This window comes from Hetaerina americana, unplaced genomic scaffold (assembly GCF_022747635.1).
Source record: "Hetaerina americana unplaced genomic scaffold, ioHetAmer1.1.p SCAF_7, whole genome shotgun sequence".
Lineage (NCBI taxonomy): Eukaryota > Metazoa > Arthropoda > Insecta > Odonata > Calopterygidae > Hetaerina > Hetaerina americana.
The window spans coordinates 50,227,401-50,371,579 of NW_027287316.1; the positions used below are offsets into that span (position 1 = coordinate 50,227,401).

At 36.0% G+C, this 144,179-nt stretch overlaps 3 protein-coding genes across 6 annotated transcripts; 1 reads left to right on the plus strand and 2 right to left on the minus strand.

Moving 5' to 3' along the window:
• Window positions 1–45,009: 45,009 nt before the first annotated feature.
• Window positions 45,010–101,499, minus strand: Sec71 (ADP ribosylation factor guanine nucleotide exchange factor Sec71). Of its 4 annotated transcripts, none has more exons than XM_071595835.1 (32): window positions 101,254–101,499; window positions 100,919–101,100; window positions 100,670–100,816; window positions 100,364–100,543; window positions 99,871–100,192; window positions 94,683–94,852; window positions 93,878–94,020; window positions 91,942–92,176; window positions 91,463–91,632; window positions 89,335–89,513; window positions 88,819–89,083; window positions 87,667–87,826; window positions 87,415–87,572; window positions 84,255–84,502; window positions 82,830–82,981; window positions 81,192–81,320; window positions 79,496–79,625; window positions 77,728–77,970; window positions 75,448–75,575; window positions 74,225–74,520; window positions 73,892–74,064; window positions 72,944–73,104; window positions 69,006–69,221; window positions 67,617–67,667; window positions 63,333–63,365; window positions 60,560–60,695; window positions 58,061–58,161; window positions 55,148–55,474; window positions 52,845–52,985; window positions 50,138–50,345; window positions 48,197–48,453; window positions 45,010–46,927 (listed from the first exon to the last, which is right to left on the minus strand). In XM_071595835.1, exons 1-32 carry the CDS (start codon window positions 101,375–101,377, stop codon window positions 46,703–46,705), a joined length of 5,790 nt encoding a protein of 1,929 aa, XP_071451936.1. In that variant the 5' UTR covers window positions 101,378–101,499; the 3' UTR covers window positions 45,010–46,702. The 4 variants fall into 4 exon arrangements, with proteins under 4 accessions (XP_071451936.1, XP_071451937.1, XP_071451938.1 ...); XM_071595836.1 differs by having other exon boundaries at window positions 50,138–50,315; window positions 101,254–101,498; XM_071595837.1 differs by lacking the exon at window positions 63,333–63,365.
• Window positions 101,500–101,706: 207 nt separating this feature from the next.
• On the plus strand, window positions 101,707–112,163 carry LOC139696942 (DNA ligase 1-like). Its single transcript, XM_071595839.1, has 7 exons — window positions 101,707–101,981; window positions 102,162–102,399; window positions 102,487–102,585; window positions 105,111–105,372; window positions 107,345–107,513; window positions 108,402–108,540; window positions 109,608–112,163. The coding sequence occupies exons 1-7, from the start codon at window positions 101,808–101,810 to the stop codon at window positions 109,664–109,666; spliced, it is 1,140 nt and encodes a 379-aa protein (XP_071451940.1). The 5' UTR covers window positions 101,707–101,807; the 3' UTR covers window positions 109,667–112,163.
• Window positions 112,164–123,876: 11,713 nt separating this feature from the next.
• LOC139696835 (uncharacterized) lies at window positions 123,877–130,951 on the minus strand. Its single transcript, XM_071595716.1, has 5 exons — window positions 130,808–130,951; window positions 127,504–127,561; window positions 124,916–125,075; window positions 124,086–124,372; window positions 123,877–123,896 (listed from the first exon to the last, which is right to left on the minus strand). The coding sequence occupies exons 1-5, from the start codon at window positions 130,949–130,951 to the stop codon at window positions 123,877–123,879; spliced, it is 669 nt and encodes a 222-aa protein (XP_071451817.1).
• Window positions 130,952–144,179: the final 13,228 nt, after the last annotated feature.

Below are 144,179 nucleotides of genomic sequence, written 5' to 3' on the forward strand. Positions count from 1 at the left end.
ATAAAATTTGTTTCCAGAAGAAAACCTATTTTAGCTTGTTAATAAAATGTACAAGTATTATCATTCTCTAAATTTTATCCCCCAGTGTTTTAATATGTAAATTGAATAAAATTATAACTTAACATTAAATACAAAATTTTTATCCAATAGAAAATTATTATTAATATGCTAATACCCTCCCATAGAATACAACTTGGACGTGGTGGAAGGTCTTGTGCGTTCCGATGACCCGCAGAGCTGTGCTGGCGGAAGCAATGATAATTGTGCCTGGTAGGGTCACCCATGCCAGATAGGTCGAAAGTTAGGAGCCAGACAAAAGGTAGTCCACACAGCTTCTAAATTGAGTAGCTTCAGGCGTGATGTGGTGAAAGTCGAATAAAATGAATAACTGATGGTAGAGCGTTGCCACTTATCTAGTGGATAAGTATTCATCACACAGCTTCTGTTCCCCCCGACTTCCCACGACGTCCTGGCAACTACGGAACTCGGCCCAATCGGCCGTGTATCGTGCCCAGCAGCGAGAGAGGCAAAGATTCCGCGGACGTCATCTCACGAAACCCTTGCAAAAGAAAACCGACAGAAACAGGACAGAAGATGTAGAAGAAAAAGACCAACTTAGTTAGAAAAGGAACTTGGCACGTTAGGACAGGAAAATTATACGAGGGTCATCCGGAAAGTAGTACCCGTTCGTGCCGCATGAAGTGCTGACGACGCGAGTAGCCGCTGGACGAGGTCAGATAGCTTCAGTGGCTTGTCTGCCTTCTCTGAGCCAAGTTGCGTGACGCTAGCATTGCCTGTGTTGTTTCTGTGATTGTTTACAATGTTTAAAAAAATTGAGAACGCCGCCAGTTGTGAAGTGAGGGCAGTGATTAAATTCCTCAATGCAAGAAACGTTCGCCCATGTGATATTCATCGCCAATTAAAGGAGGTGTATGGAGACAATGTAATGGACGAGTCGTCTGTTCGGCGGTGGTGTCGCAACTTCAACATGGGGAGGGGGAACACACACGACGATGAGCGTTCGGAGAGACCGTCTGTCATTACAGACCAACTGGTGAGCTCAGTTGACGAATTCGTGAGGAACGATCGGCGCGTCACAATTGATGACATCTGTGAGCATTTTCCCAATGTTTCTCGAACAATTGTTCATGAAATTGTTAAACACCATCTGCATTATGCAAAAATTTGTGCAAGATGGGTCCCTCGCGTATCTCAATGAGCTGGCGGCGAAGGACTATGCAGCAGGAATACAGAAACTTGTCACACGTTATGACAAATGCCTTAATTTGCTTGGAGATTATGTTGAGAAGTAGTTTAAAGTATCCTCTTTCAAATAAATTTTTTTATGTTTGTTAATATTTACTTTTGTGTCTTTATTTCACGAACGGGTACTACTTTCCGGATGACCCTCGTAGAATACTAAGCGACATATTTAAGAGGAAATATAGATATTTTAGGTCTATGCGAGGTGAGATGGAAGGGTAGCGAGTAGGACGACATAATCGCGTGCGTTCCTGGAGGGAAACATTTGATAGTGATGGGGGATTGGAATGCGACGATAGGCGAAGGGAGAGATGGTGTTGAGGTGGGTACGAGGAATGGCCGCGGGGAGAAAGCAATTGAGTTCTGTAGGAGACAGGGGTTAGTCATCACTAACACTAGGTTTAGACACCGCAAAAGGCGTCGTTATACATGGAAAAAATTAGGTGACTCCTTAGGGAGAGGTATTAGCTAGATTATATTATGGTTAGGCACAGATTCAGAAACAGTGTGATCGATTCGCACAGCTTCCCGGGAGCAGACGCGGACTATGACCACAATTTAGTTGTCATAAAGTGCAGCGTCCGTTTCAAAAAATTAGGCAGGGGCGGCGGGTTAGGAAATGGAATATAGAAGAATTAAATGGATTAACAAGGGAGGAATATCAGCAGGCTATAGCGAAAGTCATGGATGATGGTATAGAGTTGAATTCTATCGAAGAAAAATGGGAATGTATCAAGAAAGGAAATCGAAAGCCGCAAAAGAAAATATTGGAACCGTTAATGGGAAAAGGACTGGAACACGGATGAGATGATTGCAAAGATAAATGAGAGAAGAAATAGAAGGGTGTTAACAAAGAGTTGGAAGGAGGTAGAAGGAATACAAGGAGTTAAATAATAAATTGAGAAGGGCAACAAATAAATCCAAAGAAGCATTTCGGAAGACGCAGTGTGAGGATATGGAATGTTTGCAGAGGAAGGGTGAAATTGGTGAGCTATACAGCAAGGTTAAATCACTATCTGGAAGTAGGAAGGGAAGAACTGTACTAACAGTAAAAATAAGTCGGGTAAGATTATAGTTGACACAGAAAAGATCCAAGAGAGATGGAAAGAATATGTAGCACTGTACGGTAAAGAACTTAGGCCAAAAAGATTAGGCATAGAAAAGTAGCCTAACGTTGAGGAAGATAGCTTAGGTCCAGGCACACTTGACGATGAGATAGAAGAGGCATTAAGAGAGAAGAACTCAAACACGGGGGTGGGAGTAGACACCATTCCTGCAACACTACTAAAAGGTTTAGGAAAATTTGGTAGGAAAAGACTACATGCATACTGTATATGGACTGATACTGAGCATCAATGAGAAAGGAATCTGGTGAATCTTGTTCCAAAAAAGATAACGGCTACATCATGTGAGGGCTACAGAATAATAAGTTTGACTTCCCATGCAGCTCAAGTGGTTCTCAGGATCATTAACAAGAAAGGGAGAGCAAGGAAAATTATTGCTTAGGGGATAATCAGTTTGGGTTTAGGAAGGGGAGAGGGACGCAAGATGCTAGTGCAGTAATGAGATCACTGATCGAGAAGACTAAGGAATACAATCACGGCGTATTTGCCTGTTTCGTAGATTTCGAAAAGGCATCTGATAGAGTGAATTGGGAAAAACTAATGAGTACATTGCAGAAAATAGGAATAGATTGGAGGGAAAGGAGGCTAATCCGCAAGCTGTTCAACGCACATCGGAGGAAATGATTAAAGAGGCATGGAAAGAACTGGATGTTGTAATGAAAGTCGGAGGGGAATCAGTAAAACCACGGTTTCCCGATGACCAAGCTCTAGTTTGTTAGTCAGCCAAGGGGTTACAAGCATTGCTGAATGAATTGTAAATTCAGTGCGATAGATATGGGATGAGAATCAATATTAATAAAACAACGATTACACAATTTTCCAGAGAGAAAAAGGCTAAACTTAATGTTAACATAGGAGGGCAAAAAATAGAGCAGGTAGAACAGTAAGGTACGTACCTCGGAAGTGTTTTGGACCAACGCGGTCAAAGTAGTAGGGACGTAAGGAGAAGAATTGCGCTAGGCAAAGAGGCTTTCACAAGGAGGAAGGAGTTGATGACAGGAACGTTGAGAAAGAATGTTACGAAGAGATACGTCAAAACTTTGATATGGAGCATACGGCATGGAAACATGGTCCCTGAAGCAGGATGATAGAAGTAGATTTGAGGATTTAGAAATGTGGGTGTGGAGGAGAATGGAGAAGGTTTCATGGAACGAAAGGAAAATAAATGAGGAAGTACTTGGTATGGTGGGCGGAGAGAGGGGCTTGTTGAAGGAAATCCTATGGAGGCAGGAATGATGGATGAAAGGCGTAATAATCGGCAGTGGGATGTTGAAGACTGTAATAGAGGGGAGAATGTTAGGCAAACGAGGAAAGGGCAGGAACAGGATAGAGATGTTGGACGGGATGAAGGGAGGAAGGAAGTACACAGAGATGAAGAAGGACTAGATATAGAGAAGATTGCTCGATTGTGTTTTGCCAGGGTCAAAAAATATTTATTTGGTAGTTGTGCCTAGCGAAAACCTACCTCAGGTGGATAACTTAATAATAAATATGCTAATAAACGGAAAGTTAATGACTCAAAAGTAATTGAATATGGATGGCTATAGATATTTATTGCTCACGAGTAAAATTCGCAGTTACGGGTACTCATATTCACATCCAATTTCATATAGATAAATTAGCTAACTAAAAAATTAAGTGGGCCAAATTCACCGGCGCGACATTTCTGGCAAGCCTACGGTGTCATACAATTGAATTACCCCTACGCAGCCTTTCCCAAAACTATTATCAGGGGAATAAAAAATTTATTATCTTTCGCAAATTACCTGAAAATACGTTAAACTTACGTGTTGGGAAAAAGGAAATAAGGGATGGTTGTCATTACCGACCAAGTACGGATAGCTTTACCTTTGCAAAAAGAATAGTTTTTCCCGATAGTCTTATTACAAAGTCTATGTCGAGAACATTCGAACAATTCCATGCACTGCAAGTATAAGATATAGTACAGGTACTTTATAAGCACAAGAGAATTATCATAACTATCTTGAAACCTTTAATCGCCTATCCATAAATATGAATACGATGGAAACAATAGATATGCCAATACAATAAAAATAATTGCCATGAAATCGTCCAGGGAAACCTAAGAACGGCAATTCCAAATAATAGGATAAATGCTTATGATCTTGTCTACAATATAGACCATTAGCCTGTGATTGTCGATATTGAGCCACCAGGGACTAATGCATGATAGGTAGGCTTTTCAAGATCTCATTTCATTTTTACACATCTCTGTGGGCTCTTGAACAACACCTCTCTCTAAGGGTACACAATATATTGTGATGAGCGTCTTTATTCGTCAATGTAAAATACAAGATTCACCACAACGCACTTTCCGTTCGAAACAAGCTTGTTTACCAAAGTGGCATAGTAAATAAAGTAATAAACAACTAATAGAATATGCCATAACATTAAAATATACCACAATATAAAATATGTAGAACATCTTATATCTATCAGCCTCAACCCTTGATTTTCTAGCATAACATTTAGTCGATCGTACTTTCAACCACGGTTATGTCATGTCAAGCATCTGAAACTAAAAATTACGCTACCTGTAATGCCTGTTGTGACTTGTTAATTAATTTAAAACTTTTTATGAGAAAATGATAAAATTCACAAAAAGTAAGGTTCACATCAAAAGAATTCTCGAGAAAATTAATATCTAAATATCAATAAACCTCAATATCTAAAAAATCTATTAATAAATAAATACTATTTAACTTCTTTGTCAAAATGCTCCAAAACTGGGAAAAATTAAATTTAATTGAATTCTATTTTATTATTATTCATATTTTTTGGTACCCTCTTTATGTCGTTACTGAATTAAGACCAGGTTTTATAATGTATTGTTAACCTAAAGGTCAACTTTTATCTTCAGTTAAGGTCAAAACTGGGTTCTATGACCGCTAGTTAAGCTCAAAATCATTACGTTCACATTAACTAACGATCGGAGTTAACGAGATATCATAAAACCGCGTTTAAGTGTCATTAATTAAACGATAGCAAAAAAAGGAGTGATACATGACTATGACACAAAATTGCTTTCATCTTGCTTGCGATGCATATCCTCTGAGAAATGGTCTCTTCATTCACTTTTTCGATGCATCGATTTTGACTGATTGGAAAAACAGCTCAATTTTAACAAATTACACTCCGCTGGGTCGAGGTAGCATGAGTTGCACTAATGACAGGAAGTGCTCTAAGGTATCTCTTTGCGAGTACCTAGGCTCTGGGCCTTAATTCCGACTATTTCGATTATTTCACATATCCACTTTTGTAATACTAAAATGTATATTTTGATCCATTGGAGCCGCTGCACTGGTACATGTAAATCTATTGAATACTCCATAGCGGCTGTTCTCCCTGCGACACGTGTCAAGTACGAGTATTAGAGCTAATCCAAGGCGAACGATACATATCAAAGGTTACTTGTGGATCTAATGACTCAGGTCCAGATATTTTTGTTCCAATAGGTCTACTCAGCCTACACACATTATTTACCGGGTGGTGAACTTTCTGAACTTTCTTTTTCTGGTTATCTTTAATAACGAATCGCTCCTTCTAAGGGTGGTTCGCAGCTATTATAATCAGATCATTTCGGCGTAAATTCACATAAAACCCTCTGTATATTCATGGATTCCAACAACCTAGCTGTCTTCTACCACACTTGAAGCCCGAATTAAATTCAATTTACGCTGGGAACGGGGGGCCATTCCTCCATTCACTTGTGTCCAAAGTTACTTCGCCTTTAAAAGTTCCTGTAGAGAACCTCTTCCTTGATTTTACATTTAAATAAATAAATTCTTATAAATTTTATGCATACAATACTGCGCGGTGAAAATTATGTACAAGCAGTAGTCTTTAACGACATTTATTTTGATAGGATGATGCTCATTCCTTCGACTTAAATTAGGTAGCGGTATGATCTTTTGCAGATTCGCTAAGAAACTGTAACGTTTTTGAGTCACCCGCGGATATATGATGCAATGAGATAACACTGGGTAACACTGTGCGTCATGCATCAAAATACTTTCCTGAATACACGTATGCTAAGCATAGCAAATATCTGGCGAGGCTCCAGTGCATTGTGCGCGTTCGACGCTGGACGGAAAAATATCGAAGATTATTTTTCCGAATCCTGAAATATGTGCTGCCTGCGGAGTAATTTTTATCTCTAATTAGAAATGCATATACTGATAATAAATATAATTTTTAAGCCGTTTCCAAAGTTGAAGGTTCGAGATTAGTCTTCTTTTTAATTTTAATGTAAAAAAGTGAAAAATAAATTATCCCCGCTTCTATAGCTTGACACGAGGTCTAAGTTTAAACACGAGCCATTATTCGTAGCTATAAGTCAATTAGTACTAAGGCAGTAAATAAAAATCATGATTAAATACCGCACTTTTCGCCAAAATGAGAAAAAATCTAAAGATTCCCATTAATCACACAAAATTTTATTCCTCTCGGAACGGCTGTGTGGTATCTCGTTTGGGATGAACGTATACCTGAGCATGGAAATGAAACGATGGTACCATAATTTATTGAATGAGGTAGGATAACCCATATTTAACCTATGGATAACTTTGGCAAAAAAAATAAAAGTGATTTTGTCTTATTTTTAATATTTACCCATTCCGACAATCAATTTTTAATGTACAGTCATTTTTTAAACTCGTTGAAAAATAAAGAGCGCAAAACTATCCACGTAAAAAACTTATCCATATTTTTAATGCATATTTTATGTTTATATTGCTTTACAACAAATTTTCACTACTACTTTGAATCAATACAAAAGAATAGGTAAATGGATTTAAATTGCTGACAAGAATTGCCAGGGTAATAATGAAGACCAAAGTCAGCTTCGTAATCCATGACTGAAGTAGAAAGAGTAAATGTGCATTCGTATGCTGCAGATCAAAGAGTTTTCAAATTGACGGCTAGAGATAAAGGTACACCAGCAGCGGAGGAACAGCAAGAAATATATTACATGGAATACACATATCACCTACACTTGTCTATTACTATGGTAACTATCGTTCAGAATTATTTAAATAGAATTGATGCACTTTTTATGGAAGAAAAGTCAATAGATAACACCTTCCTTTAGATGAATGAATGGCAGAACAATACAGAAATTATAATATCATTAAAAGCTCCAAAGGTTTCCCAAAAATTATTAATCCTTGGAAGTGTAGCGATCTACGTATTCGCACAGCGACTATGATTCCATTCCCTTTTCAGATTAAGTGTAAACAATTAGTTCATGTTCATTGTACAATGACACATTTTCATAGCAGAGCACCTATTCAAAGATGAAGCGAACGCTTGATGATAACAGTAACCTGTATATGCCAATGCCAATCGAATCCCAAAACCAACTCCTAACGGACGCTTATCAACAAGTCTTAAAACATGCACATGTAATGTATATCTGCTACCTTACGAGCACCTTCCCCAGATTTCAGGCAACAAATATATTAAAATAATTTGAAAGATTTCAAAATCCACTGCTCTCTGGGAAACGAAAAATTACAATTTCAGAATGTCTTCGAAATTTCTTCCATAATTAGATATTATGTGAATGACAGTTTATATTTTAAATTAAATTTGACTTGTTTCAAGTGAATTCCTCAAGTCTCAGCTTTTTAAGTTTTTAAAATTTGAAGCACTATGGGGCCTTTGAACTAAATGAAATGAATAAAACTTGCTTTCATGAACACTTATGGAGATACTCCGTGATAATGCTTAGCGCAGCTGATTGCTTGGTCCTGTTCAGCGTTATCGCCTATCATTTTTCGTTATTACCCATCATTACCTATCATTACTAGCGATTACTTTTTGAACTTAAGTAAGTATTCGATCGACTAATGATACAACATAAATGTGTTTTTGAAGGAATAGTCAAAGCTAATATAATAATAATGCGATAATGCTTATTTTTTTCATGGTGCAGTTATATTCATAGTTATTCAAGTCCACAAAATGAACTAGTTTCGACTTTTCAATTCACACTCGAGTAATTAGGACTCTGGTATTTCCCAGCGCGGCCAACGTACTGGCGATTTGCTACACAATTTCTTGCGCTGCGAGTAAGGGCACTTGTGCTTAATTATTAATATAAATTTAGTAGCGGGCCGGGGTAGACTCAAGGTGGCGTGACTGCCTGTGGAGCTGTGACATAAGAGGTAGAGTGACTGAAGTTAGGAAGGTCGCTGTTCGATGCCCGTCACCGGCGCAAATTTTTCAGCTTAGAAAAAATTTGTTGGTGGTTTTTCGGAACGAGACAACCACACATTAAAGGAAAAACAATGCTATTTCGGAACGAGGAAACGAGAAAAATAGACTCTACCCTTACCCCATGGTAAAAGGTAGTAGTTTCAACATTGGGCACTGTCGGCGCAGATCGAGTGGACCTTCACTCTCGCCCGGCAGCGGCTACAGCTGCCGGGCGAGAGTGAAGTTCACGGTATCGGCTGCGGTACTGCAATGTGGAAGGCAACGGGAAACCACCACATTAATCTCCCTTGAATATGCAGTCTAGCATTCAAATACAATAGACTGTAGTAACTGCAGTAAACCAATCCTAGGATTGAAATACTAATACTGATCTATTTCAGTTATTCAAATGTACGCAATTCAAAAGATAAATGTTATAGCTCTAAATACGTCATGTGTTTGTCTAAGAAATGTGACAAACACTGGTTTAGATGGAGCCATTCGAAGTCAAAATATTCAGTTCCCTAACCACAATAGCCACAGACCTCTACATAATAATTTTTCCATTCTGAACAAAAAATCATGTTGAACTACAGGAAAGAATTGGAGGTGGTTATGTCTATATCTAAAAAAAATGGCCTGTATCACCCATTTTGGTGGTTCCGTCGGCCGAGTAATCTGGAACTTCACTCGACCGCGGAGAATCGGAACCAGTGTGGCACGCCCAGTGATGACGTCCGAACGTAGGGATCAAAGGAAAAACCAAACCACAGTCATCAACCTGAAGGTCGATTTGAACGGTGTAGGTTGAGATCACGTTGTACGAGGCCCAACGGCGTGTGAAATTCGCACATTCAGTGCAGGGAGAGAGAAACCAGTTCCTCTCCCCGTACCGCCTGAGGTTTCCCAGAAAATTCTGGTATCCCATAGTCACACGGTTTGGATTTTAAGCTTAGGGTGAGCGGAGGCATGCATCTCTTAAGCATCCGGATTCAAATCAGAGGCCCTTTTGTCAGTAGTCTAAGTCCAAATCAGTAGTCCAAAAGGATACCAAAGGCCGCCGTCATTCAATTGTATTTTAATTCTCCATTACAAAATCATTTCGTACGACAAGGTCAAGGAAAATATTTAAGTTTTTTCCAGATCAATTTTTTCTCTCCAGGCTGATATCCTCGAAAGAGCTTCCATTTTTGCTCGTCTATATTATTTAATGGACTTAGGTCAACGGGAAACTGGTCGAGGCAAAATTGCGCAAGCCACTATTTTAAAACGTTGTGACAAAATATATGGGGCTGGATCCTGGAATTTGGTCAACGGTTTTAACAATCAACACCTTTTTTATGAAAACTACGTTCAAACAACTCAAATATCACATCAAATTGAGTTTGAGAAATGCTCTGATTGAAAATTATTGTTTCTTAGACTCTGCACATTCAGCACTAAGAAATTAAAAGTTTTTTTTATGGTTTGTATTGAATGTTGTAGTTTAGATCCAAAATAGTTCTTAGCACCTAAAAAAATACGCAGTTTGAGTTAAATCGGAGGGCGACTTAACCTCTAGATTACAATCTAAGGTCACTATTCCGCGCGACAGCATGGTCATGCTAAATTTTGTCATTGCCAAAATGCTAAGTATAAAATTTTCAAACATAGTATGTCATAAATTGACCTCGATGGCGAAAAAACAACATGCTAGATTAATAATTTCCGGAACACCACTGACAAAATTAATGTTATCTTCGAACGACAATATCTTCTCCCTTACATCATCAACTATACTTCACAGCATAGGTCGGTTCACAGTAAATGTAAAAACTAACATATGAAATAAAAAGTCAACTGCAGAAATTTGGAATTAAGGATGACAGTGGGAATAGGACTTCATATTCCGCCTTAAGAATTCCACGTAATGAAAAAGAAACTTTAGTTCATCTTTTAAGGCATAAGTCGCGAAGTTACCAATCACGGATTCTCCTAAAACGTGTGATCATGACTGAAACTCCAGCCCAACGAGTAATTATGTAAAACGTACAATACTAATACGAGGGTCATCCGGAAAGTAGTACCCGTTCGTGAAATAAAGACACAAAAGTAAATATTAACAAACATAAAAAAATTTATTTGAAAGAGGATACTTTAAACTACTTCTCAACATAATCTCCAAGCAAATTAAGGCATTTGTCATAACGTGTGACAAGTTTCTGTATTCCTGCTGCATAGTCCTTCGCCGCCAGCTCATTGAGATACGCGAGGGACCCATCTTGCACAAATTTTTGCATAATGCAGATGGTGTTTAACAATTTCATGAACAATTGTTCGAGAAACATTGGGAAAATGCTCACAGATGTCATCAATTGTGACGCGCCGATCGTTCCTCACGAATTCGTCAACTGAGCTCACCAGTTGGTCTGTAATGACAGACGGTCTCTCCGAACGCTCATCGTCGTGTGTGTTCCCCCTCCCCATGTTCAAGTTGCGACATCACCGCCGAACAGACGACTCGTCCATTACATTGTCTCCATACACCTCCTTTAATTGGCGATGAATATCACATGGGCGAACGTTTCTTGCATTGAGGAATTTAATCACTGCCCTCACTTCACAACTGGCGGCGTTCTCAATTTTTTTAAACATTGTAAACAATCACAGAAACAACACAGGCAATGCTAGCGTCACGCAACTTGGCTCAGAGAAGGCAGACAAGCCACTGAAGCTATCTGACCTCGTCCAGCGGCTACTCGCGTCGTCAGCACTTCATGCGGCACGAACGGGTACTACTTTCCGGATGGCCCTCGTATAAACACACGAGTTAATCAAATCGAAGCCGAAGTTAATTGAATCCGTGAAGGAAGTGTATTCGTGAAGGATGTCTTAAAGGCAATTTAATCAATTAAAATAAAAAATTAGCAATCATAGAAATCTCCATCAACTCGTCGATATCCATATATAAGCACACATTTTCATCTTATTATCGCCATTAAGGCTTCAGTTATTTTTACAACTAACATGCATGGCCCGGGTCACTCCTAATGGTGAACTTAGAAAAGATAGGCCTATGTTCTTCCTGAAGGGCTGAATTTATTACATTCGCGCCAATCCGAACGAAGCACCGAGTTCTATGTACGCTACGGCTAAGTTGACTTCTTACGTCAAGTGACTATACCCAATTTGAAACAGCCTAAAGAGCTTTAGGCGTGGCTAGTAGCACCACCGGTATTTGAACCGTCCCAGCCGGTAGCTGCCGAAGGATATCAACCAGCCTCAGGAATATCAAAATCCAACTACCTTAGGCTTAAGTTTTGTCACCATTTCGTCCCAAAGGTTTCCAACGCGATACATAGCGTGACATGGAAAACCTGATGGAAGCTATGTTTTGGACTCCCCACTTTGGTTTCGGGCAATTCAGTCCCCAGGTAAAACCCAAGTGCCGCGGATTCGGAATTCCACCCCTCACCCTCAACTCCATCTGCCGACATCATAAAGGGCGTTGGGGCTTCCAAAAGCTTCCCATGATAACGACCAAGTATGAATATTCATTTTGGCAGGTAGTGAATAGAGAGCATTTTTGGCAGAGCTCACTCGGACCAAGTTCCCCTGGGCGCCTAAAAGGTAGGCTGGTCAAATCAAGCAAAACAAACAAAATCGTGAACACCCACGTGAAGAAGAGAATATTAATAAAAAAACGAACACTGAAGAAATATCTTGAGAGGAAAGTTTAATTTTATGAAGGAAGGAGTTAAAGACAACCAATCTCCCCAAGGCGAGAATGCGATTTCGAGGAACAAGGTATCCAGTTATGGCATTTTGTGTAAAATACATAACTTATAACCACAAAGTATCCATGGGACCTGTCTCCAGAGCCACGAGTTAATTAGCTTGCCTATAAATAGGCTTATAATAATAAATAAATCTATTCCATCACTTTTAAAAATATCAAAAAATGCTGGATTGGATTTATTACATTACGTTTACGATAATTTGTAAAGGGTTTACTTTTGCCCATGGAAAAACTAAACTGTTATGTATTTTGGTTATTATCTCGCCAACGGTAAAAATATAAAAAAAATTTACATCAAATGTGACCAGTTGATCGAATGCCCTCGATTCAACTCGAGTAATGAAAACGCGTCTTTTTTTCATGAAGATCTGAGGTCTGACTGAAACAAGTAATTACATTATGAAAGAGATATCCTCATTTATACACGCACAAATACAATAGCAGCATTAAAGAACCCCTTCTTCAAGTAGCATCCATAACACATCACTCCTTCCTTCAGGCTACTTTCATAATTTAATACGATTTCTATGGAAGATTATCTTTTCAAGCAAATTTACGAGTTTTATTTCAATTGGAATTTCAATCTTTTACTTCATCCGCGAAAGCTTTTCTAATTGACATCAATCGGAGTATTATAATGTGAATCTGAGAGACAGATAGCGATTATGAATAGCAAACGAAAGCTGTAATGGATGAAAAGCATGAACCGTATGCAATATCTGCTGTCAGCACTGATTTTCACATCGTTAATTTCAATCAAGATGTACCAAAAGTGACCCAGGATTCAATTCCATGATATTAACGATCGATCAGTATCGAGTGAAATTAACTCCATTGTCACATTTGTACGAGCTTCCCTTTCCTGCTCATTGGGGAAAGAGGTGATTAGGGGCAATGCTATATTTGGCGACATAATCGAATTTTTCACTCGAAACGTCATGAAATCCATCAATCATTATATTTTATCGGCGAGTAAATTTTTAGAACAGCTAGATCTCATGATTTGCTCTGTCTCGTCGTGATTCTGTCAATACTTCTTACAAAGAAAATGCTGGAAAAGGGTAATGAGAAATAATATCGACCATACAACGCATATTTGGCTAATGAAATTTCAGTTAATCATTTTTCAATGGATTACTGCCCCCTGATTTAGCCAAAAAATTAGTGGTCCGTGCAGACGTATTATTGATTCATAAGACCTCCAAATAACATGGAAAAATCATTTAGCGAAGGATTATAACCATAGGCATAAAATTTTCTTACTACTCTGCAAGGTTATAAAAATGATATGATGCAATTTCTAACACAATACCACCTTAATATTAAAGATGATGGCCTGGTATATTCCCACGAATGCCAGACATACTCCGCAGAACAATCTGCATAGCAACTTTAGACGATCATTATCAGTCCAGGAAGAAGTATGCTAATATGATAGAGGAAAATCTTTTCCGCCACATTTTACTCTGACATGAATCCAATAATTTGCTTAAAAGGTTTTGCTTCGTAACATTTCAGATTCCATAATTATTTTCCAAGCTAAAATTACCTCCTGGTTAAAACTGCATAAATGAGGATATACTCTCGGCTGCCCATTTCAGGTAATAATGATAATAATAAGGCTTTATTCGTGAGAGGTTGAGACTGTGGTTGTCCCTTCTTCCATCTAACCCATCGTCAACTATATTTATTGAAAATATAATTAAATTTAAGTGATAAATAATATAAGCATAAAAAAGAGGAGAAACAAAAGAGAAAACAGAAGAGAAAAAGAAAAGAAGAAACAAAGATGAAGAAGAAAGAGAAGACTAGAAAAAAAGAAAGAAGAAGAACAAGGAATTAGCGTAATTAGGAAACGAGACAGGTAATCAATGAACAAATTAATATTATAGGTTCTACTACCATCTTAATGATTTTCTTAAACGGGTATATCTGTTTCCTGAATTTGGGGAAATTGAGATTCTAGGTTTGAAATTATTGGGGAAACCTTTTAAAAAATAGGACACGAATCAACGTTTCTAAGGAATTTCACTGCATTTTATACACTAAAAGCATGTCCTAAAAGAAGTCGCATGTAACAATGTGGACAACACACGCCTATCTTCGTATAATTTAAATAATACGTCAATATTTCATTTACTTTACAATAAAATGACCTCCTAACTATTTTGACGACGAAAGAGACTTTTGTGAGAGGAAATAAACAATCGATCGAAAACTCAGTGTTGCCAGTTGAATAGGTAACGGCTAGGAAACATCAGAATGTGTGGTGCTCATATCCAACAACCGATTTTAATGAAGGGTCTGAGCAGGTGGCAAAGGAAAGGGAAGATCCAGGAGAAGCGGACCATATTACCTACTTTCTGAAGGCCTAAATCAAGAGGCCCCTGAGGAAAGGGGAAAAGATTCGCAAGGGCAAAGTCTTCGAAAAAATCCGAAAATATCTTTGAAACTGGAGAAAAGAGGGTACGGATTGAAGGGAGCAATTTATAAGATGGAGGGCGGGTGGAGGATGCCATTGGGGAATAACCCGTGGATGGATGGAAGGCGAGGGAGAACAAAATAAAGGAGTCGAATACGCACTTTCTAGATTCCCATTCGCGACTTCTTTCCCCAGTTTCTCTGAGAACAAACTGCCTTTTTCCAGATTTTTCTCCTTCGTGTTTCGAATCTCATTTGGCACTTTTTGTGAATCGTCCCTTCAAAGCTGCGCGTATCGCTGGTATCACCACAGTCGGTTTGGTTTTTTGCCAGGGCTTATACAAACAACGCCCTACGTTAAACACGAACTGGGGCCAGTCTCTCAACACTAGAATCCGCTAATAAAAGGGTCCTTGCTAACAGCACATTCAGAATCTGCTGACCGAACCGGGCGGCCACCAATTACATGGCTTCTGATTTAAGGTTTTCAAGGATAAAAATTTATTTGTCAAGATTTTGTGTCAAGATCAACTCGATTCCCGGATGTAACCCAACGGGTAGCGGTAAATTTTCATTCTAGACTATTTCAAAATTTTCTCCTTTAGAATTTATATTCATGCGTAGACAACTAAACAATGAAAACAGATATACAAAGATGACGGCCCATCTAAATAAATATCTTTCTTACGATAGAGAGATTTACTAGCATTAGGTTCGCATTTTGGCGTTATGCTAGGCTATCATTTGTAGAAATTTTCAAGCATATCGATGAATTTAAATTTTTCTACGACATCTTTCTGTGTATTTTATTCCTAATGTTCAGGAATTACCAACTCGGAAACAAGAGATAATACACCAGAATGTCAGCAGGCACCTATCGTCACAGAAAAATAATTCTATTACGGAGTATTGCCGAGGAATTCTTACTCTTAATAAGTGCGTGGCTAACGATCAATACTCAGCTGCAGTGAAGTGCCTGCTAGCTGCAGAAGTCGGTTGTTTCGAAATAAAAAAAACTCGGTTAACCAGATTAAATGAACACGAATGCTCCTTCCAATTATTTTGTATGGGTCACTAACTTGATGGTTGAGGCAAGAGGATAACCACAGATTGGAAACTTTCGAGAAGTGGGTGCGGAGAAGAATGGAGAAAATAAAATGCACGGAAAGAGAAAAAATCGATGAAGCTCTGGGCATGGTGGGGGAAGAGAGATGGCTGTTGGGAGAGATAGGAAGAATGCTGGACAAATGGATGCAGGTGGTACTGAGAGAAAATGGCATGCTGAAGCCAGCAATAGATGGAGGAATTCTGGGAGAGCGAAGAGGAAGGAAAAGAATAGGCATTTTGGATGGTGTTAATAGAGGTAGAATGCATGCAAAGTTAAATAATGGGTTATCTAAATAAGCAGTACGGATGCTTAAGGATATTTGATACCATTTTAGTCAGGAATGGAGCGGAATATAGTGCCAGAATCCATCAAAAATCTACCCAAAGCTGGGATACTACCACTAATAATAATAATGGAGCATAATGGCCACATAATAGAGATAAGATAATTATTTTCCTCAAGATAAAACTTCATTACGGACCAGGTATCGATGTACTACATCTTCAGCGGCATGGCAACGATGTAGTGCATCAAAATCTGGTCGGTTACAAATTTTTATAAATTGGAAAAGTGCTAATATCTTGTCATTGTATTCCACTTCACCATATCACGCCTGAAACTGCGCTGTTCGTCAAGACTAAGGAGTATTTATCTATCGAGGCATTCTCAATCAAAGTAGGTACCGAACGATTACCATTCCGTTTTAGTGTTGCTGTAGGTAAGTAGTTATTTCGTATGGAAACTCTCGGTTAGCCCGGCTTACTGCACGAATATTCTTCAAATTACACAGATTTGATAGACTATTCTTTACTTTCTTGCAGATTACAAAACAAAATAAAAGCAGATGGTTTAAAAAAATCCGCAATAAGTAATTCGAAAATGCTATTTCTCCTCCTACTTTCCACTGTTCATTTTCCGATAAAATAGCATTAATTATGCAAAACTCCAGGATTTACCGTTCGATTGCAAAATTATCCAGGATATTTTCAAGGGTTTTCTCATTCCCCGTTTTCAAGGAATCAAGAATGGTAGACCAATATGAGACAGTTAATGGTGATAAATTGTTACTTGCCTGAATTGCAGAATATACGTATTTGAAAGTTTTTAGATCAAAACCAACAAGAATATCAGCCTCGGCAGGAATTCCAAATCGTATATAATATCCCCGACTTAAGTAAAAATTTGAGCCTTGCCCTGAATCAAAGAAGAAACAGTAATTCTCAATTTTTTCCTGATTTTCCCCTTGGAATGGCCACCAATGATATAAGAAAAAGGACCAAATATGGGAAGGGAACGAAGGTGGGGTGGGAGGTCGTCTTATTCTTTCTCATGGTTTCTAAGAAAACCAAGGGACTCCAACGGGCTCCTAGCAATTCTCATTATTAATAAACGCGAGGGAATGAGATGATTGCAGCAAGATAACACATCGGCATTAGTACTAGGAAAATCGTATTTCACGAGACAAAATTAGAAAAAGGAAGCAACAGAAATAGCCAAGCATCCCGACAACTTCAATGACTCGCCTAACGTTGGAACATGCTCTTTCAAATCTTAAAATTAATGCATCTATTATATATATATATATACTAATATATATATATATACTAATATATATACTAATATACATACATACCTAGACGTATACGATACACTAACTACATGTATTATTGATAGTATATATATAACCATAAATACAGTAATCAACCCGAAGGTCGGTTTAGTAGGTGATGGCAGAGTTCACCCAGTACTAAGCCCTATACGGCGTGTGAAATTCACGCATCAGGGTAGGGGGGGCAGTTCCTTTCCCTGTGCCGGTTATGGTTTCCCAGTAAGACTTGCTGGAAAAAACACATAGCTTGGGTGGAGCTGCAGGTACCCAGAGTGCCTTGCCCGGGGATCGAACCCGGGACCTTCCGGTCAGTAGTCCAACGCTCTACCCCCTGGACTACCGCGACCCACAGTATATAATATAATATAATGATTGATAGATATATGCATATATATATCTCTACAAATTCACCGTCCAAGTGTTATGTGTATATATTATTTACATATACATATATAATAATATATAATTATATACCTGTACATATATACACACATAAGATAAGTATTCATGTATATGTACACACACATGATTATTTTAATAATGTGATCAAAACGGCAGGCAATCGATTTTTAGTCTCACGTCATTCACGGCCCACAATTAGAGGGAAATATGTTTTTGGGATAGGTCTAAATTCTGCCTGCCTGACAGTTTTTAACGCTTTACGAATTTTCTTCGCATTTTCTTCAACTTATTCAAAATTGAGAGGCCCAATCCCATAAGTTACCGTCACATTTTGATACATTGAATGAACCCGAGGACTTTGACATCGGAAGTTTTCGAATTATTTCAAAGAAGAGAGCCAATTATAAGCTAAGTGTCGACCGCATCATAAGTTTCTGGGAATTTGAAAAATAATTCCATCGGATCATAACCAATGGCAATCTCGAAGCAAAATTCTGCGAATCCATCGACTCTGGAATGCTTAAATGGGTCCTGGGGACTTCATTCCCGCTGGAGTGGCTTTAATTCTCAGAAAAGAATCTGAGAGGAACAAAAGAACATGGAACTCGAGGATTCAGAATTGAAATCAGCAATATATCACAAAAACTATTTGAAATATTTTTTGCTCGCAGAGGGAGTTGGCTTCCATATTTCGGACTATGTGAATATATTTTCAAACAATTACTCCTGAGTTTTGAGAAAAGATTGCAATTTCATCTAGCAAAATTGCAATGCGACTATGGCATCCTCAAGTACATACGCGTCAAGGTGACAGTTTACATAAATTTTGTTTTGAGAATACACGTACATTAGTACCATCAAGTTACGTCTAGCAAAGTGAATATAATTTTGTGAATATAAGTACGTTGTAAGGTTAGTTCGTGAAATTTATAAAATTGCGTCTGGTTAAAGAAAATTAGGCAGGTGGTGATTCGGAAAGGGCAGTGTTAGGAAGAGGAGTGAAACAGATATGGTCACCATCACCTGTACTTTTCAATATACGATGTCTGTTCAAAAAGTATCGCGACGTTTGTTTTTTCAAAAATTATTTATTCATTAATATCTATTTCGTCCCCTTCAAAGTAATCCCCATTAGATATTATACACTTGTGCCAACGTTTTTCCCAATCCTCGAAGCACTTCAAAAAATCATTTTTTGTGATCTTGTTTAGCTCCTCCTTCGATGCAGTCTTTATCTCGTCAATCGTAGCGTAGCGTCGTCATTTCATTGCCTCTTCAGTTTCGGGAACAAGAAAAAGTCACTGAGGGCCAGATCTGGGGAATACGGTGGCTGCAGCATCATTGGTGTGTTGGTTTTGGCGCACAAGTAACAATGCGTGAGCAGGGACGTTTTCATGGTGCAAAAGCCAATTTTTGCCCTTCCCACAATCTGGGTGTTTGTGTTGCTTCGCGCAAATTGCGCATAACTTGCAGGTAATATTCCTTATTTACCGTCCTACCCTGTGGCAAGAACTCATGATGCACCACGCCCCTGCAATCGAAGAAGACTGTCTGCAAAACTTTCACATTCGACTGAACTTTGCGAGCTTATTTTAGTCTTGGCTCGTGCTGCAGCTCCCATTGGGATGATTGAGCTTTAGTTTCTACGTCATAACAATAAACCCATGATTCGTCACCAGGTATGACCCTCTGGAGCCTATTTCGGTCGTCGCAGACAGAGTCCAACACCTCATTAGCAATGTTAATGCGTTGCTGTTTTTGGTTGAAATTGAGCAGTTTTGGTACGAATTCCGCGGCGACCCGTTTCATGCCCAAATCATTGGTAAAAATCGAATGGCACGGGCCAATGGATATGTTTAGGTCCTCAGCAACTTCTCTAACGGTGATTCGACGATTGACCAATACTATTTTCTTCACTCCATCAATGTTGTCGTCTGTTTGTTGACGTGCTCGGACGTCCAGCACGCTCTTCGTCGTTCACATCTTCTCGGCCCTCTGAGAACATTTTGTGCCACCGATAAGCGTTGCTTCGGTCCAAGGTAGCTTCTCCATATGCCACTGTCGACATTTTGAATGCGTCCGCGTACTTAATTTCGTTTTCCACACAAAATTTGACACAATTCTTTGATCCATTTTTTGGAACAGGAAAATATCGAAGATGTCGCAAGTATGCGACATGGTTCTCCCTTCCTGGCTCCTCCGACTACCCACCCCAAGCAATCAACGACGCACTGTTGCAGGTGTACAACAATAGTATTCCTCCCTGGTTTTCCCCAAAACTCCCAAGCAACCAACGACAATGTTTCCAAGCGATCAACAACAATAGTATTCCTCCCCAGGGTTTTTCCCCAAAACTCCCACGTGACCAACAACAATGCTCCTAAGTTGGGTATAAAAGCCCTGATCGCGGGGCGAAAAGCAGTCAGTGGTTATCTGGCGGTGACCGGTAGGGCACGAAGCTTCGGCAGTGTTGCGCTTGTCGCGACAGCGTGTCCTATTCTTGACTCATCTTGGACGAGGGCTCCGCCCAGGTTACGTTCGTCGTGACCGCGTCCAACCTGCCTACACCCTTTCCCAGGTAAGGGTCAGTTGGTTATCTGGTGGTGACCGGTAGGGCACGATGCTTCGGCTATGTTGCGCTTGTCGCGACAGCGTGTCCTATTTTCTGACTCAACTTCGGACGAGGGCTCTGCCCAGGTTATGCGTGTCGTGACTGCGTCCGCCCTGCCATACCCCCTTCCTGACGGACGCGCGTTGGTGTATTGAGGGTCTAGCCATCCATAAATTGCGTATATCTTTGTAAATGGTGCATTTTAACTGTATTTTGTATAATAAACGATTGTTTGGGTAACACTCGGTGTAGTAATTCTGACTTTCCCCGATACCCTTTGTGTCGCACCATTTAGGAACGCCCCTTGCGACAAAGACAAGCCAAAGCATGTCCAAGTAAAACAGCTGTCAACAATTAACTGAAAAATCAAAATGACCGAACCTTTCGGCATAAGTGAGGGGCATAAGTACCAACATAACGCTGCAAAAAATCGGAAATCAAATATACGGGACCCACGGAAATTCAAAATTCGCGATACTTTTTGAACAGACCTCGTATTTGCGTAGGTAATGGCAAGGAAACATGGGAATAACTGGTGATAGGAATGAGTCGTTGTGGAATTCATAATATCAGGCTTGGGGATGATAAATCTTTAGTTAGCGAGTTAGCTACAGCCATTACTGATCACGTAGGAAATCAGTTTTATAGACATAAGATAAAGACCAATTAAACAAAGCAAAACTTACGAGGTTTTCAAATAAGAATAAGGCTGAGTTAACCGTATGAAATTTCAGTGTAATAAGAGCAGGTAGAAAAGTTGATCAATATTGGAAGTGTCGTGGACAAAGATGGTCAAAGTAGTATGGACATCAGAAGGGAAATGCTTCAGGCAAGGAAGCTTGTTGGCCGGCCGAAGAGTTGATAACAGGGACGTTGAGTAAGGATGCTTAGAAATACCCCTACTGCTGAAAACTTATATGGAGCGTGGTTTTGTACGGAAACTCGATTACTGAAGCAAGATGATAGGCGTGTATAAGATACTTTTGAAATATGGTTGAGGAGAAGGATTGAACAAGTAAAATGGACGGAAAGGAAAACCAACGAAGAGGTACTACACTGGAAAACAAAAATTTTCAGACAAAAAAACTTTGCGAAAACATCTAAAATGCCTTTAACTCATCAAATTTGCCGCCCTTTTTATACTGCTGCCATACACTCCGTCGCTAAGTAAACAGTTTTCAAAACTAACTTACCGTTGCCTGTTAAAATTTACGGAGACTTGACATAATTCAAGCGTCGGAATATTTCGGTAGTTTGTTATGCATCACTTGCATACTACGAGGGTCATCCGGAAAGTAGTACCCGTTCGTGCCGCATGAAGTGCTGACGACGCGAGTAGCCGCTGGACGAGGTCAGATAGCTTCAGTGGCTTGTCTGCCTTCTCTGAGCCAAGTTGCGTGACGCTAGCATTGCCTGTGTTGTTTCTGTGATTGTTTACAATGTTTAAAAAAATTGAGAACGCCGCCAGTTGTGAAGTGAGGGCAGTGATTAAATTCCTCAATGCAAGAAACGTTCGCCCATGTGATATTCATCGCCAATTAAAGGAGGTGTATGGAGACAATGTAATGGACGAGTCGTCTGTTCGGCGGTGGTGTCGCAACTTCAACATGGGGAGGGGGAACACACACGACGATGAGCGTTCGGGGAGACCGTCTGTCATTACAGACCAACTGGTGAGCTCAGTTGACGAATTCGTGAGGAACGATCGGCGCGTCACAGTTGATGACATCTGTGAGCATTTTCCCAATGTTTCTCGAACAATTGTTCATGAAATTGTTAAACACCATCTGCATTATGCAAAAATTTGTGCAAGATGGGTCCCTCGCGTATCTCAATTAGCTGGCGGCGAAGGACTATGCAGCAGGAATACAGAAACTTGTCACACGTTATGACAAATGCCTTAATTTGCTTGGAGATTATGTTGAGAAGTAGTTTAAAGTATCCTCTTTCAAATAAAATTTTTTATGTTTGTTAATATTTACTTTTGTGTCTTTATTTCACGAACGGGTACTACTTTCCGGATGACCCTCGTATATCACTCAAATCTTCGAATTCCCCCGGGTACGTTCACGTTCATTGTTTGCAAACTGTAACAATGTTGCCCCAAAAAAATTCATTGCAAATAGAAATGGTGACAACGGAATCGCTAAATATTTATCATAATGAAAGCGAGATGAAGTCGTCGAAAGGGACATTTTAGCAGACGAATACGGTAACCTAGACTTTTGACGTTGATCTGATGCAGGATTTTTAAGTGGCGGGGTTGGTTTTTATGGCATCGAATATGTTCATTCCAATTGATGATATTTTGGTTGCTGTTTGTGAATACAGTTACAGATAGTAGGCGGCACATCTGTGAGGGAATGTTGGGTTAGTGTGTTGGTGATGTTTGCATGGCTTGCATAAAATATGATTCTATATGATTGTTCTGACTGAATGTGATACGATGTTAATGTGCCTCTTTGGATAGTTGTGGCTAAGAAGCATGTTCTCAATATATTCCATGCTTGTGTCAAAATAAGTTGGGTCACAAGGTCGCTCTGTGAGCTCATACCGCTGTCTCCGAGAGCAGTGTTTATTTTCTGTTTTAGTGGATAGTGAGAACTGTAATTTAAATATCTCTCGGGTTTTTTTCTCCACTAATATATATATATATATATATATATATATATATATATATATATATATATAATCAGAATTTACTAAATAGCATTATAGTACCATCAAGATTTCTCACATGAATGTTCCATTGTTTCTATTATTTTATAATTGCAATTTACTTTACCCTTCATTTCAAGTGAGATCCCACCTGAATTTCAAAAAATAATATTCAACCAGCAGTTTTTATCTTATAATTTTCAGGAAAATTTGCTGAATTTCAGAAAGTTATTCTTACTTAAAATTTAAAGCTCTCTAGATTTTCATAAAAAATGGTACATATTAAATTAAGGAATCCTCTAAAATTCCTCAAATTTTGAAGAAAATAATTTGCAAAATATGCTCGGGCGGGAAGGAGAGAGGATTGTTGGGAGATATCCAAAGGAATTGGGAATGTTGGATGCAGAGCATTTTGATTGGGGATGAAATGCTGAAAACTTTGATACATAGGAGAACGTTAGGCTAACAAGGAAGAGGGAAGAAAAGAATAGGCAAGTTGGATGGAATGAAATGAGGTAGAATGTACATGGTATATAAAAAGGGCTTATTGTAGTGTGAGGTAAGGTTGTACATTGGGCGAGGCTAAGAAATGTACTTTCGTTTAAGATCTTCATAGCATGCGCTACAAGCAATGCATGCCGGAACCACTCATTAGCTAGGCCTAAGACCAAGAATAGGTACAGAGGACAACGAATCAGATCTCTGACAGGATCTAACAACCACCGGACCCCCTATTTTCAAAAGGAAGGCAAGAAAAAGGGGCAATACCATCCTAGTTTGGTTTATGTCACTGTGCACTTTGAAATTTGTCAATAATGTTGAGGTAAATATTAAGATAGGTTCTTAAGACTTCCAGAATTTCATACGGACCAGAGCAACAGGCTACTTCGATTTATTTTTACCTTTAACGAACTCCGTAATTTTCGGTAGGAACTGTGGTCACTTTCCCATCAAATTAAAGTGAAAGTTGATCATAAGACGCTTTAAGATACTTAAGCGTAATGCCATACCACGCAAATAGCTTCTCAAATTACAGATGCACATGATTCAATGACTCTTTCTGACCTCATTCGACATTGGACGACAAAGAAAATGGTTATTGAATTACAATGAATATACAAATTATTCTGCAAGCCTTGCCCCACTTTTACTTGCCATGGGGCTACTCTCATATTTTCAAGAGATCTCACTGCCAATATTTAAACATTAATTATTTTCGGTTAAGACGTCGTATAAAAACGTGAGGACTGCACTGCTTTTATAACTACGCAAGTGGCTTGAAATGTTCTCGGAATCACCACCAGATGTCGGCGCTAGTGCAACGAATTTCCCGCGTAGTAATAGGCAATCCTTTATGAGTAAACTCGTAACGGGCCCGTGCTCTGGGAAGAGATCTGTGGCGCGGACGTCTTTCTGTTGTTGTTGCCGTGTAGTGATTTGTGAATATGGAAAAAATTGAGATTCGAGCAGTGATAAAATAATTCTTAAAGAAAGGCATGAAACCAAAGGAAATTCATGCCTACTTTCAGAATACTCTGAGGGACCCAGCTCCACCATATTTAACTGTTGCCAAGGAGACAAACGAGCTTAAGTTGGGGTGGGGATAGCTCGAATGAAGATCAGTGTAGTGGTCGGCCAAAATGAGCCACAATCCAAGGAATGCAAAAGTGATTGCAAAATTGCTCGGTCAGAAGAAATGAATCGAAACTTCATATAAGTAAAACAAAGAAAATATTTAAATATGCACACCAATATAAACCATTAATTGCATGTAAGGCACAGAGTGAGTTTCATTAAGCCTACATCTTCCTCTGTGTCAACTTTAATATGCAATCTCTAGGACAGATTGTTATCTCGGCTAGGGGGTGATACGCATCAATTGCGCAATTTCGAATCCTTGGTAATTCGAGTATGTGAGGACACTTCTAAGTTTCACCTGGAATCCACCGAGGTATGCGTTTAGCACTGCTTTTGAGCAACCAATTTATCTTCAAAGTGGTGTTTAGAATTAAAAATGTGCACTTATAAAAACTAAACAATATAAGATGAAATATTTTTTACATAAAACCTACTGTTAAATAGTAATTCCCCCACGTCCAGTAAAGTTCGCTTTTAATTTTAAATAGCTGATCATAAAACTAATAACAGGGTGAATAAAACAAAGATAGGGTTTCCTAAAGGCCAAATAAGGCGATTTGGGACGATGCCTTACTTAAGGAGATGCATTGAGTTGATCAATTGTAAAAGGGAAAACACAAAAAGGGTTGTACAGAAATGATAAATAAGATAATTGGAGTGGTGGCCGAGTAGGTAATAGAGTTCGGTCACTACAGAGTTTTGGTTCAAATCCTTGATAATGCCCTTGGACTAACACCGTATATTGACTAATACCCGAATGGTCAGATATTTTTGTAACTAAGACATCGTGGGAAAATAAATGGTGACGCTACGAAAGGAGCTGGCAATAAATTTGTGATTTTGTTCGCCATTGAGTGTATTCATGGTGAGCTCTACCCTCACTCATCAAAACCAAACCTATGAGTTGAAGAGCGTGGATGGAATTTGAAATGTGTTGTGTTTTCCACTCTCCTCAAGGAAATTCAGGTTAGAAGGGCATGAGGTGAGCTAAAACTCTCAACCATCAAACTTTCAGGGTGAATAATATACGAAATTAATACGTTTTAAAATAATACGTTTTGCAAATGAAATAAATTGATAAAATGGTTATATATTTATACATTATATTATTTCTAAAAGTAAAAAATATGAAAATATTAGTGAAGGTTTTTGTTTACTGAACGCTTCCAAAACTTCAATCCTCGAGGGAGGATAGGAGGGAAGAAGGAAAAGATAAGCAGGATTGAGAGGCAGGCCAACGAAGAAATATTAAAATGGTGGGAAAAGAGAGGAGTTTTTAGGGGAATATGGGAAGAGGAGTAAGCGACTTGACCCCTAACCGAGGGATAGGGGGATGTTGGAGGCTGTTTTTTGAAAGAGGAATTTTACGGAAGCGCAGTGGATGGAGGAAAGGTATAAGCAAAAGGGGGTGGAAACTATGAGGAGAAGACCAAAACTCAGAATAAAGGCCATTAAGTAGTCAGAAATGCTTTAAAAGTCCAATATTGATGTGTTTTATTTTTAAAGAATCGTCGAAAAAACACTTTCACAGGGTGGACTAAGTTTCATAAAAAGAAGTCAAACAAAATTAATACTCACGATATATCTTCTGCACGAAAGAATTTCTATGCTCTCTGTCCTCCCCTAACCTCCTCCAGTGACCCATTGCGTCTCCATTTCACGTATTAGATGAAAGATTTTTTGGACGTCGTTAAAGAATCCAATAATTTTCAAACCAACAATAGAAATAATCGACGCCAGGAATATTAGCTAAATGACAGAGGGAAATGACGACGTCGGACTAAGCAACCGGGGAGGAAGTTTTGAGAATCTGAAATTCATGCAGGCGAGAGAGAGTACCTGTCCACGCGAGTATAGAGGCGATGAAAAAGCTACCTCCGCCTCAGCATGGCAGAGCATCGGAATGACGACGGCCTTAAAAAGATCATCGCCGCGGCAAGGTCACGGTGATTGTGAGCTACCGCTGCCGTGGAATTTCGAGCGGCAAATATCCTTCACTTTTGACTCGTTCCTTGCGCCAAAACGAGACCACATTGAATAGTGGATTACATCTGCTGGTAAGACTAATAGATTTTTATTACGCGTGCTCTCACGAACAGGGTAATCTCACAGCGCAAATCGCTTAACCGAAGACTTTTATGTAAAAGATTTAGCTCAGCAAAAATATATATTTATTCCCCAGTTGCGACTACCAGCGATTAGTAATAAAAAAATAGAGCTCCAAAGTAAATTATTTGTCCAAGGAAGCGCTGCAAAATTTCATAAATGCTCTGGACGGGGGCACCCAAACGGGATATGCCGAAGGGTAGGTGCCAGACGAAAGGCAGTCTACGCAGCGTCTTTTCCTCAGTGAGTCGGTCATTTAGTGACAGTGTCTCGTTAAAACACCATTTAGTAAGGCAATGGAAAACCGAATAAATAAATCATCCCACGGAAAAATGATGGACAGAGATCCTGGCAACTAAGGGATTCAACCCACCGTGTCGTGCTGGGTAGCGGTGGAGGCCAAGTTTCCGAGGTCGTCATTTCACGAAATTTTTCCAAAGTGCATTCGACAGCATCAGTATACGAGTACAGGAGGATCAAATCAATTCGAATACGGACATGAAATGTAAGGACTATTTTGAGGAGAGGAAAATTATAATATATAAAGCGAAAGTTAAGAGAGAGAGGAAATGTGTAAAAAATGTATATATATATATATATATATATATATATATATATATATATATATATATATATATATATATATATATATATATATATATAGATATATATAGGAAGAAGCGCAGTAACTATAGAGAAAGCATGTAGCAGAATACTATAAGTGTTTATAAAAGCTGAACCTACGAACTTGGTCATTTTTCTACTTTACGGGATTTGATAGTGATGGAGGATGGAAACACGACGGGAAGCGAGGGGAGAGATAGTAGTGACGGTGGGGATTGCGGTTTATGGAGAAAAAGTGACCGCGGGAGATAGCAATATAGTTCTGTAGGATAAAGGGCTTAATCATGACGAATACTTGGTTTAAACATAACAATAGGCATAGTTATACATGGAAAATGCATGGAGATTCAGAAAGATATCAGGATTTGTCATGGTCAGGCACAGCTTTAGGAAGAGCGTAATTCATTCGCACCAAGTCCCAGGAACGGACTCGAACCATACTTTAGTAATAATAAAGTGTGGCATCCGATTCTAAAAGGTAAAACAGGGAAGACGATTTAGCAAATTGAAGCCGTAAGCATCAACAAGAACGACGGGAAAGGAGTATCAGCAGGCTTTTAAGAAAATTATGAGTGAGGACAGGTAGCTGCGTACTACTCCGTACAATATGAAAAATAAAAATATGGGCATCAAAAGCCGAGAACAAAGCTATAGGAGCAGTAAATAAGAAAATGACAAGTAAACCATGGATAACGGATGAATTGATTACAAAGGTAGATGAGAGAAGGAAATGGAAGAATGTAAATACAGAGTTAGGTTAAAGAAAGTACAAAGAGTTCAATGATAAACTGATGCGGGAAACAAATAGAGCTGGAGAAGCGTGTTGGAAGGCGCAATGCGAAAATATGAAAAGTTTACGAAAGGAAGGATGAAATTAGTGCACTATACAAGAAGATGGAAGCAACATCATGAAATAAGAAGGGAAAATCCGAGTAAACAATCAAAGATGATTCCGAATATATAGAGAGCAAATAAATTACACCAGCAAGATTAAACATAGCGTGAGAATATGACATAGATGAGGATGGCTTAGGTCCAGGCTTACTCTACGGAGACAGCAAGGAAATTGAGGGAATTGAAATCAATAAGGCCGTGGGGGTACACAATATTCCCGCGCAACAACTTTAAGGTTTAAGTAAATGTTTACAAAACAACAAGTTTTATTTCGCAAGCAGCTAAAGTGGTACCCAGGAGTATAAGATGATGGAGAGCAGGGAAAATGATTACTTAGGAGATGATTTGGGTTCGAAAAGAGGAGCCATAGTTGTAATGCCATTGCAGTAATTATGTCACGTACAGAGAGGAATATAGAATAAAATAAGGATTTCTCTGTTTCGTACATTTGGAGAAGGCGTGCGATAGAAGGCGTTCTTCTACTTTGCTCACTGCGAAGTATTAAAATGTGCACTTCAATAGAAAATACTGCAAGTTGTGAAGTGCGATCTTTGAGTACGTTTTTACTGGCAAAAAAACCACAACCCAATTTAAATTTATAAGCAACTTTGTGCAGTGTATGGAGACGGAATAATGAGTGAAAGCGTAGTGAGGCATTGGCGCATTCAGTTTACAAATGGACACACCAACGTTCACGACAAGGACCGCAGTGGTCGACCTATTCTTGTGACAGATGTACTGACGGTGAAAATCAACGAAAGAACCCGCGAAAATCGCCGATTTACGATTACGGATCTCTCGCTTGCAACGCATCACTTTGACAGTGACGCAGAATTGAATTCTGGTGTAAACTCATGGTTGAAATGTAAGACGGCGGATTTCTTCAGAGATGGAAATGTAAAGCTGATGCAGATAAAGAGCAGAGATGGAAATGCAAATGTACATCATTTTTTATAAATGCTTCAATTTGAATAGCAACTGCGAAATAAAATAGTTTTAAAATACGCCTTTCAAATGCATATAATAAAAATTTGTCTTGTCTCTAGGTTCACATTTTATTTCAAAACGTAACCCAATATTATTATTCTATTCTATATTGTAGGCAATGGCAAGCAAAAATTTACACCCTAGCATAGCGAGGAATACTAAAAGTTTTATCTTCTGATGAGGTCTGCGCATAAAATGTTCTTAACAATAACTTTTTATCGTAAACAATATCAATGTGAAAATGATAATATCATTTTATGAAAAAAGGGTTTATTTGACCTATGCTAAATTATCTTTTCATATTAGTGAAATACGAACAATATTTCCATCAATTGAATGATATAACATCAATGGATCAAAGATAAGAAATATCGGAAACATATCTTGGATCAAATAGTAAAATGAGCCCTCAATTATAAACAATTAATCCATCTGCCACAGTCAAAATATAATTTCTGAACGATATATTTACAAAATTCAGCCGTATGTTTCTTGGTTTTTTTAATTTAAAATATTGCCCTAAATTCATAGATGCAATGATTGACAAGGCAATGTCTAACTTCCTGATAAAATAACGGCACCCTTATAATGTTGCCTGAGATCTTCGGCAACATTTTGAATTTAAATAATGGGGACCATTGCAAATCTTCAAAATTGACGCTATACTGAAGCGTTGGAATTAGAGGACATCTCTGCTGGCTCCTCACGATGGATTTGGGTCCTTCAGGCCCGCCTTCACAAGCTGTATGGCATGTAATGAGATTAGCTCTGCCCTCACCAATTAATATAACACTCTGGTCATTACTGAGACGTTAAAAATAAGAGCCTCCCTGTAAACGTAGAAAGTGACAATATAGATAAGAAAGCTGAGACAGAAGTAGGGCAGCAGTGATCCTGTGTGTGAATGCACTGAGCGACTGTGTGGTGCACGGTACTATTTGATATCCTCAAAATTAAAATCTAATTTACGCTGTTTGGTATTAATTTACTGTGAAAATGCTTATTGTCGATTTTAGCTCAGATCTGCACTCGTGAAGAAGTAAACAGCTTATTGTGCAATCGACGAAAAATATTAATGCTGTAAAAAATACGCGCGAATGCATGCATTAATAATTTACATCCCCGCCTAGTGACCCCGACTATTTTTTGACAACCATCTGATAGCGTCCGATGATATTTATGACAGATTTAGGTAATACGAAGCTAAAAGGAAAGAAATGGATAAAATACACTTCGCAATCTGCCAAAAAGTCATTCGCGATGATGCCAAGTACTAAAATTTACCAGTGGCATCTCTTAATTAACTGCCACTGCTTTCACTCTCTATCAAAAAAATACAATTAAGACAACAGTAAGGAAGAGTACGAGGGACGTATTTCGTGTCGGACTAAGTAGCATTTAATATATGTTACGCACAGTACTTTGCTGAGAACCATCCATTGCTCAAATCTCACAAAAACCTGTAGATAAGAAATATGGCAAACCACTGCCTTTGGAGACTCGATGATTAAGTAGTGAGGCGAGGAGAGAAAAATAGGGCTGGGCGTTAAGCGCAAAAGAAACGCATTCGGTGCGGAGGAAGTGGAGGGAGGCTAATTGGATGGAGTGGACCATTTGAAGAAGAAACAATGGGAGGTGGAGCCAGCGGAGAATAACAAGAGAATTATTTGATTGATTAAGACGAGCGTCAAGAAGAAAGCATTGGAGAGACGAAGGGTTCGAACGAGGAAGGCTAAGAGAAACATCCTCTCCACGAAAACGTCGGCCTCCAGGGATGTATGACATCCGACCGTAATACGCGTGCGTGCATCGCAGGGAAGTAACAGAGGAAGAGAGATAGCAGCAATCTGAGAAACGGGAATCTGTTTGCACCAATTCTGGAGTTTGAAGGACGTCAATCAACTGATGGGTAATTTTAGAAAGGTAAATAAAGAGAAATTTTCATTCCCAATAACAATGAAAATGGTCTCAAAATGAAAGGTTTATTTAAAATATTAAAGAAGTATCTGGAATCGAACCACGATTGGACCCTTAACTGATATAGTGAAGGCACCACTGTAGTACTACCAAATATCTATAAATCTGAGACAACCTTTGTGGATTCAATGAAATTTTATTTTATGCAATTTAGTATGAATTGCGTATCTTTAAGAACTACCGGACTAGTAAAAGCACTAGATAAAATAAATCTCATCTGATAAATTATATTCACCCTTTCCATCCTAAATTATTACACGAAAGAGTTGTTTTTGCGGACATCTCATAATCCCGTGAGACCTTAGAAATCTCGAGAAGCTTCTGTTGACGCTGGGTTTCCCTCGGATAAAACACCGCAGTCTACACGATCATTTGACCGTGGCGGGACTCGAAGGGTAGGCCATTACGTCATCTATCGGGTGCGCCAGTCCTTGAAAAAGGACGATAGGCATGACTGAAAAATTGTGTGTATCTCATGAGCTGTTGGGTGATGGTGAATGCTCGTGTTTTGGCCTGTGAGTTACGTACGCAAAATTCGTACCAATGCCCTAACTTTTCCCGACTAAGGATCTTTTTATTACTCCAAACTAAGACCAAAATGAAGTGAACGTAGAAACAAAAAAGCCAGTATGGAGAAGAGGAAAACCGCCTCGTCTCCTTACATAAACATGTCCTATTTCATAGATGATTACGGCTCCTGGTAATAAGGAAGCTCAAAGAAGCGTGAAAATTAGACATTTAGAGGAAGAACGCTGAAAAAATTAGTCTTCAACCTGAAATTTGGTTTAAACGAGATTGTATAAAAACGGGGGCATCTCGTACGTGTATGAATACAATTTTAAGAGTAAAATTTGATCGGCATTATTCGAGGACTTCATCAGGGTTTACCAAAAAAGAAATATTTCTTGCTCTAGCCGATTAAATCAAAAAAGATTGGAGAAACTGTAAAATCAAGTTTTGTAAACTTACTGCTCGGACGAAGAATAGACCACTGGTCCTCGACTGTTGCTAAAACCGGATGCACACCGCGTAAATTGACGTGGAGGGAACAATTTCGCAATGGACAGTATTGCCACTAAAATATAATTAGATAGAGCGTGAACAATTAGCACCAGAACTGGGAAACACGTTAACTCGTTTTGAGCACCTTTCTCCTCGTTCGCAAGCTCCCATAAATTATTCGACAAATCCATTCCAGTGCCTCGAACAAACAATCAGGGGATCGAAATTACATCATGGAGCTTAGACGTAATGGACGAAGAATAAAGTAAATGGAGAGGCAACCACTTCTGCAGGCTATGAGACGCAGTTGACAAGCTTGGCTGGAGACCAAGCCTTGGAGCCAAACCACGCCCCTTTACGCATCAAGTTTTCATAATTCGGCACAAAACGAAGAAATATCATGAAAAATTCGTACATGCATTAAAAGTGTTCACTTGGAAGGAATGTATGCTATTTCCTACTTCCAAATGACTTCAACTGTGATAAAATCAAGCTCAATTCAGGTAGGCAGAAACCCGTTATGAAAACAAAATGAACATTTCAGAATAGACGAGGATAGCACTCTTGCAGAAAAACACACCCACCTATGGAATATACTTGACTACAAATTGCATAATAATTACTCAGGGGATCAGGTTGGAACTGTCGTATCTACTGTACTGGTTTCCAACTCCGAGGACCCAGATTTGAAAACCAGCGATGAAAATTTTTCAATGGTTTCACGATTTATACTTAGGTGCCAGTACAGGAGCCCTTCCTTCGGATAGGACTTGTCAAATTGTGGGCTTCTCGATGCCTTTCATTAAGGTTTCTCTTCAATCCGACTACATTCCTTAAATATCCTCTACCCAATCACCAACATACCCTTAATGGCACAAATTGCTTGGATTCCGACTTTTAAAGCTACCAGTTAATTTACAAGTCCCCTGAAAGCAATGATAAATGTGATATGAATTCTAAATGACACATTCTCTGATAAGTAGAAGTAATAAGCGTTTTAATGCCTTTACCTCCAATAACAGGTCCTGCACGAGTAAACTCGGATTAATAAATTCGCTGGTACCTCTGAGAAACTCTTTATCCATCGGTCACCTCCCATGATAACTCCTATCACTAATAACTATTTAATTGTAGAATACATACATACCTCATACCAGATTCTACCAGATATTAATGCATTCTGATCATCATCTCTCACTCGGTACTTCCCTCATATTTTATCAACACTCCAATATGAACAACAAATCAGTCGAATAGGTGAAACACTGCTCCTATTTTGGCTAACTGTGCATTTCAGATGGCTAAACATAAAACTGAACGCAATTAAATTCCGAAACATATATAACAAAGCGAGAGTTGATATTCATTTCTCAACCACAATCAATTTATCCTGCCTTCTTTTTCTTATGCACGTGAAGATGAACTTACAACATAAGAAAAATCGACAGTGTCGAATTCACCATTTATTTTGTACCTAAGGCATTTATAACTTTTCTCTCTCTCGTATATTGATAGCGACTGGAGCTACGAAAATAGACACCTGGCGACGAGTATGATTTTATCACTGAAAAGGAATTGGCTCAAAACTTCGATTGTACAACCCTTTTGCGAACTTTGGAATTAGCAATAATTAACCATGAAATGACTTGTTTTATGACCTCCTGAGTGTCATTACCCAACACTACGAATTACGACGTTGACACACGTCAGAAGTATGGGATCAAGTTTTACGAAATCAACAGATAGGAACTAATAAACTTCGAAATACGTTCCAGTACTTTAAGCCCCGTTGTTTGTACAGTTTACGATAAAGCCAAGGCCGATTGACGAGCACCGGTAGAAGTATCCGCGGTCGACGTCACTTTCAAACGAAATCTCCAAGCAGTTGCGTCAATCAGTAGCACTAAAAAATGTTTTCATACTGTTCCGCTGCTAAAGACACTGCCCCAAACAAAGTCCGCATTATATCTTATGAGAAGGGTGAAGTTGATCAACTATCCTTAACCGTGCATGCAAAAAAGTATGAAAAATCATTAAGGGGCACATTTTTTAAAGTCTAAATGAGAAGAAACTTCATTAGAAGAGTGGGATAATAAGGTTGTTATGCAAGCACATATGCCCCCCAAACATGTTTTTCCGGAGTTACAGACACGCGCCACGTGATGGACTCGGGAAATGATTGTCTGTCCGGCATGCTGAAATTGCCACCGTAGACACGGATCCATGGCGTGAGAGAGTCAAAATAAAATGGTAATCCTAATGAAAAAAAACAATCCCTCAGCATTATCTTAATTATTATCCCCATAATTAAAGTAACAATTTCCAAAGTTCGTACACGCTTCCCTCAATAAGGACAGAATACAAACAGCCATAGTTTCGAAATGACTTTTTTGCTCTCTCGAGTTATCCCTCGAGAGAAAAAAGATACAGGAGACGGAGGGAAAAAATAATAAATATTTTATTTTTTATATATATACACACACACACCTATACATATATATATATATGTGTGTGTGCCGAGAGAGAGAGGGAGAGGATAAGGATTGAGGGGACGGGGGGAGAATCGCTCTGGGCGATGCAAAGTGGAGGGAGGGAGAGACAATATAACTGAGAGCCATGAGGGACTGAAGGGATGAGAGAAAGATGATTGGTAGGTTTGGAGACTAACATACGCGAGCAGGTGAGTCGGTTTGCTCTCTCGGGGAGGATGGGTTGGGAGGGGACGGAAGGTTCGAGGGTGGGGGAGACGGGAGGGTGGAGGCCGCGAGGGCGTGGGGGTGGGAGGGGAGGAACGTGGGAGAGGAGGGAAGGGAGGTAGGTAGGTAGGAGGGGGAAATTAGGAGGGGCAGGTGTGGCAGCGGAACTGAAGGTGAATTTGAATAGGCGCCAGTCTTGTTGGAAAAGCGGAGCGCGACTTCGTGGCGTCTCTGAGGGAAAGCAGCCGATCTCCAGGCCGAGTAAAGGAAGGCGGAGGAAAGGCGATACGTATTTATTTTTTGAAAAAAAAGAAACTCGTCTTCCTCATCGGACAGTGATTGGATTTTTTTCAAAAGTTATCAGTAGTGTTGGAACGAGCGATTTTTGCGATCTACTCTAGGTAAACAGTGGACAACCATCACTTGTGATAGTGCAGATGCGTTGACAACGGAAATAATATGTCTGGAATGTAAAACTTTTGTGACTCCCTCTTGGAAAGGACCTCTGCTTCCAGCACTCACCGTGTAGCTATTCTCCCGCTTAGGAATGTTGGAGAGGAGGAATTCCCTCAGCCGTTTGACCCAGGAAGGCACGAGCGAAGAGTTAATCAAATGGCTCTGGCAGGACAAGACTCGACAACATTTATCTGTAAAAAATACATATATCTTAGATTTCTCTGCTTATTCCCTACCGAATCCATGGAATAAGAAAATATATCTATGAATGTATCCACAAAAGAGACAAACGAACACTGGGCAAGGCGAAATCTCATCTTAAATTGGAAGAGGGGGGGACCACAAATCGACAAGTCACAAGAGGGTTTCATCCGGAAAATGTGACGCATATGTATGGATATTTTTTGAATTCCATGAATCACGTAATACGTTGTTTCCATCGAGAAATTGCCCCAGTAAGTTGTCACAAACCTACAACCGATGATCAATGCAATCCATACATCACCAAGTTAGAATGGAATCGAAAACTCTTCTGTAGACTAGAACGCCAAGAACTATTTGAAAAAAAAGTGAACATATTTTTAAAAAAGCTGCGCCTATACACTGCTGCACCTACAGGTATACGCCTCGTACGTGCAGTACCACGCGGGTATTGAGTGTAGCCTTGAGTTCGCGGAGACTTGATAATGGTCCAGCTACGGGCACGTTAGAAGAACAACAAAGGCAGACAAGACACGTGAAAAAGTACAACCGCAAAAGGTATTACGATAAGTTTACGAGTTTTTCATTGTAAATATCGTAGATGTCGCCTGGTAACAAAAAGTGTCCAACTAAAATCCAATAGCCAATCAACCCATCTGGGTTAATGCACGGCCAATCGACAATTAACACGCATCATACGTGCCCTTCACGCTGTTTCCTTAAGGGTAGGGCATAGTCAAGAAAATGTTACCATTACATTACGAGATGAAACTCACTTCCACTAATATCATCCTTCACGCCCATTCCTTACTTAATTACTTAGCCTCTCTCGTATTTATACACTGTTTCATACATGCTCTTCTGCCCCTATAACTTCTAATATTCATTGCGAGTTTCTTCATCCTCATTCACTCATGACTTTCTCATTCTACCTCATTCCCTCTACTCTTCTCTCACGCGTCTGTTTGAACCGACATACGAAATGTTTCGCAGTAAAATAGATTTTACTGAGGAAGTATAGGGAAGGGTTTGAAGATGGTATGAATTAGTTCTATGATTGTTTTCCAAATTGTTAGGGGAACAATAAAAGAAGAAACCGACGAAGATCTTTGAGCAAGGCAAATTTTCCAGGTACATCTAGGTATTATACGGACCAGCAGACGGTTAGAGAGGAATGCAGGAAATGTGCCAATGAATGATCTCATTCATACAGTGCACGGCCTAATGTGATTAGAACCGTGGACGTGAATTACGAGATGGAAAGTTCATTTCTTAAAACATACCTTTCAAAAAGTCAGATTTCCGCATTTCAATGTTGTGTTCCCAACTGTGACCGTTTTGTGAGCCTTTTATTATGTTCTCAATACCCGAAGTAAATTCCTCGATTGAAATGTCAGCGATAAACGATAATGCAAAAGGTAGAACGAATCAACGATAAATTAAATATAGCATTTAACCATTGCATGTGCCTTCTTCATTTTAGTTTTTTTTCCACAAACCTGGTAGATTATTCCAGGATTTTGCCCAAATCTTGAAACAAAAGTTATTGCCACGAATAAAAAATGCTCGCGGCATATTCCATGCGAATTCTATGAGATAGAGTACACTTCACTTTGCCATCAATACTGTAAGAGATTACAATTCAGTGAATGTAGCTAGTATCGCTGAAGCATCTACTGGGGCTTTCCCAACGCGCGGATCAAATCTATGTTCTTACACGGTCAAGGGTTTCTAATTTCTACGAAAGTTCTCTTCTGATCTTTTACGAATATATTATAATTTAGCTAATGGCATTATACACGAATGAATTTTACCTCTATCAGTATCGTTTATACGAAGAATAATGTTTTAAAATTGAATGCAATGTATTTCCAATGACTTGTTACGTTAAGGCTGCAGATAATTAGCATTTTTGTAGGCGATAAAAAACCCTTTATTTTTGTCAAATCTTTTTCTTGCATTAGGAAACAATTTCAAAAAATGTATATCTTCAAGTAGTTTACTACAGTCGCTCTGATCGTGACCTTATCCTTTAATAAACCACTCATTAGGGTGTGAGTGGGGTGGGAATATTTCTCATTACGCTTGACTCAATACGATTTTACGACTCGTATTTCTAATTTAAAAATTTAACATTAATTCTCTAAAATTACAGGTTATCATGCTCAACTGCACGTTTTTTTCCAGGATTTTTTCAAGGTTTTTCCGATTCCCGGTTTTCAAGAATTCAAGGATTGCTGGTCACCCTGAAAACGCTGGCTATCTATCTTGGCTATCAGCTTTTATTTATTTTTCCCGAATTCCTAATACTACGGATAAATAAGACTGTGTTTCAAAAGATCAGATTTAATCCAAGCCGTATTTAATGTTTGATAAAAAGTTTCAACTTTCCAAAGAAACTGCGGGAGATGCCGCAACATAACACACTGAAGCCCAGTCAAGGCGAATGATTTTACACTCTGAAATTGTTGCATTGAAGTTTCAACTTCATATTTTCAAAGTACGGTATTCTTATACGGACATACGATCGGGGTATGCCGTAAATCTATCGGCTTTTATGTACTCTACAATTTTAAGAATTAATAAGTTAAATAAACTTGTCCGCAACCGTTTGGGCTAATGTTCATTTAATAGGGTTTTATTAATAGCGGTCTTTCAGCCCCAGGGAACTGCGTTTTTCATCCAAAAGTGGGCACATTTGCGTAAAAGATACCTCACCCTCCCATGATTTCAGGAACAAAGTGCATAAATATCATCTACTCCTCATAGATGGTGAGTGGAGTGCGTACTCTTTCAAAAGACGAAAAACTCAAAAATTAACTTTCAGAAACCACCGACTGTATTCTTCGAATGTTTGAAAATAAAAATGTAAATACAGCCAAATATTTGTACATACATATTATTTTGATAGTGAAAGTATTTAACTGTTAGTTTTTGATTTTATACCTCACACGCCACAACAAATTTTGATACACGTGCGTACATCAATGTTCACGCTTCTTCCTTAAGGCTGATAATTCGAAAAAATGAGGTCTTCAAATTAGAGTAATAATAATACACTTTCTGAAACGAACTTATGGACACGTTACATAAGTAAGCATTGAGTAAGTTTCCAACCTCCGGAGCTAATTCTTGTCATCCCCTCGCCAAAATATTCTTTGGTCCTACTTTATGAGTTAATTCTTTTAATTTCCTTTCCAGAATACTCATTTTCCCTGATGATTCGCTCGCTTTAATGGAAATAAATTATATGATGTCATTGTTTGTAAGAATATTTTGTCTCCTATCTGTTTTTCTAGTGCGTATACGTATGTATTTTTCGTTGTAAGAGTGATCATTGACCAAACTTGACCGTTGTCTCCAAGAAAATCGCCTAATTGCAACGTTATTCTTAAATAAAAATAAATTTTGAGGAGCAAGAGTTCTTATTATAAAAATGGTATCAAACTTACTGAACATCGCTGGGAAAAGTGTATACAGCTGAAAGGAGAATATGTTGAAAATAATTATTCCTGCATGAAATACAGATTTGAGTATGTATTTCATTTCTTTATTTCGGTTAACTGTAGCGTAAAAACCTAAATCACAATAGAAGGGAAAATACACGAAATAAACTGATAACCTCAATTAAGGTTAATGGGATTTGAGCAGTAAAGGTTTTTAAAAAGACTATCATCGGTAGAAAGATAAATATTCGTCTTATTTTTGAGAGAGATTGAGACTTTAGTCTCTCTTCTACCACCTAATCCCTGACCCCAGGAGAAGAAAAAACGATGGGAACTTTGAATACTGTAGTAATTTGGAGGCTAAGGGTCATAAGAGAGATGCATTAGTAGATGGAAGGGTGATATGTCTAGGAAGATGAATGAAAGCAGGAAATGAAAGAATATTCACACGGGACTTGGGAGCAAGAGGGATCGTTTCCAATCCCTCCTCCCACCGAGTCAGCTAGAAAAACAGCATGCACCAAACCATCATACATACATATCTGGCGTCACGTAATCTCCCAGTCCTCTCCGATCCACCTTGTTTTTTCTTGACACTTCACATCGAGAAGAGAACAACAAAACTTCACGTGGTCGCTCGCCCCCAAAAATGTTTTCATGTGTTCAATTCCGGCGACTGTAATATTTTTCGGCTCTCGAGTTACAGAGTGGCATAAGGCTAGGAAAGAGTGGTAGCTGAAAGGAGCAAGCGGAGGAACAGCGACGAAAACAAAAAATCTCCCGAAACGCAAATTACTGAAGAAATGCTCTTGTTCAAGGTTTTTCACCTCATACAGTCCGTTTCTCGTACATGGTGTTCACTATGCATGAACAGTGGGGAAGCGAAACTAGAAGTACAAATTCTACACGTTTTGTCCGGGCGTTTTTTGCATGGTAGCTCAGTGGTTTAGAGCCATGACTGCTCTCAGTCTCACCTCAGTTTAGTTCTTAACTCAACTCAGCTCAGTTTAGAGCCATACTGACCTCAGAGACAGGTTTTAATCTTCTGTTGCCCTGTGAAAATCCCATCTCCAAGCGGAGTGATTTTCTGGTCACTAGATCTTTGTAGGGGCGCATGTAGATTTCAGAGCGAAAGAGGTTTCGTCACGGTCCTGTTGGGGTTGAAGAAAATAAGTTTTCTCTGCATACCATGAAATGTATCTTGGGATCATGATTAATTGTATTTGTCGAAGCGGCTCATGCGTTAAGTCCAGTAAAAAATGCAGGAGTCAAGACGCCCTTAACAATTAATACTTATATAATCACGTAATTCTAATTAGAGTGCGTGTTTTTTCTCTTTCTCGGAGATTCAGATCTAAATTTGTTTTTCATCATGGTCTTGGGAGAAATCGCGACCCGCGTGACTTCTGTATACCCCCTATCCACCACTAAAACTTCGTGGGAAAAGAAACATGTTGATATTCATTCGTAGCTCCGTGATTTCGTCAATTCTCATTTTCGACAAACAGTAAAAACAAGGACAACAGAAACTAACATAAATGGCACCAGAAGTACAGCTAGACGATCCACCAAGCACAGAGGGTCTCAGGCAACTAGCGACGCTAGTGGGCGGGGCTATAATCCAAGTCATGGCCGCCAGATTGCACCAGTTCGCGCATTTATTGCACAGACCACGTATGTTATCTCAACTACTACATTCCGTCCTAACGATCGAATAATTCAAAGAAGAGCGAGAGATTGCGCGATGGTTACTTAAACGGAATCGACTGCTGATGTGAACCAAAACGCAGAAGTTAAGATCTAGTGCTCTCCCGGCGTATTTGCTTGATGAAGTTTTCTCGGTTCTTCCACCGGGTCAGGGGTTCCATGTTGGCTCCCTCAGGAGAAGGGGGAAGCACTATTTCATTCCACTCCAGCTATCATCAGATCCATTATTTCCCTAAGTAACCAGAATCGCTTATACAGGTTATATACCTGTACCTCAATCACATACTAAACCATGGGGTTCATTTTCCATCCATTTCAGCATTATGATCGGGAGTACGAGTAGGTTAAAGTAGGCAGTACACATGAAACAGATTTTAAATAAATTTCCCGCTCGGAGGTTAATTTATACTGGTGTCCATAATACCAGATAAAAACTATGCATGATAATATTATTATCTAAAATATTGGCGATTTCTCAAAACTCCTTTTAAGGGAAAAAATACCCCTCGGTAAATAATGTTTTCTAAGCCTAAGGTGGAGGAAAACCCGAACCTGATTTGGCAGGCGAGAATGTTACCCCGCCGCCACCGAGGCCGGTTAAAGTAAGATAGAATAAATCAATTATAGTGCGTACAGCAGAAAAAATAAGGCTGAATATTTCAAAATCAGGTGGAAGAAAACCAATCTTGGTGGGATCGAACCCATGACCTCTGGGACTGCAAACGAGAGTTAACCGGGAATATTGTAAGAGGCTGCTGCCTCTTATTATCGTAGAGAGACAAAAAACGGCTGATTTATTGAGGCTCATTCGTTACACTCGTTTCTCCATTGGCGCAGGCAGACGTCTAGTTGAATACATGTACTCGTAGTGATGAGCTATGTGCGCATAACTCTCCTTTAGCTCGAGTGATTGGAGCAGAAGCTAGTAAACTTCGCCCAGCTGCGACACATCATTACTCCTTCCCGCAAAGCTGTGACAAATAGCCCACCTGACCAGTGAATGCGGCTTTAGCCGACCCATAAAAATGTATTCCACATTAATTCCTGGTCTTGCTGAAGCATGTACATACAGTCGATTGGCCGTAGTACCTAGTAGTTTTCCATTTCCAGTCGCTTCAATTCTCACTCATTCCAGCCCAGCTATTGAAATAATCGCCAAATCATTGAACACCGCGGTATTCTAACAGCTTTAGCCACGCTCGTATCATCTTCAATTGGTATGTTATGGATAATTCATTCTTTACTCTATGAGAAAACCCGTATTCTTCTCTATCTCAATACTTTCTAACTTCCAAAAACTTCGCCGTCTAGCTCAATACCTAATTAACAATTGAATCCAATTGTTTTCCAAATGTTCACACACTTATCATTAGTGGAATTTGTACCATGATTGCAGCACTGCTGATTCTACAGTCCGTATAATTAACCATATTAATTAATTAAAAGAATGTCGGTTGACAAGAATAGTGAAAATAACTTACTATCCTCCGTTCAAAAGTGGTAACTATTGGTGAAGAATGTTTAGCTTACAGTGATTAGTTACATGTAGGTGACAAATAAACTCACTTCTATCGACACCCCGCTAGCTTTTCGCAAAGCGGAAAACGAAGCTCCTCTTCCAGCTATCTATAATTCTAAGCCAACAGCATATCGCTGCAAGACTCGATCTGGAGTGAGTTACGGCCTATGCTTTAAAAAATATTTTTAATATACCATCCCACATCACTAATCTTAGCAAATATAATCATAACGGCTTCGATAACCAGCTCAATGTGCCTACGGATGTGCGGTAAAACAAAGCAAGTTAGCCGATTTTGGAGGGGTCATGATCCCGTGAGTCTGCATCAGTCACTCGATCTAACTGAAAATAAGTGCTATTATTACCTTCAAGCAAGTTACTTCCGTCACGCCAGAGATTAATTTAGGCTATGAATACTATGCACTGATACACACCAAACCAAACTCACACTTTTGGAACAATCATCGCATGAGCTCTATTCTGTTTTAACCAAACCTTACCCTGATTCGGATTAGCTACCATGTATACAATAATTAAAATTAACTTAATGTCTTCCAAATGCAATTCTAAGTTTGGGAACCAATTCTCAAGAAAAACTCAGACTGAGAACAAATGAATAACCACATACCTTACTGTAGGAACTGATGGAGGTCGAAGACAATTCAATTGACCCTAGAAGAAAAAATATAACATTATAAATGACCACCTTGTTGGATTTCATCTGGATAAGTGGATAACCAGCAGCTCCAACGATGATGCGTGATGATTTTTACGAATAAAAGATATGCCACTTTATCAAGTGCTGTATATAATTTAACAGCAATAATAAAAAATTAATGATAATTAATAATAATTACCAAATAGCTCTTCGTCATAGAGGACTTAATGTAGATCTGTATACTTAGGATGCAACGTACACTTTAATTCACTGTCCGAACCACTAATTGTGAAATTATATCCGGCCATCCAACAGAACGGATTAATCCCTAAGCCATCGACAATCAGTCGATTAACAACGCTTAAATTTTTAAAATTTACAACAAAGTGGATAAAAGATTCCATCAATATTTGCTAGTTTACTTTTTCCGTGAGCCTGCCACAAAATATAATAAACGAATAAGTAAGCTTGCAAACACGCTTCTGGAGAGCTATAGCATAGATAACTTTAAAATGTACGACAGAGATATCTCACGGAATATCCTTGCTGGTAATATAAGTACTTTGATTTTCAATGACAAACTTGTACTCTTGTGAAACTCGATTAATTGCAATCCCTAAAATATCACAGGCAGAGGAAGATAAAACTTAAGTATAAAAGAATTTCAAAATAAAAATTCAATAAACGAACCGCAAATTAACGCTGTATTCATTACAACACTGGAAAAATATTTTAACAACTTTGCCTAGTTACGGTATTTCCATCTAACCGCCGAAATACTAACACAGCGATATCTAATTTGAACGAAGTAAAATCGTTCATCACTTGTCATTTAGGACAGCAGAAAGATCACGCTATGAAAACTGCAAATATTTATTTACCATTATACATCTGGGTTTTATGTTTTCTGATTCAAAATTTCATCAAGAGGGAAAATTCGAATTCACAATCAAAGCACATAATTTTGTAATAATTCCTATTACTGTAATCCTAAACACGCCCGTGCCTAAAACATAAGTACATGAGGTAGGGGAAAAACGAAGGGCTTAAGACGGTGATTTATTGCGGCAGGATAGACTTCACAGTCCCTTCTTCCACTGTATAACTATTTAAGGATTCTGAACCTAAAAATGTTAGTTTTGAAATGTGAGGGTAGAATTAACCAGGTAATCACTTATTGAAAAATTTCACATAATTGTAGTTTAAAGTTACATGTGGAAATGAAGTGAAACAAAGTTTGGGAAATTATTTTCGCTTCAAAAAACCCAGCATCAATTTCAGAAATATAATATCATGTCAACTTGGGATCCCACAATTATTAATATTATAGGTTATTCTACCGGTTAGGTTTTTGGATGGACATAACTACCAAATAAATATATTATGACTCCCAACAAAACACGAAATCCAGCAACCTACTCTACATCTGGTCCCTCTTCATCTCAGAGTACTTACTTCCTCCTGTCCAACATCCATATCCTGCCCTTTCCTTCCCCTCTATTATAGTCTTCAACATCCCATCACCCTTCATCCATTTTTCCTGTCTCCATAGGATTTCTCCCAGCAAACCCGTCCTCCTCACCATACCAAGTACTTCCTCATTTGTTTTCCTCTCGGTCCATTTCACCTTATCCATTCTTCTCCACACCCACATTCCAAAAGTCTCTTATCTAGTTTTTATCCTCCTGCTTCAATGGCCACATTTCCGCGCAGTACATAGCTGCACTGCATAACGAAGTTTTAGGAGTTTTTTCTTAATATCTTTACTCAACGTCCCTATCATCAACTCCCTCCTTGTGAAAAATCATAAAGAATAATATTTTCATTCATTGGGTTAATTTATTTAAAGACTTTTATTAGTAACACGGTTAAGGCTGTAGCTATTGCACAAATTATAAGAATAAATTATAATTATCATCTTTAATTATAATATTTTACAAGCCTTTCCACAAACAAAAAGGCACAACACATCTTCATTTTGCAATGATTAAAAATAACCATCAACTCTTCAATAGTTAAAATTAAACTGTAAATACTCCTATGTAATGTATATATCAAATTTACATTTTATAAAACACATTCAGCCATAACTTTGTAAGGTTTATAGCAGTGGTAAAGTTTGAAAGAATGATAGAACAACATATCATTTCCCCAATGGCATTAAATTGAAACATTTGTGCAATGTCATTGGAGATATTCTATCATTCCTATAAACTTCATAGGACATATTTTTAGGTATTTATGAACTATATTGGATCCATTATGATTGTTTAATCAACTTCAAAATGTGTACAACACATGTTTCTAATTTCATTTGAGAATAGAAGATAATGGTGAAGCCATTATTAGCAAAACCACAAATGGCTCTTGTCGAGTAACAGCTTTTCTTATACAAATGTTGATTCATAAATAAACATTTTAAGTCTTTCAGGAGATTTTAATCACAGAAATGTAGATAATGACTATATTTTTCACACTTGCATTCCATGTATTTACAATTGTTCCCTAACCTTTACTCCCAAGATGAAAAGGTGCCCAAAATTATCAAGTCTTCTATCACTTCATTAATTTTCTCACTACATTTTGGTGATAGGACTTAATGCTGGAGGGAAGAAGGTGAGTAATAAATATTTTTGATTCCAGCACATGAACCAATGCTTACAAGATTTCACTGCATCTTTTCTCAGTCTTTAAAGACACGCAACATAACATGTAACAATATCATTAAATTTTGGAAATTGTTTTAAAAAAAAGTATCCTTTGAACAATACTGTTTAGTTCTGGTTCCTCATGACCTGTCACATTCTTGAAGGTCACATGATGGAATAATGATAACATTATCCATCCTCAAGTACAAGGAGTGCCATATATAAAATAATTGGTGCTGACCTCAGCATCAAAATTTGGCCTAGATCCCCAGTCACTGTGTTCTCACACCTCAACAAAAGGAAACTACTTTCTACTTCATAGCGACCCTACATTTCTCCCCATATCCCATAAACACATACAGGGATGCCTCAGAAAACAATGAACTAATAAATAACAATGGAGAATGCTGCAGGATCTGCTACAGCAATGAAAAATTCACAAATATACAGAAAGGAAGTGACTATATATATTCAAACATGTTAAAAGGCTCAAAAACATAATAATAGGCATACTTCCTCAAGAGGAATGGGTTTAGGATATTTTTCTTTCACCAGAGCTTTTCCCAACTACATTTTTTCTTCAATGCGTTTAGTGTTACATGCGAGCACACTCAATAAAACAAACCAGGCTTTTTTCCCCATCTCACAACGTATTAAAAGTAAATCTCCTTTTCCTCCCCTCCCCCCATGTTTATAGCTCTGGAGTCACAAAGAGGAACGGAATAACACTGGGAAGAACTTATTCCCGTCTCCTTTCAAAACTAATGAATACTCCCACTACTCTTCAGGCACTGGAATGCAATGGGGGCAGCCAAAGGAGTGAGGGCTCATATACCCGTGGCAGTCTGCCAATGGACTGCTTTGCGACGGCTCGAGAATGGGGCTACAAGGCCCTGATACTGTTGCCGTTGCAATGGGAGGAACAAGACTCTGGGATCGGGGGGCCGGCATCATATCTCTGTTTTAACTCCTGCCTGGATGATCCCAGTTGGAGGGTTCTGTGTGTTTGAGAGAGGATTTCCCGTTCCATTTGTTGAACTGTGACTGGCAGTGATTCCAAACACGGGTCCTATCCGTAAAAAGAACCTTCTGAGCACAGATCGCAGTTCTGGTTTCAGATCAAAGCACATGATTTCACACAGAAGTGGATAGTAACTGGAAGCATGGGCTGCAAACTGCCAAGGACAAGATAAAAACTGGTCATTATTGTATACAGACTAGGTACAGCAAAATAGCAAAAGTGAATGACATGTAAAATCTGCTCCCAGAATTCTCTTTGTTTAGACCTTGAGAGCTAGGACCACACCAGTAAATTTCCTGAATATATCAAGCTCTATTATGATTTCACATCTAATACCAGCCCTCACATTGCCCTTCATGGCATAATTCTCCACTTTGCTCTCCACTTCAGCACAGACTAAATATAACTTAACAACTCAAAAGGAGGGAAGAGGCACTACACCTACTGAGTATTACAAGTGCACAGATGAAACATAGGGCACCCTTCCATCTGCAAGAAATTTTGGGTAGGAAAATTTATGAGAAAATTTGGGAGAATCAGCACTTCACAGGTTCCTTAGCACGGGATGAATTTCCCAAAATGTCATGAGGACTTTTGCATGACATTTTGACAACCAGTGTAGTATGACAAAGATAATTACATCAAAAATGTCATTCCACAATGTTTTTCATCATGGGTGGTGCCATTCTTTAAAGACAGAATTAGAAGACATATCTAGATTCAACAATGGTGAAAATTAAGTCAAAATATAGCTCAAGGTGCACTCTTTCACTATAAAAAACCAAACAAAAATGAAGAAAAATCCTAAAAACACTATCTGGAGGTGATACCATGGCAATAGTAATCATTACACTGTTCCAAGGTTGAATCTCATGGACCAAAGTAATACAGGGTGCCAAAACCAAACAGTTTTTTTGAAAGCGTTTTGCATTTGAAAAAAGGAAGTTATGTTGCTGCACCCCTTATCAGTTTTATACAGATTTCTTAGGATGGCAAAAGGAAAATCACAAACAAGGGAAAATAATTTCAACATACACAAGTGGTCAAAGAGCTTAACTACAAGTTTTCTCAAAGTGAAAAAATACACTAATACCTTAATTATTAATTCATAATTAAAATAAGATAAAATAAAACTGTTTGAATATAAAATAAAAGCACTGTTATTACCATGTTCTATTACTATGCACTGTAACCATGACAGAAAATTCCTTTCTTAAATAGACATTTAAAAAAATGTTTTTCTAATCAAGACATGCTGAATGCCTTTAATTTTATGGAAAGAACTCCCCAAATTTTTAGGTTTTTCTTAGTTTTTCACCCACTGATAATATTTAGCCAATTGAATTTTTAACTAGAATTACATTAAATTCTATACAGAAAACAAACAAAACATGAACTGTAGAATAACATAAATATGCCATACCCTTTCATCTGACATCTTGAATATTCTTGTTAACACGAGAAGAAGAAGTGATGTCCAGGCATCACGGTGTGCTTCAGATTGAAGTCGGAGAAAGTATTCAAGGGCTTCTCGACACACATGTATCAGCCTACGCTGAATCAGAGGCCATGCCTCCCTCCGGCGTTCATCCATGTACATTTTAAACAATATTCGTAGGACACATGCTAAACTTTGAGTTTCTTGTAACTGGAGATTTGGTTTTAATGAACCCTTGAAACCTGGAGAAAAAGATACAGTAGATGAACCAAAAATTAATCAACACCCTTAAAATACACAAAAATTCATTGAAAGTTTATTACAGATACTAGAGGTATATTCCAATGAATTTATCAAATTAACAGATAATCACTCTATGCCAAATGTTGTGACGCTGAGCAAAGTTTGATAATGATGGATTTCCACATTACAATCATTTCAAAATTTCAATGTGATCATGATAAGATGGAGTAGGTAACATAATTAAGCAATAGATATGTGTTACTGTAAGTAGAGAAGAACAGTTTTGAGGCTCTTATTGGGGTGTGGTTAACAGAAGCAGCACTAGGTATGACTTGGCAATATTTTCTCACATCACGCATTAAGGAACATAACAATTTTTAATACCACAGTAAACACATTAATTTTACATTTCTGCATTCCTATGATCTAGATAGCAGAAGATCACTTCCTCATTGCTCCCCTATCATAAATTGTCAACAGTTAACAAATTAGTACTTGAGAATTTTTCCTACACAAGTTGAATAATTGTTACTCCATAAAGAGTATAAATCTAAAATAAGAATTTCCCTTGAGCTTAGCTTTAGGAAATAGCATGATATCTATTGTTGGTAATTGGATATTTCGTTATCAACCAACCATATTTGGGAGGATCTGGCCACAATTAATTGCTCTAATTATACATTTATAAGACTAAGGCTTCAAGTCTGACTTCTTACAAACTTTTGAAATTGTACAACACTCATTTTCAACTACTGTGTTACACATGATGTTAGTTAAGATGTTTTCCATTTGCATCAAATGTTTTACATCTATTAATCTCTTCCATCCTCGTCCCTTCCCCGCACCATGGTAGCATACACATGCTGTCCAAAAGACCTGCTGCCTGACCCTTATATTCAATGCTACCTTCCCTAATGTCACCATCAGCCCTGGGTGAGTCAGTATACAGTGGCTATCCTTCGATCTCAACACTCCTCCTCCCTTCCCTCACAAATAATACATAACTGCTTAAGGCAACCTTTGCAATTTCACCTTGAAAATGATCCAGTAAATCAAAATCAATCATAAAAATAAAAAGAGAGAAAAATTACTAAGTATTTAATTACAAACAACAAACAGAAAAGTTTGAAATATATTTGATTTGCGAAGTACTCTATAAGCTCAGAGATAGAAATGTGCCATGAAAGACAATATCAACCATTAGAGCAATCAAATATCTACCCAAATAGAACTTCAAAGCCTTATAAATGAAGTGGAATAATAGAAACTAACATAAAAGTATTTCCCAGCAATTTAATAATTTTTATCTTCATAAATAAACCATAAACATAGTAATCAACCCGAAGGCAGGTTTGGTAGGTGATGGTAGAGTTTACCCAGTACTAAGCCCTATGCGGCGTGTGAAATTCACACATCAGGGTTGGGGGGCCAGTTCCTTTCCCTGTGCCGGTTATGGTTTCCCAGGAAGACCTGGTACCCGAAAAATCACTTTAGGTGGAGCTGCAGGTGCCCAGAGTGCCTTGCCCGAGAATCGAAACCGGGACCCTCCGGTCAGCAGTCCAATGCTCTACCTCCTTGACTACCACAACCCACACCTTCATGAATATGATCTTTCAAAAAAACAATGCACTATGATTCCTTAATTATTATCCAATGAATCTAAATGATGGGAAACAAACTTACCAGCTTTCCAAAGAAGGTTTCTCTGCTCATGATTTGAATTGAATTCTTTGGCAAAACGATGTGAACGTAGAAGGCAATCAGTGAGCAATAAGAGGTGAGTAGAACTTAGATTTGGGTACATTCCCTGCTCCTCCTTCTGCTGCCCTGATATTCCAGCCTCAACGTGCAGCATGTCAGCCTGCATCAAGCCATTGGAAGGGGATAATGGCTGTTTAACAACAACACTCAATTTCAAATTAGAGAGAATCACTGTTTCAACCAAAGAAATTATAAGTTATTCTACATTAAAGAAAAATAAATAAAATTAGAGTAAAAAAATGGTGAAGTTAACAAGCTTATTTTAATGGATAATTGCTCTCTCATGTAAACAACCAAAAGCTAACTAGTCAATAAAGGGGTGCCAGAAATGTCAGAAGCTTTAGTTTTAATTGTGATAAAAACAAATTTGCACTTTTCCACAGATTTATTTGTAATGCACAATGCGTTTCAGTTCATAGAACCATCTTCGGGTACAAGACAATATTCAATTCAACACAATTTCAATCTTGTCATTTTCCTGGAGATGGTTCAATGAACTGAAACATATTGCATGTTACAAATAAAGCTGTGGAAAAGTAGAAATTTGTTTTTCTCAAAATGACAAACTTCCACTACATCTCGCCTGAATCTGTTTTTTAAGTTTTACTTTCTATTATGGTGAAAACTTGCATGCAGGGGAAAAAAAGCAGCTACATACATGAACATAATAAATGCAACCTCAACACTTATGAAATTTACATAGAGACAAATATCATACATTCCAAATAAATAAGTTGTTCCCAAGTTTAAATTGAAGGAAATGAAAGAAAAAAAGGATAATCAATCATTATATTATTCTGTATTCTACCATTTAAAGTAGGTTTTGAATGGCCAAAGAAAACAACAATAAATTTCCTGGCCTCACCTAATAGAACACAACCTGACTTCAGACACTATAATAAACCCTTTGCCAATCCGGCATACTTCCTTTCTCTCTTAATTCCACCAAACATGATTATTACTTCTCACCTTATTGTAATTAGCCGTAATTTAAATCTTGCTTTGTAAATGTTCCATATTCTCATGCTGAATCTTCTCCTGCAGCTCTTTATTTCTATTTGTTTCCCACTTCAATTTATTATCCAACTCTTTATACTTCCTAACACCTAAATTTCTGTGTTTACATTCTTCTAATTCCTTCTCATGCCCATCTTTCTAACAATCTTCACCATAATTCATGGTTTTCTCACTCTTTTCCAGTATCCTGTTCCTGTAGTTTTGTTTTTGGCTTTTGATATCCCTTTGGTGATATATTCTCATTTTTCCTCTGTCGTACCCAGCTCCTTCCCCTCCTCATGATTTTCTCTATAGCCTGCTGATAATGCTTTCTTATCATTCCCATTCATTCCATTTACTCAATTGTCTTCCCTGTTTTATCCTCTTGAATCTAACATTACACTTCATTAGCACTGAATCATTATCTCCATCCCGTTCTACTTCCAGAATAATGTGCAAATTAATCAGGGTGTTCCCAAATCCGTGTTAACCACAATATGGTCGAACTGATATCTTTTTGAATTCCCTAGCATTTTCTAGGTATACCTACCTATTTTCACCTAATTATTAGTCCTTAACATTCCAAGTCCTCATTTGAACTGGTTCAGTATCCTTTTCAGTATTACTGCTGTAAATTTTGCCTTGCAAGGATTTTATGAGATGACAACCACAGAATCCTTGCCTCCAGCAGAACACATGGCCCACCAAGTCTTATAGCTGCTATGCTCATACTCAAATCTCTGACTATCATTGTTTCGTGGGACAATTAATTGAGGTGGTTTCCCATTACCTTCCTCAACAGTGTTTTAATGAGACACCATCACTGAAATGGCTTTGGCCTCAATAAGGAACAGACTGTGAACATTAGATTTTGCCTGACTCCTACCCTTTGACCTATCTACCTATCTGGCATGTGTGACTTAACAAGAGGCAATGATCATTCCTTCCAACAGCAAGGTCTAAAGATCATCAGAATACACAAGCCCTTCCAATACATCAAGGTTGTACTCCAGGGAGAGAGACATAACTAATAAAAGGTAAAAATAATAATACATGCATGTTTTACATACCCCTTCCCTTGTCTTAACAAAGGTAATCACTTACAAAGAGAAACCATTAACAAAGAAGAAAAAATAAAGACAATGGCAATTTTATTCACTATTAATAATTCACAATGGAAAATTAAGATGGTACACCTCATTAATGGCAAACATAAATTTGACATGCTTGGTTAAATATTGAACAAATTTTTCAATTCTGCAGTAATAGGCAACATAAGAATTTTTGCATCAAACCCAAGATACAACAGGGTTTTTTGAAATGCTTAACCAATGTCTAAATCTTGTATTGTCTAACTCTAACTATAAGGTGCGGAGTTATTGTTCCAAATATACCTCCAAGAGAAGATTGTATATTTCAATTTAGTTCCCATCAATAATACATGCAATAATTAACCAGTAGCTTTGACTAATGAATAAGTTATCTTTACTAGTGATTTGCAATAGCATGACTATTGTGTAAATAAAGAAATTAGAAAAATCCGAAACTACAGTGAATTAATTTTTTATTCAGATATCTAAGCTAACACATTTTACTATCTACAAATGATCAAGCAAATTTTCAAAGGTATTACCTGAGCCAGAGCCAAATTCTCAGCATCTTCCTTTCGAGAAGTTGCAGGGAAAAATACAATGTTGTCGATTGTTTGGATGAGCTCAAGCTGAACGACACATTTGATTAGCAATCCAGAAAACACTTTATGGTCAGGACCAATCTGAAATAGAAAAGAGTACATTAGCTACTACAAGGTACTTTCTACTTGGTAGGGAAAGTACCAGAATAAGGAAGTACCAATAAAATAAAGGTATTTTATAGAAATGGACCTCAAGAACAAGTTAAGGGCTAATTTTTATCACCAAATACTATTGCCAAGGTAATATTGCTTTTGTAAACATGAATAACTTCCATAAGAGTACTGAGCACTTCCTTCACAGGTGAACATAATAAATAATGATAATGTTCATTGGATCCTAAAAGACATGTTTGGGATGCATAAATTCACAGTTAACCAGATGTATGTACTTAAATGTTTCGAGAAAATCTAAACACCTAACCAAACACTGTCAAATTCACTGAAAGAAGAGTAGACAAGATACCACCTTGTTTTCAAGTTGAACTTATGCATCAGAAAATTTGCATCATCGCGTCAATTTTTTAAAATAATACTAAAACAAGGAGTGGCGTAATCAGCAGTTAAAAATGAATATGTAAATAGAATTGGCATTGATCAGTACCTAACATCATCTTCCTTCAATATACGAGGGGAATTAGAAAAGTTCTCGAAATGGAATACAGGGTTCGTCCGGAAAATAAGTGTACTGACTACTGATTTTTTCCTGCCGCTCCAGGCGTGCCCAGCACCACTCTGATGGGCTGCGATTGGAGGGGGTATGTTGGCAAGCAACGCTGAAAAAGGCCGTCGGCTCTGAGCTGTGGTGTAGTGAGGAGCTCTGTTAACGCAAACCTCCACGCTCGACCCACGTCACGGAACGCGATGACGAAGTTTTTGGAGCAGTGTTATTCCATCAAATTTGCGGTAAAGCTTGGGAAATCGTCTACCGAAACTGTCGGTATGATTAACCAGGCTTACGGGGAGTCAGCCATGACCAGAAACATGATCTTTCGGTGGCACAAGATGTTCGTGGAGGGCAGAGAAGAGGTCGACGACGAGTCTTCGAGAGGTTCCCGATGATGCCTTCGCGGGAGCGTTCCAGGAATGGGAACGCCGCTGGAACAAGTGTATCGACTCACAAGGGTCCTATTTTAAGGAATATTAGCCTAAGATATGTAAAAGTGTAATAAATTTTTTTGCCCGAGCTCAGTACACATATTTTCCGGACGAACCCTGTAGAATTAAACAACTTACCTCAGTGAAACTTTTTTATTTTTCAATGTAGACTCCCTGTGCACTGATGTACCTGGTCCGGTGATGTTCCAATATCTTAATCCCATCTCGAAAATTAGATACCTTCAGGCCTGCAAATTACCTACCTAATTCAGGCGTTAGTTCTTTGTTTGAAGAGAATCTCCATCCACCAAAGAAAATTTTGAGATTGGGGAAGAGATGAAAATCTGATGGAGCCAAATCAGGCAAATAAGGCCTGTGCAGCAAAAATTTGTATCTAAGTTAATGTATTTTTGCAATGGCAACAACATTTCCTGGGGCCATGCATTGTCTTGATGAAAGATTTTCCTGGGTGGTGGCACATTTTGGCTGTCCACTACATGATCATCATCTAAGCTGTCCCGACCAAACTTAAACGTTGGCGCTCAGCAACAGTTTAATATAAAGGAGTGTTCCCCGGAGTGTTCTGAAAGTCAGCAAGTATTTCGTTTGCATTCATACCTTTCTTTACATAGTATTTAATCACTGCTTGAATCTCAATTCTTTCCATCTTCATAAATCACTACACGGGAACAACAACAGAAAGGTGTCCGCACCACAGATCTCCTTCCAGGCCACTAACCTGCTACATGTTTACTCACCAAGGATTACATATTACTTCACAGGAAACATTGTACTACCACTGGTGGTGAATCTGAGAACCTTTCTAACTACCTTTGTATCACAATCTAAAAATTACAAGAACTTAGCCCATGTCAGATAAGGAAAGATTAGAACAAAGAAAAAATTGATTCAATTTTGGCCATAGGACAATTTCAGATCCACAGACAATAACAGAGTAACTTTTTCATACGACTCAAACTGAGGATTGCTGGCATTTTTCATTTTTTCTAGGCAAAAAAAAACGTAATTTTAAAATTTTCATCTTTGTAGGCTGCAATCAGAATGATTGGAGCTAAGCTAATTATGTTTCACATTCAATTTTAATCCACATCTATCACCTAACATAAGTTACTAAAATATAAAAATACCTTAGCTCTCGTGATCCGAAGATCTTCAGCTCCTAATGATATACTGGATGCACTCTGTACGCTGTTGCTTCTTTTCAAGATTCCATGCAAAGGCACACCACTGGGCAACACTGTTGGAGATTCAGGTTCCGAATAAGGAGAACCAATGAATTGTGGAGAAGTTGGTGAGCCAGGCTGAGTCACTTCACCATTTACACCAGTCATTACAGGACTATTAGGCATATCAGTGCCATCCCCCTGTAATGCTCCATCTGCAATTTTTACACTATGTGGCTGCCAAGTCAGCAATGCATTTGGCAGGGTTGACTCAAAAATATCAAGCATCACCTAGAAAAAAAAGATGGATGAGGAGTTATCCTTGGATTGATTTACCAACCACAACATTTCCACATCAAAATGTTTATTGCACAGTCAAATCAGAGTTTCATTGAATCATTATAATATATTATGATACCATTAGGGCTATTACGAACTAGAGAGCAGAGCCACTCCATCAGGAGGAGCTAACTGATGCCAAACTTTGAAACTCCGCCCGCTGTTATTACAAGTGAGGGGGCCGGAGTCTTACCACCAGTCACAGTGTTTAATTTAGTGGTCGGAGTTTTAATAGTAACCAGTTTAATCAGTAAAAATTGTGTTCGTACAGTCCAAAAATGATATAGGCCAATGGTGATTAGCCATTTAATTAGCAGATTAAGTGGTATTTGGGAGCTTTTAACGAAATAGGTATATGCATATTCATTATTTATTAGGTCAAAATGATCAACTTGACGAATACCAAATTTACATTGGTACAATTGTTGATTAACGGATGCAGTAGAGAAGATAATAAAATGCTTTGACTTCTTAGACGAGAAAATATAGACTAACATTAATTTTCAGACAAATGAACAACTTAGGTTAAGAGAACAATGATCCCGCAACAGTCACTTATACGGTTCATCACAAGACTTTCACGTAAAAGAATTTCTTTGGAGAAAACAGGTGGTGTTATTGAAGCTTCTCTACTGACACTGCTGATGTCTGTGAACCAATGAATAAAACAACAAATATATGATTCGTGAAAGATTATTACATACATTTTGTCTTGATGATGTCTATCTATCCATCGTAAAACTTCATGTCAAATTGAGGGGACCATGGGAAAACTATTGGTAAAATTTCCATCAATGCTGAAAGCATACATCTCGGATTTCATGTTTCATCTAAGGGAGCAACAGACTTTTGAAAAAGTCATTTGTTGGATGTTGAATTAACAGGTATGGCGAGCATAAGAAAGGAAATGTCTACTGAAGCATTCCAATTGGAGGAATGGATTGGGTCTTACACAATGGGGTCCATCATTACCATAGTTTACTTATTCTTCAAAGTTTATTTTATTTACCAAAATGTCACAAAAGTTCACAAAAGATATATCCATAAAAACCATAAACACAGTAATCAACCCGAAGGTCGGTTTAGTAGGTGATGGTAGAGATCACCCAGTACTAAGCCCTATACGGCATGTAAAAATTCACACATCAGGGTAGGGGGGCCAGTTCTTTTCCCTGTGCCGGTTATGGTTTCCCAGGAAGACCTGGTATCCGAAAAATCACTTTAGCTTGGGTGGAGCTGCAGGTGCCCAGAGTGCCTTGCCTTGCCTCTGGGCACCTGCAGCTCCTGCCTCTTGCCCGGGAATTGAACCCGGAACCCTCCGGTCAGCAGTCCAAAGCTCTACCCACTGGACTACCGCGACCCACTAAAGATATATCAATAAATGTTAAATAAATAAAACAGTAGAGAGTAAAATGGACACAACTTGGGACCCAAAAAATTCAGATACAGAAAAAAGACAGCATTAAGTACACAGAGGCCACAAACATCTTATGAAAAACTCAAGGCAGATCTCTTAGAATAATGCAGAAAATAGTTAAATTTAAAATGAAACAGGCAATTATCATTTTCTACAGACTGCAATAGACGGAGAAAACAAGAAATGAAGATGAAAATGGACTGAGGACAAATGTAGAGATATTGAGGAAATTATGTCTAAGAGAAACACAGAAAAAGATAACTCCCTAAAGTGGAGGATATTCATAATAAGAACAAACCTTTGAGAAAGAAAATTGCATAAGAAATAATTGGTGCAGAGGAATTTGCACTGAGATGGAACAAGTTGTATAAGGAAGAAATATATACAGAACAACTGTATTTAGGAATTATAAACAGGACCATTAGGATGTGATATCCTGGAAGAAGAGCAAACGGTTCCAGATGAATAAATTACACAAATCATAAGCATAACAGAATTTGATCACCACCAACCACTTAATAAGGCAACATGACAGAATAGAGTGAGGAGGAGTGAGGATAGAATGAGTAAGTACAAAACATGTTTATTCAAGCGAAAAAATTACAAAAAAAATGCTCTGGTTCTAAGGGTTTAAATTCTTCATTTAATTTACATTGTTGCGGCAAAAATTAGAACAAAAAATTTTAGGTATCAGAGCCATGATTCACCACTAATGGGATTAAAGCTAGTCACAACTATCAAAAAACAAATTAATTTACCAAAAGTAAGGGATATCAAATAGCTTAACATAAAGATACCTTTTAAACAAAAGAAAAAAGTTCTGGTTTAGGGAAATATTATGACAGTACTGCAATGTGTTAATAGAAGCTGCAGTAAGTATCATGTTTCTAGTTTAACTAATTTTAAATTAATCATCTGCACCTATATTTTTAAGCTGTGTTTAAGAAGAAAAAATTAATTTCATTAGGACTCAATTATTATAGGTAAACTACTGATTACAATTAGGTGTTGGCCTGTAGCACAATGCACAACTCCTACATTCAACTAGACCCAAGGTCCCAAGAGTGAGGGAAGGACCCAGGGTGTAATGTCACAGCCTTGAATCTCTTAACACTGCTTACCTGGCATGTTTTATCCCAAGTCGATGAGGAAAATTTAGGACCATTGGAGATAACCAAGTTTTCCAGGCAGTTAGTTCCAGATCTTGCTAGTTGTTCATTATCTGAAGAGGTAAACAGAAATGAATAAATACATAAAATAAAAAAGTAACCACATTTAATTAATACATAATTAATACTTTCATTAAAACCTGTATTTTATTCAGAATGCTGCTAGATATTTCATCAATGTGGTTGTTTGTTCTATTCACCTAACTAAATTTTCATGATTTTTGAGAGAACACAAAATGAAGCAAGGAAAAAGTATGATACACATCATTCACTTTATCAGTTAGGATTAATTCATCTTGCAAATTAGTGGACCTTTACTTAGACATCTAGCAGCCTCTTTGAATCAAGGAGCTATCATTGTACCTTTTCATATTGTGTTCCAGAGGTTTGCCAACTTGGTTTAAACAATTGCAAGCTTCCTATTATTTAGTTCTGTGCAATCCAGCACAGCATACACTTCTGGAGTGATGTGATAAAATAATCAAAGTAACAAGTCATTTTATGGCAAAGAAGACATCATGTGAGACTTAATGCCTTCAAATCTCATGTCAATATTTTCATTCGTATAACTCTGAAACTTGATGATTCTCATACTCTTCTATCTTCTCAATTTGTAAAAAAAAAGTTCATTTGTGTGATTTTATTTTACATAAATGTATAGTTACACCCAGTCACTCTGCAAATTATAAACAAGGTATAAAAGAAATATATGATGAAGTATCATCATGAAATACTTCGCTAATATTTATATCAGCACATTACTTGTCAGTCCTATAGCACTGCAGTAGGATATTTCATGCTGCCTCTTAAACATTTCCATTTTCAAATATTTTTATCAATTCCTTCATATATTCTCTTAGCAGGAGTCTGCCCACCTACACAGGGCTATGATTGAGATGAGGAATCAGCACTACTACACTACTAAGCACTGCCTAACACAATACTACATGAGGGCAGTCCAGAAATTAACTTCCGTTATGCTATTAAAAAAACACAGGAAATTTATTGTTTTCATCTCTCTACTATTTTATATATATATATTCGCCAATCAGATTTAAACATTTGCCACATCAGTGATCTAGTTTCCAAATTCCTTCCACATAAAATTCTGCTAGCTGAGATCGCAGCCAACCAATGACGGCATCTTGAAGTTCCTCAAACCTCACACTTTGGGAGCACCAATGCAGCTCAAGGCATATTGAATAACTGGGTGAGTCATTACAGCAACCATTCGGCTCCCTCCACTAATTCTCACGCTAAATGAAAACAGTAATCACTTTTTGGACAGCTCTCATATAACCTAATACCCCTCATTTTCAATACACCATTATGCAGCTCCACATGCTGCCTCCCTTCACACCTTCAGAGCTGTGAATCATTATAAATAGATTTAAGAATGAGGACAGTACTTAAGTCAATTTGAGATTTCAGTATGTACTCTGAATGAAAAGTTAACTTGACTCAATTTATCACAATCACCTCGAGGAAAAATTAACGGTAATGACTTTACATATAATTTAATCAAAATCTTTAATTAAATAGGCATATTTCAAAGATCATCTATTCAAAAGACTAAAATATCAGCAGAAAAATTTTATTTCGCAAAAAATACTATGTTAACCTTACACTGCACCAGAAAGCATCATTAAAGATCAGTCAAAATAAGTAGGCATGTAGTCGGTGAAGAAAATGCCCAAAATCAAGGGACGTGTAAAACATTGAAATGAGTAAATTTTAGACTATATTTTTCCAAAAATCACTCATTTGAACTCAGTACTTATAGGCATAACTTAATGGAATTGATGCATATTAAAAACTAAGCGAAAGATATCTACTTTTCCAGTTTTTATTTGAATAAATATTGCTGTCCCATGACTGACTTTTTTGGAACACATTTGCATTCAAAATACTATCAATTCTACAACATTATGCACAGCAACCACCGTTCTGGATTGAAACACATCCCTGCCTTACAAACCTTACCTTTCCAAGATTACCTTTTGTCCGTCAATTCAAAATGTCAAAATTACCAAATGAAATTTTCATTGGGGCAAGCAACCTAAGAAAATTCTCAGCTGAGCCAAATTTCACAGGTACACTCTTTCATATTAAAAGAGTGCACATTGAGCAAATACGAAGAATGCATGTTACTTGAAACTGCTGAACAATTTTATAAAATGTTAGAAACATGAAATCTATTTCTTCAACTTTGGGTTTTACTAGCAATATTTTAGATTTGATAAGTGTTTCCATAACACCCCCCAGTATAAAATATTTTTTCCGAACCAAATTTTTGGAATTTTTAACATTTTTCAGGCTTGTAGCCACCCTTTGTCATCAGTTTTTAACTTAAACAAATAATAATGATTTCACTGCAATTACAATTAGGTATTCAAAAATAACCCTTAATATTCATAATCAAAAAAATTTCAAAGAAATAAACTTTCTAACCTTGCTGCACACACCAATGAAGTTGTACATAAAGGTCATCAAGCAGCAGAGGACCTAATATGTCAAAGTATTGTGTGAACACATCCACTATGGCATATAAAGCATGGTTGCATGTAGTTGTCATCCACTCTGCCTTCTGTTTCAGCAAAAATTAGTGATAGAAAGAATATGCCATTAATATTCAACATACAGATTTTATAAAAAAAAATAATTTGATTTAATTTGAATAGAATGACTGCTGTAAACAACAAAAATGACTCTTTTACGGAAGGTCAAGCCTTATAAAATCAAATTTACCTTTGAAAATTCAACTTAATTCAAGACCTTCAACATTGTAACAATATGGAAACAGAAGCAGTATAGCTACAAACTCATCATAAGCTTATTTCATTCAAGATTTTGGAAAACACATGCAAACTGCAAACATGCCACATTCAAAGAATAAGACATGAATGTCAATTTGGCAGATACCATTTAGAGCATAGAGCATTGGTGAGTAGGCACAGAGCGGGAAAAACAAGAAATTCCATAAAGTATGCTATAATTTAATATCTGTTCATCAAACTTCTTTATACCATGTTAAAATAGGATAAGTACATAAAAAACAAGTTTTATCTTAAGTTTAATTTGATGAGGATTAAGCTCCTTAGACAAAACCACTAGTAGTCACACACATGAAATATAGGCAGACCTGATTCCCTTTCCCTGCATCACCTTAGACTTCCAAGAATGATATTGCACCAAAAAATCACAACCTGGGTTTGACTTAGGGTTTACGGAGACATAAATTGGATTTTAACTTGGGACCCTCTGGGCACGAGCTTCATGCTATATTTTGACATACTGCAGCATACCCACAAAATAATTTCATTAAAAATTCTTCTAATAAAGATATTTTACGAATGCACATCATTATTCATAATGTTATCCAATTTGTTAATTTAAGTTTATAATACGGCCCAATTTCTATCTTCACAAGAAAGAATTTCCTAACAATCATTATCTATATTTACTGCCACCATCTTAACATTCCCATATGTTATTTAACACTGCTGAGTGACTTTTCTCAGAAAAGAGAGCTCACAGCCTTTGAGGTCAAATGGCTAAATTTATATTAATTGCCACATTGCCAAGTTTACTACAAAAAAACGCTTTCCTCCTGCTACTGTAATTAGCAGCTAAAAATGAATTCCTAGGTTAAGCCAAAAGATTATATGTTATGAATTCGATGGTTCAAGGCACTAATCGGTGAAAATTCATGATCACTGAATAAATAAACTTTGTATTTTTTCAAACAAAAATGGTAGAAAATATTTTCCCATACTCTTTGACTGAAAAAATTCCAAATTCCACACTTCTTTCAGCTTTTCCTTCAAAGACATTTTGAAAACTATACATAAAATATTGTTAAGTTTTGCACAAAAAATCACAAGTAGCGTGCCTGAACTTGGGAAAAATGTGTAAACACTGGTGACACTAAGATGCTAGCAGAACAAGTATTAAACATAAAGTGAAGGAGCAGGCACACAAAAATGACAGGAATTCCTCTCTCCTAGTTACTCAGGTGAAATGTCCCTTGTTAAGAATCATTTATAAAACATTTTTTTGCTAATTATGCAGGGTGCTCATTAAGTGAGGTTCCACTGTATTAAAAATTCTCCATGCACATATAACAAAAATTATCTGTTCTTCATGTCTTGAAAAAAGAATCTTAACTGCCCTTTGACTAAAACCTTTGTTAAATTACCAGGCCCTCACCCCATGAACCACCCCTTAATATGTATAGTGAAATATTTGTTAACAAGGGGTCATCTACTGTGACTTGACTAGTCTAGAGGGTACTTCTAGAATAATTTTTAACATTGCCCTCTCTAGTGAAAGTTCAAATTGTTTCATTTAAACCATAAAAACAAATTTGCTGTAGTAAAAATGCCTTGAATATATTTTACATCACTAATGGATTGCTAATTCTACAGATGCCACGAATTACCAAAGAATGACTGGCATTTCATAACATAGATGGCATCACTTAATATGATTTACACCTATTACTTATACAAAGCACACAAAATTCTGTAGGTGCACAACTAATTAATTAAATAATAGATATGAAAAAGGATAAGTCATTCATGCAAGATCAAACAAAGTATACAAAGTAACAATAAAAGCTAAGTCAAGCAAAGCATGCATATGAACTCAAACTCATACAATAAGGCAAATTACATTCACATTAAGTTTGAAGTAAGAATTTTAGGCATTAAATTATTAAATAAATGAGTTATATGCAAACATATAGCATTTAAAAACTTGTCATTTAGATGTCAAAACTAATGCGCACATTAGCATATTATTCATAGATACACAGGAAAAATTAGAAAAGCATATGTTATTTAACTCCAAATAACTATACTTATCTGAATACCATTTTCACCTGTAATGAGCGATTTCCAATGAACTCAAGGATGTATGAATTAAGTCCAAGCCTACAGCTGGATTGAGTCCATGTTAATAATTGTCATTTTTAAGCCTTTACATTTATCATTCAGAAAAAAATTCAACAAATAAAGCTTTGATTTATTACAATGAATGATGGCACATTCAGCAATACTTTGGTATTAGGTAGATGTTCAGTATACCACCACATTCATAAGCATGAATAGGTGACCAAATAAACAATTTACTTCAACTGATTTTTACTTAAGTCCACAAAAAAATTGAACCATATGGCATTCAAATAAATATAGCCTGATGCATAAGCATTAAGCCAACTGACCTCAGCAAGTCGATCGGGTATGTCCACACATGGCTGTGTAAACAGAAGAGTCAGGGACAAGATCAATGAAAAAAACAAACAATTATGAGTCATAATGAAAATTAGAAAAATTAAAAGATAAAAGGAAAGATAAAGCTAGTTGTAAGAGCAAGTAAAATAAAGTGGAAAATGCATAATATACTACTTAATTACTACCACTGTGATATTGGGAAAATGCTTTCATCAAAAATCCTGAAATTACAATGTACGAGGGTCATCCGGAAAGTAGTACCCGTTCGTGAAATAAAAAGACAAAAGTAAATATTAACAAACATAAAAAATTTTATTTGAAAGAGGATACTTTAAACTACTTCTCAACATAATCTCCAAGCAAATTAAGGCATTTGTCATAACGTGTGACAAGTTTCTGTATTCCTGCTGCATAGTCCTTCGCCGCCAGCTCATTGAGATACGCGAGGGACCCATCTTGCACAAATTTTTGCATAATGCAGATGGTGTTTAAAAATTTCATGAACAATTGTTCGAGAAACATTGGGAAAATGCTCACAGATGTCATCAATTGTGACGCGCCGATCGTTCCTCACGAATTCGTCAACTGAGCTCACCAGTTGGTCTGTAATGACAGACGGTCTCCCCGAACACTCATCGTCGTGTGTGTTCCCCCTCCCCATGTTGAAGTTGCGACACCACCGCCGAACAGACGACTCGTCCATTACATTGTCTCCATACACCTCCTTTAATTGGCGATGAATATCACATGGGCGAACGTTTCTTGCATTGAGGAATTTAATCACTGCCCTCACTTCACAACTGGCGGCGTTCTCAATTTTTTTAAACATTGTAAACAATCACAGAAACAACACAGGCAATGCTAGCGTCACGCAACTTGGCTCAGAGAAGGCAGACAAGCCACTGAAGCTATCTGACCTCGTCCAGCGGCTACTCGCGTCGTCAGCACTTCATGCGGCACGAACGGGTACTACTTTCCGGATGACCCTCGTATGTATAGAATAATAAAATTTTATTTTTAATTTAATTTCTTCGTGTACAGGGTGCGGCGCTTAAATCCCGACAAATTTCTCACCGTACCGTAGTTTCACTGGAGATCTCAATTGGCCAAGATGCTACGTACAAGGGCAGAGTACAATCGAAGGGCCTCAATTATCGAAAGTGCTCGTGCTGGGCGTTCACCCAGTTAAATAGTTTGATTCCTTGGGTACCCCAGGACGACTGTTTACGATATTGTGGCTAAGTATAATGCTTTGGAGAAGTCTGGGGAAGGTTTCGCTAACCTGGTGAGGAAACCTCATTTGAGGTAACGCGTATCTTGAACTGCGGCAGGCGTCGAGAAAGCTCAGGTGCTGATTTCAGCAGCAGGGCGATCGCTGAGGAAATTGGTGTCAGAATTGAATGTTAGTGATTGAACAATGTATCAGATGGCAGACGAGGACCTACGATTAAAGTCGTACACAATAGAGGCATGACACATGCTGTCTGAGGCTGCCAGAACAAAGTGGATTGCTCGCTGCAACCTGCTATTGTGTTCTCTAAAAAATGAAGCTGCAGAACAAATCAGATTCTTTTCTGATGAAAAAATTTTCACCATTGATGCGAAGATCAACCAGAGAAATGATTGCTGGCTCGCCCACAACCTTGAGGACTCCCGATTGTTGCTTGAAGAAAATTTCTGGCTAGTGTTCTCATCCTAGGTGTTGTGTCCAGTGAGGGTGATATCATACCACCACATTTCTTTGAAAAGGGACAAACTATTACAAAAGAAGTCTATCTGCAAATTGTCAAGAATATCATGAAACCGTGGATGGTAACTGTGGCCTCGGGGAGACAATATGTCTTTCAACAGGAGGGTGCACCAGCTCATACGAATCATTTAGTCCAAAACTGGCTCTCAGATAACATTGACATGTTCTGGTCAAAGAAGTTCTGGCCCCCGAATAGCCCAGACTTGAACCCCCTCGACTATTATGTTTGCAGCATAGTTGAAAGAGTTACCACTATGATGAGGCACCCTACTGTTGCATCTTTATGCACCGCTATCCTAGCAGCATCCACGAATAGGGACAGTGCTGTTCTAAAGAGTGCGTGCGATTGATTCAGGAGAAGATTGGAGGTGGTCATTGCAGCTGAAGGGGGTTACATTAAGTAATGCTACTTTGGACAGATACCACACTACATGCATGCAAATGGATTTTCATTTTTATTTTCTTTTAATAAATTTGATTTTAAACAAAAGTTTCATTTGTTCAGATTTAAGCCTTGCATGCTGAAGGATTTTCATTTGTATTTTCTTTTAATAAATTTGATTTTAAACAAAAGTTTCATTTGTCCGGACTAAAGCGCCGTACCCTGTATAGTCTGATTAGTATACAGTATATTTCTTCAATTAAACCAAAAGAGCACTCCCATCAAAGAAAATTATCAAAACTGCCGCTTATTAAATTCAATACAAGAATATAACAATATGAAAAATACAAGATTTTCTCTAAATAGAACCTTAAACATTTTTACCCCAATTGAGGCAATCATATCACCCAATGAATATATCATAGAGTAGAAAATTAAGGAGGATAATAACTCAATAAAAATATTGATGTTTAACCTTAAAATAAAAATAGATTAAGAAATTTCAAAATAAAAGAGAATGCAAATGTTTTAAAAATTTGAGTGCTCATTCCATACACAAGGAACTATGGCTCCACAGCTATATATTTGCAAAGAAAGGTATATATATTATTCAGGACTTTTGAATTAAACATTAATGTCACATACACATAAAATACTTAACATACACTTTAAGGAATCTAATTACTATTGATAATCAATGAAATAGTGATTTGAAGTGGCAACAAAAGCAAAGGAAAAACTTACTAAGCTACACATTTTGGAAATAATAAAGTCAAAAAGAGTTTCTGTGCAAAATTTGTCTAAATAATACTAATTATTTCATGATAAAGAAATAACTGACTAACTAATCAACTCTTGAACAATAGGTTTACATTTTCAGACAAACTCATTCAATTAATTTCATTTAAAAATTCATACCACAATTATTACCTCACAATAATCAGTCTATTTTTTTATTCAAAAGAGCTTTGATGGCTGATATCGCTAATCGCTGCGAGTAAATTCAGTTCTATAATGCATTCAAGATAAGGGATGATAACTTAATATTGTTCAAATTATTATAGAGTTCGCATCTGTACTCAATTCCTGATGGCCAAATTACCCCAGCTGAAGCCACAAAATATTGATTGTTCCAATACCATTTTAGAGCACATTAAATAGTTAAATAGTTTTTATAAGCCACTAGGAATGGTATGGTTTATAATAAAATAAAAAATTTATGTAAGAATTCAGTATTGTAGTGTTTACGTTAGCATTTAAAAATTTGACTTTAGTGACTATTCTGGCTGTTTTCGAATAATAAAAAGATGTATGTTTGCATACAATTTGTTTTTATTTCAAACTTACACTTAGTATGCACCAATCCTGAAAATGTGTCCTCTATAAATTTCACTAACCAGAAAGAGATATTCATACAGGTGCCCTTGGTTATCAGTGGTTAACAATTCAAGTATTTTAATTCTAAGTACAAGTTATTTCTCTTGGTTAGCATTAATTGCGAATAAAACATAGCAGTGAACATTGATATCTAATTATTTCATGCACAAATATGGCAGTGATCTGTTCCCTTTTTTGATGTAGCTATTGAATGCCATTCAATTATTAACCATGATCCAAGCCTGGAAGGAAACATTCCTGGCACAATGTATACAAAGCAAAATAGATTTCTACTAAAGTTTAACACAATTCTGTGGAACCAAACTTGATCCCTGATTTTCCATACAAGTGCTTTATGTTTGCCCAACCATGGTAAGCAAACTATGTGATTCGATCACCCACATAGTTTTTCAGGGAAATCCCTCCAAGATACCAAGGGGCACATTTATTAAAAAATTTAAACTCAGTTATGCTTGGCAGACACATTTCATGGACTATGAAAAAAATGGCTATTATAAAACAGCCACTGATTCCCACTACCTCATTTACAGATGGCATAAATCTGAACAAAAAAAAGACATTGCAAAATATGCAATATCCATACGTTCGTTGAGTTTATCTGAGAATGAACCTAATGCAAGGGTTCTTGAAGAATGCATCTAGCGAAAAATACTTCAACAAGCAAAGTAGGCATTCATGGTCACATAACATTTCTATTTCTAAATATTCCAAATGGTGAAGTAGAATTGAAAAGTGCAACCTTACCTCAGTTTGCTGCTCAGGAAGCTTCATATTATCAAAAATTCTGAAGAGAATCTATAAAGAAAGAAGAACTTAATGAATTGCAATCACATATATATACATGATCACCGAGGACCATCATAAAATCACATCAATTTTTTTACATTCAGCTATAATAACATAAAGAATTATGAGTTTAGCTAATTACTGAACCCATGGCCATACATTTTACAATGTTTTCTGGTACATTAAAAACAAAGATAGGACACATTTTTTTTAGCCTGCAATTTTCTTACCTAGGAGAAATAAAAATGTAGTTGTGAAACTAACCATGAACATTTCATAACTAAGCTAGTAGAATGTAATGGTTTGTTATGAGAACCATTCAATGCTTTTAAGTGCCTTTAGTCTTTTCAATAAACAATCCATTCCATTATGTAACGGAAGAAATACTTTTTCTTTGAAAAATCAATTTGAATGGAATAGAATTTATGAAAATCCATTGTTTGGGGAAAATTAGGCATAATTTTTTTCCCTTCCTCACTCTGTAGATATACTGTTTTTCACTCTTCAGTTTCAACTACTTGAATCCTAAAAAATTTATCATGTAGTTTTATAGTTAGAATTGAATATGAATTATTGTTCATTTTTAATCATAGCATCCTTAGATCTGTTATTCCCCCTATGAAAATGGACATGAGGGAATGTTATTAAATTCACAAAAATCAGACATCTTATTTAGCCTGTCCGAGACATGCCTTATTCTGAAAGATAAAATTCTAACCAAATATTATTTCTCACTACATTCAATTCAACACAGCAGATTCTGGATATAATTAGTATAGCAGTGAACATGAATCTCAGTATAAAGAGTAATAACCAAGGCAAGGTAATAGCCCTAAGACTGAATAGTAAATATTGGCATGGTACACCAAATGCATCAGAAGGGGTTACTTAGCTTTAGAGTGAGTCAACATGTGAGTAACAAGGCCAAACTTAAAATTTCATCCATTTTTTGCACGTAAACACATTTTCCACTTGGCCAGTCTGATTATTTGCATTTCCCATGCATATTTTTTTTGTGGTGGTTCATTTATTTTCCCCAAGAGCTCAACCTTAGGGTACTATTTCCATCCGAACATAGCACCATCATGGCTCATGAATAGAATTACAATTATATCAATCATTAGGCAAGGCAATTGAGAGCCAAGGTCATTTGTATCATTAGTGATAGGTATGTTCATGGTGAGGGCAGGATGCTCAGGGAATGGAAGAAGGGTGCAGGAAAACCCGGCATCAACATTATCTTAATTTAATGATAAGCACCAAGGGGTCCCCACTGTTTAACATCCCATTTGTCACATGGTGCACTCACTTGAAGTGCTCATACCACAATTAGATATGGATACTAACCTGGAATAGATCTCTCCACCAGCAAGGCCTGAAACCGTTTCCATGTGTTTTCACAATCTCAAAAAGAACCGTGAGTCCACGAGTTCGGACATCCAACTTGCAGCGGCTAACTATGCATGAAAGCTCAAATAGCAGAGGGAACCAGCCTCTAACCCATGCCCTGTCCTCTTCACAGGCTGCACTTAACTCGATGTCCATATTATGCTCCTTGAAGAGCTAAGAGATTAGAATTATGTTACTGATATTAGATGGACTGATATTATGAAGTTTTAAAGAGTATATATACATACATTTGATATTATTTTAAGATTGTAAACCTGGTTCATATGCAGAAAGTTTAGCAGGGTACTATAGATCCTAAAATGTTTCAATTCCCTAGCAACATTTTAATCAATATTTGAGTCCAACTTAATCACCCTGATGTCCACTGGTATAAAATATGTGAATTGATGGTTTTTCTTAAACATACTATGTATAAACAGACAAATATATTTTCTAAAATACTTTTTCAATCTCAGAAATTAAAAAGATAATTTGGAAAAATGATTTTCTATCAAAGCAAGCATGGAGAATTTCTGGTTCCATCGCGAAAGGCTTCGGTCATACCCTGCAACAGGAAACATTTAATGGAAGACATATCTTCTTTAAGGAACTAAGTATATTCAAACTTTTAATCTTGATTTTTATGGAAACAATGGCGCATTTCTTCAGTTACTGACAAAATTTGTGATTCAATTTGTGCATTATCATACCCATAACTAATGAGCGTTGGGTGTATTACCAAAAAAAGGAAAGTGCTAAAAATAGTAAAATCTACCACCCCTCCAAGTATTTACCGCAGTTTTCTAACACCCACTATACATAAAGTGAAATTCTTGAGTCACTGATAATTAATGCAAAACCTCTATTACTAGCACCACTGACTTCAAATTTAGCAGGAACTTTCCTTCAGTGACGTAGGAAAGACTGTGTATTCCTTGCTTGCTTGATTAAAATTCAAGTTCCATAATCTCTATAACAAGGTTTCCAGGCAAAAAAAAATTAGAAAAACTATACAATTGCTCAGCATAAACAGTGAAGCTTGATATTGCTGATTACTGTAAAAACACTGCAGACAGAAAAGATTCCAAATATCATTTAAATAGGAAAATGGTAAGTAATATATTTGTTTTCCTCATTTAATATTGCCTATATTGTTTCTACACAATAAATATTTTCAAAGATACTGTTGAAATAATGAACTTATTTTCCATAGGTCAGCTTTATGATAAAATCATATTATTGAATAATCAGTTTACCTTATAATGACAAAGTTATAATTACTTTGACTAACTAAAGACCAATTATTAATATATAATACAATTACATTTTTCTTAAATGCAAAAGACAAATTACATCAGCACTGACACCAGGGAAAAGGTAAACTTGACTCATCCTATCAATCAAAACCTTAAAATATATGTTAGATTTTTTAGTTGCAAAAAATTAGCAATATAGCCAATCTCTATCTTGAGCACCAAAGACTTATCTCTCAAATGAGACCCAATTATAAATTAGCACAAAGCTGAAACTAATAAAAACATACTTCAAACACTGGAAGCTGTAATCAACCAATCCCTCACGTTAATGGAGACCGCTGAATCCACTCCCAATGAGACCATTGAGGTCTGCATACGTGGGTCCTTCCTTCACAATACCCTACTCTAAGATTCTGCCGCACTGCTTTCTCTTTCTCATATTTTCCCTTCCATTATGACTATTATAGTAAACTTGAAATGTACTTTCTACTTTTTAATGCATTGGTGAAGGACAATGAAACGGACTCCTTATGCATATTTAATTTCTTCCTTAATTGTCTCCATAATTTTTCAGTTTTTTTAATAGCTGCTGTTTTGCTAGTCATCTATTAGAATGAGACAATTTTCAATTTCTTGCCCCTGGTAAGTAATTCTTCCTAAATGACTGCTTGTAGCACGTCTAGCATAGCATCCAGGATACAAGGGCAAAAATTGCAAATAATATAATGAACCACATCATATGGCTGTCAAACCATAAATGAACCACAGTAGGTAATGGCTCCATGGAGTGGCACTAGACTAGCATGCCAAGTCTCAGCACTCCAAAAAGAGTGAAACATGAAAATGAATCTACCAAATAAAAATTATATAACATAAAAACATTATTTTTAGTGGATGCTATAAAATGGACAAAGAACCAGCCTATAACTTCAATTTAACCTACATTTGTAGGATTAAATAAGGCTGCATTTAAAATGCTACTGCCCCTAATAAAATGCCAAGAAAAATATTCCTTTGTATCATTATACCATTCTATATTCCATCCCAGGAATGAATAGAAAAACAGGTCCAAAATGTAAAAACAAAGCCCCAGGTGTACAAGAAATCCCTACTAGAGTGCTGAAGGAACTTGCTGAAGAGCTTATTTAAAAAGTTTTTAAAAGTCAGTAGAACGAGGTTCAGGGTCTTGTGACTGGAAGCTAGCTAACATAGCCCCTCTCTTGTCATGGTGGTGATAGGGAGGACTCAGCAATTACAGACCATTTTCTTTAACATTGATATCCTGCAATATCTTAGAATATTAGTTTCTCAACAGTAAAAACATACTCTGCTCTAGATGGCACAATTTTGAGGAAAAATCATTTCAAACACTACTGGGTCTTTTCTTTCATAATATCCTGAAATTGGGGGCATGGAATACCAAGCGAATACTGTATTTTTAGAATTCAATGAAGCCTTCCATGAGGAATTGATACACTAACTAAGACATGGTAGGAACAAGAAAGTGGTCAATTAGATTAGTGGCTTCTTATTTAACCATAAACAAAAAGTATCTGTCATTGGGATGTGTTCATCAAAGGCATAGAAAACTTTGGGAGCATTACAGGGAAGTGTTATAGGGCCCCTACTAGATATATGTTAAAACCCAAGTTCCAACAATAGCAAAAATATTAGATTATTAGCAGATGACAGTAATTTAAAGAGATAAGGGCACCTGCAGATTGTGAACTACTCTCCAGCTATGTGGACCAGAATTCAGAATGATGTACGGAATGCGGACTAGAATTTAACATTGGAAAATATACAACACTGAAGATTTGGAATAAAGGATGAGATAACCAAGACATTAATTATAAAATCCATTTAATCCAAACATTTCAGATCTCATCAAATAATTGGGAGTTACAGTGACATCAACTCACTTTCATGGGATACACATCAGAAGAATGTGGGTCAGCCTAAATGTATTGCTTACAATAATATTCAGGAGAGAAGAGAATTATTCTTACAGGCTTATTTTGTAAAAAGAAATAAGATTTTTGTAATGTAGACAGTAATTACTTCACATATCTACTTCATATATAAAATGGCAGAATGCACTACCAATTCTGAAATTGTGCAACACAAGTTCCATTTATGTTTCTTTTTTTAATCTTAATATGAATGATTCTACTCTTCACCAGAGCAATCACACCACTGATTCGGGGGAACAATGTAGGGTTTAAACTTAATTTTTTTCTCATTTCCTTAATTTCACGTGATTTCATAAATAAGAAAAATGTTATAATTTGGAAATCATTACACCCGGTTGACTTGTAAAAAAATATGACTAAGATCACAAGAAGTTAAGCATTAAAAGAAAAGTCTAATGGATGCACAATAACATAATATTTGTAACTAAGTCAGGATTTTTCAACAACGCAAAACTGAAGAATGAATTTAAACAAGAGTGCACCCTTCTCAATTTTTGGCTCTTACTTTGCATTAGTATGTCATAGTATATTTCTTGAAACATAAGATAACACATTATTATTCTTTCGGTATATTATAAATGACAAATGAAGGCATCAGTTCCTTCAGTTACAATCACATTATGCCGCTAAAAACACTAAATAGGCAACATTCAGAGATATCACTTACATGGGGTTTCTCATCCACATATTTGGCACAATTACGAATTAGGCGTATTGCCTCCATACTCGTATCTGGAAAGCTTGCATTACATGCAAACTCAGACAGGCACTTGACTGCATCTTGAAAAGAATCTATCATGACTGGAAACTGCTGAGCATAAAGGTGGGCTAGAAAAGAAATTTTCTGATCACCATACAGTAACTCAATGAAAAACAAAAATAATTATTTTCAAAGAATAATTTTATATTTCCATGAAATTAACAACATTATGACGACAACAATCAATGTGTCACACAACGGTCTAGTACCAAAAACAAGGCCACAAATGTATGCTTGGTCTAAATTTACCCTAATGTCAGATTATTGATCTTATAGAAACATTGCAACTTCAATTAAAAGTTAAAACAAGGCATAAACTATTCTCAGAATGCATCCTTAATGCATTTCCATGAACAGAAAGAAAGGGGTACACACTTACACTTACGGTTAGAAAACTTACAATCAAAGCCTCAATATGCACTAGTATAATGGACCAAAGTTAATTTAGTATTTTGGAAAAGAGCTGCAATACCATTTTGGTCACCTAGATGAACAAAATATTGGTATTGGAGCTTTTTTTCAAAATAATTATTTCATTTCAGATTTTTTCATTATTAAGATCAAATACAGCAGTCAACTGAGCTCTTTCGATGGCCATATGTTACTGAGCAGTTTCATCAATTTTTTCAAAATTTATTTTCAACCAAAATTTAAATTGTTTTTTTTCATAATCCCTGATTAACCCAACCGATTTTAAACACCCTGTGATTAACCTGATTTCTCTTTGGCAACAATCTTTTTTTTAACAGTTTTCATAGTAACAAATGGAAACTGAAGGTTTTACACATTGCTCAGGGAACAAACAGAAAGCTCATCCATAAAAAATAACATTAGTCAAGCTATTAGTTAACTTACTTATTATTTTCCCAGTGGTTTGGAAGGCAAGTTCCACAATACTTTCATCATGATCAGAAGCGGCTAGATGAAAAACACTGAAAATATTTTTCCAGCCAGATCTTATGTTTTGTGCTTGGGAGTTTACCATCTGTGCTATGCAACGTACTACCATATCACGAACAGTTGGAGATCTAAAAAATATAACAAAAAATGCTAATGTAGCTCAGATATTCAAGAAATCTTTCTTAGATTTACTATACATCTACAAATATAATTTACATATCATTTGATAAACAAGCATCTGATAAGAACTACTCTAATTGAAAATCATAAAACAGTAAGCTTTCTCACCTGTTTTTCTTCATTATGTGTTCAAATGGACGGAGAAAGTCCTTCTGAAACCTAAAGTTTGCAAACTCTCCCTTCTCAATGAACTTCATGGAAAGTTGCCGCAGTGAATCAAGAGCAAAGAAGGCCACATCCTCATTTGGAGAACAACCAACCCTATTAAAATGACTCCCAACAACCTCCCAAATACGAGACCACTGCAACCTAATTCTTCCCATATTGTAGTATGAAATTTCAACTATCTTTTGCAGACTAAACATCCTTGGATGGGCAGGATGAGCCAACTCATCCAGGGAAACCTAATAATAAAAACACATAAGAGCATATATTCAAAAGAAATACATATCTAGTATAGTCAATACAAGTAAATTACAGAAAAAATTTGGTTTTGATTCAATTTTAGGTGAAATTTCTCAATGATCAATTAAATTACATTTTCAACCATCAAAAATATCACAACTTTATTGACTTTTGGGGTAATGTGAAATATAAAAACAAATTTTCTGATTAAGATGAATGACAAATGGTGGAATAATTAAATATTAAAATGACCGGATGATGACATTCAACGTCGAAACCTGGGTTGTGTTTTTTAAATAAAGTGAATGGAATCACAAAGTTAATTATTTCATTTCATTTCAAAATATTGAAATGTTTAAAATACTTTGCATTACATTTGTGTTAAAATTGGTCAAAATAAATATTTTTTTTAATATTAATTTCACTGGAAATTTATAAAATTATGCAGAGAAAAAATAAAATCCTAAGTAATACTATGCTGGGGGATTCAATGGAAATTATGGGTCCCATACAACCAAATTATAAAAGTACCTTGAACTTGAAATATTAGAAATAGTACTCTTTGGTCATAAAATAAAACATTATTAATTGCAAGCTTTGAAAGAAAGAAAAAATAACAAGAACTATTATCATTTCACCCCATATGGATTCTGGATGGAGTACCCAACAAATCGTAAACCAAAATCTGTCAGGTACCCGGAAAATCACCAAACCATTTTTGCTACATTTACCAAATACACCACCCAGATTTGAATTAGGACATTATAGTCAACACATGAGAGTTAGGATTCCTATTTAATTATGATACCATACAATTTGGTTGATGATTAATAGGAAATAAATTAAGGTAACTTATAATTAAGATAGGTGCACATAATGAAGATATGTCAGTAATGGTGACACAAAAATAGTGACGCTGAACAAACCTGGCACAAAGCCCGCACGAAGTCCACAACAGCATCGCCATCGAGTCTAGTTGACCCAGTGAAGATGCGGTCAACTGCCACAACAACACTCTGAGAGCTTGTCTCACCAATTGACTCCTTCACACTAGCTGTAAAAGAAAAAAAAATGTCAAATAAAATGGAACATGAAAATATATTCAACTTGTTCAATTATTCAATTACACAATGGCTCAGTTTTGAGACAAATCCTGCATAGAAAACTGAAAATTTTCTTCCACCAATACAAAGCAATAAACACCGAAACCACAAATATGAAAATGAATCAATAAAATACTGTCATTCTAAACCCCTCTTCCAAACCAACGAAAATCATATAACCTAGTTAAAACAAAATATGCAAAATATAGCTGAATGCCATCAGGAAAAATAAATCCTAATTCATGTGTACTCAGATAAGATGAATTTTATGATAACATAAATCCAAATTATAGTCCAGGCAGGAAGATATGCCATTTTCAGGAGCTATATTAATTTGAGATGAATTTTGGCTAAAGCAAAATACAAACAATTTCTTGTTTTGGATTATTTTCTCAACAACAAAAATCTCTACCTGCCTTCAAGGAGTAATGATTACCAAAACTTTACCATGAAAAGGTAACACTTGAAACTTGGGAAAAGAGAAGCAGAGGTGTTTCAGTCATAATTAATGTGGCACAATTTCACCACACCAACTTCGTAACTGGAACTTATTTTTAGTCCCTTATTTTACCTTCCTTGTGCTAATCGTTGCTACACACCCTCTTTCTTGTACACCTCTCAGTAAATCTCATGCTAAGAGGGTAATCCTTTCAGTTAGTAGAGGGACCAACTAATTTATAAGCATATGCAAACCAATTAAAGTTCACTCATTCCACCCTTTGACTGCCATTGGAAGTAACAATATGTTTGAAGGAGGAAACAAGTCCTTGGAGTTGGAGAGGTAAATTTGGGCAGGTATCCACAAAAATTCACATCAATTTGGTAATTTTAAAGGAGCTGTTGAGAGAGAGTTCTAATGAGGTCACATTGCTGCACTGGATAAAAGTTTTCATTGCAGCAGGTATTTATAATTATTATCAGGGGAATCTTTTGATGGAGTAGTCAGTGCAGTAGTAAGCTTGTTCATTTCTATTTTACGATGAGTAAAAGTAAGGAAATGATCTTTGGGTGATAGATATTGGCCTTGATCTTTCAAGTGTAAAATAATGGATGACATAGATTGCAGAGATAGTAGGAAAATTCACATTTCTTAAAGTTTTAGGACTCAGAAATGAGACCTGTCAATGATATTTAAGCATGAATAAAATGGATCAAGTGGCTGTATTGGTATATGTTATGCACAAATTAGTATATTCAGAAATGCTCATCAAGAAAGTGAAGAGAAATTACCGGAGAGGTTTACGATCACTACATTTGATCAGTTGACTTTCCCTTACACAAGATCATTATTCAAGGCCAAGCATTACCACCTGCATTCAGTTTAGACTCTGAAGACTTTAAAGTGCTCCATTGATTGGCTGTGGCACTGTGTAAACTGAAACCATTGGCTGTGGCAATGCGAAAAAATAAAATGTACTTACCTAAATACTTGCCAAAAGTTTTAAGGCAATTATTTTATTAGACTGACATTCAAAAGCATTATTTGCTTTTTCCAGTCCATTTGGTATGTTCATTTGTTGCCAGCAGCCCTATTTCCTCTTTAATGTGAGTCTGGATCCTTGGGGTAAAGTTAAATCTACCGTGATAAAATATGGACAAACATTTGGGATGACACCCTTTCACTAGCATTATTCAGCATGGCTGGAATAAATCGTGATGAAAAAAGAAACCATTTGAACCCTGACCAAGTGAAAAGTTTTGAATCTTTCAAAATACTAAATCAGAAAAAAGTAGAAGCTAAAATAAAGATTTACTACAGTAAATATTCCTCCTTTGATGTATTCACTTAAACAATTGCATACACCATTTAAAAGTTTTAAAAATTCAATTATACTACTAATAATACCTTAAATGAATGTTGGAATATCGCTCTGTAATAACCTAAATTTGGTCTTAAAGGGATAAGGTAGAAAAATTGCATACCTGCATATTTAATATTTAAGGCAAGATTTGGTTTTACAGTTACAAGCTAAAAATTGCTTTCACCCCACCTCAATATTAAATAAACAAGGCATAACAAAGAACTGACACCAAACAGCCACGAATAGTACACAGGCCTTAAGATCAATGGAGAATCAGATAACATAGGTTTGTTCCACTTACGATCAAGAGAACTTAAATTGAGGTTCAGTCCAGAACTTGAGCTTCCACTACTGCCAACATCATAACTGTGATGGAGGAGAAATGATGAAGAAGAGTACATGCTCAAAGCAGTGGATCCTCCAGATATGCTTGAACGAGGACCAGAAATGAACTGAGGTCGGACTCCAGTACCAACTAGCTGTGCCAATTCAAGCTGAGAAATGCACTTAACTATGTCAAGCCAAGAGTTGCCCAGATAATTTCCTGAAATGAAAATGATTTAAGTATGAATATGGAGGCAACTTTGTAAGCTAAAAATGCAACCCAAAGTTAGCGATCGAGGGATAATGCTTTAGACGCACTCAGAAAGTATGAACACTTAAAGAACCATTAGGAAACAATACTTAAATTAAGCCATACATATACAGTGAATTCAAATGCCTCAGTCAACTTGTCATCACCTAAAAATTCACCATCAACATAATCTTATTTCTGCAATGAATAACTTATTAAGTACATTGTCAGAATAACAGTGTTAAATTAACAGCTGTCAAATTAACTAATTTGTCTTACATATGAAATATCTTAATGGACGGTACCTAAAGTAAAAGGTAAAGGCAATTATGACCCTTTTATACTGTTTAACATTCTATTCACAAAACGTCTTTTCTAAATACCATACTAAGAGGTTGGCTCTGAACTTCATTTTAACTTTTGGAAAGCAGCATATCTCCTATATATAACTACCTCTACATGGCTTTATGTCCCTAGCATACAGGAAATGAGTTAAACTGTCCAAATGCAATATATGACTTCACATTAAGATACCTCAATAATGCTTCTAGCATAGGAAAGGAAAAAAACCAAGTCATCGGGAATTGCAAAATCTTCTTAACTCTTAAACTACAAATATAGCTGTTTTATTTATAAATATATTACTACACTATGTCATCTTCGCTCATCAATGCCTGAGTGCAAACCAATTATCACTATTAAGTCTTTAGTTCATAAGAATTTTGGAAATTACATAAAAAATCCCATGAAAATTACTCACTCAGCCTTTCTTTGTGAAGCACTCAAGTTTCCCACCATATCTTGCCAAAGAGACGAAAGACAAATAACGTAAAACACTTTATCAACATTGCAATGGTTACAATCCAAACCAGCCCAATGGCTCCATTGCAGCAGGCATAGAAATTTGGCAACGTAATATCAGAAATTTACAGATGGTACCCATTTCAAACATATCCATGTATGAATGGTGGTCACATTAGGGAACAAAGTATATCAAAAAGACCAAAAAACAACTTTAAAAAACTCTTTACCAACATTACCATGAGAAAGATAGCATTGATTGAAATATATAATAATTCCAGGTAAACCTACCACTGTAAAGTGAGAGAAATGAAGACACAAGGATACAATGCTCGAATATACATACAATAGATTATTAGGTCTTCTAGACTTTTGATAAAAAACTGACTACAATGTGCTATAATTTATAATATCCATTTAAAATAATATATACATTAATTACAGTTGTCAGAATATTTAAATACAACACACTAATGGAAAAAACCGGTTTGCAAAATGAACTTAATACAAACACTGGATGGTAGCTTTCCAATAATGAGCAAGATAACACACACAATGGTTATCAATATTACATTGAGCAGGTGATAATACCCAAGGATGGGGGTGAATTATAAGAATACATAAAAAAATAATGAAAACACCCAAATGCGTAATAAATATAAATACAAAAGAAGAAGATCTAAAATTCACTTACCATCAGTATGAGCAACCGTGATTAATGTCTTTATTGTATCTATGTTCTTGGCCTTCATTTCCGTTATGGGTGAATTTGCAGTGAGAAGCGTAAAACGCGCAAGGGCTTGCACATACGCATCTCTTTCCAGCTGTAAGAACAAAAGACTGTGTCACGAGTGGGAAAAGTACACACTGCAGCAGACCGAATAACTACTACTTTCCAACACCTAAAGATTTAAAAGAAAAGCGGATCGAAGAATACAGACATCAAAATGTCTAGGGGGGAAATAACACTGTTGAAGCCAGCTGGTAGCTGTGAGAATGCTCACAAGGTGCTCGCCTATGTGCATTTAATCACCAAGTGGTCTGAGCCTACAGAATCAAGAATTTTTCCTGATGCTAAGATTATCTAATTTTGCATGAAAATATTCAAATCACCAATGCCCACACTTTATTCAATTGTACCAAGGCCAAATTTGTAATTTTTTCTATGATCTAACACATTAACCAGAGCAGAAGCAAAATACCTGGTAAAAATCAAGACCAAAGGGTTTTAATCAAAAGTATGTGGTCACCCTGCAAAAAAATTAATAAAAAGAAGGCAATGTCTTTAGAGATAAACTTAAATAATGCGAAAACAGGACTTCAGGAGCATATGCAGCAAAACATTGTTACTCTGAAAGTCAAAATAATTGGATTTTAAAATGCGAGTTCAATATAAACAAAAATAAATTACTTATGACTCCATATTTAGACAATAAACATGTTTTTTAATTTTTTCTGCGCATTGATATTCTGAGCAAATTACCTGCCAGATCAGCAATTCAATATCTCTATAATATATTTATGAAGGAAGCATTTTCTGTCTAAAATATTTAGTAAAAAAAATTGAAAATGAATGCTGATAGATAGGAATTAGTGAACAGTAGGCCTCCTTTCACTGACCTAACATGAAGATGGAACAGCTTATGTTTTCAGAGCAAATAGCGTAGGGCAATATTTCCAGTTTTTTCTCCAAACCATCGAATTTTGAACAAAAGTTTTTTTCAACTAATCTTCTTCTTTCCCTTATATTGAAAAAAACCAAGTGGATCATTCTGCTCCTTACGCTGTGACAAGATTCTCTTTTATTTATCACTCAAAGAAGGTGGCCGACCATTAAGCCATCAATAGGCTATATAATTTCATTTTCAAAGAAGTGCTTTCCAGGATAATGCATGTACCTTATAATTAACTCAATAATGTTGCTTCATTTAAGAAGAGAAAATTTTACCACATAGGTGCTTATTTCCCATGAATAGAGAGAGTAACCACTTCATTTCAATTGCCTCATAAAAGAAAAGCACAACTATGCAAGATGCACACGTCTTAAATGAATGGGTAAAAATAAGAATCAGGCAAAGAGAAAAACATTCCTAAAAAGAGATTAATATGTTACTGATTTCTTTCACAAGCATCTTAAAGGATATTTTTTCCCTCCCCCTTCCGAAGGAATGTGGGGCAAATATCATACAGAATGGTAAATGAAACAAACTAACTTCACAGTATGTGAGAAACTGAGATACAGTGAGTCAGTTTTCTAGGTCTACTCTCATATTTGGATTACATGACATTTTGAAGTAAGCAGTATTAAAATAACAATACTCAATAATGCTCCTGATTTACAATTCTCATCTTAAAAAGATTTCATCAAGAAAAAACAAGGCAGAACATACAGTCATGTGGAATATGCATGCTATTCGAATGGCACATCGGATTCCATCAAGACATAGAGATGCTATTTCTGGATCATCGCAGTCTTGCAGTCCAACACTGAAAGCCGCCAAAAATGGGGTCCAAGCCATCTGCCAAAATAAAAAGGATTCCATAGAAGCAGATATTTTGAAATAATTAAATCATTAAATAATATACCAACTCCAAAAATAATAAGTTTCGTAATACATACAACAACATATAACTTATGTATTTCACAGGTAAAACTAAAATTATTAAAAACCTTATTTCTCGTAATAAAATTATTTAGTTACACCAGTATTAATTTTTTTCCTTCATCATACGGCACCTGCTGCTGAGCCAACAGTTTTAAGAATATATCAATTTTGTATTTCTTTCAATTTGCACTTATTTCAAAAATACATTTTAGGAATATGAACAGCATAGAATAACTTTATTATCTTTTTTAAAAAATTTACCTTTAACAAAATAATAAATTATTATACAAGGAGTGGATATGTTTAGAATACAAGGAAATGAGTGCAACCAAAGCGATGCAAGAAAATAATAAGACAAGTATAAGACTGAAGTTTGAACGACTAGATGAACACAAAATGATTTAAAACAAGAATGCTGTTAACATAAGGGTACATTTTTTTAGATTTGTACCTAACTATTTTTTTATAAATATATATAAAGAGACATAATGAAGGATAAGACATGCAATTGTGAGAAATATGCATAAATGTATCTTTCTAAATATTAAGGAAGCAGTAATGTAATAGAAAGTGTTATGCCACCAAACATAACAGAATTTGCTAATTAGCTGCATTTCAGAAGTTCAAATTGTCCAGTGTTATGTTTCCTGCTGATGTGCTCATTAATTATGCAAGAAAAGATATGATTTCTCATATCAACCAGTTTGACAGTCCATTTGCATTAACTTGGGTGGTCTTACCTACCGCTGTAATGTAGCATTTTTATTAAAATTAGCAAAAATATTCATTCATTATCTGTGTGAAACTCAATTGATTTGTATGTATTGAAAAGTTTAAATTTTGCATGCAATCTCCATGCTTCCCAACCCCAGCAAATCTTCATGTGCCTCCCAGTACAACCCAAACTATGACAATGCAATAATTTCTGTTCATTCATTACAATTCTACACACAATGGAGATATTTTCTGTATAATATCGTTTTTATATATTATTCTTTCTTCAGACAAATATGCCAAGCCGATTGCCTATGGGATTCTGATAACCCATTATTGGCCTTTCATCAGGTACTGAGAGCCACTAAATTTTACACAACACCCAACCCATAGCAGCACTTTGAAGTTACCATTGGTTTGGCAGGTGGGAAATGTACACACCTAACTTACCAAAATCATCTAGTGTAGTCAAATTAACTTGTTTGAGATAAATATCTTTGATGACACTATTATTTCAGACAATGCAGCAAACTGGAGTTGCTAGTCAAACCTTTGAAAATGGTACTTTCAGGAGGGAATTAGAAGGCCTAGATTTCCTGAATAAACCATTTTATGCACGTACATGAAATTTTGTAAAGATCAAAATCATCCATTTCAGTACATTAACCATTAGGTGCACCTTTAAAAATATGTCTGCTGAACACTCACCTTAAACATCGGCCTTACATGCTCTAAATGTTTGGCAGACGTGAAAGGAGCCTGAAAGTGACTGACAGATTCCATCAGATTCTTGGCTGCTGTAGATATAGCCTCCATCTCCATATTCCACAAAAATCGCCGCTTTTTCTCACTTGATATCACTATCAAATTTAACAGACACATCTATGAAAATCTTATCAAATTCTGAGTATTAAATCCATACATAACACATCACAAAACGTGGCAGTTCTTAAAAAAATCTATATTTTAGCAAAATAATTTTCCTGAATTTCAACTTTAAGTGGCTTCTAAATATAATCAATTTGTGAACTCCTTATTCCTGGTCATTACATAACTATTATTAATTTGGCCAAGTTATCATTTTGAGGTAAATCTAACAAGGGCACTTAACTTCAAAAAATGCCTTTAACATGAATGATAAAAAATAAACTTTGCTTTGCTTTGGCTGACTAGAGCTTTCTTCGTCACCAATATTTCATGGAAAAACTAAAATGCATAGGAAATACATAATGGTGGATGTATAATAAGTTATTCTGCTTAAATAATTAAAATTCCACTCTCTCACCAGGATTATCATGCATGGGGAAGAACAATATCCACCTTGTAGTACCCAAGCTTTTGCTGACTCTACTGAAACCAGAACTATCATTAAAAGAAGTCTAATAACATGATAGTCCTCTTTTCTGGCCTCTGCCAACAACCCTATCACTTCTGAAATTCAATATTAATGTCAGCAAGGACATTTATTTAAATATGGGCATTACTAAGCCACTTAGCCAGTGGGTATACCAGGTATAGCTGGTATTTATTTACTTAGTATAACATCAAAAACAGCACCAAGGCCTTGGTATATAACAGTACCATCACTAGTCCACTGTATAGACTGCCATTGGGGCCTGTTCTGAAAAAATCATGTAAACTGGAAGAGTGTTCCAGCAGCACACAATGACAACATATATAAACTGAATAGAAAACAACAGGGTGGATGAGTGTTCACCACCTGTGCAGAACTATGACCAAATTTACCTTATTTGGCAAGGTTCAATTAAGTTCTGCCAATGCTCTAAACACTACACTCAAAAATCAACTGGCACATAAAAATTTTATTCTCATTGCTTTGAGATGGTTCTACCGGTGAGTTTACTCAGTACATATTTAAGATCATGTTCACACTGTACTTTTATTTCATTTGAAATCTCTCATATTTTTGGCAACATTAACTGACAGACTTGGTCAGAGTTACTTTCCTTCATCCCCACATGTTGGCCATTAAATGAAATATGATTTTTTCATCAATAACACAAGAGTTTTAAAAAAATCCCCATGCTCGACATAGATGTTTATGAATTACAACAAAGATTTAACTTAAAACTATCATTAAAAATAGGTTTTACCATAGAAAACAATGCCTACCTTGCTTTCCAGGCTTTGCCATGTTGGACGAAGCCTTCATTTTGATTTCATGGCCAGCTATTTCATCATATATACCACATAAATACTCTTCTGGCAGGTCCTTTGAATCATTTATGCCTCTGTTCATTCGGACATATTGTTCTTTCGTCATTTTACTCTTTACTTGAGGACTATGAAGGTCTGTGGTCAGCATTATTATTGAATATGCCAAAACATAGGCAGTGTCCGCACTGGCAAAGATTCCATTGCTAATAAAGAAATTAGAGAAAGGAGTCTAAATATCTTTGAAACTAAGGAATAAGGATAAGGCAATATTAAAGCAAATATTAAAAAATCAATGAAGTACAACCCAACTTCACCAATTAAGGGCTCAAAGCAAAGAGTTCTCAGAAAAAGGGTACTTTTTAGTTAATTTATAGTTGATCACAACAGCAGAGACCAAAATTGAACTAGTCATCCAAATAGATGTCATTCACATCTGCAATTTTATGGACTAAAAATCATTTATTAAAAATTAATATTTGAAAAGAGTAAGTATGGTGGGTATATTGGAGGAATACGGTTGAGAACCCCTTGATTCACAAAAAGAGCAGCAAAAAGGCATGACACCTAAGTTATTTTGCAACACTGAACGAATTATTTTGACACCAAACCATACTGATACACTAGACCATTGGGATAAAATAGGAGAGATGGACACAGTCAATGACAGATGTAAGTACTCATCCTTCCTTTGGATGTTAAGCAATAATAACAAAAGGAAATCAAGGAATTTAAAGAAACTTATTTACTAATTGAAAACATTTAATGATTAGACCTATTATTGAATGATATAAATATAAAGGCATGTATGCAAGTATGTGCATGAGTGTTATTGTATATGTGCTAATATACATCCAAATAAATGTATGGACTAATAATTGTGAATGTGCAAGGTCTGTCCCAAAAGTAGTATGTCTTATTTCCCCCCGGATAGATGGACGGATGGGTGGTGGCTTCTCCTGCTGGCTTTAAGAGAGGGCAGTCTCAGGAAAGACTGGAGGCCAGTGGCCGTTGGCTCCGAGCCTTTGCCGACTGTGGATCGTTCATTTGTGAAACCTCTAATATATGAACTCATTGTTATTGGAACAGCACACATTCACGTTTTGTGTGAAACTGGGGAAAACAAGGAAAGCGACTAATGACATGCTCAATGCAGTTTACGGTGACAACGCGATGGGTTGATCAGGTATTTTTGAGGGGCACAAGTTGTTTCAAGAGGGTAGAGAATATGTTGAAGCTGCTGAATGTTCAGGATGCCCTTTGACCTCAAAAAGTGATGGAAATCTAGCAAGAGTGAAAGTTTTGTTGGACAGGGATCGCAGATTAAGTGTACGCATGATTTCTGAAGAACTTGGAATTCTAAAAAGCGATGTGCATCGACTTGAGACTGAAAACATGGCCATGAGAAAGTTGTACGCGAAATTGGTGCCAAAAGTGCTCTTGGATGAACAAATGGAAAATTGAACACGGGTCAACCAAGAGCTTCCCTGACCATGTGACTGAGGATCCAAGTTTTTAAGACAATGCCTGACCAGACTTAATCCACTTCCCCTGCCTCAAATCCATGCTGAATGGACGTCAACATGGCTTGGGGGAATTATTACAACAGGCCTTGACGTGGGAGCTTAACATCATTCTGGGCGCCACCTTCCAGAAGTCATACAAGGCATGGAAAACCTGCTGGCAATCGTGTGGGGATGCACAAGGCTGCTACTTCTAAGACTTTGGAGTGAATGTATCAATTCTGTCAATAAATTCTTTAAAATCAATTCAGTCATACTGCTTTTAGAACAGACCTTGTATGATTGGTATCTTACAACCCCCTATCACAAACCCTTGTGGCAGCTTGCAGGGTATTGTGCACATGTAGATGGCTCCTATTGGTTAAATGCACTGCACTTCATTTTATGCACACAATAAAGTGATGACTATCAGCAAAAGAAAAACTTAAGGATTGTAGATAAGAAAACCAAATCAATTAATTAAGATCAGAAACTTGCTGCACATGGTATATCTTAGTTAAGTCCTATAAATATTACCAATAAGGATACTGTAATAATTGTTTCAGATAAAATGCAGATTTTGATTTCATTTAAAAGTTGGCAGGTAAATTAGTTTACATCATTTTATTAGTCATTCACTGAACCTAAAGCTGATGAGGAGCTAATATAGGTTCACATTTAAAACTTATATAGAAGTTTTCATTTCATAATAAGATAAAGAGTAAATATTAACATTGCTAATGACCTTGGTTTCAGAAGCAATTATGAATTAAATTTACTAATGGGGGTATACATTCATTTGGCACAGTCACCATTCTATCACTTGGTGCAACATGAATAATTGCTGAAGACTATAACATATTAAAATAATATCACCATATAAGCTGCTACATGCTCCAGATGGTTATTGTTAGTTACATGACTGATGTGGCCCAAATCTTACGTCTATGCTGAACAGCATAAAGAATAATTGACCAGCAGAAAGACTCATTATTATTATCACATGTATTCAATTGTTCCAGCCTTAACTTTGTGGAAGTTCATGTTCATTAAATGAAGAACACAATGTATATTTCCACCATTCTTTATTTACGTAGACCTAGTTTCAACATTTAGGCGTCATCATCAGGAACTGATGATGATGCCTAAATGTTGGAAATATACATTGGAAATATACACTGTGTTCTTCATTTAATGATTATCACAATAACCTAAAAGTTAGAATTGAATAAGTGACACTAAATTAAGGTAAGGCTTCTCAAAAAATCTGATGCAGGCAAACAGCAATAACGTTTAATGGTGAATCATGGAATAGTGTACAGTTGCTATATCAGAAGGCAAATCACATGGGCCAACAAATGGATAGTTGAGATGAATTAAAGATAAGTATTATCAACAAATAATGTTTAGGATGTTTATCATGTAATAAGTATATAAAAATGTGCTATGTAAAAATAAGGATTAATCATGGTGTATCTAACAAAATAAAATGAAAACTCCCTCTTAAAACATGGTGTGTACATGCAAATATCAACAAATGTTTGGGACAGCCAGAATAGGTAACATGAATTTTATGTTCTAAGGGCTCATAACATTGTACAAAAAAGTTCACATACTTTGGGTTGCATTCACAGAATCGGCCAGCAAACTTTTCCATCATCCTATCAATTTTTTGTGCTTCTCCAGGAAGCCTAAACCCTTCTAGGAAATTCCTTAAGGCAGTAACAAAGTCCATATCTCCAAAATCCATTTGATCCACATATGCATACATAACCTGAGGAACAAATTTTGAATCATAAAATAGCATTTGCCATTTATTAACAGGCTAATTAAATTATATGTACATGTGTTTCAAGAACATGACCCACCTCTTTACTTATCTCATCATTTCCTCCAAGAAAATCGCCTATCACAGTCTTGTCCAACCTATCATCTGTTCTGAAAAATTCTGCAACATCTGCTGGTGAAGGACCCAATAAACCCTGGTCTCTAAGAAACTGTATGCCCTTCTTTGGCTTACGATTGAACCTAAAAAAATTGCAAGAAACAAAGTTCAACTATTAACTTCAATTTTGAGAAGTCACAAGATAACACTATCATCATATTTATGAAAATTGTCATTTTTAAAGTGAGAATGAAATCAGGATAAAATGCAGATTTATGATCAGGGATCAAACCACTCTCCCTCAAGATTGTGTTCTATATACACAATAATTGAATGCTAGCGCCATTGGTACTAAACCTATGACACAATTATAGCCAGAGATCAAAATACATACAATGACACTATTTTCATCACATTCATTACACATGCATAAATCACACTCACAGGAGGAAAACATTTTAAATTTTCTTATTTACTAGAGTGGCCTAACAATAACTAGTAAAATGAAATTATATACACAAATCAGACATATAAAAAAGACACCCTTTCCATATTTTCTCCAAACCACTAGTACTCTTATTCCAAAGGTTTAAATAAGTGGATGAAGGTCCACAATTGACAATAACACCCAAGGACAGGAATTCAGTTTTGTTTTGTTAAACTAAATATTTGTAAATGAAAGTGCTACTATCCCAAATGAAAAAATTATTGAAGTAACTAATTTTTCCACACCCATTGCCTTGTATTTTAATTAACAGATAATACAACATCATGATTTTACGGGCCAAAAAGAAACAAGAGAATTTTTTTCAAGTTGACTGATTTAGCATCAGATATTTTTGTCCAATTTTTGACCCCTTGAATTTGGAAATAACAAAGTATTACCATACATGCATCACTACATACATGATACCGACTCCATGTCATATATAATGACAAATCATAAGACTGAAATAGAACATCAAGACACCAAAAAAGCACAATAATATGAGAGAAAATATGACACACAGCTACCTGAAGCAATATTTCGACAGAGAAAATGACTTTCTGATGAAGATTACTGAAATCTTTGATAATACAATCATTCTCTGGATTTTCACCAAAGAAAAAGTGAATAAGTAACCCTTCAGCTTACATGTTTATTCCATGCTCCCATACTTCCTTCTGCTGCTTCTGAACTTCAAATTGTTCAGGGGTTGCAGGTGCTGTTGTTGGTTCTCCCCTTGCATTAGTTGTCCCTATCGTTGGGTTAGGATTGCTTCCCAGGTTGGTACCCACTGAACTTGCCGAGTTGAGACTCCCACTACTTCCACCATGAGATCGAAGGCTGTTCCTGCCGATTGCAGGTGGTGCTACATCACCCTCTTCTGTGTTCCCAGCATCTCTTGCTCTTTCTTGTCCTATCCACACAAAAGTAAGCATGAAAATCTATGCTGGAGCACAATGTCTTTCACATGTGGACACTAGTACCTATACATGATTCATTCGTTCAAAAAATAATTTGTGCAAAAAATTGAGGATAAAACCACAGTCTACTGACCAATATGATTTTTCTCATAGAAAAAGGTAGAATAGTGATAGATTTTTTCAGCTATAACCTTAAACTTTCATTCAAAAATAAGGCCAAAACTAATACACGAAGAAAACAAACCTAGGGTAGTTTGTGAATTAGGGTTCACATAGAGATCCTTGCTCCACTCCACCATGCATTTCAGAATTGAAACAAGGCATTCTAAACCACGAATCCGCATTGATTTCTCCTGATTTGGAGTAGCACCAAGCTCCAGTGCTTGTCGGCCTTGTGCTATCTTTGAGAGATCATTCACCAACCTGACAAAGAAATAAAGGATGTAAAAATACACATGAGTCCTCCTTCAGATACAAGTTAATCAACCAGTAAAATCAAGAACTAAGAAAAATGGTCTAAGGCTAAACTTGAGTGATGCCCAGACTCTTAAAGGTGTGCTGATGGAATTATGGTAGATTCCTGGTCGCTTGCATAAAATTCATTCACCATATTTAGATATAAAAAAATATCTCTTCATTTCAAATGAAGTTGTGGTTATTGCAGGCTGTAGGTATGATTGAGACAAATATTTCTTGTATTCAGGGCCTTGCAAAGATATTGAGATGAATGTGATTTCACTAACCTAACCTCTATTTTAAACTTCAAGTGAATTCCTGATTTATGTAAAATACATGGATTTTCACTGTCACCACAGAAGTCAGTCTTTCATAAGCAAGACTAGGATTTTTGAAGAAAAATAAGTTCCACGAAAACATAAATATTTACTTAATTTACACAACCATGGGGGTATATATCACACATATCTTTGGTACTTTAATTTTTATAATCTTCACTACTTCTGTACTGGAGTTATCTTTTTTTGCTTAGTCCCCTAGAAATGCCAATCCTCAATTTTCCTGTCTACAAAAACTCCACCAAATAGTACATTTTTCTGCTGTGTTACTCAAATATTAGTTATTTTCCAGTCAATGGATTCTATGTGATCTATTAGGTAAAAGGTATACACACTCCCTACCTTAATATATCCCCACTAGAAAGTGCATGATTGCAGAAGCTAGTTTCTTTGCGGCAGATTATATTTTTTTAGTTCCAGAGGATTCATTTGGGTTAATAGGGGTCATCAGGCATTTAATTCTGCTAAATGCAATGCACATTTTGAGCATTGATTTGAAAAACACATTAGGTGGGCTACCAGAAATATTTATTGAGAATTCAGGGAAAATGCTTTGAAAGAATGAGCTGAATAAATTTGCTCTTTCTGAACTGCTTGTTACTCTTTCATCTTTATCATGTTTGGGTGAGCTAACTGTTGACATGTTTGTTCATTATAAATCATCTATTATTCAACTTATTCAAAAATAATATCTTACTTTGCACATACCTAATTATCACACACTCAAGACTTCACCAGACAAGATTTTAATGAATACCTGGAATTAACGTATTTTCCCATCGATAACGCACTCATTATAATACAAAGATTGTCAGATGATCAAAAAAAATGAAGAGGCACGTAATGTAATAAAAACTGAAAAAATCCAAGCATAGACGTATTTTTACACATACACATCCGATATAGACGTATTTCTAAACACAGTATATATAATTTTTACAGGCATATGTATACATGTATGCATATGTGGGGACTACTGATCAGAAGGTCCTGAGTTCAATTCCCACGCAAGTCTCTGGGCTCCCCTTTAACTGGCTCCCCTACGCTGACGTGTGAATTTCACACACCATCAGGCTTAGTACTGGGTGAACTCTACTATCACCTACCAAACCGACCTTCGAGTTGATTACTGAGTTTATGGTTTTTATATATATGTATATGCAGATGAATGGTATCTATACACGTTCAAGATAACTATGAAGCCCTGGGTGCGCAGTATATACAAATTCATGATCACTACAAAGTTCTGGGTGCGCTTCATACATTAGGTGTGTGTTGTTGATGGGAAAATACGGTATATCATCCTTTCTACAAATGTTTCATAGCATTTAAGAATGGGGATATCCCTAATGATACAAAGATGGGGTCAATATATTATTTAGTATTTACTAAGCAAAAGTTTCTTTAGTATCATACCTTGCATTTAAAGATACTCCACATTACAAAAGAACATTATTATTTTCAATACTTGGTCGAGGAATTATAGCAAGGTTTTTAACAGTGAATTTGAAGCATTAGTTAGGATATTATTCCAGTTTTAATTCATCATGCAGTGTTATTTTTTTATTACGAACAAACCTCTCAAATATGTTGGCAGCTGAAAAGTCACAGTCATAGTTGACATAAATGTCCACAACACTTTGAGCATCCGCACATATCCTTGTCAGAGCTTGGATAACCATCCACTTGTGCTCAAATGAAGAACTGGAAGTTTCCAAGATGCTAAGGAATATTTCTTTGAAGAAAACCTGGGAAAAAATGAAATAGGTTTACTGCAATATTGCGATTGCAAAGGGATGAAAACTTCATTACCTTCTACCTTATATAATAAACAATTATAGCAATTAGATAAAATTAACCACAATCTGAATTAGAGAATGAACTTCTATAAAGTCTACTCTAATTTTACAAGATTACCAATGCTAGGAGGGAATTCTGGCTATAAATCAATTCTAACGAAAAATTCTTAAATCACTTATTTGCCCCCTCGGATGATGTTTATTAAGGTTTTGAAAAAGCATATCTTTACAGTTATAAAACCAATATTATGCACATACCTCTATTTGCATCTTAAGGTGCATCTTAAAACGTGACAGCAAGGCTAGGAAAATGGCCAATGAAAGTTCAAAGACTTCAGGAACCGACGAAACTCCATTTTTGGACATGGCCACACACAAATATTGCTTGATAGCAGTGACAAACATTTCATTGGCACGAAAAACAGGCCCAGCATTTTGGAGAATTGATAACAATAACTGTAATGAAAGAATCTTCGACCGTAATTCATGTGACCTGCAACAGATTTTTTAAAAGCCAATGTAAAAATATTTTTATTACAACATTCAATAGCACCACTTCAACAAACTCAAATGGCATTTCACAAGGTAATACACTTGACTATGAAAAATATTCACGTTCAAGAAGGTTTACAATGCCAAACTCTGAGGAGAAATGAAGCCAAACTGGGAGAATTTCCAAAATATGTTATCTTAAACTTCATTCATTGCTACTTTGACTATTTGTAGGAGAATGCTAAAAAGATTTTACAGAAGCCATCCATATTCCTAGTCTCAACCATATCATTACCTCATAAATATATAGAAATACAAAGATAAAAGTTTATATTTTTCAATAATAACACTACTTATAAACACTAAGTTTATAAAACATACTGATCACACCCCATTACATCCTATTTTAAAGAGAAGTTGCAGGCAGCTGCAGAAATTGGCATTCATATCACGTTTTTTGCACTTAACATAATGATTTTTTACAACTGTGTGACTACTAACTTGTATTTACCCAAAAAAAAACTTCATGCAAATAGTGAATGCAGACTGAGTGACTCAACCGTGGGGAGAGACATTTTCAACTCTTGGAGCTGTATCAAATATTATTATTATTGGCATTCTGCCTGTTATGGCAGATGTTGAATGGACTATACAATGATACAACATTTAGATATATTTACTTGCCTCTTCTAACAAAACACAACCTGACACTAAAATAAGCCCCTAGTCAATACTGCATACTCCTTACCTCCCATCATAACATATAACATGCCTATCCCATTTCTTCCTCACTTGCCTAATGTTCTCCCCTCTATCAAAATCTTCGTCATGCCATTGTCAACCAAAATACTCTTCAGCCATCATCCAGCCTCTTTTGAATTTCTGCCAACAATTCCCTGTCCTTCCCACCATTCTTGAGACTTGCTCATTTTCCATTCCGTCCATTTCACCTTATAAGTCCTTCTCCACACCCACATTTGAAAATCCACCAATGTACACTTATCATCTTGCTTCAATTACCATTTTTGTAAGCAATTGAAATGAAATAAGTAACTTTGAAATTCCACACACACCTTGTGTACGTAAAAATACAAAGTTAGCCTTAAAATGAACAAATCCTAATTTTCCATACTTTTTGGTAGAGATTTCAGTATTTTTAATTTTTTTACCAAAATGGTCCACGTAGCAGTGAAATAACTATTAAATTATTTATTTTAATTTCTTCCAACAAATTCCTATGGGATTTCAGCAAGCGGGTAATAAAATGATGAAATATATACAAATAACTAAACGAACTGAAAAAAATATTCATACGCAAGTTTGCTCAAGACAAAGTCTGATTATCACCCAAATGTCACAGGAGCATATTGTGAGCACCTCAAAGCTGCAAAACATGCAGAATAAAGAAATGCTGTCAAAATTTGCAACCTCAAGTCAATCAATCTGCCATATATCACCCAAAACTGCAAGCCTGCATGGACTACCTAGCTTAATTCTCCCACTCTTTAATCTATACAAAGAAACGGCACCTCCTTCCCTGTCAGTCCCGCTTTCAGTGTCTTCAGAACATAGCAGCCCTTCCATCATATTAAGGCTGTAGACCATGGGAAGGTACTTCAACTATACTACATATATCTTATGCTAAAATGCAAAGGAAATGAAGAGAGTGCCATTTTCTAGAGAGAATAGTAATGCTTCATACTTGGGATCTGGCTGTCCTTCAGGAAGTGGTTTCATTGACAATTTACATAAGGCTCGGAAAACTAGAAATGCATCTTTCTGCAGTATGTGGGTAAATTTTGCAGTGACGGCTGAATCCCCTTCACCGCCAACATCCATGCTCTCCTAAAATATGTCGATAAATAAATTTTTTTTAAATCAAATGATGAAACTGATAATTACTCATATTGGTGGTAACTAGTAAAATTAAATAAACTTCACATTATTTAGTTAGGTCCATTAAAAGTTCACTTAGTACAGCATCAATAAAGGTCTAAGTAATGTAAAACATATCTTATACCATTCATATATTACATTAGGAAACCAGAGGAGTAAGAAATAGATGTAGAAAATGGAAAATTCAATGTTTGTAGAAATAATTTAAACAATATCTTTTAAAAGTACTCGCTACATTAAGAACAAACAGGATATTGAATTGCCTAAAACAAGAAGAGCAAGACAACTTGGTGAATAAATTTTTAAAAACCCCCATCAGAAATGAGTTAGGCAAGCTTAAATGGATATTTTATACCATGGTTCTAGAAATATTCATTACAAATTAGCATTGATAGAATTACAGCAAATAGGAATTAAGTGTTTTTTAAATACATTCACACAGTTCTCATGCAACATTTAAACCTGGAATATATTGTGACCATATCTGTAAATGTTTTCCTTGATTTATGACACCATAACCCAATTGATATGCTTGGCTTTGCTACTAGACATGCCATTTACTTGAATCAATACAATGCACTTTCAAGAAAGACTGGTAGCTGTTAATTCACCTGAGATGGCACTCTTGTAATTGATGGAGTAGTGCTCGCAGTGGTGGCATTTCCTGGTGCAGCAGGTGGAGCCAAGGTTTCACTCTCATTGCCTTGAGAATCTGATCTATTCTGAGAGCTCGTTTCACCATCAGCAGTTGCTTCAGATGAACAACCCTCTTGTTCAGCTCCTAGGATGGAAATGACATAATTATTAGTAAACTGAGTACCACCTAAATAACATTTAGCTTATTGAGGTGCACTCAGTGAGTTGCAGAGACCACTGATCCTGTGGTCTACCTTCTAAGCCAAATATGAAACACCAGAAACATCCAAGAACCAAAACAAGCCAGAGATAACTTGTGATAAAAGACATAACAATGATGGGATAAAAGTAAAAATTCTGCGTAAATGAATTTGTACCCATGTCTTATCTTCTAAAACACAATATTTCTAGTGAATGTATGCTTAAGAGAAACTTAGGTAAAAATTGTACATTTCTAAAAACTCTTTTTATGCTACACTATGTATCTAAATAATATATTGCATAACGTTATTTTTTAAAACACAACACTGGTGAGCTTGTTTAAATGAGAACATCATTTTTCCACTCTAATGTTCAAAAAATAAGAGATTCAGTGATAAATTTATCCCTGGGATGCACATCAAGTCTTCTGACCAGTAACACACATCTCTATGGCACACTGAAGGAGGCATCACCTCGCATTCAAGGTGAATGATTTTTACCCTTTAAAATTGTTGCTTTGCAATGAGCATAAGGAAATGATTCCATTATAGGTTAAGGGCAACTGCAGTTTCTTTGAATTTGTCCAAGGTAACACACTGTAGTGTTGTAAGTTGGCTTTAACCTACTGGACTGCAGTGTAATATGCATGACTATGAATACCTGCGACATCGTATGCATGGTATTTTATCATAATATCCTGTTCCTTTCAAGCCCCCAAAATTTTGGGAATGTTAGAGGACTGCTCAGCAGTTTCACTGGCTTGATGAGGTATCGAGGAATCCGAGTTCGAATCATGGTCAAGGTAAATGATTTTTAGACTTTTAAATAGTTGCTTTGTAATGCACACCAGCCGGATGACTCCATAAAATAATACTGTTGTGGCATTTCTCACAGTTTCTTCGAATTTGAGTAAGTAAGCTCATGGCACCGAACTAAGAGAGTATCTTTATGCATACAAAGTTTCATAAAATTCACCCTTAACAATCCATAACTTATTACAGATTGACCCCGTCCAAAAATTCAAGAAGCTAGTCAGTCTGCACACTGCTGCAAAATTGCATAGTTCAAAATTTTGAGAAGAAAGCACAGCCATTAATTAACGCTCTTGAGTTTTAATACTCTCCAAAAAGCAAAAGGCTCTTTTTGCCATTAAATAATGGGTGACCAACATTACATCTTTTTCTGATTATGAATGGAAACCTTTAATTAACCAGTTGAAATGCTCCATAGATAATATAAAAAAATAATAAGTATAATATTATGTTACAATTTGGAAAGTAAGTTTCAATTTTGGTTATCTACATGTGAAAAGTCTTATCAACCCACAATAAGCAATATCAAATTGAGCTTTTACAATAGATCAAGTGATTACCATGACTATGAACTTGGTGACAAAAACAATTCTACAGAATTGTCCTCATTGACTCACTAACATTCTGTGAACTTCCTGTTTTTGTTATTAAGATCAAGATGGAAGTCTGCACAGAAGAGCTTGAAACTGAATCCTGTAACCATGACCATATAAAAATTAAGATTTGATGGTTAGAATTTTCAGTTTTTAGTTTAGATAGATACCTGAATGTTATCATAAGTGACTAATGAAGAAATAAAAAAACTATTATTTTGTGATTCCAAGGTATTTTATTTAGGTACAAACTGGGTCACAATGCTCAACGTTATCTTCAAAACCTGAAGATCACGTTGAATGTCTAAACCCAAGTCATATCTAAATAGAATATAGTGGAATCATAAAGCATAATATAATCATTCTAATATGAATTCATTCCATAAAGTGAAGCTTGAAACCACCCATTTAGTCTCATACAATTATAACTACTGGAGTATTTCGTGGGTAGTTTATGTTAGCATTTGCTGAAATTTACATAATATAATTCATATTGAGATTGGGGAAGAGAAGTAAAACATTACAGAGAAAGACGAAAAAAATATACAGAAATCCTGCTGATTTTGCCAGCAATTATAAGAACCCTGTATCACAATACAAGGAGGTCCACATCTTGATACAGGTAGAGAGTTCTGAATTTTAAAGCTGCCCCTTCTACGAAAAGTGAAGAGTCAGGCGTGATATTGTGGAATGTGGAAAATTGCAACGAAGTTTTCATTCTGCCCCTTCTTCTGGCAACCATTGAACTTTCTCAATATGCTGTCTGCTGTTGGCCATGAGTGCTTGTCCCTACTATTTCTTAGGGCTTGTTCTATGAAAAGCCAGCCATAATTTTTAGAGCTGCCATCTTTATTGACAGTTATTAATGCGTCTTTTAACACTGGTCATTGATGTCTGCATCTAAATCAACCCTCTATAGCATCTGGGATTGCTTGTTTGTATCAATGAAGACACAGCTCTTTAATTTGTGAAAGTGATGTTAAGTTCAAACTAATAATATGGAAATCATGTATTTAAATCAGACTCAGTATCTTGATAAAGAATTTCCTTTTCTGTGTTTGAGGCTATTTTTGGGTAATTCAGTAAATGTTAAAATGAACAATTTATTTAGTTATAACAATAGTAAGATATTACTTGTGATATAGACCTAAATACCCATCTTTGTTACTCAAATTTACATTAACTAGTTAAAAGAATTGCATCTACTATTACTATGATTTATCTGATTCCTATAAGAAATGGGGAAATAATATTATTTATTAGTCTAAGGACTTAACAAATTAAAATATTGAGAACAAAAAATCAACTATTTCAGTGTTCTGAAGACTTCAGAAATTCTTCCACTCTATAAAATCATTTTTTAATCCGAGAATGCTTGAGATATTTCTTAAATGTACCCCTAAATGGAGCAGATTTTATGCCTAGGGGTAGATAGTTGAAGTTTTTCATGGCCACATGAAAGAGACTCTTATTATACTTAGCAGAGTAGTGGTAGAACAAATGTACATCAACCAAGAGTCGAGTATTATGCCCATGCACTTGAGCATTAGTGATGCTGTTACATTTTATCCTTAAAATACAAATATAAGTCATTAAAGTAAAGACAAGGTATAGTTAGAATTTTCAATTCTTATACGGTAAATGAGGTTTGCAAATTTGCCATGGTGGTATATTTGCAATTCACCAAATACATCTGTTTTGTATAATAAAAACTCTTCAGGAGTCAGGTGATGCTCCCCAAAAAATAATTCCGTAGGTTATAAGATAATACACTATGGTGATATAAACAAGAAAATATTGTCATCTCATCCAGATCAGGGCAAACTAGACCAATAATAGAGATGACATTTTTAAAAGCAGTACACCAAAATTCTTCATATTAAACATTATTTGGACACCACTTTCACTAGAAGAAACTGGTATGTCACTTCAAGTGGAGTCAAAATTACTTTGTATCCTCATTTTGTACAATAAACTTACATGTGGCTGGTATTGCAACTTCAATGATAATTGCATCAGGTAAATTAAATGTTGAATATTTTATTAGAGACATTATGACATTTTCAATACTGTGAATACCCCTGCCAGAGAAATTTAATTGATAAATCTCGGGTTATAAATGACATTTCTTCTTCTGAATCATGTTCCGTGGATATTACCTCAAATGACAGTAACGTCTCTTATGATACTTTGCAGGAAATGTATGGAGAGTAACTTGCACAACGGAGAGAAATCGGAACAAGGGGTTTTAATTTTTCAAAGTATTTGGTCTAACTTGAGAAACACTAAAAACAAATAAAATATTGTAGTTGATAATTCCAAATGGTTTCGAATGCTCTGCAAATAATTAACAATAATAGCAATCTTTCATTCAGTTATATAATTATCGTCTTTAGAATAAGTTTCTCTGAGTGTTACTCTCGAGTTCACACACCTACATAATCAACTTTCAAAGTTACGTCACTAAAAACGGGGAGATGTACAGCGGTCGAATACTGAAAAAAGTGAGATTACAGCCAGTCTCGGGGGCTTGCATCATTTGGCAAATTAGCGTCTCTGAAGTTATGACTTTTAGCCAGAACTTCGTTATATTCCTTAAATTTGCGATAGTAAAAAGCAATCATCCTTTGCGGCACACGGCTGTCTTCACGAAAGTTTTGTCACGTCCGATAACCGGAATTCTTGGAATGGCAATTATGTTTACTGCTATTATGGGCGAACTTTCATACGGCATAACTCAGGATTCAAGTTTTATTCCCAAAGAGATATTAGTTTGTATCACCGTCGCATTACCATCAGGAGACAAACCACGAAATGAAACATATGTCACAATGGTGGAGGAAGTTCTACGTATCCATATGGTAACTCGAGGGGCACAATGAATCCAATTATTTCCATCTTTTCGCAACATTAATTAACCGGATCGATTGTTAATTCTAGCCAATGGAATAAAAACCCACTATTTCTTTTAGGTCAACGGAAAAGAACACCGTTAGCAGTTCAAAATCTGTGCTTGAGAATGTTGATTTTATAAAATCACGTAGGGCGACTGAATTCGCATAACGAAGCCTTAAAAAGTCACGAAAATTATCTATTTGTAGGGGGAATTGGCGATCATCGAACAAAGATGTTTATTTCAACACTCTTTGGTCATGAATTTATGGGTCGGTGAGATAGATTGCCGTCATGACTAAACAAATCGCAGATGGAGCCTGTGCTAAATTAAAGGCAACTCATAAAAGAGTATCTCATCAACAACTACATGAACTATGTCAACGGTATATCCTCAGAGGGGCTTATAATAAGTTATGAGGATTACCAATAATATAATTATATCTTATTATTAGTCATAAAACCAAACAACACGCTTCAAATTAAGTTACTTGGTGGTTACCAGAGTCTAAAGAAATTTACAATGAGTAATACAAGCCTGATACGTTTCATGTAATGAAGCTGAAATGGCGAAGACTATAAATGTGTGAACTCGATTAAGGCATGCGAATAACTTATAACAATTAGGAAATGTCCTACGTAGTAATTTAATTACTGGCACCTACCTTCAAAAACTTGATTTACAATTCCTTCTAAGACCACTCGGACCATTTCTTTTGGATTTTCAGACACATCACTCTCTAAAGAATTGTCATCAACTGTAACAGGTCCATTGCTATTATATGACACAGCTTCCGCGCCCTCAACCACTCTAGAATTGAAATCCTCATCAACTGGTTTAGATTCAGAATCACATAGGCTCTTAGCTGATGATTTGCTGTTGCTTCTACTGAGTTGTTCCGGTGCAGACGATTCCTGAGTCGTTAAGTCAGCTGAAATTTGCCCTGGCAATTGGTCCGATTCTTTGTTAGCAACAGTTTCATCAGCCTAAATTAAAAATTAAGGCATTAGACCACAAGAAAATACATAATGTTAAACGTAAAAGTAAATGTCCAATAAAGTTTCAATTCTAGCAATAACCGAAGCGCATCAAAACATAGAATCTAACAAGAGAAAATAAACGGAGGTAAAACATAAACAAATTAGCCTGCATCTTACCGCTTGACTTTCCATTCGGGTGAATATAACATTAAGCATCTGTGTGAGAGTTGCTCGCGCGGTTGTTTGATTAATAAGGTTACGGGATGCCAGGTAAATATTGTAGCAAGTCCGTACCGCCATAAGCAGAGTACCACCATGAACTTCCACATGTTGGCTTGTCACAACAGTCAGGAGTGCCTGTAATAAAAAGTGATATTTCTTGTTCATCTAACAGACAGTCCAACCATATATATAAATTGAGAACATTTACACATCATGACTTGCCGAATTCACGATCATTCATTGATAAGTATACTAACTTACCTTAATAATCTGCAACTGAACACCCTCATCTGTTTGGGGTCCACTAAAGCAGCCACATATCGTTTCCACAATTCTATCAATTAAATATTTTCCTGGATTTGTAGAATCAGGGATATTTCCAGTAAGGTGGCCATAAGCAATTAATTTCTGCAAATATCGCCACAATATTGATTTATTAATTGAGAGTATGTTTAACCAAGTGGTTCAAAATAAGGGGCATTGGTTGCAGGGTGTTATGCAAGAGCTCACCTGAAGGCAATCCAAAGCAGTAACGACTATTCTAGCGGCTTTACTTTGGCATGCCAATTCAAAAGGCAGGAAATATTTTTCTGCTGTGATTACGTTCGTAGAATCATCTTTGGGAAGTGGTAGCGCAGAGCTAGAATTTTCCTCATCTTGTCCAACTTCTTTCAATTCATTTCTTATTTCCTCTGTTAAAATGATTAAACGTCAAATGAAACCACACAACACGAGAACAGACTGTTCCTTACCTCTCTTAAATCATTCAGCCCCCGGATAATTTACGCCATTTCGTAAAATAAACAAATATTGAGTAGGCGAGAATAAAAACAAGTTTGGCTTACCCAATGCCACCTCACAAGCGCGTTTAAGCTGGGAGTGGTGCGACCGTTTAATGTCCTTGTCGCTTAAAATCTTTTCTAGTGCTCGCACAATAAACATTTCTTTGGTTTTAGAACTTCTTTGCATTGTTGTCTTGCTTATTTACAGTCATTATCCCCAATCGTGAAGTAAAAGTTTATCTCAGCTGATACCGCGTACTTACTCAATTTAATTCAGGTGGCCATGTTATTTTGGCTAACTGCGTTATCAGGTTGAATCTACCGTAAAAAGTAATATCCCTAAAATGACAATAAACTGAGGTTAAGAAGTTTTTAAAAAAAATTATTTTTACATTACATATTTTGATGCATGCTGTCTGTCATATGATTATTCCATTCCATTGTCGAATATTGCCATACATTGTACTGAATAAGCAAAATTGCCTCGAGGGTCCACGAGTGAATACGTAGACAGCTACGTCACAGACGCGTCATCTGGTACTTAAAAGAGGGTAAAGAACATTATCCTACATTAGACGGCGAGAAAGGGAATTGCAATATATCCCTAGTACTCTACAATGGAACTAACAGATATCGTCCGTACACAATATGCCCTACCAATGGGAATAGTTGTTCTATGTTTGCTCCTACTATACGCTTTTGGTATCAAAAGGGCTGAAGAACCAGCATTTGATAAACTTTCGGCCGATGACCGCAAAACAGCTGGCAAGAGACGAAAGCTTAAGGACAAGGTAACTAGAAAAGATGTGAAAGAGCTTCTAAACCTTACTTATTTTTTTGCAGCATTGTGTTAATTGGATTTTCAGTTGATCAACTTTTATTGAAATTTGTTTACGTTCTGAAGATTCTCTTCACACACTCATTCTAGTTTTTGCGGTTCAGTTCAATGTAAAGTATCTTTTTCTTCCCAGAAATCCCAAGCAAATGGACATGTATCCGCTGAGAGTGCCTCAGAGAAGACCGGAGAGAAGAAACCCAAGTCTACTGTAGAAGCGAGTAATACCAAGGAACCTTCTGGCAAATCTTCTAATAAGATTGTTAAGAAAGATAAAAAGGAAAATAAAGTAGAGGAATTGAAAAACAAGAAAAATGAAAAGAATCTACGGAAGGTAAAACAAATTGAAGAGAAACCCGTTGACTTTGACGATGGTGAGTTGGCATGTTCAGTGATTCGCCCAACGCTTAAGGCAATGGATGAATATTATTAAGCTATTATTTTATTTCTTGGCGTCTCAGGTAAATGGGTTGAAGCTGTTTCCAGAAAGGAAAAGAAAAATCGTAAAAAAGAAGAACCATCTGCGGAAGAAGCTAAAGATATCATTTCAGACAAGCAAGGTACATATATGCAATACTTTCACATACCATTTGGTGGGTAATAATCAGGTATTATTTTTCCAGCGCAGTCGATGGAAAGTTTATAAACAGTACTCTTGTATTCTTTCTATTTGTCGGTTTGTCTCTTATCATTTAATTCAACTAATAAATCCATCGGTATTGTATGTGGATTGATTATTAACAATTTTGCCATATGTCGTGTCATAGCCAATTAACCTATGGTGTCCAGCTGTACTAGTACTGTATTTTATTTATTCATTCGAGCCTGGAAAATTATAACGAACCAATTTTGAGGGTTAAATATGTAATTTCTCCCTGAAAAGGAATACATTTATAGCACGCGAAAGTCTGAAAATTATTTGATATCATGCATTTAAATATGTGTATGGCAATAGACTTGACGATTTTAATCTCATTAGCGTGTCAATGTAGTAGTTCAGTGGGGTAAGCATATGGCTGCTGACTGGAGGGACCCTGTTTGAAATCCAGGCAATATTTCTAGATACTCCCAGCAAAAGCGAGATAGCTGATGCTGCTTGGAAACCGCATTTAGAACACGGGAATGAACTGAATCCTAAACTGTGGATTTCTGAATGTTGCATGTTGTAGAGCATTTCTCTCCAGTGCAGTTCTCACGGGGTAAAATGACCAGCTAGTCGGCATGCATATAAAAACCAATACCACTACTATTTCGATCCTCGCATATCAGCCTGACAGGCTTTCACTTATCACCTGTTTTTACCCACTTTGTCCCTAACTCAAATTTAATTATAATAACTCAATGAAACCAAGGTTGATTTTTGCATGTGATTGAAAGGGATTAATGAAATAAAAGTATCTCGTCTTTACAGATAGACATAAACATACACACAGTGAGTCATAAAACTTCCGTTTGTTAGAACTCCCGACTACGAGGGCGGTTCAATAAGTACCCGTGTTTGACGACTAAGGGCGTTCCTGAGGGAAGTTAATGTTATCATCGTATGCTGCCATCTATCAAACGACGGCGAAACAAATTTCAGACTGATTAAAGGGTTAGTTTGGATTTGGCAGTCATTTGAGTAAGAAGCGTTTCGTGATTTTCGGTAAGATGGAAAAAGAGCAGTATCGTTCGGTAATTCGCTTTTTGTTTTTGAATGGGAAGAAATGCAAGGAGATAAAAGAAAAGTTTGATGCTGTTTATGGGGACACTTCGCCATCTATGACCACAGTTAGATATTGGTTCAACGAATTTAAACGTGGGCGAACATCTGTTTTTGATGATGAGCGGCCAGGACGCCCGGCAGACGTGGTTACCGGGGAAATCGTTCAAAAAGTCCACGCCATGATTCTCGCTGATCGACGAACGAAAGTGCGCGAAGTAGCAGAGGCCGTGGGTGTGTCGACCGGAACGGCAATTAATATTTTACATGATAAGTTGGCGATGAAAAGATTGTCGGACCAATGGGTCGTAGTTGGTGAGTTTTGAAACTGAACATCTCATAACTCAGTTGCTTTTAAAAGTTATAGATCCGTTTACTCAAAGTCAGTGCTTACTCACACTTTTCTTATCTTCTCAACCATAGATACACATTTTATATCATTTCTATGGAGCTCTTAATCAATAAGCTGTTTAGTGAAATGTGCTGTTATTTTAGTTCCAGTTAGTATGATAGGTAAACTAACCCATATGGTATATGCATTCCCGTTATTTTGCAATTAAGTTCAATTGCAATATATTCAATTATGTGCACACAGTGAAATTAAGGTGGTTATTGTATTTTGCGGGTGAAATGGTAAAGGAATTGTTAACGTTTTTAAGTATTATAGCCAAAATGAAAAAGAATGATTGAAGAATTCCTCATCTAGAAGAAAATTCGTCATTAATACATAGCATATTCAAGGTTAACAAAAGAATTTTTCTAGTACAATTGGGAATCTATAGTGTGAATGTGGATCTTCTTTTATTACATGAGATTACTATCAATGCCCATGATACCATTTTCCTCTTTAGCAAAGTTCGTGGCCACGTCTTGGAACTCACTCTAATGCATGTTAACCCTAAGAATCATGTTGATAAGGGCTCTGTAGCAAGAAATCTGAAAGGTTGTGATAGTTTTTATTATTCATTAGGTTACTAAATTATATCTCCACATTATGAAAATCTGTGTTCTTTCTTCTCATGGTGGTGAACTTTGGTTGGTTACCATTTGGGAAACTCAAGGAACCTAATTACGAACTAAGGCTTATGAGGATTAGAGGCATATGGTTCACCAGGAGCATCAGGAAGCCTAAAGAAAACTGTAGGCTTTATTCTTAGTATAAATGGCCTGATTTAATGCTATTCCAAGTAATTAGTATTCAGAATATCCTCTACGATGCTTACATATTTTCTTTCATAAAATTATAATCTTTATCAGTGTTTCCTTTATTAAATGCCATTTCTCATAAATGTACATGGTGCATCAAAGCTTCATCAGATTTGGTAACATATTTTTTTTAAATTCATAATCCTGATGAACCTGTATGGTCACTGGTTTTTTTAGGATCTGCAAGTGATGATGGCAGCCCAGCCAAAAAGAAAAAGAAGCAGAAGAAAGAAAATAATTCAGCTCCAGCAAAGATAATAGCAGATGAGGAAGTTAAAGAAAAAAAGCCCGAAATAATTGAGCTCAAGGAGGAAAAGCAGGAGCAGGAGGAGGTTAAGGAAGACAAGAAAAAGAAGAAGAAGGAAACCAATAAGAAACTGCCAGCTACAGAGGAAAATATTGAAACTGGCGCCAAGGACAAAAAGGAAGAGGAGAATAGGTTGGTACTAATCAGGTTATTGTGTTTTCATTTCTGATTTTTTTAGTGTAAATGGAAATTCTTGTGCGGCTCGAGTAATATGTACATTGTAATCTATCAGCAGAATCAAAATCTCGTTATTTGTGCTATCTTTCTTTGGTGTGAATATTCCTAGTTACCATTTTTTTTGGTGAAACAATTGGTATAAAATTTTGGGAGGAGACTATTGTAGTGCCAAATAAGCAATTATTTTATTGAAATCAGGCTTAAGATGTTTGTAGGTGCATTCAGGAATGGAATATATTTTAGATTAACCTGCAATTTTAATATATTCTTGTCCCATAATGGTGAGACACAGTTAAATAGCGTGGGTAGTAATAATATTGGGGGAGATTGTGACTAGATATTCCCTTCTCTCACCTAACCTCTAGTGCAAGAAGAGAATTTGGTAATGAGTAAGATAGTATAAAGGAAAGTAGGAAGGACAAGAAACATTTCTAGGCTTCAGAAGACAATGGAAGAGATGCATTTAATCTAATCTAAATTTCTCATTGTCTAATGATTTAACTGTAAAATTGTGTTACAATTTTGCTCTTATGACCTAATTTATTTCAAATTATATTTGTGTTCATTAATTATAATGCAAACTATACTATACTATTAATCAAAAAGATTGTTACATGGCAGTGTAAAAACCTATGGAAACTTAAAACAGTATAGCCATGCCTTAGATAATATAAAGCACAGTTATCTGTGCTATTTCTTTTCAGTTGATTCTTGTCATTACTGTTGTAATGAATGGAGCAGCACCCACAGAATTCATCAGAAATGAGGGAAGTTGGAGCAGGAAGTGGTTTACTCTTAAGAATGGATTCAAGCTCAATCTACCGTACTGCTAGAAAGTTTTGAGTGGATACAGTGTGCGGCAACATAACTTCCTTTTTTGGAAGCGTTTTGCATTTGAAAAAAGGAAGTTATGTTGCCGCACCCTGCATAACACATGCTTCAGAATGATGTAACAAAAACATAATCATAACTTAATATAAGGTTTGGTGAGGTGAGGTTAAAATTCTGCTCCTAAATTGTATTGTCTCCAATGTTATTTTACTTTTTCCATTGAATGTTTGAAATGAAGTTACCATAAACTGGGTATTGTAGCTAACATTAACAAGGAATTGGTAATAATAACTAAGTCCTATTTTCATGATGGCATACATATTTATCAATGCACAAAACCATAGAGATAAAAAAGGCAAAGGATCACAAGGGAAGTGATATACTTTTGTGTGTAGAGACCTAAATGAAATGATTTTGATTGGGTCCCGCTAAAAAAAATAGACTAAATCCTATGCCAAATGTGGAACTTCTCACTTAAATTTCAGTTTTCAACTGTGAGATTTTTTTTAAAGTGGACTTAAATTCAATATCTTAGGTTAGCAAGGAAGTAGGGGTTATAGAATAGATATTTTGGATAGCATAAGCAAAGGTATCAATTATGAGGAGCTAAAGATAGCTTAAAAACATGGCATATGGAGCAATATTTGGGATGAAAGAGTCTAGAGAACTTTCAAGGTATTTCCAAAATTTGCGTGTGTAAAGTAAGCTATCTAATGATAAATTTTATTAAATAATTCATAAACCTCGATATGACATTTTGGTTAGACATCATAAAACAGGTATGGAAACAACTTTGGTACTGTATAATTTATGGCCACATTGTCATCAGTATTCAGTACTCAACATTCCAAAACTCTGATACTGGTTGGATCCCATTGGATGTAGATGCTAATATTTAAGATATTACTACTTTTAATGAGATTTGTGTAAAGAATCTCTCTGTATATTTTAGTAACTCCGTTTGGCACAAGGAATGGAAGGTGTACTGATTCTCTTTTGAATGTCTGTTGAATTGTACAGATGTTCACTTTTTTAACCAGTTTTTTTACAGATGCAGTTTTATTCAAATGCTCACTGATGGATGATATTTTTCAAGTCTTCAGCAACAGCAGCAGCTCATGACCATCCCAATGAAAGGTCAAAGTGAAACGAAAGACGAGGACGATTCTAAGGCAGATGGAAATACAAAACCTAAAAAGAAAAATAAGAAAAAGGCTGCCAACACTCCGGATGCTACAAGTGAAGTTGAGACTGCACCTGAAAAAGTAAGCAGTTGCTAAACAAGTACCATCCTGTGGTAATAAAGTGATTTTAAATTATATAAAATATGAAATAGAATAAATATTAAAATCATATTAAAGAAATAGTATTTGAAGATAATAATAGGATAAGTAGTAAACAATTTAATCCTTACTGGTTTTCCTTCCTTTTTGCTGCCAACATCTTTGCAATTTCACCTTCCCAAATCTTGTTTTCATATCCACCAATGAATGATCATTAAAGTAGCCCTTCCGAATGAATTGGAGGAATAGTTGAGGGAAGGTTCTCTAGAATCTTGTGACTACTTCCAAACAGTTAACAAATACTGTGAAATCTATGTTAAGTAAACAATGGTGTTAATCTTCATTTTCATGTTATTCCAGTGATGGTACAAAAAAATTGTGTTAAGTCCCTATACCAGCCAATTGTAATTCCCCAATATTTTCATTGTAAATACAGGTACAACACATAATTCAAAAAGTGAAGTTAAACCTTTCTTCCAAACCACTTTTGGAAGAAAGTGGTTTGGAAGAAATGGTAGCCTCTAAAATACAGGTCTCCTTCTACTCATATGACAGGAATATATTTTTCAGGTGATATTCTTAGTGAGAGCTACTTCAGTTTTATTTTCTTACATAAATGAAAAATGAAGTAGTTTTTTCATGATGTTGAAATATGATCATCCATTACTTATCATTTAAGCCACTTAATGGAGTTAACGATCTTCTGTATCAGTGGAATATGATTTAGATTAAGGGCAGCCCCTAAATAATGATGTGAAATACATTTTACGCAATCCTAATATTTGTAACAGTTTCGCCTTGGCATAATGATTAGACTCTAGCAGACTTATAAAAGTTTCCTTTTAAAAGTTCCCTTTGTTCATCTTAAAGGAACCAGTCAAAGAGCCAGTAAAGAAAGTGGAAGTTAAGGTGGACGCAGCACCAAAAATTGTTGAGCCACCTGTAAGTTCCACTAAGCCTGTGGAGTTTGTGGAAGATAACTCTAATGTTGTGTTTGATGAGTTGGGAGGTAAGTAATTTTTATTAATTTTCATTCTTGTGAATTTCTGTAGTTATCACTAGCTCTTCACCCTAAGTTTCCATTACCTTCTATCTTAGCTGTCTTTAACATTCAAACCCCTTGCTGAGCATGTTGAGCCTCAGTAGGAAACAATATCAAGGCACAATTCCTTCATTGGTAAATGTATATTCCAATGAGGATTATGTCTTCTGAAAATTTTAAAGTGATGTAGAAAAAACATCTTCAAAGGTGATATTACATCCCAAAAGCAGTGACCCTAATGCCAAAAATTGCATACATGAGGCCCCATACTTGGAAGATTTTACCTTCCAATTTGCCTAAATCACTGCACTGTCACAGATTCACCTGCTTATGGCTTCTGCTACACATACTCCTGTAGGGAATAGTGATTATGTATTATGGCTAAACATTAGATAGGGACTGCTAAACTATTTATTTTTTTATTTTTGCACTTACAACCGATTAAAATATCAAAAATCGGTATCTCAAGTTTAAATTTCAATAGTTTAGCAAAATATTTAATAGTTTAAAACATCAATGTACTTTAACTTTCTCTGTGCAATAGGGTAATAATATCTGTGAAATAATTTAAGATGCATCGCTGGGAATGTATAAAACCAAAGATTAGACCCCACTAGAGAGGAGGCCTGCTAAGGCAATGTAATGAGGGCTTCACTCACCATATTAGGATTGCCAATATTTTACATGCTAACGGGGTGAAGAAAAAAGTTGGCATTAAATTTAATTGTAATTATGCATGGTCTATCTCAAAGCCTAAATTTAATCCTTTATGGTTTTCCTTTCTTTTTGCTGCCAATATCTTAGTAATTTCACCTTCCCAAATCACGTGTTTATATCTGTTAATAAATGATCATTAAATTACCCCTTCTTAATGAAGAGGAGGAATAGCTGAGGAAAGATTCCCTAGAATCTTGTAACTAATTCTGATATAACAAATACTGTGAAATCTATGTTATTTCCAGCCATCCACAGATTTTACAATTTATTCTGTTCCTGCAGGTCTTTAATTTGTTTTGTCTTTTCATTCGTTTCAGACACTTGGAAAGAAGCAAGGCAACCCAAGAAAAGCAAGAAGAAAACTCGCAAAGAGTGATATCTCAATTACCTTGGATTTTTATGAAGTATTTTTGATTTACACCCTATTGTTTGGTCATTTTTGCAGCCCAGGAGCCATTGGGTCTTGTCAAAATTCACTCCAAATACCCCTATTTCGAAAACCTCTGTAGGATTTCGAAAGTTTGGCATAGCAATGGCAAAATATGCTGACCTTTGGTGTGGTTTGCAAGATTCCTTTGTTTGTCATAACCTCCTGCTAAACATCTCTGCTCTTGTGGCTAAAAAAAATGAAGGCAGCTTTTGCCAGAATGGGCCTACTTTGGTCTCTCTGATTGCATAACTGGCTTCAGTGCCGTCTTTTGATTAGATTTTCACTGAGACTATCATCTGGAAAAAAGTGTTCAAAGAAATAGTCTAAAATTAGTACCTGGAAGGGATTGTTTATGTGTACCTGCACATAGACAAGCTCAATCGACAAACTACATTGACAAATTCATATAATAATTGGTAAGGATTGAAAGTTTTCCATGTCACACACCAGAGGTTTAGTTTTATATGTAGCATGATGAGAGTAAAGCATTGCTTGTGGGTTCGCTACTTCAAGCAACATTCATTGTGATGTTTTCTGGTCAGCTAGTTCTTTCACCGGAAATGATTCACTTTGTGTTGCTGTCAAGGCAAAAAAAGGATGTCTTTTGGAGTGCAGTACGTCACCTGCCATTATTGTGGCCTGTGAGTGGTCTTATTCATGTGCACATATTGCTAGATTTCATCTCACCATGAATTGAAACATTTGTATACTACAAATATTCCCTGTGATTTTTAAAGAATAAGAAATGAAATCAGTTATTGTGGCTGTCAGGTGGAAATTTCCTTTACAAAGACATGCAGACAAGGGCCTCACTGGTGTGCTAATTTGAATAATGCCATGTATCACTGTGATTCCAAACTCTCACTTGAAATGTAGATGTCTTGGGATTGCGAGAAGGTGTTGACTGCCTTGTCATCCTGGTGTAATCAACTGGGGTGAAACTACTTCACAAGAGCATTATGGAAGATCGAAAAGGAATATTATAAATGAAATCACTTCTATTGAAGAAAAAAATGGTATATTTTTGTGAATATTGTTCTTGTTGTTGATGTATAGTTGTCTTCCACATCAATTTTTTTACATGAGTTTTAGCAGAATAGCATGCAAGCTACCATGTTTTCCAGTATATTTTACATAGCAAGGCCTAACTAGGATTTGAAAAGATTTTTTTTCTCTCTTTTATGTGACTGTGCACCTTCATTGTGTCACAGGAAATGGTTTTATGTTCATAAGGTATTGGTTGCTTTGTTTATGAGTTAATGGTTTATGTGAAACATTCTCTCTGATCCTTGGTCCTCCATAAATTTATCAATTAGATGTTGTCCACAGACATATTGACATTACTGGAACTCATGGTAATTTGTGTCTACAGGAGAGCTAATGACACTGGACAAAGGCATTGAATACAAATAAAATAAGCCACAAAGAAAATACAAATGAAGCCCTCCTTCCCATAGGAATGTTTCCTACCTGAATTAACAAAATGTGGATTTCATCCAATGGTTTGCTTGTTTTATACGTGTAAATGTATTATATAAATAAATGTATGGTTGTAAATTTTTGATCAATGAAAAGTAGGCATTAGATTGATTGTGAAATTTTCTGGAAATTTTAAATGGTCCTACATGTACCAACTGGTGGTGCAAATATTTCTTGGTTTACTCAATTTTACTGGCATATGTCACAATAATTTTTGTGAAACTAATGATGCCTCAGTTTTTGTGATTTCGTAGTTAATGTTCATTTTTTTATCTAACACGTAATTATTAGAATTACTTTTAGCTAAGGGATTGAGCTTTTTCCCCCAAAAAATCTGTGATCACCAGTCATGAATGTGTAAACTACTCAATGATTTGTTCCTTTTAAGCAATACATCTGTGTAGCATTTTGTGATTGATGCCCTCAATAATTAAGTTTGTTAATTATCGAGGTTAAACTTCGTTTTTTTTAGTAATTATTTATATTTTTCACTTTCCTTGGAATGGGTGCTAATATAAGAGGCATTATTTTCTTTACCTTAATTTTTTGTTGGATATGAAGAGTAAATTTTGTTGATTATTGTGTATATTACATTTATTTCGCCCAGATCTTCCTTGGGGGTAGAAGTGAATTTTTGCTATTAATTAGCAACTTTTTTTTATTATTGGGTTTTGGAAGTTATGAATCCTAAAAATTATATTGATGGACCTTATCCAAGGTTGAGAAAAGTGTTATTTTTACATTTTGATTTCTATGCACCTTGATTGTTATAAGATATTACCCATGCCTTAATTTTTATGCTTGCTGCAAGAAGGAATGAGACTAACACTCTTTTGATGCACCTTTTTGTCTAAACAAGAAGCAGAAGAATGTTTAAATATCTTCAATGTTATAGAACTCTTACATTGTTGGGACCAGATTTAAAACCTTGTACGTGTCATTCAAATAAAGGGATTTTGACTTATTAAGTTCTAATTAATTACCACCAATTTAACCATAGTTTATTTTTTTATTCCATAAAATTTCAGTTTGACACCCGGCGAATTTATTTTGAAATTAATGCATGATAAAAAAATCCAATGAAAGAATTTATTTGCATTGTACTAAAACTGATGACTAGATTTTTTTTTAATTAATGTGTTGTACTAATCAGTAAATATAATAATAAAATTGATAAATGGTAGGTACCTACCCAAGATATCCTTAGCCGAAAGAGAATATTGTGACTCGTAATTAACAGATTTACATTATGCACAACTATCAGGTGGTAATCTAAAATGAAGAAGTGGATATATCTATTGCTCTGCGTAAATGGATTCATCTTTTTTCATTTAAATCAACACTTTTACTCGAGAGAATTGTGTAAACCGCCAAAAAAATCTGTAAATGGCAATCAAACCAGTTTCATTTATTCTACCTCAATTTTCCCTACTCTAAATTTTGAGAGATTAAAAAACCTACCTTAAAACGGACCAAAATTGTTTATTCTTCATATCTTCTTAAGCCTGCTTGATAGCCTTCTGGAAAGTAAAATAATAAATATATTCACTGTAATCATGTACAAAATGTTAAGCATCACCATTGCCTACAGTCATCCTATTTAGACGAAAGTCTTGTTAACTGTGTGTTTTTGCTGATTCTACTCCCAGGTTTTAAGTCATTCTATGTGGTTTATTTTTAATTGAACTATTTGTAATTAATTTGATGATTTACCAGATAATTGTCTATGGCCCATTCAAGAACCACTTTTTGTTGGATAACGATTGCTTACTTAACCAGAGGTTTTAAGTGGATATATCAATGAGCAGAAGAATTGGCATTCATAAGTTGTTAATCCATGAACACAGTCCCTGCTCCATTAACCTAATTTGTCTTATAAAATTGGCCATAATCTTCCATATTCATGACTATTCTATAAAGAGGTTATCTTCAAGAAAAGCAGTCAAAATGGTTGCCACTTCTGCTCATTGAAATAACCTTCCCTAGCTTCCCTTCACTATGACAGTCCCTGATATCCCTACATCTAGCATTCCCCTCTTTTGATTCGTATTGCTTCAGATTCTTCAATCCCTTAATTTTTAGTCCTTAGCTGTAAAGAAAACTCCAACAATTCAAACCACATCCATCCATCATATTTCAACTACAACTTGTTAACCTACCTAACCATCTCCAGCACCCTAATCTTTTGCAAATCAGACCAGTTTACCATCTTCAATAACAAAGGATAGTCCAAAGATTCACAATGATAATTCCATAGGTATATGAAAACAGTTGGCAACATATCTTTAGGCACTCGAGGTATTATCAAAATCAATCCCTACTCTAGTGGTGAAAACATAGGTATTAATAAAGAACATAAGTAGGAGAACCTCTTGCTGACATGAAGCTAAAGTAAATACCCTTTAAACTCTTAAGAACAATAATTCCAATCAAAAACAATTTTGCAAAAATTCATTTAATGCTCCAGGAAGTCCCTCCATTCCAGGCTCTATGATTTCAAGATGTATGCAAACCAATTACCATCACAGATATCCCTTGAGGAAATAGGGAGAGAGTACACTGGCAGCTGTCTCGAAGAGAAGTCATTAAAATGGTTTGAGTCATTGAGCTGAGTGCAGCAGGTAATGATGAGCAAATTCGAGAGATCCACTCACACTAATCTATTAGAGCTGCTCCAAAGGATAAAAACTGGATATCTAAACAGCATCCAGCTGCCAGAGATTATTGATGAGGATATCTTTTTCAGGTTCCAGTTACATATTGGGCGGGCAGATATAAGAAGCCATCCTAATGGTTCAGGAGGTGAAAAAAGGGTTAACATATCAAAAGAGCAAGGCCATGAAATATCAGTCAAAGGAGCAGTAAAAAGTGCTCAGTTTGGACTGTGCTGAAGTCTGGGAGCAAATTCCTGCATCCTTACTGAGTCACAAAGGTGCATCTTAAAGACAATGATGATATGGAGAAGGCGAGTCATCATGAGGGTCCCATTCACACTTTATCTGTTGCTAAGAACATGAAGCCATAGAGGATGAGCTGTCATTATCTAGTGTGGATGATTAGCTGGATGACCATGCAGGACTGACTGTAAGGGTATGCATTATGTGACTGTATGTCAGCTGTTTGGAAGGAGATTTGTCTTTTGGTTGGTATGAGCTATTTGGAGAGAGAAAGAGAATGATGAGAGCCTTCCAAGAATGTAAAATCTGATCTCAAATTGATGAATTCCAGTAATAACATTCTTATTAATGGCTTACATATGGTTTCAGAATGGAATGACTTTTATTTCTCTCGGCAAACAGCTTCAAGTCTCAATTATCATAACAAAATCCCACCAATTTCACAGGCCTGTAAATCATTATTTTGGTATCCATGCTCTGATGCTGAATTAAGGTATATCATCCAAAAACTAGGCAACAAGTTAACCTCAGGCTTAGATGGCAGTCCAATTTTAATGTTTTAAAAATCTTGCCTAGCAATTAAACAGCCTTCACTTTTCTTGAATACCTTCGATCTGAAGAGTTCCCTGCTCCACTCAAAGTAGCCCAAGTCACACCCCTACAGGTATATAATGGTAATGAACTACATGTGAGTTCATTTAGGATTATTTCTTAATTAAAGCAATTATGTAAAATGTTTTAGGCAATTTTTTTATAATCAGCAAATAACCTGCTTGAAAGCTGACAATTTCCTATCCACCTCTCAACATTGCCTTGGGAAATCAAGATCTATTTCCACTGCCTCATATCAAGTTGTCAATCAAATATTGTCTGATCTGGACAATAGATCTGATTTAAGAGGATAGTGATGATGGTAGGAGGAAATGCAACGACAGGTAAGGAAATGGAAAGTAGAAGCATTGACCAGGACAAAAAGACCAGGAGGCAGTTAAAAAATAGATGAGTAGTGATAGAGAAGCAGGAAAAGTAGAAGAAAGATGGGACAATATTAAAAATGGGATATCAAAAGCCACAAATAAAAGCATGGGGACTGATAATTTGAAAAAGGACCAGGAAAGTATGGATTAAAGGTGGGATGAGTTAGAAGATAGATGATAGAAGGAAATGGTAGAATGTAAACACAGAATTGGGTAGAGGAAAGCACAAAGAGATAAATTATTAACTCAGGCAAGACACTAATTTAGTGAAAGATGTATGATGAAAGACAAAGTGTGAGAATATGGACGTTTACAAAGGAAAGGAGAAATGAGAGCACTGTACTGGAAGTTGAAAGAAACTGTCAGGCTGCAAGGTGGAAAAAGCCATACAAACAATCAAAGATAAGCCAGGAAAATTATTACTTGAAACAGGGAAGATTCAAAATAGATGGAAAAAATACACAAAAATATCAGGCCAGGAAGTTCAGACCTAGAAAGAGAATGTGATGTAGATGAGAGTATCTTAGGCCCAGGCATACTTGATTGTGAGATAGAAAGGGAATTGAGGGATTGAAATCAAATAAAGCCGAGGGATAGCATCCTGCAGAACTACTTAAGGGCCTAGGAAAATGGGGAAGGAAAAGTTTTTTTCAATGAATTCATAACTCTTATGATGGTGGCAATACGAGATGTTAAATGTTTTAGTTTCCATCACAAAAGAGGGAAAGACAGCTATGTGTAAGGACAATTGAACAATAAGTTTGATTACACAGATAAGATAGTTCTTTGGATAATCAATAAGAAGATGGAGCTACAGGCATGATTACGTAGAGGATCATCAGTTTGGGTAAGAGATATAGTAATGCTATAACCATAATGAGGCCACCAATAGAAAGGAATATAAATGCAATCAGGATGTATATATTTGTTTCATGGATTTCGATTTGGCATTGGATATAATAAATTGGGTAGAGGTAATGAAAAATGCATTAAGAAAATAGATGTGCAAAAGAAAACCGACAGCAGCAGGGCATAAGCCGCAGAAGAAGAAGACCAATTTAGTTAAAATGGGAACTTGGAATATTATGATAATGTTGAGGACAAGAAAACTAGAGAATATTAACTATTAGACTTATATATGTGCATGTAAAACCTGTACATGCCTCAGAAAGCTCAGGTGCTTGTGGCAGATGGGGAGTGTTAGGAAGACGGGCACTTCTTATCACCCATACATTTCCAATGTATATGTGGAGGTCCCCTCCCATTAACTACATCCTTGATGTGGTGGAAGGGCTTGAGCGTTTTGATGACCCCTAGAGCTGTGCTGGCGGGAGTAATGATAATTGCAAAGGCATATGACCCCAGTGGGGCTGCCATTGAGTGATGCTGTCATGTTAAAAACACTATTGCTGGAAACCACCTCAATTATCATTCCCAAGAATATAATGATGGACAATATAGAGAATATGAGTCCTGGTAACTACAGGACTCAGTCTAATCAGAGGTGTGTCTTGCTCAGCAGCAGAAGAGGCAAGGCTTCCACAATCGCCATCTCACGAAACCCTTGCAATAGAAAACCGACAGCAGCAGAACAGAAGACGGAGAAGAAGAAGACAAATTAAGTTAGCATAGGATCTTGAATTATTAGGACAATGTTGCGTACAGGAAAATTAGAGAATATTAAGCGAGAGATGGAAAGGGGAAATATAAATATTTAAGGTCTATGCAGGGTGAGATGGAAGGATAGTGGGGATTACCGGAGTGACAGTTATAGAATAATATACAGCGGCGGGGACGAGAGCCAACGAGGGGTTGCCATAATATTAAATAAAAAAGGTAGGAATAAGCATAGTAAACATATAACAAGCAATGGATAGAATATTACTAGTAGGGATAAAAGCAGAACTGACGAACTTGGTCATTATTCAGGTATACATGCTACCAAGGAACCATAAGGAGGAAGAAGTTGATAGGATATACGATCAGTTAGAGGATGTAATCGTGAGTGACCCTTCCACCATGTCAAGGTTGTAGTCTGTGGGGGAGGGACATATTGCCTACAAAACCCAATACATACTGAACTTCCACCTGATGGCTTTATTTCTTAAAAAATGAATTTCACATTAAATATTAATATTACTAGCCTCCAATTTTTAAAAGCATTCAGCTATAAAATATATTCAGAAATCACAGCTGGTCACATAATCTTAACAAACATACATATCACCTTCCTTGTTGTCAGTCTAATTTAAAATGAATTTACTACTGTAGGACTGTATTTTATAATACATTCTAAAAATTGGAAAAAGTATAATGATATTAATTTTGAGACATGGCTTCCTACCTTAAACTACTTGAATTATAAATAACCATTAACTCTGTAGGGTCTTCACTTTAATGAAAGATTCAGTGGTATCACTAAGGAATTTAGGTAGGTATTTGGTAAGATGCTATAGTTAGAGTAAACATCTAATGACAGAATTCTTCTGTTTTGTGGCTTGCATAGCATGTTTGATTTAGCCTCCCCCATATCACCCAGGCCATGTCACCAAAAACATGTAAATATCATAAACATAGCAAGCCTTTGACTTAGTACACATAGTAAATTCCCGTTTCTAGCTTACCTTGCTCAAATTTCCTGGATGGAGGCTGAGAGAAATAAACACCAACCCCATATAAAAATTTTTTTAGCATGCAAACTACGTTTTGATACTAAACATCAACTATGTCACATGATTTAATTTTCTAATTTCCTTATACATGTGACCAATCAGAAATAGTGGTATGAGATGGTGAGTGTATAGGAGAGACTGGAGGTGAAAAGGATTATTTCTGGAGAATAGTTACTCATTTTACCTTCCCTCTGAATTGAAATAATTAGGTGATTATTAACATAAGCCTATTAGCATGCATTAATCTAGGTAAATATAGACTAAACCGACCTTCGGGTTGATTAATGAGTTTATGGTTTATAGAGTAAATTAACATTAAACAAAAATAAGAACACAGCATTAAACAATGAATGAAATAACAATACAAAAAGATTATTAACAACTCCATAATACCATGCCACAAAGCCATTGGCATAAACAGGTAAATATACATAGTTAAGCAGTAGCGGTTACTTTGTGTACAAGCATAAATAAATAATATCGGTGAAAGTTATATAATATAATTGTACACAGGTAACTTTAAATTACTCTTTCCTTGGAAAAGAAGAAACCAAACCATATGAGTGTTAGGTACCTTATTCAGAGCTGTCTGAAAATTGAAAATAAGTGTTACAGATTTTAATATCATTGTTTGGAAAGCTTACAATTAATTTAACATTCATTACCTAACTGCAATTGATTTATTTATTTATTATTTCACTTCATTATTGGTAAAATATAAGATATGAAATGTAAAACAGAAAATGTACACATATACGTTTATATTAAAAAATAAATGGTTACAGCTTGCCATGCCCTATTGAAAAATACTCATCTAGCTCATAAAGAATTGATTAAAAAAGATTTTAACCTTGATTTACACATCTGGTATGAGTTTCTCTCTATTATGACTATCGATAAATGATTATAAATTTTAATGCCAGCATAAAGGGGTCTTTTTTGGAACAAAGAAGAGGAATACTGTATTTCATGCACCTTCTTTCTTTGTATTGTGGTATAACAATGCATACTCTCATTATTTTTAAATATACTCAAGTTCTCGAACAAACACGCATGCATGAAATACATACAATCATGTTACAGGTAGGATTTTGAGATTTATATAATGAGGTCTACATAATTCTCTTTTTGGAATTTTGGCCATATATCTAATAACTCTTTTTTGCATGATGAATACTCTGTTAACACCCATAGCAGAGCCCTAAAAGATAATTCCATAACACGCTCAAGATTGGGAAATTACCTGTTTTTAAAACTGCTTGATCTACAGCCTTTGCTAGATTTCTTAGGGCACAGGAAATTCTGGAAAGTTTACTCCATATGTGCCTAATATATTCATTCCAGTTTAAGCTTTTATCAATTATTAAACCTAAAAAGTTGTTGCTGTTAACGTTCTTCAGAAGGTTATCTTTTATGTTAAGATCCATTTCAGCGGTCTATTATTTTTCAAATTGTATACACCTAATTTGTTTCTCCAAAATTTATTGTAATCCCATTTTTTGTGAACCAGTCCTCTAAGAGTGCCAGGGAATTATTAACATTATACTCCAGCAATGGGTTCTTCTGGTTACTTAGTATCAAATTCGTGTACGTACAACCTAAACCACCCGCTTTCTATATTCAATGTAGGATTTAAACCATCTGTTTGCTATTCCAAAATGCTCTCATTTTTTTCAGCAATAAAGGGTGGTCTACACAGTCAAAGGCTAGAGAGAAATGATGAAAAATTCCAACTGTGGATTCATTAATATCTGAACCTGTCACAATTTTACTGATGAAACAATGAGGCAATTCATCTGCATACTTTTGTTCCATCTTTCAGTTGCCACATCCATGTATGTGCATTAATCTAATAGGTAGAGAAATTATTTTTTCTACAACCACATAATACTCTTACATGGCATGAATAACTTCAATAAGGAATAAATAGTTCTTTTTTAGAAAAAGAAACTGCTTGCCTGAATTCAAGTGGATATTGCTCTATCAATAATCAATCTTACATCTATTCCATTAATTTATTACAAAAAAATAAATACTGCTGGGACTAATTTTATTACCAGAGTAATGCTTGAAGTATTATTTGATTGATCAAAAACACAAAAATTCTAAAACATGAAGCACAATAAAAATACCTTAAAAGAATGTAATTCATGTGACAAACTCAACAAAAGACCTCTAAGTGAATAAGATTCTTTTATACCTGTAATGATTAAAATAGCCTAAGTAAAATTTGTTATATTTATTAAATATTGGTTAATTTCCTAAAGAACATGCTTTAACATAGAGAGTCATGAATGAAGGAAGTTTCATTGAAGTTGGTATGTTGAAATGCTAGAGAATGGCATACTTATTCTCTACCCTTTCATTCTACTCTATTGAAACTGTTTCATGAACCACCAACTTCATGAAGGGATATATTGAGTGAGTTGGCTATTATGTATTTTATGGAGATGTGATGTCCACAAACCAACTGGAAGGTTAAAATTCTCTTATAGTTATTTTGCTCAACTTCTTTGGACAACTGACTTTAAACAGAACTTCTTCATTGATCCCTTCCTGAGACAAGCCTTCTTGAATAACTCTTCTTTTTGGTTTTCAATTACATTAATCAAAACATCATTTTTTTTAATTTTCTAGACTCAACTTCAGCTCTGGGTAAAGCATCTTAAATTGGCCCCACAAAGTGTATAAAAGAAAAACAAAAAATATCAGTGCCTCGAGAGACCTTAGGCAACAATCATACAGACCAACATTATATTTTAACCATGCAAAGTTTCTACGTGTATAGTAACAATGATAAGTGAGTACCATGTGTTTGAAAGTGGATATTACTTGCCAATATTTTAGAGGTATTCACATGAGTTTTATAATATATTCATATTAAGATATTGCATAGAAAAAGGAATTGAAGAATGAAAGTAACAAAATTTAACTCTCACTATTTGTATTTTATTGATAATAATGCATTTCAATTCAATGCACCATCTTCAGATTACAAAATGGAAAAGTCTCACAAATTGACATCTGAAACATACCCTAATGTAAAATAATGTTCCTGGTCCCTTTTAGTTTATACTATTGAAGTATTATTACAACACGTACAAGGTAGTCTTCCACTAAAACCATTTCAAGGCAGAATTCTACCATTACAACTTAGTATGGCTATTGGAGAGAAACATGAATTAAGATCACCTTGTAATATCAATGCTTGGATGAAACATATTTACCTGCTATGACTTAGCTTGCAAGCACACTTATTCCTTGATTACAAGTCAAAAATGGCATTCTTTCTTGTAGCTTCTTATATATGTTTATTTGTCGAATAAATATATGAACCTAAAATGTAGGTACAATAAGAGGAAGTTTATACTTACACATGCACAAAAACAAAGTTACATAAAATTGAAGTTGGTTAGTTCATCCGCTACCTTTTAGTCTTATTAAACGTAGTATAAGTACAGTATAACATCACAGCCCCATAATGTATTGTAACACTGCTTCAGAAGCATAACAACCGTATATCACAATTACTTCTCGAACATACAGAATAGTTCCACATGTATTAACATGAATAATTTCTACAATGGGTTTTTACTTCATATGAAAATAAACTGAATATATTGAGTCAACTTTTTTAAATTGTAACAGATTCCTATCATAACACCTCATTAATGGCAATTAAAATTCGCTATGGTCAACAAAAACAAGTGCAAACATTTCTTCATAATTATTCTAACATCTTAATGACCAAATTCCCATGTAACAATAATATATTAACTGTGTATGATAACAATAAAAATTACAAACAGTTTATAGCCCATTCACCAGATACATTGTTCTCTCAACTTTTGAAATGCAATTCTCAAATAAGCAAAACCATTGAGATGTATTTCATTATCAGACAATGAAAAAGGTACCCTGGAAACATCTAAAGATGGATGTACTAGTATATGCATTTTTTTGAAAGATTATCTATTGATGAAGGGCTAAAAGGAATGATTGAAGGGAGAAAACTGATGCTTTGAAAGATAGGTTTAAAAACTAGTTAACCATATCCAGATGGGAGGTAGACTAGTGAGAATTACACTGGAATGTGAAGGAATATGGAAAAATGGATGGAAGAGGATTTAAAGAAAGAAAATGAAGTGGTGGATACTGCCAGTTAGAGCGAGAGCCATTGAAGGTAGACAGATGTGGAGAAGTACAACTCAAAGAACCTGCCCAATATTTAGAGCGATAGAATTGTCTAGATCCAAAGAAATAGGATTACAGGCTAATATAAGTAAAAATGAAGCTAATACATATTCATGATTTTACTTGAGCTTATTACATAATTTTAAATATCCATTTCATTTTATAATTCCAACCGTTTATCATTAATATTCTATCATTATTCAAAGAATTTAATTCTTCTAATTCAATACTTTGATTCTAGCATATTAATGTAATAGTGAATTAGTAGCAAATTGCATAGTCAGTAGTTTTAGGCAACTTTATCATGCCCTCTTCACTCTCATTTAATGCCCCAAAGGTTGGTCCATTGACCTTCCTCTTTTTACTATGAGACGTAATTGCCTTGAATTATTAATATTTGAAAATATTTTTTTCACCTGATCATATTCAGAGCTATTACACATACAAGTTAAGTGCGATATTGTCTGAACTGTAGCTTAGGTAGGTTTGTGTCAAATATGTGGGAGTCACCTCATTTCAATGTTAGGTGAGGTGACTACCACTAGAATAGAGAATATTCTACAATGCTATCCCAATGTACTGGGATAGGTGAATGTCATAACACAATGGGTCAAGCACATGGAAATTATTTAGCGACTTCACTGTTTATGATTATGTAGACTCGAACACTACTAAAATAGATTTGTTGGTACACAGATGGCTACGATCATTTTGAACTGCAATAAATGGGTCAGCATGACTATCAGAAGAAAACACTTGGAATGGCATAATTCTATTCTTAGCAAAAGGTGACATTGATAACTCTGATGGAATTATGCAGAACCACCAAATTAATGTATTTTTCAATGTCCAAATAATCCACATCAATCAATTAGTAAATATGCCTCCTTATTCAGGACTTTTAGGCCAACTTTCTTCACTAGATTTCCAGAATTTTAATCAAAAAATTATCGTGCTCAAAAATATAATGAAAGCTGATAGTACATAAAAAGTATATTCCTGGGCTTGTTAGGGATAAAGGCCAAGCTTCCCAGCACTAAGCTTGCAGAATTGACAGATATTGACAAATAAGCCGAAGCAGGTGGATTGACAGGCCTAATGTGTTGAGATAAATGGAAAGAGACAAACATGAGATAATCCAACCAAGTTAATCCATATAAAAAGAATATCAAAACCATGACAAAGTTTTGAAAAACCATATGCATCCCATCAAATCCACAAACTCAGTAGACTTCTCTTCACTTAATATGATCATTCAACCAGCCATCCCATACAAAAGGTAGACACTTCTAAAAGAGGAATGCTGGCAAAAATGATAAATTTAAATAGAACTTTAGAAAAAAGCTCTGAACAATATTTTAATGCCATTATCATTTTCAAAAGACATTCAGCCTAAAAAATAGCACATTTGATCAAAGGAATAACATGCAAAAAATCTGGTACAAAGTCCTGCAGTTCATTAAAACCTTTAAGTTACATCACATTTCCTTCAGGTATTTTATAGTATATTATAAGACTATAACCACATGATAGTAGAAATTGACCTGCCAAACAAATTAAATAATTATCAAGTTTAATTTTAATAAACAACTAAATATAAAGAAGCATTTCCCATTCTAAAATGGTTATTGTAAAGTTTATCAGGAATGGATAGTGCTGCATAATTGATAAATGCCATAACTCTGAATCTTCATCAGTACAATTTACACACAGCCTGAAAAATTAATAGCATGGAAAAATAGGGTCACATAAAACAAATAACCTTATTGTGAGCACAAATACAGAAAGCCACCAGGAATTACCAGTTTGCACCCTCACACATGCATTGTACCATTCTTGTTGGTTTTCAAAATGGAGTAAGTTCTTAAAGATATCCTGTACCATGGTAATTTTTCCTGACATTCATTCATTTATGACATTTACCTCAGGTTTCCCAGTCAGTGACTCACTTCTTGCCCTGTAATTAAAAAAAAATAATGTCTACATGGGTGTCCCTATTGTCATCTCTGGAGTAAGAGATCTTATGATGGGACAATGTAGACATCATTTGTAGAAATTAGTTGCCATGCATCTCAATCTGCTGATTTGTTAGCCTTTTTCTTTTTTCTTTTCTTAGGCCTCTTTCCCTTCCCCTTTTTCCCTTCACCTTCCTCCCCATCCTTCTTCTTGTCACTGTCTTTGGCAGCCGGTGTTGCAAGAACTGGAGTCCTTATATATGCATCATATGAGTAAATCTTGCATTCTACCCCAGAGCAAAATTCCTCACCACATTCACTGCATGAAAGTGCCCTTGTCTCCAAAATTCCAGCACGGTTCTTGGAGCGCTTGATCACTCCACCGCCAGCCATCATGGACTTTCCCAGCCGAGCAGAATATGCCTGTCTTTTGTCTTGCTGAACACTCTGGAGATGAAGTTTGCCCATGTTGACAAATCTATAAAAAATTTTAAACATTCATGTACTCTATCAGCTTTATCCTGAGAACATGTTTGCTGAAGAGAGGACAATGACCCCCTCCTAATAAACTAGGGCTTAAAATTCAAGAACATTTTCATTCAGTTCAGAAAAACCTGAAAGCTGACTCAGGAAAGTAATATATAAATGCCAAGGCATATGAAATTCATACATTCAGATCTAGAGATTAGCTACTCCTCAGTGCTTCCTGCAGTTACATAGAAATATTTAACATTTGGATAATCATACACACACACACATACACACAAGGTTTTCCCTGGGAGGCTCCACACACTTCACCCAGATTTGAATTCACAACCATTTGTCCAATATCTGAATGAAATACATTACACAACCATACCACTGCTTATTAATACATAATAATACACTTACTAGAGCCTAACACAAAATTCTTAATCAAAAGAGAACTATATAATAGTTTTAGGAGCATACCATCATCATTGCCATTTGGGGAAGAGAGAAAAGAATGATGATTTTAAATTCAGTCATAAAATAAGCTTACTTGGAAAACATTTCTTCTTCCATTTTGACTTTTGGTCTTAAGTCAGTTAGCATTTTCCAATGAATTGGAACAGAACATAGGTCTTCAAGACGTATGCTTCGCATAGATGGTGGCACAGGATTTGCAAAAGGAAATTCCTTCTTCTCCTTAGACTTTTTACCTGTCCTGAAACCACTTCCACCTTTGTCCTTTTTACTCTGGTTCAAAACCATGTTGAGAAATGAGGAGAAACACACAGCATTAAAAAAAACAAAATGGAATAACAAGAGGATATGAAATGATGGTTAAAGGGATGAACCATTACACAATCAACTCATGAGGACAGCATGTAATCATAAATTGCAGTTAGTCTTTTGATAATTCTCAATACTCTAAAATCAACTACTCGTGTAACACTCTACATTTTTATACAGCTACCATACACCACTGGGCATTTAAAATTTTTTATTGACTTAAATCTCAGTCTCTAACCCCAGCATTCCATACTTAAAAGACTTGTTCATGCAGCAATTAAATTTTTCTACATGAAAATCCATCAGAAGAGTTTATTAACGTGACGGTGGTTGTCAATTTTCAGTGGTCATTACATATTATGTCACTAAAAATATGCAAAGATTTCTTTCCCATTTACTCACACTTCAAAACTCATATCTGCTGACCTATTGAGCTAAAGCATATAGTATGAAACCTTGTTGCATAATTACACAGATTGATTGTAAGTGTGTGGCAAGTTGCATAACCAATGTCCCCAGAACGTATCAAAAGGTTTATTGGTACACAGCTTTTAAAAAACTAAAAGTTTTTACAATGAAAATTCAATACAAAACCACAACTTAATTTTTCAGGCTAAGTTATATTTATTTTTCCACAGTTTGTTGATCCTTTCCGAACAATGTGACTATTCTGTCTCAGCAAAATAATCACCTCCTCATTTGAATAACAGCTCCATTCTGTAAGCCATCTTTTCAAATTGTTGAACATACCTGTATAGTAGTCAGGAAAGTCATTTCTGGAGAATAGAATGGGGAATGAGTTGGAATTGTAACACAATCAATTTTACCTACACAACTGCCGAGTGAGATTATACATTGTCAAGATGGAAAAGGACTTTATGTTGGTCAATTGTGGACTTAATGTAGGCAATTGCAGGATTCAATAGGGGATTCAAATGTTCAGCATCAATTGTGTTCATCCACTCCAAAAATGTTTAAACAACTCATAAACCATTCTAATCAACCATAATGTTTATAAAGTTTTTCATTAGTCTCCTGATGTGATTTGCTGTTTATAAAATGCTTGATCAACATGTAAAATTCTCTTTCATCCAGTAGTTGGAAATCAATTGACTTGCTTGACACAAATGAACACTAAACACAGAGTAAAGCACTCATCTGGTTGAAGTATTTTAGGTATTCCTTCAAGAAATGCTAATAATTAAAAATTACTTAAATATGCAACATTGGTGTCGTCTCTGATGTTGTAATTGATATGATGTTGAATTTCAGCATCTACAGAATGCGGGTTAAGATGAACTTTCAGGGAATGCAACATGAAAATTACCTTATGAAGCTACTAAAAATACAAAAATATACATACACTTTAGTTCACTATATCATACTGACTTAAGGGTATGATGCCATTTCTCCTAAAACTTGATAAATATACATTAACTTCCTGACTATTAGTGCACATTAGTTTTACATCGTAACTGTATTTTGTATTTCTATATGTCAGCTAATTTATTTCCTATTGATGTGTCCTATACATCTGCCATGTATACTCTCATTACTGTGCAATATGTCTGCTGGACAAATAAAATGATGATAGTAATAATAACTATTATTGATGTACAATCAAAACAGGTTTCCAATTAAAAATTCTCAGAATTCCCACAGAATATATTAAGTCCCAAACCACTGTCCCTGTGATTATGTACATGTATATGTTTTATTAACTAGCAGTAATTATAAGATCAAAAGATGAGGTTTTTGATGATACTTCAGTGAAAGATGTGATGAGCTAATCATCAAGCTACCACACAAATACCCTTCCTTCCATGTTTGCAAATACCTAAAAAAATTAAAATTTGTTGTCCCAGGCGTAACTTTGTGGAATTTGCATGACATATTGAAATGTAATGAAATAATAACTAGAATTTACTATTTCGTTGATAGGATAAACCATACCACAGTAAAGAGTGCAAATTTTGGCTTGATTGATGAAGAGAGAGCTCATCTAACACTGCCCAACTCATTATCTTTAAGCCCAACACCATGGGGTATTCTAACATTAGGGAAAGAGGTTCCTATCCCTGTGCCACCTGTTGTTTCCCATTAAGATCTGACACCCAAAAAGTCACAGCAGTAGGGGGCTCACCCTCAATTGTCCCTGGGTCCTTCTGGTCAGTTTTTTCTGACTATTGCATGACCACACCCACCCTACTTGATTAATTTATCTATGGAACTTTTTAATTCTGACTAACTGTATTACCTTACTCCCTTTTGGACACCAAACTCTCTCTGAAGATGATCCTTCATCATGGCTTTTAGAGGGAGCAGTCTTCCATTGTTGATTATCCAAAACTTTACTTTTTCTTGATCGAAAACTGAACTCCTTATCCCGAATCTTTGCATCTTCTGGCCTGACCTTAAACCCAACAGAGGACATAGAATAAAAATTTTTATATTCTATTAGATAATTAAATGCATAAGAAATAGTAACTCTCATTTAAGGACGACATGGTAATTACTATGCATGCATAGTTATTAGGTAAACCAAAATTAGAAGTCAAGAAAAATTGATTTTTGAAGAAGAAAAATAGAGAAACATGTTGGATATCCTGTAGCACAACTAGGACCACATCTGACATAACTAGTCTAGGCAGGAATTCTTTCAGTCAATTATACAAAAAAGTGTAAGAATAAAATCAAAATATCATTCATACCCCTGCCATTTCAAGTAAAGCAAAGTTTACAGTTTGAGTTATATGAACACTATGAAAATAAAGGAAGAGTGAAAAGCCTTCTTGCCTCTTTACTGCTGCATCTAATCTAAAGGATTCCATTAGTAATGAACTACGGAATATCATTATTTATTTATTTAGAAGTGTCTGGCATTTCATTTGGGTATTAGGGCACTTTGGTGAAATTAATTTAAAACATGGTTCACTGAAATTTCCCATTTGTTCCCATAAACTTTCAATAACACCATTTAATTTACTCAGAGAAAGCCTCCTGATATGGTAAAAGAAAGTTATTTAAATAATTCTTTGGGGAGATAGTCAAAGTTTGCAACAACCAAAACATCAGGGAGATGCAGTAAAAATGTCATTGTTCAGTATTCAAACATATTGCATGAAGAGTTAGAGTAGAGGACAGATGTGGCGGTCACAGTGTAGTTTTGTCAGGTTGGATTCAAAGAAAAGAGAAAGAGTTGAAATTAACCAGCATTGATATTATATACTCCTAGTAATAGATTCTGAGGCAGAGATAAACTTATTTATAACAAGCACAATTATGTAGAGAACTCAGCTACTGTGGGCAAATAGAGAAGAGTTTGTCGGAAATAATGCATTCCATAAGCACCACGTCAGAGTTAAAACATTCACTTCAGCAGCCTTATTCTGTTTTGGCATTTTTAATATTATTGAAAATATCCATTGTGGCAAGTAACCATCCAGTGATAAATAATGATTATCATTAAAATGAGGAAATAGCTATATCTAATGAACAAGCAAAAACTAAACTGCTATATGAAATACTTATTCTTTTATTGTGATGCCCCTGTATAACCATTTCCCATGCCTGAATACTTTCTTCCTTGCCACCATCCATATTCCCACAGTAACTATTTCCAATCATCATAAAGATATTTTAGTCAACATTCACAGTTAATTATGAATTTTCCTTCCTCAGAACCTCATTACTGCAATGCATTAATTACAAATAGTATAGTCTTTGTTCCAAGCATACAACAAAAAGCTCCGATAATCTCATGCTGCGAAAGAACACTAAGGTATTAGGTCAAACCCCATGACACCCATACCCAAGAAGTAGAATGAGGGAGGACTAGGAGGAGTAGTGGGGCAGTAGTGGTATCAAGGGTCTTATGTGTCCAGGAAAAGAATGATTACCCAAGGCATTGACTGTACAGAGAAAGGTTGAGGAAAGAAGCTTGCTCTGAACTTTTTTGAATGAATAGTTGATGTTCTCTATTGAAAGTGCAAGCCCACATTGTGCTTTTTGTTTTCTTTCTACAATTTCTTAGCCACTCTATCATATTTCTGCCCTACCATTCAGTAAAATTGCCACCATTGAACTGAATATTGAAGTTTTTTTGCAATCTGTTTTCTCATAACTTGCTCTACAGTAGCGCATTTTGAATCAAGAAAAATAATCTTTGGAAGAAAATTAAGTAATTTAAAAACTTAATGACTAATATCAAAGAAACTGCGGGAGATGCCGCAACAGTAACTTTTAACGGAGTCATCCGCTGATGTGCATCATTGTTGCATGCGTGATGCACATTAGCGGATGACTCCGTTAAAAGTTACTGTTGCGGCATCTCCCGCAGTTTCTTTGGAATTTGTCAAAGTAAAACACCATAAGTGTTTAAAGTTGGCTTTAACCTCGTGGACTGTGGCGCCTCGCGCACGACTACGAATGCCTGTGACATTGTATGTACGGTATTTCGTCACAACATCTTGTTCCTTTAAAAGCCCCAAAATTTCAGAGTTTAAGAGGACGCCTCAGTAGTTTAAGTGGCTAAAGCACTCGACCGGATATTGAGGGATCTGGGTTCGAATCCCAGTCAAGGAGAATGATTTTTACACTCTGAAATTGTTAAATTGGACTTAATGACTACTTAATTTTTATTTAGTTTTGAAATGCTAACCTTTCTGGCTTGAACTTTCTAAATGGACACTGATAATACACGATTAAAACTCAATTTCATGGCATAATTATCAAAAACCTTTATGCTAGAAAATAATTTATTGGCAGGAATCCGAAATCATAAAAAAGATTTTTATAGACATGCTAAAAAGTACCTCCTAAGATGAATAGCACAAGCACTGAAGACACAAATGGAAAAAGAATTTCATGAGAACATAATTTCAACATGGCAAGAGTTTAAGAGGACGCCTCGGTAGCTTAAGTGGCTAAAGCACTCGACCGGATATTGAGGGATCTGGGTTCGAGTCCCAGTCAAGGCGAATGATTTTTACGCTCTGAAATTGTTGCATTAAAATGGCAATTGTTTTAAAATCTCACTGGAATAGCTTGTTTTTACTATGACTAATGGAGAACTTCATTGAGATGGTCATTGACAATGATATTTAAATCATACTAGAATTGCAGACATAAAATATTACATTAGAAATGCATGGAAAAATCTTCTTTAGAGAAGTGGCATAAATGAAGGTAATTGTAACTAAAAGGGAGAAGAATATCTAATAAAAATGTGGCACAAAATGAATAATTTAGATCAATTCAAACTACCTCTATAAGTTATGTGAAGAAAAAGACTCATGGAAAGTGAAAATTATGGAGATAGGAATAAAGGTCTCTTTTAGATTAGTCACATTCAAAAACCCACATTGATGAGCGCAATAATAAATAGGTAACATGAGGGGAGGAGGCCATAACAAAATAATTCAAATAAAGTAGACGATGAAAACTTGAAAGAAATGATAATAAATGATCAACTGATATAAAATATAGTGAAAGACCTTGAGACTTGTTTGCTCTTTTTTTTCATATGTTTTCACTCTATTTTAGGAATTAAAACATTTTATTAAACCTAACTGTGAGCAAATCAATGTCCTGATTAAAGAAACTATACAAAATTGAATCTTAAAACTAACTTTATTCTTCACTTCTGTAGTTCACCCACCTTCTCTGGGCGAATTCTATACTCTGGGAGTCTATCTAAGAACTTTTCAAAATCCTCTTTAGTTGAAATTTGTGTGTTGCAATCATCCAACTCAGGAGATGGCTCCTTCTTTTTACTGAGGAAATCATCCAGGCGTAATGACATACTCTTTCTTCCCTGAGAATGATTCTCTTATAAAAGTCCCCAGCAACTGAAATATTGCTGTGATTTTTGTTGCACTCACTGCACATTTGAATGACAGTAGAGAGCTCTGAATAAATGGGCATTGTGTTTTATGATGGCTATTAGGTTAAATTAGTAGGTTAGGATGCATGAGCACATACAAACAGTCTTCAAAATGAAGTATCATCATAAATTGTTGCTAAATACATTTATGTTTAGATTTCAAGTAAGTTGTCTTCAAAACGGCAAAAACTTCTGATCACTGGCAGCAACTAGAAAAAGAAATGTAACGATTTTGTAAGCATATTTGAGGATATTTTATAGGAGCATAAAAAATTAAGCAAATTATCACATTGAATTTATGAAGTCATGGTAAGTATATTTTAACAATAAAAATGTATAGAAAATAAGTTGATTGACTGCAATCTATACATAAAGGAAAATCTACAAAATGAAACTGTATCGCAGGGTACATTTTCTTATGTTTCAAAAACTAATAAAAATACATAATAATTAAAATATGTTCAAAATTATTAAACAAAGCATAAGTTGAAAAGCTCATGCGCATGATAAAACTTATACAATTAAAAATAAAAGCACATATGGTGAAAAGTTTTCTAATATTGAAGCTGCATCATTTATTGGAACATCATTCCAAAGCAAAAATATACCAGACATTTGTTCAAGTATTTATATAACAGATGTTAATCACTAGTAGCACCACAACTTTCATGAAATGGAAATGAGGTAAAGATCATTCACCACCTATGCTTAATGTGACATCTGATTCTATGATTAGCACCAATGTGTACAAAATCCTTGTTCAAAAGTACTTTTGACAGAATATGTAGTTACATGATGGAATGGTTTTATAAAGTTTTTTATGAAATACATGAAAACTTGCACGTTCACACTGTTCTGTGAAAGTTTGGAAAACTATCCACTTGAGTAAATAAATACCCTTAACGATAATATTTCCTTAGGTTCTTCTTAAAATTCTCAGAAACTCAACATTAATAAATTAACACCAATGCCACAAACAGATATGTAAAAAATAATCAACAGACAAGTAAGCATGTAAAATGATCTGGACATTTCAGATGAATATGTATGACTTGAGCCATGTAAAACTAGCATTACATTAGCAATGCATGCTGCAATTCTATTTTACATCTCACAAGTTCAATATTTGAGCTGAATTTGAACTTGCAGAGTACTAATGGATAATACACAGTTATAATTTCCCCAAAGACTACAATTCTTATCCAGAATTTGCACCTGGGGGTAGCATAGCATAAACATATCCTGTATCTTCACTGATAATCACGCCTTATTTAATCAAAAGGCCAGAAGAGAGGTCCAAAGACTCTTGTCTGATCAGAATACACCTGACATTATTAATTAAAAATTATTGCCTACCTTTCTACTCCTAAGCAGCCTGCTCATGAGCCTCTAGAAAAGAGGTATCATCTAAAACTTATAGTACATTAAATATTAACTTTAGAAGGATATAATAACAATTAGTGTTTTAAAAAAAATGGCAGACTGCAACATGGATTCCCATCAAAGATATGTCACCTTCCCTCTACAGTGTGTAAATATAATTCAACAAGAGATATAAAATGTCAACAAATTCATTGCCAAGGCAATTTAAACTCTAAATTAAAGGTCAATCTATCGAAGTAGCGAAAGTCTTATTTCATAATTGTGGCAGAGAGTTTTTGAAATTAACAGTCTATTTCCACAATATTGCCAAACATGAAATAAGTAATTTGAATAACACTGATATATACAAAATTTTTTCTTTCAAAATACTGAAACACCTGCTTCGGTAAATATCTTTTGCATTACACTGGAAGGATAGCAGCACATGCTGGGAAACAAGTATGCACTTCAGATTTGATAACAGTAAGTTTTGTTCAGTACATGGAGAGAACCAAACAGATCAGATGATTCCTGGAGGACACTCAGGTCTTGCCCTGAAATTTATTGCATTCATGAATTCATCAATTGAAATTTATTGTAAATATGTAACTAAAGGCAGAATTCGAGGCTTATGTACCACAAAAATCACAAAGTTCACACACATTATAAAACCCAAAGATTTTCATCAGTCATTTTTTCTGATTAAAGAGATTTAAAAAAAGTTTATTTCAATCTTATTTTTCAATCCCTTACCAACCTACCTCTCCACTTTACAGTACATAATATTATTGGCATGACCTTATATACAATAAATATTTACAGTACATTAGACTACATCTTCTAAAATATCTTTAAATTGATACTCCCATTTCTGTCAGCTTATTCAGTTTTTGGAGTCATAAACATTAGTTTCTTAAGGTCCCCACATTATACGAAACTAATGTCATCACAAAAAAAAACTTCACAAGCAGTTAATCTTCACTATAGCAGTGTAGACAAAAGCAATTGCAATGCTATTTTTCCTTATTGTGTTCCTCTGGATTTAACTCTTTATTGTCAGATGTATTTTGCTCTTCTTTATCACGATCATCATTTTTGGTTTCACACACACTGATATCCTCTTTCCTCTTCATTTCCCCTGATGTATCAGACTTTCTCAAAAATTCAACACCTTCTTTATCATCAGTAATATTTCCTTGAGTCAATTTTTCTTCTTCTAGTGTAGCAACATCATTGCCATCCATTATTTCTTCATTGTTGGAATAATTTCTCTCCAGTTCAGTCATTGCCTCAGTTTCCTTACTAAAACTACCAGGAGCACCATCTTGGAGAAGGAATTCAGCTTCAGGAACATTATCTGCAGAGTTGCTGACACCCTCGTTTTTATCCAAAATAGAAACTGTTTCCATGGCACTTGGAATAGTTGCTTCCTTGGGATTTATATTATCTTGATCTGGTTCCTGCTTACATTCCTCTCCATCACCAATGAATATGGGCTTTTTTTCTTCCACAGGATATTGACTATTTTTCACCTCTTCTGGGACTTGGTTTATGTTTTCCCCTGTGCTATCAGATCTTTTCTGATTAGGCCCATTGTGCATAGCTTCTGGACTAACAGGCTTAAGATTTTCAGCTATCTTCACTTCCTGACCACCAGTATTGTCTTTCGGTGTCTGACAAGGGGTTTGCCTGTCATTGTTAGACATTCTAGAATCAAGTTTATGATCATCCTTCATTGTGGGTGTACATGAACTGAAATCCCTTGAGACCTCAGCTCCACTTCCGCATTCCCTTTTCTCATTATTCACTTCTTTCAAATGGGGTTCAGGTTTACATTTCACATTGAAAGTATCAGGAGATTTTGGCAGCTTTTCAACATTACTTTTTGTTTTATCACTTTCTGTATATTTTGCCTTCTCATTGTCTTGCCTCGTGGATTCAATGGAAGCTCCTTCCTGAATCTTTTGCTCATGCTTGTCATCTTCAGGAAGGGATGCAGCCATGCTTACTTCAGCCTGAGATGATGACATACGGGCAGAGCTTTCCAGGTCCTCCCAAAATCCATCAGGAATGCCCTCAGCTGATATCTGAGAAGCACGACTCATGGAAATATTACTCCTACTGTCTACACCAACAGAAATTTCCTCACTGGGTGTTATCATAACTATTGAGCCATTTTCATCCACTTCAACCATCGACAAGCTATTGAGTAACGGATTTAGCATGGGAGATCCTACAGATATGTCTTCAGTTGAGGTGACCATCATTAGAGCATTACTGTTGTCTCGGGCAGAAGAACGACTAGGGCATGAAATATTTGAAGGAGATGCCACAGAAGTTTCATCCCTAGGGGTAGGAAGGAGTCCATTATTATTCACTATTGGAGATTTAATTGGACACAGAGGTTTCAAAGATGAACTTTTCCTCGGTGTTTCCTCACTTGGAGTGACAACCACAACTGTATTCTTACTATCGACCCTAGGGGAAGGAACTTTTGTGGATGTATTAGGTGGTTTTAATAATGGAGTCCCAGATCGAGATTCCTTCCGGGACGTGGGTGGTGGCGGAGGTGGATGAGTTGGTTTCTCTCGGTCAGGTGCTGTCGAGATGAAAGAAAACTGACGAGGAGGGGATTTTGCTTGCTCACGACGCATTTTTGAAAGAACTGCTGGCACAGGTGGTGATGCACAATTACGATTGCTCTGAAGAGGTGGTGGATTAATTGGCGGTGGGTTTATTGTCATAGGTGAGGGTGGCCTTGGAGTTTGCGTGTGCCTTGATGATGGCATTGGTGAATGAGGTGTTCTGGCAGAAGACAACGGAGTAGGGCATATTCTAACAGGAGGGGTAGGAGAGGGGCTAAGTCTGATGGGAGCTAAAGGGATCTGCGTAAATCTTGTGGGTGAGAAGGCACTTCTTTGATGTGGAGATAAAATAGGGGGAGGCAAGTGCTTACAATCTGGAAACATTTGCATAGGGGAAAACTGCTGGGGAGAGAAATATGATATATGAGCTCTACTGGCTGCTGATTCCAAATTCTGATAATCTGTGGGCCCAATTAGTTCTTGATCCAGGGAGAGGGAAGGTTTAACAACTTGAACCCTTTTCGGAGCAATCGTCCTTGGTGGAGCGAGCACTGGGAGTGGAGACTGAGGAACATTCTGAGAAGTTTGCTGATTCAATTCACCAGTCTCACTCGATTTTTCACTTCTTTTCTTAGAGGACTGTCCCTTCTTTTTTGTGGATGCATTCCTGAAAGCAAAATCCCATTTGTAAGAATGCAGAAAGAATGAAATGCTCCTCTAATTACACTTCTCTTATAATGGGGGAGAAATATTTTAGAGATAGAAAGGTGTACCAGAGAAGTTTCAATTCTATAATTTTAAATTCCCATAGTTCTTCCAAATTTTCTAGGCTTTAGTGTACTATATCTGGTCAAAAAAGAAAGATCATAAAATTTTTACTCGCATAGGTGTAAAATGTCATGTTCTATTTTTAGCTTAATTGATTTGCATATTTGGCACAAGTTTCATTGATTTAACTCCATTATTATGACGGTGGCAGCTGTTACAAATCGAAATTTTAGCACAATAAATGATGTGAATAAATAAAATATGATCACTCCTTAATGAAAAATCAAAACCACAATATTCAACTCAAAGGTTGGTTTGATAGGTGAAGGTAGAGCTCACCTGATGATATACCCTATATGGTGCATGAAATTCATATATCAGAGTTTCCCAGGAAGATCTGGAGCCCCAAAAACCGCATAGATAGGGTAAAACAGAGGGTCTCTAGAGGTACCATCAAGAATGAAACCTGGGCCTTCCAGTCATTAGCCAAGTGCTCTACCCACTGGACTATGATGCCTCTTTTCTATACTGAACAGCCCTCACATAATTGTTCACCGACTTGATAAGTTATGAGTGGATATTTCACTGCTAATATAGTGGCTGCAATGGTAGTGTTTTGAAACTGATTATTTCAAATTTATGACTATTGAGCTTCAAAAAACATACTTTAACAAAAGAGAGCAAGTTTTCATGGCAGTCAAAATATAAGTAAATAATTACTTGTGCCATATAATTAGTTATTGAGACCTGATGCATTGAGAGTGCAGAGGGTGAATCCCTTTTCTTTCACTCTAGGCACATGTCTGTTGGCAATTAGTGTTTCCAATAACTTCAATCATCTTCAATTTTACTCGGAAAATAATACTAGTTTTTACAGATAATGAATACTACTACTACAATCCTAATGTTGACAAATAAGTACACTCAACATCAATTAAAATTAGAATAAAGGACAATTAATGAGTAGCAAGCAAAATCTTGACTCATTCCTATGCAAGAGAGTAATCTGGAAGCAGCACGAAGAGCTTTCTCGGTTCTCATGGTCAGAAAGGTGACAAAATTGTTAAAAATCGATTTTGAAAGGATATTTTACAATCTTTTGCATGATGCACAATCATTGATGAACAGAATAAGATAATTTTATCGTTTACCCATACCTTGATCAAAGTAACAAATTTAGATTGAAATTTGCCTCCTTTCTATTTTGAAAAGAGATAGAAATTGATTCTACACAGAAATTCCTACTTTTCCCATTCTATCATTATTAAGTAGAAAAATACACCTGGAATTTAGCCTAGGAAAGTGATTTTATGCACTTATTGGTATTTTCAATTTTCCTCATCAGTGGTCTAAAACCTTACTTTTCATCAGTCCTGTGCATATTCTGTTTTATTTTTGCTTTTCCATTTCCATTAAACATTAAGCAATCAGCCCATCTTATTCATGTGCATATAATGGCCATAAATACTAATATTGCCAAATAGGTGCTGGCTCCTTGTACATCTACTGTCTGAGTCATCTCCGATTCCAAAGTACCTATTCCCACGATTTTTTCCCGGTTCAGTCAATTTCATACTTCTAGGTTTGACTTTCATGAATATAACCAAGTTAACAAGAGGTAAATAGGATTCTTTACTTGGTGGGTCCACTGCTTGATGGTACAGTTGTGGCACTGGTCTGAAGTTCAACCTTTGATTTTCCTCGTACTTGAGATTTAGTTGCTTGCTCTGGATCTTCAGAGCCCTCTCCAGCTGCTACTGTATCAGACACCTCCCTTTTACTTCTTCCAACAGACTGTCGCTTTTGGCTAGGGTTCCTAAAGAAAAATAAATGCATTGATACTAAGAAACACCTATCTTTGCATGGTTGACATTAACCTAGGTACTTATAATCCACCTATTTCAATATCAATACCTTACTATTATGCTATTACAATAATTTCAATTCTACACATTTACAAAGAGACAAAAGGTACCTAAAAACACACTTGAGTAAATAAATACAAGTCTATATGGAAAAAGATGAGATTGATAATACAAACAAGTACAGTTATAACTACTTAGTATGGAGTAAACGTGCATTTATCCTTGTGTCCCATTGCCAGTATCATTATGAGAACTAAAAATAATACTATTCTGAAGGGTATTACCACAAAGTAACCCTCTATAATAGTTCTTTATTGCTATTTTACTGGAAAGTGTATGCCATGTGCCATTAAGCTGCTAGAGTTGAGTACACAATCTTTTTATGATACATTGCACTTATCAGTTTCAGGTTCACACTGCGGATCAGATAGATATCCATTGAAATAAAAATCTCCAGTCTTAATTAAATTTAGCAGAACCTATGAATGGGTTCACATTAATGAGAAATCATCTATTAGTTTATAGAATCGTACATTTATGCATGCAGGAAGATAAAAATTGGAGTTGCAGGGGGTTTAAAGGGGAGGTAACTCATGTCTTCCAGTCTAAAAGTGCTTCCATTGCTAATAATGTTATGAGTACCCACCCACTACTTGAACCAAAGGAATTGCCAGAGAAAACCACTGATGCCTGGATGATATTGAAACAAAATCCTATTGTGTTAATATTTTGTACTGCAGCAACGATTTTAGCATTCTGCATCCAAATATTCAGTGACTCAGAACTAAATTCAATGAGCTGGAAATCCTAAATTAAAAGTATAAACATGATATTCTCCAGTATGTATTTTAAAGTACCTGTATGTACAGGGTGTAGTGCTTAAATCCAGACAAATTTCAATTTGAATTTCCTGCCATATTGCAGTTCCTCTGGAGGTTGCAATTGGCGCTCTTGAAAGCTATAGGCATCTAGTAAACAGTCATAATCTCAAAATGGCGGAGATGTTACGTACCAGGGCGGAGTACAATCGGAGAGCTGCGATTATTGAAAGTGTTTGCATTGGGCACTATATTTCAAAATAGTTCGATTCTTCGGGTACACCAGATCAACTGTTTACAATATTATGGCTAAATATAATGCTTTGAAGAAGTCTGTGGGAGGTTTCGCTAACCCGGCGAGGAAATTTCATCCCAGGACACGCGTGTCTGTTTGGATTTAAGTGCTGCACCCTGTATATGTGAACACTGGCTCAAGGAGGATGAATGTTGCATACACATCAGTTATATTATGGCTATAATGTTTCCTTACTGCCACAAAGATAAAAGAAATGGTGGTGTTTCCTTGTATCTTTACTCATTCAGGAACTTTTGAATGCGTTTATCATTCACATTAAGGTGATTTGAATCTATGCTGGCAGAATTTAGAGTGTGTGTTATGTGTTATCAAAATTAATGGCATAGTAATCATTACTCGTGACATTAAGATGAGCTCCAGAACCAAGAAGAGTCAATACTCTCCAAGAAGATTCAATACTCTGTTTTTGTTTGAAAAAGAATCAAAAGATTTTTTCAAATCTTTTAATCTTTTATCTGCCATTTCTGAACCTACATGATTTTTCCAGAAATTACAAAAAAAACAAAATAAATGGTCCAACATAGACCCCAATGAAATGGGATAGAGGGTACTTTAATTACATGCCAGATCAAAAAGCATAAATAATGAACTGAAAAATGAACAATACTGTGAAAAAATAAAGCCAATGCAATAAAAGTAATTGATGAAAAGAGGAAGGCCCATGCATTCTACATTTCCAATTCTAAAAAAATCTATGTTAGGAAGCTAGGAGAATCATGAAAAATACGAATTCCAATGCAAATACATACTATGAACAATACAGCATTTTGTCTGAAGGATTCAATTGGGTCTTTCTTGTGCTGAGCATATTCAATCCAATTTAAACTCCTCTACTGGTTATCTAGATAATTGAGTAAGGAATTACAAGACCCAAAAGTGCTAATTCAAATGGAAACATGTGACTACCAATGACAGAACAAAAACTACATGTAAAATCAAAAGCTTAAATGGCAGGAGCATATATGAATTCTAAAATAACCTTCCCAAAGAGTTGATAGTATTTATTACACAACCATTAGCTACAATCATAAATGAGTGCCTGATAGAGGGAGTTTTCCCAAACTTTTCAAAGTGCAAAAGAGCAATACCACTGCAACAATTTCAGAGTGTAAAAATCATTCGCCTAAGGCGAATGATTTTGACACTCTGAAATTGTTGCATTGAAATGCACGTTAGCGGATGACTCCGTTAAAAGTTACTGTTGCGGCATCTCCCGCAGTTTCTTTGGAATTTGTCAAAGTGAAAACACCATAAGTGTTTTAAGTTGGCTTTAACCTCGTGGACTGTGGCGCCTCGCGCACGACTACGAATGCCTGTGACATTGTATGTACGGTATTTCGTCACAACATCTTGTTCCTTTAAAAGCCCCAAAATTTCAGAGTTTAAGAGGACGCCTCGGTAGCTTAAGTGGCTAAAGCACTCGACCGGATATTGAGGGATCTGGGTTCGTATCCCAGTCAAGGCGAATGATTTTTACACTCTGAAATTGTTGCATTGAAATGCACGTTAGCGGATGGCTCCGTTAAAAGTTACTGTTGCGGCATCTCCCGCAGTTTCTTTGGAATTTGAGCAATACCACTTTTTAAAAATTCAGATAGAGACAATACAGCCAGCTAAAGCCTTATATATTTTGTGCCTACTTTTTCTAAGCCTTTTGAAAAGAATATCTAAGAACAGCTCAATTAATATTTTGATGCCAACATCCTTTTCCCCTTTTCCAAACACTGTTTTCAATCTGGTAAACAAAAACCTTGGCTGTAGAGTTTGTTATTGATGAAATGACAACTTCTTTTTAAAAATAGGAGAATGTTTATCTGGCATTACATGATCTATCAAAAGAATTTTTCCCCTAGGCATATGCTGCACTGAAACTAATTCATTTCTGCATAATCTTGTTCCTTTATAGAATCTTGGATGCTTTCTCATCAGTTATCACTCAGTAAAGCACTGCCAAAACATACATTTTTGCAACTATGTATTTGCTTCATGACTATTTCAGCAATCACCACCAATCAGACATCTCCAACTTAGTTTATCTATTTATTACTTTACTAATTTGAGCGATACTTTAATATCTATGAAATATGGACGGTTCTCCGGCATCAAAACTTTGAGATTTCTATAACACTTGTGTGATACATGATACTTTCACACATTTATTTATATCCAATAATAATGCAGTAGTCAAGCAAATGAAGAGCATTCAGTTAATGACTGGAGTGAAGGTAGGTAAGATGTTGCCTCGTGATACTGCCAGATAAATTAAAGCTTTGATCTCTGTGTACCAACTTTTGCCAATAATCAGAGATGGTACAGGGAAAATAACAGGTCTGAAATTCATGTACCATAGTCCAAATGGCCAGATGAGAGCTAGCTACCTTTATCATCAAACTGACCTCAGGGCTGAAGATATTTTATCTTCATGGAAATTTTCTTCAGAAGGATATTTTCAGTTTTTGTAAAACATAGATGGTTGAGGTCATTTTAATGGATTCCGTGAAATGTTATGCCAAAAATGCTCGGTCTATTTCACTAACCCACTAAGCATCAAACCATTTACAACATACCTGCATGAATAATGAGGGTCTTTTTCACTCTGAGTCGTGTACCTTTTGGCGGGGCGATTTGCTCCCCATTTGGGCCTTTGATCAAGTTGCTGGGTCTGCTTTGGCAGACAGTCTTGAGTTGTTCCTTTTGAGCAAGATGGCTGCGATTGACAGCGAGTCTTTTGGCAAAAGCAGCATTCATTTGAAGCTGCTCCTGTATCTTCGCTGAAGCTCTTCCCTTTTCCATCCTTGAAATCATGATCAGGAATTGAAGAGTCATCAGTGCTGCTCCTTTGCTCAGATCTGTATGAATAAAAGGTAAATGGAAAACATCTCATGGTCATGGCTATCTGTGTATTCTGTGAGTTCATAGTATCTCTAAAAATATATATATGTACCTTTGTACCATCACCTTGGTGGTGAAAGCAACCAGGCACAGTTTCCAAAGATAGAGAATCTTGTTTTGGGATATTCACCATTTTTTTTAAATGAGTATTTTTTTAAGTCATAACATGTCAAGGCCCTATATACCAGCATATATAAAGAAAAATTAATCTCATTAAGTTTACCAAATAATAGTAGTAGGTTCTAATTCACGGAAATCAACCATATTGTGAAATTAAAATTGGGATTTACCATGATTAATTATTTCATACAATACATTTGAATGCTTATACATCTACAGGTATTGTACTTGATGATAGTTGGACAGATAAATGCCTTTATTGGGGCAAAATTGAAACCCTAAGGTCCTTTCTTCCATTAAACCTTTTGCCAAGTACATAACAATAATAATAATAAGATAAAATTTAAAGCGCTGTATAAATTGTAAAATCATATACGTGTAAAATAAAAGAAATAAACATCAGAAGTAATTTTGTGGTAAAAACCTAGGGAGTTCATACATGGAGACCCTAGAAAAAATCCGCGCAGTAAAACACCCATAAAGAAGGTAGCTGTAAAAAACCTGTGAAAACCCTGCAAATTATTAAAAAATAATAAAAAATAAAAAATAAATAAGGTACAACTAAGACATATATGATAAAGTGAGGTACAGTAAAAATTAATATGGTAATACATATACAAAACGATATGCAATGGAGTACAGTAAAATAAATACATATCAATATACAGACATGCGTAATAAAGTAAAATAAGATATTATGTTTTAAAGCAAGGTGTAGTGGATGGTCAGAAATGGTCTAAGTAAAGAGGAATTGAAATGATTATGACTACATAGGAGCAGATTTATCGAGAAATGTTGTCATCATGTACAATAATTTTAGTGTATCTGTTTTTGAATGAAGTGAGTTACTGGCAATTTTTAATTTTCTTAGGCAAAGTGCTCCAGAGTTTACATGCTGTTACATGGAAAGATTTGCTGTAAGTTACTGTGTCAAGTCAAGGTATTAAGTAAATATTATTTCCCCTGGTGTTGGCACTGTGCATACTGTTAATTAGGACAAGTTTATCAGATAAATACCTAGGCCGATAATTATTTTTGTTATGAAAGATAAGCGAGGGTATATGCAGATTCCGTCTATCTTCAATTTATAGCCATTTAAGTTTACAATAGCATTCAGAGACCGCAGATTAATTGTACACAGGCATTTTGAGTTCATTGTAGTTTTAAAGTTGGTTTGTGTGACAAGTCTTGGTAAACTGTATCGCAGTAGTCTAAGTGTGGTAATACAAGGGCATTGATAAGTTGCTTGCACAATGAGAAAGAGAGAATGCTCTTAAGTTTCTTTAGAGAATGACAAGAACAGTATATGGTTTTGCAGATTTTATTTACATGATTGGTCCACATCAGAGTTTCATTTAAAAAATCCCAAGGCTGTTTTATGAAGGGGTATAGGAAAGTCCAAAATTTTAAGTGATGGGAGTTCAGTAAAGTTGAATTGTGAGAGGAGCCTAGCATTTCCAATTAACAAGTGCCTGACTCTTGTTGGGATTAATTTTGAGGAAATTCTTGATGCGGTTATTCGACTCGAGTCGATTCGAGTCAATTCGGTTAAAAATTGATTAAGATATTGTAAATTTACGAAAAAAAAGTAATTTAGCTGATTTTTCATGTTTCTGGCCCTTCTTACTCAATTTTCTCTCATCCGATTAACTTTGAAAAAAAATCTTTGCGTAACGTGATTCTACATTTAAAAATGAAACAAATGAGCCCCCATAGGACTCTCATAGTCATAATGGATATGAGATAAGAATTTTTTTAAGTTGGGGTGTTTTTTCACCCCACGTGACCAGAAGAGGGTGAAAAAAAGTGTTGCCTTTCCAGGGTTAAGACTCAGAATGTTACTATGTGGGTAAATGTATGTGTGTGTAAATATAGTAAACATAGCCAAATGGTTTTTTATCAAAAATAAATATCAGTAGCTCCCTGTTTCTATTATTAGCATGAGAGGTGTAATTATTTTTACCAATGGCAAAATCACCATTTGCAATTTTAATGATGTATCTGTTAATCTTTAACATTTTTGAACTACTTAAGTCTTAAAGTGGGTTGCGGTAGTCCAGGGATAGAGCATTGGACCACTGACCTGAGGGCCCGGGTTCAGTTCCTGGGCAAGCCTCTCTCGGCACCTGCAGTTCCGTCCAAGCTATGTGATTTTTTGGGTACCACATCTTCCTGGGAAACCATAACCGGCACAGTGAAAGGAACTGGCCCCCCTACCCTGATGTGTGAATTTCACACACTGTCGGGCTTAGTATTGGGTGAACTCTATCATCACCTACCAAACCAACCTTAGGGTTGATTGCTGAATTAATGTTTTTTTTATGGTTTATGCCTTAAATTCCATTGATACTTCCCCCATATGAGTACCAAAACAATGTATAACTATACAAACATATATGAATGTATACCTCATATTGACAA

Excerpts from the sequence above, each read along its gene's own strand:
- LOC139696942 (XM_071595839.1), top strand. The coding sequence starts at position 101,808 with ATGGAACTAACAGATATCGTCCGTACACAATATGCCCTACCAATGGGA. Across the intron at positions 107,514-108,401 it reads TTGAGACTGCACCTGAAAAA|GAACCAGTCAAAGAGCCAGT; the intron begins GTAAGCAGTTGC and ends TTCATCTTAAAG. Across the intron at positions 108,541-109,607 it reads TGTGTTTGATGAGTTGGGAG|ACACTTGGAAAGAAGCAAGG; the intron begins GTAAGTAATTTT and ends CATTCGTTTCAG.
- Sec71 (XM_071595835.1), bottom strand. The coding sequence starts at position 101,377 with ATGCAAAGAAGTTCTAAAACCAAAGAAATGTTTATTGTGCGAGCACTA. Across the intron at positions 77,971-79,495 it reads CACGGTTGCTCATACTGATG|GAAATTATCTGGGCAACTCT; the intron begins GTAAGTGAATTT and ends TTTTCATTTCAG. Across the intron at positions 50,346-52,844 it reads AGAATTTGGCTCTGGCTCAG|CCATTATCCCCTTCCAATGG; the intron begins GTAATACCTTTG and ends GTTGTTAAACAG.
- LOC139696835 (XM_071595716.1), bottom strand. The coding sequence starts at position 130,951 with ATGTCATTACGCCTGGATGATTTCCTCAGTAAAAAGAAGGAGCCATCT. Across the intron at positions 127,562-130,807 it reads ATAGAATTCGCCCAGAGAAG|GTCAGGCCAGAAGATGCAAA; the intron begins GTGGGTGAACTA and ends GTTGGGTTTAAG. Across the intron at positions 124,373-124,915 it reads GAAGAAGAAATGTTTTCCAA|ATTTGTCAACATGGGCAAAC; the intron begins GTAAGCTTATTT and ends AATTTTTTATAG.